General features: G+C 39.7%; 1 protein-coding gene, 1 long non-coding RNA gene and 1 pseudogene across 4 annotated transcripts; 2 read left to right on the top strand and 1 right to left on the bottom strand.

Annotated features, from left to right (window-relative positions):
* Positions 1–4,172: 4,172 nt before the first annotated feature.
* Positions 4,173–92,944, bottom strand: LOC139012341 (uncharacterized). The gene is made up of 3 exons (XR_011471851.1): positions 92,825–92,944; positions 74,012–74,114; positions 4,173–4,320 (listed from the first exon to the last, which is right to left on the bottom strand). It is a non-coding gene; the product is annotated as an uncharacterized lncRNA (long non-coding RNA).
* LOC139012784 (transcription initiation factor TFIID subunit 6 pseudogene) lies at positions 80,952–82,940 on the top strand (annotated as a pseudogene).
* Positions 91,337–115,562, top strand: CNR1 (cannabinoid receptor 1). Of its 3 annotated transcripts, none has more exons than XM_070418110.1 (2): positions 91,337–91,381; positions 109,876–115,562. In XM_070418110.1, exon 2 carries the CDS (start codon positions 109,939–109,941, stop codon positions 111,352–111,354), a length of 1,416 nt encoding a protein of 471 aa, XP_070274211.1. In that variant the 5' UTR covers positions 91,337–91,381; positions 109,876–109,938; the 3' UTR covers positions 111,355–115,562. The 3 variants fall into 3 exon arrangements, with proteins under 3 accessions (XP_070274211.1, XP_070274210.1, XP_070274208.1); XM_070418109.1 differs by lacking the exon at positions 91,337–91,381 and adding an exon at positions 91,935–91,997; XM_070418107.1 differs by lacking the exon at positions 91,337–91,381 and adding an exon at positions 92,219–92,761.
* Positions 115,563–144,179: the final 28,617 nt, after the last annotated feature.

Here is a 144,179-nt window from a genome sequence, read left to right on the forward strand (position 1 = left end):
TATTTCAACTTTTATTTATGTATTTAATTATAAATTACATAACAGTAAAAAAAGATTTGGTGGGCCATCTAGGTATTTCATTTGGAGCCAAGCTGGGATTGCAAAGTGTCTATTCTAGATCAAAACACATTCTGAAAGAGGAAGTACATTTCCTTTTTCACAGTGAACCTGTAAAAGGCCTTGATGAAATTCTTCATATAATTCTCAGTTTCTTACTTGGAGATTTGAAAAGGTGTTTTATGCATTTTGGTCATTACTTCACTGAAATCGGGTCCAAATCATGACTCTTTCCATTTCATTCCTTAAAATTTATCAAAGAAAGAAATGTCTTAGAGTCCATTGATAATCTACCCCCAAGATGTTTGTCTTCCTTACCAGGGGGCACCCCTTCCAGGGGAAGAAAACGCTGCCAAACCAGTGCCAGCCACTGCCAGCATTTTAGACTATGATGTGTGTGTCAGGATCGTGACATCTTCAACAAGTAGAACACTAGCAGGTTGGGATCGCTCTTTTTTAGAATTAAAGAAGTAGCTCTTCAGCCTCCATATTCACCATGAGCCATTTGGAATTTTTTCGACTGCAGTCTGCCAGAACGTTCTACTTTTTATTTCTCCTCCTCCTTGGATAGAGACTGTGGGCCCCAGGTGCCAAACTGTGGAACATAATTGTCTACTGATGGTGACATCTGGTTTGTTGGCAAGCTTCTTCCTGAGTTTTTTTCTTTTTTTTTTTTCCCAGTGAATAAATGATAGCTTAGAGCTGGGTAATAATGGAGCTTTGTCTAATATGTTTGGGCCAGGTTTATTTCAAATTCATTAGCTTATTCTAAGAGTAAACTATGAGCCGAGGTTAACCTTGGCTGCAAGTCACTCTTCAGAAAATCTTGTAGTCATAATTAGCCTGGAATAAAATCTACAACTGAATTTTTTTCTTTTGTACAACAGATTTTTTAATAAAACATTTTTCTACCTCCAGGGATGCAAAAGTAAAGGTTTTTGATCCATTTACAAGGGGAAAAGAAATCAACTTTTATAATTATTAAATGCTAACCCAAAGTAGGAAGAGGATTGTTTGTGAAATTTTTCCCAGAGATAAAATTTACAAAAGACTTCTGGATTTGCATAATATAGATACAGTTCAGCCAGTCTTTCTGCTCATTAACACACTGCATTCACTATAACGACTACGTCCTTTAATATTTTAAGATAGTTTATGTCTACTCACCATTATCCATATCTTGGACTAAAATCTATTGGGAACTGAAGAAAAATTATGAGTGCTTACCAAAGACTAAATAGTAAACTAAGTTATTATTTAAAAGCAAAATTTAAATAATTTTTAAAAGAAGAGAAAATTAAAAGTACTAACTTCTTAAATTATAGAAATTTGACCCCAATCTTATTGGTCCTATAATATACAGTCCATGCATATTTTTAAAGGAGGAAAACTATGCACAAAGTTAAATACAAATAGATAGTTAAGTTTCCATACACTCAAATAGTAAGTCTACTAGTTTATTCTTATGGTAAAGAATGGATCAGCCGAACCGGTTTGGCTCAGTGGATAGAGCGTTGGCCTGGGGACTGAAGGGTCCCAGGTTCGATTCTGGTCAAGGGCATGTGCCTTGGTTGCAGGCACATCCCCAGTAGGGGGCGTGCAGGAGGCAGCTGATCGATCTCTCTCATCGATGTTTCTAACTCTCTATTCCTCTCCCTTCTTCTCTATAAAAAAGTCAATAAAATATTTAAAAAAAAAAGAATGGATCAAAATTACACAAAAATCTAGATGATACTACCATGTGGTCTTATTGTTCTACAAGTAAATTTTTTTCTACAAATAATTATTGAGATAAAAGTCAGGTGATTCAGAAAATGATGAATGTCACAAAGCTTACCACTGATGCATTTGTGAGGTTGTATTTGCCTAAATTTTATTCCTAGTGAATATTTATCATGCTAGTTCTTCAAAGTCTAAAAGGAAAATACAATGAATAGGAAAGCAACTCTTGGGCATGGTTATCTCCCCTGTTTCTAGGGCCCTTGCCTGTGCTGCTTCTCCCACTTCTTCTCAGAGTGATCCTTCTCTGGCCCTCCTTCCTTTTTTTAAAAAAAGATATTTTACTGATTTTTAGAGAGAGAGGAAGGGAGAGGGAGAGACAGGAACATTGATTGGTTGCCTCCTGCATGCCCCCTACTGGGGATGCAGCCTGCAACCTGGGCATGTGTCCTGACCTGGAATCAAACCAGCTTTTGGTGCACGGGATGATGCCCAACCAACTGAGCAACACCAGCCAGGGCCTTTCTGGAACATTTTTAAGAATAGCATTATTATTCATAAAATAAACATAAGGTTATGACCAAAACAAAATCATGCTAATAAGACTTAGTATACTTACTGATCCATTTACTTGAGTTTGTCTTGTTTCAATTGCTTTACATATTGGGATTCATATCTGTGGGTGACCTCTGAGTACATCACTAGAGGCAGAGACTTCTATTTTCTTTGCCTACTGGGAACCAGAGAAGGATGTTGATATTGCTCAAAAGGAAGTAAGTGCCTTTAAGATTCTGTTTTAAAAAACACACACAAAAAAACAAAAGACACAAACAAAAAACATCTACACTTTCAGTTTAAGTGCTTTTTGAATAGTTCATTATTGAAAATATACTTCTGCCTTCAGAAAATGCCCAAGCTCTGCATCAAAGGCAAGCTGCTGATTGCTAAGGGAAGGATGTGGTGTAAGAGTGAGCCAAGTGTTGATTATAAGGAAAGGCGAAGGCTTCCAGCTAGTTAATGAAGCAACCTGCTAACAGTTTTCTGGTTGAAAAAAGTGATCAAGGCCTTTCCTTTGAACAAACAGCATCATTTGATGTTTCTTGTTATTTTATCATCAAGAAGTCTGTGCAATGCAGTGGGATGTTGTAGAAAGAGCCTGGGTGGGATTTGCCATTAAACTGAATTTTAGTTCTACTCACTTAATGCTTATATAACCTTGAGCAAGTCAAACTTGCTGAGTCTCAGTGTCCTCACTCTCAAAACAACAGTCACCCAGTTCACACCGTTAATGTGAAATTTTCAGGTATGTCAAAGGGCACCATGAACTAAAAATACCTTAAATTATCTATGCAAGTATTAACTGAAAGGAAGGTCCTGAGAATGAGAAGTTAGCATTTTTAGTTAACTTTACAGCTAAAAACAAGTTTGACAGACATAATGTGTAAGGAATAGTAAATCCTATCTAATAAAAGAGTAATATGCAAATTGACCATCAGTCCAACATACAAGATGGTTAAAGATGGCCGTCCCCATGTGGACACAAGATGGCCACCACAAGATGGCTGGTAGGGGACGGCAGTTGTGGGCAATCAGGCCAGCAGGTGAGGGCAGTTGGGAGGGTCCAGGCCTGCAGGGGAGGACAGTTATGGGCAATCAGGCCTGCAGGGGAGCAGTTAGGAGTCGATCAGGCTGGCAGGGGAGAGGTTAGGGGCAATCAGGCAGGCAGGCAAGCGGTTGGGAGCCAGTAGCCACCGGGATCAGGCCTAAATGGGCAGTCGGACATTCCTCGAGGGGTCCCAGATTGGAGAGGTGCAGGCTGGGCTTAGGGACACACACACACACACACACACACACACACACACACACCTCTGTGCACAAATTTCGTGCACTGGGCCTCTAGTAAGTTCATAATTATATTGAAGTGTTTATTTATTTTCACCCTGAGTAGGGATTATTTTTTAAAGTAAATTCCAATTTACTCATGTGCTATGCTCTAAAATTCACTTGGAAATCAGCTTTTGGAATGCGTGGCATATTTTTCCCTTAGAATCCATTCTGTAGATGGTGGTTGATTCTCCAGCACCCTCTGTAAGGCCTACTTTTCCCAAAAGTAACTGAAAGACTTTGTAGATTGGTTCGGGTCCCGCTCCACTTTCTAGGTCTCTGTGTAGCACAAAGAGAAGCTGCTGATGCTTGGGAATCATTTGTGCTTTTGCTGCTATTCCCTGGAACATGGGAAGAAGGACTTGTGGGGCCTCAGATCGTGGCTGTGTGCTCTCCATGTTCCCAGGGCATGAGCAGAGGGAAAAGGTGCTGCTTGTAATAGCCTTGCTTCTGTCTGCCCTGCACCCAGCACACATTGCACTAAGATCCTTACCTCCTCTCTATTCAACTGGCTTGGGTTGTAGTGAGTCCTTGAAAACAAATTCTCAAAAAGGGTAAGCCTTGTGGTAAAATCCCATCCACTCCTATGGCTCCAACGGGGAGATATGGCCATTAGGGAATGTCTCTGTTATGGCTCCAAGAAACTGCAGGTCCTGTGGGCTAGGGGCCAGAAAAAGCAGAGGCTTGAGATGTTTGTTCCCTCTTTAAAAATTCAGGGGTAGGAAACCCTTTCCCCTGGCACAGATCACATAGACACATGAGTTCGTGTGTTCAGTGGGAATTTGTTAGAGGTCTCCATGTACTATTCCTGCACTGCAAATTCTTATGTTATTTTAATAGAGAGAATAGTTTCACTTTTTGAAAGAACAATCAAGAGAAAGGCACATATGTTAATGTCAGTTAATTCTGTCTTATAATAAGATACCATTTGGATGGCTATAATGTATTAAACGAGGAGAGAAATTTCCTAAAAGATACAGTTCCATGATGGGACAAACACGCTTGTCTTTGAAAACCTATAAATGTCTCCTGGTAGAGAATTGCAGATAGAAAATATCCTAAAGGAATTAATAAATCAACTCCATTCATCTCTGTTCATTCTACATTAAAGTTGACACTTAAACTTTTTGTGAGGGAAGGAGGGATGTGAATACTTGTTGAGTGCTTGTGCTACCCTTTTGAATGTCACTGAATAGCTTTCATAAAAATGGACAAAGGTAGTGTAAAAGAATCCATGTAGATAACACATTTTTTAATGCTTTAAATTAGCACATTACTTTTCATAGAATTCAAATATAATTTATTGTATTTATCACAATAGCTCTATGAAAGAGCCTATATTATCTTCAGCTGGCAGGTCAGTTATAGAAAGGTTAAGTTACTCATAAAGATTTACTAATAGAGTTAAGCCAAGTCTTCAGTCCTTTAATACTTGACTTCACACCATTAAAAGGCAGATTTCAGAAATGGCCATCTGTAGGCTGAGTCCTGGAGGAGGAATTAATGTGTGGTGTTTGGGGTTGGTGGGGCACAGGCTGATACTGGGAAGATATTAATCTTTGGAAAAAATTACGTTAACAGAAACAAATGTTAACTATATCTTGGACCTGAAAACAATACACATAAGAAAGGAAAACAGCCAGAAATGTTTTTTAAGCCCAGGGAGAGAATAGAGGGCTCTCAGAACTTTTTGTGTAGAAGTACCTTAAAAAGGAAATTCTGTCAAGGTACTAGTAAGGTGGGAAAAGAAAAAAAATACACAAATTCAGTCTCAAGGGGAAAAGGAGGCCCAGGCATTAAAAGCAATATAAGCACTTGACAATTTGGATTCGCTTTTCAGGAACATTATCAGAAATAATAATATTGACTTGATCTAGCTGATTTTGTGGTGTATTTGTTTTTATAGACTAAAAAACTTAAGATGGCTTCATGATTAGGACTAGGGTATGTGCCCCACCCATTATGAAATCATGGAAGACAACCCAGTAATAGTGCCCCGGGAAGCAGAAGCAATTTACATTTCAGCTAGAGTGTAAATTCAGCTCACCAACGGCAGGCTTAGTTAAAAACACAATTTTTGATTAATTATTATTTGAATGTCTCAACCATATTTCTCAGAAACCTATTACATTATTAAATTTTAATATGCATTTTATAACATTTATCACAATTTATAACTTAACATTGATTTGTATGATTATTTTATTAGTACCTGTTCTCCCACACTGGAACTAAGCTCCAAGAGAATAAGGAATGATTTTGCATGCTTACTATCATATCTCCAGACCTAGCACAGAATAGGCACTCAATATGCATTGAATTAAAATAGCAAATACACAAATGGATGGATAATCTTAAGTAAAAAAATTAAGATATAGGTATCAAACTTTGACAAAAATAGTGTATTATTGTTGCATTAGACACATTATTTGGGTAACTGGAGGTAAACCAAGGAAAGTGGAAATTGAAATAGCATTGAGATAGAAGCAATAAACCAATAACCATGCCTCTTGAATGAGTTGACTGCCAATCCAATTTTATTATTACAGAAACAATGGATTATTTGAGAACTGTATTTCATCAATGAACCTTGCTAAAAATCCAAAGATTTTTCATTGTGCTGGTTAGTGAAACACAGGCTCTTTCAATTTATCCTTCTACCCTCTTATCCTTCCATTTACCCATCGATCCATCCATCCACTTTAGAACCCATCCTCAGTTCACTCGTCCTTCTATCCATTTCTTCATCCAGCCATTTATCTTTATATCCATCCATCCATCTATCCATCAATCCACCCACAAAATAACCTCTTTATTCTTTCTCCCCAGAAAAAGTTAATTGCTTATTAATAATGAGAAGGTATGAATAAATAGCACTGGAAATCAAGGATGCATTTAGGTGCGTGTAATTCAGGCATGTAAGGGGATATATAATTACATCATTTATTATTGTCCTGGTAACCATCTAGTTAGTTTTTCATATTGCAGTTCAGAACTAAAGATAATCATCTATAATTATCAAACTTAATTTAATAACATTTTCTGTTTACCATCTGCACTACTTAAATACATTATAGAAACTGCCATTTCAGTTTCTGAAAGTAAGTGAAATCCACTTTATCTGTCCTGGTGAAATACTTTTATTGTTAATTTTGGGAATGTCCCACTCACTTCTACAACATTTGAGAAGCATATTTGTTTTAATTGTTCAGGCTTTGTAGACAGAAATAATTTCTTCTTTTTGAATAGTGCTTTACAGTTTACAACACTCTTTTTTTTTTTACATCCATCATCTTTGATTCTCAATTAAAAGCCAAAGTCAATATTTTGCATATGTTTTGCTGCAGTTCTCATTTCATCTCAGGTAAGCCAGCAGACCCCTCTCCCTCCCGGGACATGCCCCGGTGCTGTTTTCATTAACTTTCCCCTGGTGTTTGTTTGGATATTCAGATGATGATGAAGTGGATGTTGTTCTCATTATTCCTGCCTCAGGATGTGGTGGACCACCATCTGCAGATGCCGTGTAAGTGATCATCTTGGCACTGACCCATATGCCACCTTTGTAGTCATGAGTATTCTATCCGAGAGATGCCATCTGGTTTTCACGGAAGCCTGTGGAAAGTGGGGGTCTATGTTTTACCACTGAGATGCGTGTTCAAAGAAAAAAATTGAACATTTTTCACTCCCATGAGGGACAGAGCATCAGCTGTTGTGTTCTTTGTAACAATTTTTCTCAAAGCTTATACCTTTGTTGTTAGTGGTGGGGTTTTGTTTTTGCTTTTATTTATTTTTATTTTTTTATCAGAAGGAAATGTTAAGAAGCCTTCCACACTCTGTGGAATGGGGCTGGGATGTGGTTGGGTAGGAGAAGCAAGGGGTGAAAGCAAACTGCTCCTACAGAACCTAAAGATCTTATACGATTTAGCTCAATACACTGATGACAAATTTTTAGTTTTTTTAGATGCAGACAAAACTTTGAGGTTATTATCTTTAAGTTTCACTCAGAAATAATTTCAAATTACAGAGTTACAATAATTGTACAAAGAACTCCCATATATCCTTCACCCAGATTCAGTAATGGCTTACATTTTGGCACATTCGCTTTAAATATATATATTTATCCTGAACAATTTCAGAGTTAATTTTAAAAATTATGTACCATTTGCTCCTAAATAGTTCAGTGTATATTTTCTAATTGCAAAACATTGATTCACATAACCACCATGCGGTTTTCAAGTTCAGAAGATTTAGCATGGATATAAAACTATTATCTAATAGGCAGTTCATAATTTTAAGATTTAAAACCAATGCTAAAGTTACAACATTACCCACTGTGTTTCTGCCTTCTGTCAGATTAGTAGAAAGTTTTATAGCCCCTCTTGTCATATGACCACTTCTTTGTGGAAACTTGACAACTTTTGAACGCCCAGTACACTTAGGCCAACTTGTAGCACAGAATAAGTACAGAACTAATAGAAGAACACGGTACATTTTACCTCTCACTGAGCTTATAGAAAGAAGTTCTTCCTTTGTCCTACAAAGTGTTTCTCAGATTTGAACGCATGTCAATTTCTTACTTCTTTTCTTCCCTTTTGGCCCACTTATCTAGTGCAAGGTTGCCCCTACAGCAAGGTTGCCCCTACATGAAAACATTTTTATTTTTTCTGCTTACTCTCTGGTTTCTCTTCCCAGCCCTTATTCAAGTAAGGCAGCCTCGTCATTAAAATTGTTTCTTCTGATTTAGAAGTTCACCTGCTTTTTCAACGATCAAACCTTTTCCTATATGATAAGATTTTAGGTGAGTAACATGTACTCTTTAGATTCCTTAGGGCAATATCACTGATTTTCCAGAAGTCTTCAAAAGGAAATGCATAGGAATAAGCATTATTTATATAGGTATATTTTTCATAATCAGTAACTATTCATCTCTTTTATTAGCAGGTTTATCAATCACAAAGAGGAAACCAGGCATCTGAAAATAGTGGCAATCAAGGATCCTGCAGAAATCCTGCTACTGGGAATACACACATCCTTACCTAGATCCTATTTCCTTATGCATTTTCTTGGTTCACTGCATTTAGCTTTGTAATTTGTGTTCTGTTTCTACCATTAATTTTATTCGCTTGCTTATTAATTTATCCAGATAAAGATCTTGAAACTACAAAACAAAGATGACTCATTCCCAATATTATTTCTGATGTTTACTTTGCACTAAGAATAGCTAGTTTTATATTTCAAAAGGGATATTTTCCTATAAAATACCTTTCTTTAAAAAAATGGTGAGACATTGAGATAAAAGACCCCAAATGGCAGAGTAATTAGTTGGTCAACTGCTTTTTATCACATAAATTACTTTTCTGTCAAGTGACAACAAATGTAATTTGAACTGAGATTAATTACATAATAATTATGTTTAACATAATTGGTTAAATAGAGGAATTTCTTATGAAATGGTAGATTCTTAAATTTGTACAAATAAGACCAGATGGTGAACAGCTAGTTTTAATTAAATTAGGTTTGATAATTATAGATGATTAATTTCAGATTTGACTGAAATTAGAAAGATTATATTAAGAAAGTTATTTTTAGCTTTTTTTAAATAGGATGATGATAACATATTGTAATGATTACAAACCCTGCTACCTGGAGTTAAATTAATAATCCCTTAATTTCACTTTGATAAATAAGACTTTGGAAAGGTTACTAAGAAAAATGATAGGATCTTCTTCCTCGAAGGTCTTAGAGATTCAATCAGACATCATGTGTATAAAGGTTAGGTGTTTTTCTTCACAGAGATGGAGGCAGGGGAAGGACAGGGGTTGGATAAAATAAATGATTTCCTAAAGGATATTTCTAATTCCTGGATGTGGTAACTAAGCCAGTACTGCAGAATAATGCATATAAATGTATCAGACCACAAAAATGGCTTCTGAAAAGGATGTCACAATTCCACAAATGCACATACTGTAGGGAAATGGTTTTTCTTCACATTTCGTTTCATTCAGAAGGCATTTTCACATGGCTTATTGTATGAACTCTGGCACAAAGAATCTGTGAATTGCTTGTAACCGCAGGAGCCACATGTCACTCATCTGTGAAAAAGTCTGAATCTAAAAGTGCAAAAAAAAGATAAGCCCAACTCACCCAGAAGCCTGCCCCACATTAGGTAAGATTCATTTTCATTCTACATGGATGGCGTTAGATTATGCTTGTTTGTTCGTTCATTCATTTATTCATTCATCAAGTATTTATCGAATGCAAAGCTCTGTGTCAGTGATATGGTTTTATGAGGCGCTGGTTTTCAAAAGAAAAGACTGTTACTGCAAAAGCTGGCTTTCTACGTTTCAGTTGTGTCTCTATTCTCCCAGCAATATGTCTTTCGCTGCTTTTAATATTTCCTTTAATGGGAAAGCAAAGCCCGGCTATAGCTCCAAATCAACCACATGCTGAAGTGTCCTGAATCTGCAAAAGGCCCAAGCAGGGGAACAATTGCTTAGGCAAGGTCTCCAAATGAAAGCCCACACAGAGCTGCATGCATACGGCCAGGGGTGTGAGGAGACAGTGTGAGGCCACCTGGCTTGGAGAGCAGCTTCCCAGAGATCCCACCTTGGAGGATGAAGGATTAGACTCTGGTTGACTGACATGTGCAGGTCTAATCTTCAGGGAAGCAGCAAGTCACTTTAACAATGATACCGGTAGTTTTAACTGACCTGAGACTGGATGCCGGAAGCCAGCTAGGAGAGTCTTGTTGTTTGGGGACAGATCTACTAAATCTGCCAGATTATAGACCAGAAGAATGCTTTCATGAGCATAGACTTAGGATAAGAGAGCTGGGTTTCTATATTTAATTACATATTTGTTACCAAGTCATACATAACTATTGTAGAGAAGGTACAAGATAACAAGAGGCAGAAAGAAGAAAAAATTACTTTCAACCCCACCATTCAGTAATGACCACTCTGACCATTTTGGGATACTTCCTTCTAGATGCTTTTCTGTGGTTATATTTTATTTTTTAAAATATTTTTTATTGATTTTTAGAGAGAGAGGAAGGGGAGAGAGAGAGAGATGAGAGAGAAACATCAATCAGTTGCTTTGCTACAGGGGATGGAACCTGCCACATGGGCATGTGTCCTGACCGGGAATCAAACTGGCAACCTTTCAATGCTTAGGACGATGCTCAACAACTGAGCCATATTGGCCAGGGCTCTATTATTATTTTAGAAGGAAAATGGTCTTTGTGTATACACTATTTTGTAACTCTTTTTTTCCCCATCGAATAGCATACAGTGAGCATTTTTCTGTCACTATATTGACTTAAAAATAATCACCGCGATGGAAGCAGGGTGTCATAATATGACCTTCTTTTAGTCAACCCTTATTTTTAGACATTGCAGACTCCATTTTAATTTTTTTACTTGGTGAGCTCCCCTGGGCCCCTGATGCTGAGTTTCTGTCCAGAAAACAGGGTTATCCACCTGGAACTGGAGCACCCTCCAGGCAGCAAACCTAAACTCTAGTTCTTCTCTCTTGCATTTATTCCTTTCTCCGCACCTTCAATCACCAAGTAAGTAGAGTTTATTTTTATCAAGTACATTTTGGGTTAGTTACCTCATAGTGACATAAAAAATGGCAACCCCTTATTTAATCAGCAAGTATAACACTTAATTTGTAAATTATATTAAAAATTACATAAACTAATACATTATTACGCAAAAGAAGACTCAGGTCAGTGGTTCCAAACCTTGGCTGCTCGTTAGAAGCATCTGGGGGACTTTGAAAAATCTGAACACACAGGCCTCAGCTCAGTTCAATTAAACCAGAATCTCTGGGTGAGGTCCTCAGCACCAGTTGGCATTATCAAGCTGGCTAGGTAATTACCATGTGCAACCGAATCTGGGAACCAATGATTCTATATCAAGTCACTCTCTGTTTTTTAATATAAATTTCCTTTGATTTCTCTGAATCTTTGAATTAAGCAATGACAGAGATGGGGTGGTCCAACTGACCTGAAGTGGGGAATTAGCAGAGGGAAAGGGAAATCCAACAGGTTTCTGTCTCCTTCCTTCCCCTGAAGCCCCTGAGGCAGTAGTTGCGGCTCTGAGTTTCATGGAATAATACCTGCCTTGCAAAATGTACAAGCCGTGCTCTTGATAATTACAACAGCAAGACCAACGATTGCTTGTATAGTCATTGAGTCACTGAATGTCCACAACAGTTCAACAGGGTGGGTGCTGGGATGATCCCAGGTATAGAAGTACAGGAGAAGCGTACACACATGGAGCCTAACACCTGTTTTCTGTACAAACTCAGCCCTTTAAAGATGTGTAACCTCCAGATGGCACTTAACTTCTCTGTGCTTCATTTTCTGTGCCTGTGAAATAAAAATAGTACCCGCCTCTATATTGGGAAGAATATAGAGGTGGGTCCTTGAAGAGCTTTTAGAAAAGCACCTGGCATTCATCAAAATACTCAATAGAACAGTGATTCTCAACCAGAGATGAGAGAGAAACATCAATCAGTTGCTTTGCTACAGGGGATGGAACCTGCCACATGGGCATGTGTCCTGACCGGGAATCAAACTGGCAACCTTTCAATGCTTAGGACGATGCTCAACAACTGAGCCATATTGGCCAGGGCTCTATTATTATTTTAGAAGGAAAATGGTCTTTGTGTATACACTATTTTGTTCAGGGTAACAACCAGGGGTGATGTTGACACCCTGAACCCTCCACTACCTGGCAAGGGAACATTTGTTAATGTCTGGAGATATTTTGGTTGTCACAGTGGATAACAGAGGGGATGCTCCTGGCATCTAGCAAGTAGAGGTCATGGATGCTGCTATACAACCTATAATGCATGGGACAGCCCCCCACAACAAAGTATTATGTGGCCCCAATATCAATAGTGCTGAGGTTGAGAACCCCTGCAGTGGATGTTGGTTATTTAGCCATTTAGGGATGGGAAAAGTAAGCCTTAGAGAGTTGAGCAATTTATCTAAGGCTGTACTGGTGGTAAATGGTGGAGCTTGGACTTGAACCCAAGTCAGAAAGGCAGAGATATTTTCATTCTGCTATGAGAATGGGGTTTATAGAAGTGGCACATAGCTTGATTTCCAAAATGTGGACACTTCTTCACCTCATCTCTATATTTAAGATGAACTTAGGGCCTGTGGCATTTGGTCTACTGATGACTGTGTGTGAGAGAGGCGTTATGTTGGGAATGTGGGCATTCTTCACCAACTCTGCCTACCATCACCTCTCCCCCTTTTACCTTCATCACGGAGAGAAGGAAAAAGGAAACTAAAAAAGGAGTCATGTAAAGAGTGTTACAAATTCCATTCTATGCTGTACGGGTTTGCTAGGAATATAGGGATGGACGTGTGCCTTCAAAAATTGTAGGGCATCTACCCAGCCTCACTTTCCCTGGAATCGGTCCCTGTACACTTACTGATGCAGGCAAACTGTCCTCATGGGTAATTTCACAATCGTACATATTTCAATCCCTAGGCTATTTTATTCATTCTCTAGAAACTGTGATTAGATAAGAACTATAATGAACAGGCTGATACATTATAGTGGGCCTCCACAGTTCAGACGATTTAAAAGCCAGCGAAATTAATAAAACGTACATCAAAGTGCGCTTTTTCAATCTGTTAGAGGAGTGGGACATTTTATAACACCTCGCGTAGAGACTGTAATAAGACAGCAGTAAGTGACAGACTTTCTTTGCAGGTTTATGATCACCTCTGGGTGCCCATTATGGAACTTAATGAATCCCTCTTAAGACATCATTTTCACCAGAGGTTTCTTGGAGCAGCTCCCAGACTGGGACACAGGCAGAGCTGCCCTTGCCCTCGCTCCAGAACCACATCCCTTTTGTATGGCACTCACTCTTCAAGAGCTCTTTCTCCATTATGCACCTCTTGGTACAAATCTAATTCTTCACCTGCCTTTTTGCATCTTGAAAGCTGTTTTCTCCCCGTGCCCATTTTTCAGCCCTATCAGCTATGTAAATCAGCACATCTTCTCGGATTGATTTTCTTTGTGAGCCAGGAGCCATTTGCGCTGTTCCTGCCTGGGAGTGTAATTTGAGCTGTTTCATTGTTGAGTTTTTCAGCAGCTATTTTAATTTCCATACAGTAGGTCCTCTTTCTTTCACTTGTCCCAGACTCAATCTATTTCTATAGAGAATTGATTCTGTATTGGAGAATGGTTTCACTTACAATATATTCCAGAATTTCCAAAAGCCAGACTTCGTAAGATTGAATGCATGTACAACATAATGGTTTTTCAACACTCCTGGAAGACACATAATGCTCAAACGCAGGAATAAAATTACCTGCCTGATAGTGGAAAATGAAGAGCACAATGATCATTGCCTTTTTATCATGAAAACATTAAAAAGTAAAATATAACAATGCCATTGCATTGCAAATGGTCTACATTTCATAAATATAAAAAGACAAATCATATGTAAACTAAATGGGGGTATTTCATGGCATACTGTGCTTTCAGCATATTGAAAATTAGGAATCAGTTATAAAGTATTAAATTAACATTTTACAGAATGCAAAATAAATTTATTCAAATCTTCAGAGCACTTCAAACTTCCCACCTTCCAGGTCAAAACTAAAATTCAAATATATTCGTTTATTAGAGCAATGTAAGTATCGTATATTTTTGTGAAGTGGAGAAAACATTATTACAAGGATATGTTTCTAGGCATGAGTCTATTTAATTGATAATAATTAGAAAATAATTGTCTTACAGGTTTTTATACTTACCTTAGTATGTAATAAATATTAATTTCATATTTAACAAACCAATGTGAAATTTGAACATTTTATGTTAAACCAGTTTACTTCGTGTTTGAATATAGAAAGATTTAAAATGTCATCTGTTGAAAAATAAACTTGACCAAGTACTAAAACTCATTTAAAAAATTTAATAGACTTACCTAAGTAATTGAAAGTAATTTGACCTTTAAAATACCTCACAAATAAAATAAATTATTTAAACCAGAAATTTAAATTAAGTTAAAAATAATTGTTAGTTGTGAACAAATGTGTTAAACTTTTACATATAATTGTGAGCGTTAGTTTTAAACTGAGAAACTCTAGCCTTTAAAAAATTATTATATAATTGTATGCATTAATCACCCAATGCACAAAACTAAAAATTACCTCCCTTATTTAAAATGTAGAAAGAACAATTTAAAATAAAATTTTACAAATTTTTAGTCTTAAATTATAATCAAAATTATAATAAAACATTAGTTATAAGGCAAACTATAGATAAAGAAGATATATTTTAACTAATAATGTAAATCAAATTTTTAATGTGGTGTTCATGCTTACTTGTTTAGATCAAGAGACTATGTGTAAAACAAACAAAATTATTAAATTCAACCAACTGAAATTTTATTTAAATTCAGGACTCTAAGTAAGAACTAATAAAATATTTATTACATTTTAAAATTAATTGATTTCCTGCAGAACTATTCTATACCTCCCCACCTGTCTTCCTAATCTCTTGATCAAGTCATTCTTGATATGTGAGTTTTCAAAATCAATGAGACTTAATTATCAATTTCTAAAAACATCAACACCTTTGCTTTTATTTAATGAAACAATTTTTTTACTATAATATAAAGAAAAGTGCAGAAAATATGTAATGAGCATTAACCTAGTCACACATCTAGATTTAAACATCTTAACATTTTTCCATATTTCCTCCAGAGTCTATTAAAAAAATAAAATATTACAGACACTGGCAAAGTCAATTTTGTACCTACCTCTATCCCATTATTCTCCCACTCTCTGTTCTCAGAAGTAGTTAATATTCTGAAATTCATGAGCACATATTACCATTCACGTTTTTATGCTGATCCACTTATTTGGCAACTAAATTTTACACTGTATCTACATTTCTACAATCACCCTTTTATTTTTTGTTGTGCTGTCTATTTTACTTTTTAAATGTGAGCAATTTGAAATATTAATACTCTAAAGTACATATATATTTACATTTGAATAATATCCATATGTATGTTTGAATAAAAATAAACACCCTGTCTCACCACTCAATTTATGAGATCTTGTGTGCCCCTCCCAGAACTCATTGCTCCCTCCCTACCTTGCTGTCCCCAGAGTTAGTCACTATCCAAAATTGTGCTTCTTGACCTAATTTTTTTTTGCACACATCATTAATCAGTTATTATTTGGGTTTTCTTGTTTTTGAATTTGTAGAAATGAATGTATATATTTCTTTATGACTTTTTTATTCAGTGATACATTTTTGAAACTCATTCACATAGCTATAGTTCATTCATTTTCATTGTTGTATGTAGAGCTTCTACTGTATAAACTATAATTTCATGATTTACTTATCTATTTTAATATCACTAGACATTTGAATTGTTTCCATTTTTCTACTATAATCAATGCTTTAAAAGACAGTTTTGTACACGTGGACACAAATTTTTCCAGGGTTTGTACATAGGAATGGAAATGCTGTGTATATTCAAATGTTCTTCAGTGGTCGGCAAACTCATTAGTCAACAGAGCCAAATATCAACAGTACAACGATTGAAATTTATTTTGAGAGCCAAATTTTTTAAACTTAAACTATATAGGTAGGCACATTGTTATTAACTTAATTAGGGTACTCCTAAGGCTTAGGAAGAGCCACACTCAAGGGGCCAAAGAGCCGCATGTGGCTCGTGAACCACATGTGGCTCGTGAGCCACAGTTTGCCGACCACGGTCTAAATGCCAAGTTATTTTTTAAACTGATTGTATTGGTTTACATTTCTATCAACACAAAAGAGAGTTGTTACTCCACATTTATGCCAGCACGGCAAGTGTCCCTAACTCTCTTTATTTGCCCATTAGCCCTCTTGCTCCCAATAGTCTGAAGGACACCTCTCACTGCCTTCATCGCCACTTCTAATTCATGTTGCTACTGCCTTTAATTCTCATTTCCAATGATTTGTTGACATTTTCTCCCCCTGCCTGCTTCTTTCCTATCTACCTCTTATTTCTGGGCTTACATCAAAAGTTTGACTTTTTAGAGTCACTGGCCACTGGCCAGAACACAGGCTCTTTAACTATACAGTGTTTTCATAATATTTAAGCCTTTGGTTATTGAACTTGTCATTTATCTCTGGTGTTCAGGAGCTCTTCACCTTACATTCCCTCCTCTGCTCCTGACTGCTTTTGGAAGGTTGGTCTCCAGAAAATGGTGGTTTTATTATAATCAAGTCCAAGAGTTGAAGGAAAGACTTAACACATAATCCTTCCCCCATACTATGCTAAATGACTGGTAGGATCCAAATGGGCCTGAAGATTTAAGCACATGTTTCCCTGTGGATCCCCTGGGGAGTCACTGACTGAGGGATGGATGACAAGCCCAACAGGATGCCAAGGTCAAGTGAACAGAGTCAGGAGGTATAGCACAGGAAGTGGGGTGCTGAGACTTATGCATGGCAAGTAAAATTACATCCCTCACAGGTAGATAGTGACATCATAGCTTCTTCCTAACATGGTCATTATCTCCCATCCTGGCCAATTCACCATCTAGAAAGGCAGGAGCTAACTGGACTGTGACAGATAATTGGAATAGCTCTCAGCAAAACCAGAAGGAGGCAGCTAGTCCTGGAGAGATCCTGCTGAAAGCCACAGGAAAGAGTCATTTCCAGGAGGTAGGACATGGTGCTTACAGTCAAACAGGAGTTTGACTACAGACTAAAGAAGTCTGTTGACTTCAAGGGACAAAACAACAGGTGTCCAGGACTGTATTTCAGGGCAGGTGACTCCTCCTAGAAAGTATGTGTGAAACAAGGAAAAGTTCACACAGCTAGCTGCTATGTCTGCTAACCAACTCCTCCACCAATAAAAACCCTCATGCCTGCTCTTTCTGGAAGGTCACATGTTGCTAAATATTTTATGAAATCATACGCTGCACACATGAGATTCACAGATGTGCAGTGTTGTTTTTATAAGAGGAAAAGAACATATTTATAAAGACAGTTCCCTTAGGGCGCTCTACTTATATACCCTGCCTCCACTACTGCAGAAAGCCATCATTGGAAGGATTAGTTTCAATTGACCAGGAAATCATTAAGTTGGCCAAATTATTTGTAGTCTTACCACCTAAGCTTCACGACTTTCCCAGAACACACATAACCTCATTGACATGATACAACTATTCATTTTCTCATGTATTCATTCAACAATCATCTCATGGACAGCTGTTCCAAGCTGAACTCTATGCTAGGATCTGGAAAGAAATATAAGCCTCAGCGATGGAAAATGGAGGCAAAAACTCCTTCCTGCACTGGTTAGTTAGAGGGTATATTGGTTTTTGAAGCAATGAAGACAATGCTATGTGACAGGGATTTCCTCAGAGCCACAGGAAGACTCATAAAATATAAAAAAATTATTTTCTCTGTTGGCTACTATATATAAAAGATTCTCAGGTCAACTGTATAAAACTCGAGGCTCCACAAAAACTGCATCACTAAGTCACAAATTCATTTTTGAAAATGCTAAGGTAAGCGGATAAACCAGTGAATTATACTGCCATGCATAGCATCACAAAGCAATCAATTCCTTTTCTAAAACTTTGAAAGACTTTCAAAGCATAACCACCAGCTCTGCACATAAAATTGCACTGCACCTTTAGGACATTTGTTCAGATAAAGACCTGACAAACATGTGAACTAATGTGTAGCAATGAAATGCTCTCCCTTTCCCACTACATTATTTGCTTCTTCTCCCAGGGCCCAATTTTTCTGGCTTGAGCCTTTAATGTTGCTTAAGAAAAAATACTCTCTCATTTGTAGGACAAAATGTACTACTTACTGAATGGTCTTGCTTTTTCGTGACAAACTACTTGTCTATTTGAACATGTTTAGTTTTGGATGTACGCCATTCAATATTCAGCTTGGAGTTAATAAGTGTTGGGGCACAGTGTCCATGACTGAACATTTACATAATGGATATTATGTCCTTTTGGCTCAGCAATCATCTAATAAATTAATATTAAGCAATAATTTCCAGGCTGCTCAGAACACGAAAATGTCCATCCTTCATATGCTGGGCTTAATATTCTTCTAGCATCTTTCTACCCTTGAGACCCAGTAATACGCCTCACGGGACAATAAAACAACATCAAGAATTGACATGGTACATCGAAGAGACAAATGTTCACTGAGTAATTGTGCACTTCATGTATACTGGCAGAATCCGAATATTGCCTCCTTATTGTGGCTTTTTCCAAACTATCAAAACACTATAAAAAAAATTAACACTCTTAATGTTATTATGTCTTGTACTATTATTGGTTCCATCAGAAGTTGTATTTTTTGTGGGACTAATAGTAACAACTATTTTTAATAGCTAACAGCTTATTCCACATTTGTAAAATAAACTTATAAGCTGTTTTTAGAAAATATTGTCACAGGTGAAGAAAGTGCCTGCTCCAACAGCCACTGTTTGTAAGTCCTCTTGAGAATGAAGGCCACTGAACCAGTAATAAATGCAAAAGGATGTTCATGTTTTGTTTTAACGTATAGAGGTTGTGTATAGGAGTTAGAGCCAGAATTCTTCCAGTATACTTTTCCCACTCAGTTGTCATCTTCTATCTAGCATCACTAAATACCTAGGGGGCCCAGGATGTCTTGAGGAAGAAGAAAAGAAAGGGTCAAAGAGATGGGAGTTGTAGAAGGTTTTGCTGTTAATAAATCTTCCCTGACAATTTTGCCAGGACACACTTTATATCTTAATATTCCTTAAGATAAATTTTTGTTGTTACTATTAAAATAGTTGAAGTCATTGTCCATATAAATTGAATATTGGAAGGCTAAATGGGTAATTTTACAATGAAAAGACCTAGGGTCACCATCTTAACCATCTTAGCATCACTAATGGTCAGATACCAGATGGTGTCTCCCTCTTGGAGTGAGGCAACGTGAAGGTCACTGCCCCTCCAGGAAGCATTCTTGATCTGACTTTCGGTTTACAAGAAATACATGGGATAGAATAACAAGTTAAATGACTGTGAGGAAACAGTCAGGTACATCCAGAAGTTTGGATATCCTACAGGACAGATGGCCTTGTTTATTCAACAAGTCATTGTCATTTTAAAAGGGTGGTGGGATATGGACTCAGATTAAGAAATTTCAGAAACATCATAACAAAATGGAATGTGTGGTCTTTGAGTAAATCCTGGCTTAAATAAACCCACTGTCAAAGATATTTTTTGGATAATTAAGGGAGATTTGAATAGAAATTAGGTATTAGATCTTATAAGGGAATTATTACAGATTTTGTTAGATGTCATAATAGTATTGTGGTTCTATAAAAAATATTCTTACTTTTTAGAAATGTATACTGAAATGTTTATATTGAAATACCTTTACATTTGTAATTTGCTTTAATATTTTAGCAAAAAAGTTTAAGCTTTGTGGCAGAATGTTAACTATTATAAAATACAGGTGATTTTCTCTAATTTTCTGTATGGATATACATATTGATAATAAAAGCTTAAAAATTCAAGTAATAGTTGGGGATCTTGTGTATGATTTTTACCAATTCTTTTTTTGCAAATGGTCTAGGTCTCATATTTTTCCTCTGAATTGAAATGGCCTCATAATTACTAACCATTATTATTATTGTTATTATAAAAGTAATACATGAACACAATCAAGTCTTGGTGAGGATGGGAGCAAGTGGAACTCTCATACACAGCTGACAGTAGTATAATTTGGTACAACCATTTGGAAAACTGTTAGTATATATTTAAGCTACTATATGACACTGTTTACACAAAATTCAAAAAGAAGCAAAAACAATGGTAGTGCTAGAGGTCAAGGTAGTTGTTATCCTTGGAACAAAGGAATTAGTAACTGAAGGAGGTATAAGCTTCTGGGATACTGCTAATGACCTATATTTCGATCTGAATATGGGTTACACTTGTGGATTTGCTTTGCAAAATTCATTGAGTTGTATATTTCTGATTTGTGTACTTCTCTGTATATGTATTATCCGTCAATAAAAAGTTGATACCACAAAAAAGTGATACATGTTTATTCTAACAAATCCAAAAAAAAGTATAGTGTTTACCTTTGTGAAATTGATCATATGTCAAGAAATAGTGGCCTCTTATGGTTTAATTTTAGAGTTCATTTGCTAATTGCTTTCTTATTATAAGTGAAAAACCTTGATTTGTCCAAAACAAGCTTCCCATCTCACAGGTCAATGCACATAAGACTTCTGTTCAAAAAGCTGTTGTCTTATCCTCAGTTTTGCTTTCCATGATTTCAATTACCCATGGTCAACTGTGGTCCCAAAATATTAAATGGAAAATTCCAGGAGCAAACAAGGCATCAGTTTTAAATTGTACACCATTCCGAGTAGTGTGATGAACTCTTTGTCCTGCCCAGGACATGAATCATCCTTTTGCTCAGCACATCTACACTGTATATGCTGTCCTCCTGTTAGTCAATTAGTATCCACCTTGGTTATCAGATAGTAAAGTGCTTGTGTTCAAATAACTCTTATTTTACTTAAAATTGGCCCTGACAATAATGATACTGGCAATTCGAATAAGCCATAGAGAAGCTGTAAAATGTATCCTATATAATCAAAGGCTCATATGCAAATAGTCCAAATGGTGGAGCAACTGGAAAAACCGAACAACTGAACAACCAGTTGCTATGACATGCGCTGACCACCAGGGGACGTGGGCGAAACATGGCAGGCACTGGCTGTGGCGGGATGGTGGAACAGGTGAGCGGGGGCGCCAGGCCAAGGCAGGGTGCCAGTTGCTGTCATCAGGGTGAGCCTCTGGTAGTTACTGAAAATTCTTTGCTCCCACCTGCTTCTGGTGCCAGCCCCGTTCACACTCATTGCTGGTGCCAGAGCCACTGCTCACACCCACTGCCAGAGCCAGCCCTGCTTGCATCCACTGCCAGTGCTCAGCACCGGTCCCAATAACTCCATACCATCAGTGGATGTGAGCGGTGGCTGCTGGCCCTGATCGCCCCTGAGGGCTTCTCCACCTCCCCCTGCTCCTGAGGCGCAATTGGGGCAGCAGCTGCCATTCGCACTCACTGACAGTGCTGGCCCAGCTCACACCCACTGCTGGCGCCAGCCCCAATTGCTCCTCGCCATCAGCAGGTGCGAGCAGGGATGGTGCTGTCAGCACATGGGAGCTGCAGCAGTGAGAGCGGGGCTGCCAACAGACAGGGGACCGGGGAGGCGGTGGGAGGGGCCAGGCAGTGTGCGCGGAGGATGGGCTGAGACCTGCCCCTGGTCCTACTGCAGCCTCGTGGCCCACAGTTCCTTTTAAGGTGCATGAATTCATGCACTGGGCCCCTAGTATATGTATAGGAAAAACATAGCATATGTAGGGTTTGGCATTATTTGAGATTTCCGCATCCAATGGAGTTCTTGGAACATATCCCCATGGATAAAGAGGGACTGCTTTACCATTATCTGAACACACTGATCATATTTTGAGACAATAAGAGCTACTCTATGTTATGTTTCCAATGTAATAGATTAAAAAGAATTGAAACTTCAACACTGAATGTTTAGTTTGTGTGAATTTAGGTTAGAGATCTAATGCAACCAAACTTCAAAGAGGTATTTTAGTTTTTTGACAAAATGTCATGCCCAAGTGAAAATAAGCTACAAATTTTGACATTTTCTCAATTATTACTTTATGTACTATTTTGTATATTGGGGCCTTATATTTGGTGTGATTTAAATGTCAATCATAACAGCTGTTTTCTGCTACTAATATAAAATTATCTTTACATACTTGAAGCCCTTTCATTCAAATAAACTGATGCTTCACCATGATACCATTCTGGCTTCTCTATGGTCTGTTGCAGAAGTTACCAGATCACAACATAATGGTAGGGGAAGGAGAGACACAATGGAGGCATTTATTAGCATTTTAATCAGTGTAATAAAAAAGCAATTATTAAGATCTTACTATATAAAGTACACCACGAAGGAGCTGGATATTATCCCTTTCCAGCAGGAATAGTAGATTCTGAAACCTCTCTGTCAGCCAGTGAGATGATGCTGAGATCATTTATATTTATAGGATTTACTTGGAGCATGGGATTTCCTTGGCATATGATTTCTACATCCAAATATTTTAACTTTAATATTTTGATAATTCTTTTAAGGCAAGCATGGTCAGTAAGTGGAAAAGTGTACTTATGAAAACATAACATAATGTCCTATAGAATGTGTAAATTTTGCTATTTGGCTTAAATATCTATACAAAAACAAACAAATAAACCAAAACCTTGAGAAGATGTTTTGTTTAGAATGTTTAATTCAAATGCTATTCTTATGCACTTTTTGCTGCTTCCTAATTGAGCATATAAAGGCAATAAATGTTCTGGGTGATTAATTATATGAAAATGGTTAAATAGTTGTTGTAATAGCCATATGATACTTAAAATGCAGAGGGACAGAAGACAGCGTACAATATTTAACTATAGAATCTTTTGAAAGAACCTAGATGGAAAGCAGCTGTCCATGGTGCTAAAAACCCAGGAACTGACAATGTGGAGCTAAATGGGCAATAAGTTCAAGATCAGAGATCAAAATTCCACCTGTTCTCAATGTGTACAATCCCAGAGAGATAAGAATTAGTAATAGACTAACCCTTAAGATTCTCATGCTGCTTCCCCTTGAACCTTTAACACACACTAGCTTCAATCTTTCAAAACCAAGACATAGAGAATCAGTAGAATTGGGAGAGTGTGTGTGTGTGTGTGTGTGGGGGGGGGGGGGGGGGGGGGGAGGGCGAAGATGTGCTTAAAAATGCCAAAAACCAACTGAAGAGTTATATTTCTGCATTTTAGTAGTCAATTATTTTACAATAAGTAGCTATGGTTGGATATGGAAGAGTTTGAGTTTTATTTTACCACTCAATCCTATATAATAAAAGCCTAATATGCAAATTGACCGAATAGTGGAATGAATGTTGGAACAACCAGTCACTATGATGTGCACTGACCACCAGGGGGCAGATGCTCAATACAGGAGCTGCCCCCATCCCGCAGGCCCCAGGCCAGTCAAGGTGGGTGTTAGCTGGGGCCCCCCAATTGCCCGCTGGTTGCCCTGCAGAGGGAGGCAACCTACAGTGGCAGTGGGGGCTGGGGCCAGCCAACGAGTGGGCAGCAGCAGGGGGCGGGGCTGGTGAGCGGGCGGCACCAGGCTGGCCAAGGCAGGTGCCAGCAGGGACCCCCCTGATTGCCCCGCCGGTTTCCCCACAGATTGGCCCTGATTGCCGGCCAGGCCTAGGGACCCTACCTTTGCACGAATTTCGTGCATCAGGCCTTTAGTAACTGTATAAACTTGGGAAATTTACCTGTCTCTCTGAATGTGTTTTTATTTTAACCTGTGAAATAGGGTAATAATAAGTATCTCTCATGGTTTACTTTTATTTTCTCTCTCTACTTATTTAAATTAAAGCTCTCTGAGGGTAAGAATTTTATTGATTTTGTTCATAGACCTATCCAAGCTCTTAGATTAGTTTCTCTGACCATAGTAGGTGTTCAGTCAATATTTGCTGAATACATGAATCATGGAGAATAACTTTCTTTAGTTTGGAAATAAAAATGTCCTTGGATACTTCTAGATTCTAGAGACTCCATATGGTAAAAAGGCAGTTAGATTTGAAAAATAAAACTGGAAAGGAGAATTTAAGATAAAGTAAAATTGGGTGAAACTAGCTGGTATATAAGGTGCCACTTGAGAAACTATATTCTAGGAGGTACAAATCTCCATCCCAACTCACTAATTTTGAGAAGGGGCACATCTTAAAAAATGTAGTTCTTAGACTTACATTCTGCATTACAACAGGCACTTTGAATAATTTGGAATATTGCTGTGACTTTCTCCATGACTTTGTTATGGAGTCATGCTTAGGCACCTGAGGATTTGTGTTTCAGAAAAAGAAATGTTATTCTGGCTTTGAAGGCCCTCCTTTAACTTTCTATCCAAACACCTTATCTTCTGATATTTCTCAGTGTGGCCCTACCCTCTATTTTTTACACTGTCCAGGACAACTCTGGCTTATTCTTGCCACTATACTCTACTCATAATATTTTTCTCTACCAAAGAAAGAGTAGTCTTTTTCTTTGCATCTTATCAAATGCTACACATTTTAAAAGTACAATCAAATATCAGCAATTGTTATGACAATACTTCTGACTACCCCTTATTCCATTAATCACTCCTATGAGTAAATCTTTATATTAATAGTACTGTACTCTTCATTTTGTCATTAAACATAAACTGTTCATGTTGTTTACTTTCCTGTGCATAAGTATGCTATTACCATTTGAAGATAAAGATTGATCTTATATTTCTATTATATGACTCAAAACACCAAGTACACATTTTCTTTAGTATATAGTGGGTACAAAATAAATACAGACTTAAAATAAATTGACTGCTTGAATTCCTCTTCATGTACACTTACCTGAATAAACTATGAAAAATTGTCTTCCTCTTCACAGGGGTTATTTTATGTTCTTCTAGTTAGTTGGGGGTTCATTGTAATTTAATATTTTATTAATAGCATATTTGACAAAGTGACAAAGTGAGTTTTCCTGAAGTATATAGATGATGCTAAGATGGAATCATTCCTAGCAATAACCTGAAGGGAGATGAGAATTTCAAAGGGTCTAACTTGGAGGTAGTTATTGAAAGTGAGCTTAGTAAATCAAATAGTTGTTAGTACAATATAGTATATTTCATAAAAATAAATTCTAAAGAAGATTACTTTGAAACACATTGAAAGAACTGAAATGCCTGCCTCTGATACTCACATGAATTTTAAATCCAAACCTGCCAGTCTTCCCACTCTCACCACCATTTATCTATCCTGTTCCTAAATCCAGAACTTCCTCTCCACCAAAGGCACCCTTTTCTACTTTCATTCACTTCCTCCATGTTAACTCTTATCTCTCCATCTTTGCTCAACACCTTCCTCACATGACTGTGATTTCTCCTCCTTTTCTTCTCCAGAAAACTCCCTCTTCACTAATTGTATTAATGAGTTCAAGTCACACAAAGCATTATTATTATTTTATTATTATTTAGTGTAAGTACCTTATACCAACAAAATAATCCTAATTCCTCCCTCTCATCCCTTGTACCATTGCTGTCATTTATTTCATATATATATACTACTAGAGGCCCGGTGAATGAAATTCATGCAAGGAGGGGTGGATTCCCTCAGCCCAGCCTGCACCCACTCCAATAAGGGACCTGCTGCCACGGTCTAAGATGCAGGTGAATGAGAGTCCTGGCTGTCAGGCCGCTGAGAGCTGTCTGACCAATGGGTGATTCTGGATGACTCTGTGGAGGTGGGACTTCCTCCTCCCTGCTGTCAGAGTCTCTGTGATGCAAACGTTCTATGCCCAGCCTGGCCAGAGGCCCTCCTCCATGGCCGGGTGCAGAACACTTGCGTGTCTCGTCGCTGGGGCAATGACGCATGCCAGCGTTCTGCGCTTAACTGCAGAAAGCCCCCCACCCCTGCTGCTTTGTGCCCACTGGTCAGAGACCCTCTGCAGCTGGGGTGGAACACTTGCCTCGTCACCATGGCGACTAAGCAAGCATTCCACCAGGCTACTCATGCTGCCTGCTCTCAGTGGCCGCCCCCCCCAGGATTGGGGGACTCCGGCGGGGCTGAGACAACTGGGCGCTGCCATCTTGTGGCTATGGGCACCACCATTTTTGTGATGGAGTGATGGACAATTTGCATATTGCCCTTTTATTAGATAGGATATATATATATATATATATACACACACACACACACACACACACACACACACACAGAAAAGCACATACATAAGTATACATAATTAGATACATTTTGGATATCATTATTTTGAACAAACTGTTATGTGAAATCAATTAAGAATAAAAAATAAAAATTTATTTTAACTTTGTGGACAAAAAGGGGCCACATGCTAACCTGACTAACTCAGGGAAGGCCTGCATGGCAGCCTTGCAAACTCATAGACCTAAAGTAACCACAAAGGATGATCTGAAATTAAAAACTTTTAATTAAAAAGCAGTTTATAGTAGGTAGCCAGGTCCTAGGCCAGTGTCTTCCCTGCCTGACAAAGATCAATTTTCAATCTTTACTGAGCCTGTTGTCTTTTTGCATCAAAGACAGTGGTTCTCAACCTTCTGGCCCTTTAAATACAGTTCCTCATGTTGTGACCCAACCATAAAATTATTTTCATTGCTACTTCATAACTTTAATGTTGCTACTGTTATGAATCATAATGTAAATATCTGATATGCAGGATGGTCTTAGGCGACCCCTGTGAAAGGGTCGTTCGACCACCAAAGGGGTCGCGACCCACAGGCTGAGAACCGCTGATCTAAGATAACATACATGTGGAATGTCAGGGTAACTGGTAACTTCCCTTTTTCTGGACCCCTCAGGGCACAACCAGTTCACCTGGGCACCAGGGTGGAGATCACAAATTCCCTCATTGTTATTGTGTTAATTACTGACTGTTAGCTATCCTGTACCCATCTATGTAAAAGAAGTATGTGTCTATCATTTTACTTTTTATCCAATCCCAGAGGTTTCCCACTTTGCTTTCTCCTACCTCCCTAATCTATCACCAATGGATTTCATGTAACCCACTTATGTCTCCACCTTTGATGGCAATTTATAAAAATAGGCGAAAAATCACCATTCTCCAGAGCATTATCTTAATTCATTGAGTTTCTGCTTCCCGGCAATTGTTGACAGTTTGGCTCAAATAAATTTCTCACAAAATTTCTTTACAGGTTTGAATGTTTCTTATTTTAACACCTTCACTTGTTTCTTCTTTGATGCTCTTCATCTTTTTATGTAGATCTAGTTTCTGACATATATTATTTTCCTTCACTCTCAAAAATTTTGTTTGACATTTCTTATAAGGCAGGTCTACTCGCCAAATTCCCTTAATTTTTGTTTGCCTAAGAAAATATTTTTCCTTCACTTTTTAAGGATAATTTCACAGGGTGTAGAATTCTAGGTTGGTGGGGTTATTTCCTCTGAATACTTTAAATATTTCACTCCCCTCACGTCTTGCTTACATGGTTTCTGAGAAGTCAGACATAATTCTTGTCTTTATTCCTTTATATTGGTAAGGTGTTTTCCCCTCTTGCTTCTTTAAGGATTCTTTTTTATTTTTATTTATTTATTTTTTATAACTTGAAAATGATATGCGTAGATGTAATTTGGGGGTTATCATTATCACTATTATTATTACTATTTTGGCATTTATCTTACTTGGTGATCTCTGAGCTTCCTGGATTGGTGGTTTGATATCTGACATTAATATGGGGAAATTCTCAGTCATTGTTATTTCAAATATTTCTTCTATTCCTTTCTCCCTTTCTTCTCTGTCTGGTATTCCCATTCCATCCATGTTACACGTTTTGCAGCCGTCTCACAGTCCTTGGATATTTTATTCTGATTTTGTTTTTCAGTCTTTGTTTTCTTTGCTTTTTAGTTTTGGAGCTTTCTTTGAAGATATACTCAAGCTCAGAGATTCTTTCCTCAGCCATGTCCTATCTACTAGTAAGTCCATCAAAGGCATTTGTAATTTCTCTTACAGTGTTTTCATTTTTAGCATCTCTTTTGATTCTTTCCATTTTCAACTCTCTGCTTACATTGCCTATCTGTTCTTACATGCTTTCTACTTTACCCACTAGGACCCTTAGCATATCACTCATAGTTGTTTTAAATTCCAAGTCTGATAATTCCAGCATTCCTGCCATGACTGGTTCTGATGCTTGCTTTGTCTCTTCAAATTGTGATTTTTATCTTTTGGTATGCTCTGCAATTTTCCTCTTTTAGCTGGACATCGTGTACTGGGTTAAATAACACACACACAAACTGCTGGTAATATATCTTTAGTAATGTGGTGGTGAGGTATGAAGAGAGGGTAAAGCATTCTTTTTTAAAAATTGTTTTTATTGATTTCAGAAAGGAAGTGAAAGGGAGAGAGAGAAACATCAGTGATGAGAGAGAATCATTGATTGGCTGCCTCCTGCATACCACCCAATGGGGATAGAGCCCACAACCTGGGCATGTGCCCTGGACTGGAATTGAACACGGGACCCTTGAGTCCACAGGCTGATGCCCCATCCTCTGAGCCAAACCAGCCAGGGCAGGTAAAGCATTCTTCAGTCCTGTGATTAGGTCTCAGTCATTTAGTGAGCCTGGCCTCTGGACTGTGAACTTCACAAGTGATTCTCACTGTATTTTCCTAATAGTTTGGGAGAGATTAGCTAGAGTGGGTTGGAGTTGGATATTTCCCTTCCCCAGAACAGTTAGGTTCTGATCATGTCCCAGCAAATTAAGCTCTCAATTACTAGTTTTCCATGAGAGCAGGCCTTGTTATCAAGAACTGAGTGCTCTGACGTATTCCCTGCAGGAAGCACCAAGGGGTTTTTCTTTAATATTTACGGTGGGATCTGGTTGAGCTCCTAGAGGCAAATCTCACAATATTGTGCCCCCCCTCCCCTAAGAATTAGGTCTCCCTGGAGTTGTTAACTCTCAGACTTGCCCACACTGAGCTTCTAGCACTCATCCATTACAGTTCAGGTTTTTCTACCTGCACTGGTTTCTGGGGTGGTTTCACTGTGAGTCTCTGCTCTGGTAAGTTGTTATTTCCTGTAGTTACCTTTTTGTTCCTTGAATCTTTGGATCAGCAGTTTGCCCTGTATCCTAATCTCTCTCATGAATCCTAAAAGAGCTGTTGACATGTTAGTCTGTTTAGCTCTTTAACTTTTTGTTAGGATAGAATGGTGACTGTGAAGTTTCTTTCATGTGCAACCAGAAGCCAGAAGTCAGTACTTCTTCTTCCAAAAGCTTATAGAATATTTTGCCCCATTTTATTTAGCACCTGATTATGCCCAGACTTATACTAATCTCTGTTTTCTCTGCATAAGTCTTGTCTTAATAGGTAGATGATAAATTGATTGCATGGAGGGACTTTCTAACATGTGTATGAAGTACATGCCCAATAAAGAGTCCACATGGTAAATAAGTGTTCCTCTGCCCAAGATCACCACACGTAGTCAGCAGACAAGGTCCCTAGTCATATTGTAAAGAGCTAATTTTTTCCTGAGAAAAATTTACCTATTGATCTCTACGTGAGGTGCCATTTCCTTAGGTCAATTTATTCAATCCGAACAACTTCATAAGGTGAGTACTGTTCTCAAACTCCATCTTACAGTTTGTTTTATATTTTTTCATGTGATGGTCAGTCAGGTGCAGCCATAGAGGGGACACAGAGGAAAACAAACTATATTACACTCACAGGTCCTAGAAAGACAAAGTCACTGCACATGAGGAAGGATCCATATGAAGAGACCACCCAGGGAGCAGGCTCAGCCAAGCAGGTGGGAAGCTGAGAGAGAGAACCTGTGTGGGGTACATGAGCAAAAGGGATGAGGGGATCTCATTGGTGCATTTGAATGTCATAGATTACAGTCAGAGGATGTCAAGAAGGGGAACTTGTGGCAGGGTCTAGCCTATCACACGGGTGCACCTGGTCAACTGGATGGAAGCTTATAATCTGTATGTGGGAATGTCAAGTCAGCAGGAACATACGAAGTCGTAAAACTTATAATACACAGATGGAGAAAGTGAAGTTAGGAAATTTGATCAGGGCCAAAGAGCTAATAGGTGATGACACCACACTTTGAACCCAGGCAGACTGAATTCAAAGTCCTTAACTGTTAGGCTAACTCCCAAGAGATGATACTAGAGGAATAGCAGAAAACAAACTTCCTGTGATTGCTATGTTTTCCAGATAGACTACGAGGCTCCATCTTATCCACTGCTCAGGCAACAGGCTCATTACACTAAAATGTATGTGAATGAATCACCAATAGAAATGTTGAGTGACCAGAGACATGAAGATTAATGGCATTTCCTTATTAGAAGAAAAAAGATTTCTGTTTGGCAAAATGTTCCAGAGCTAAATTCACCATTCCAGTGAAGAAAAGGATAGGAGAAGATGAAGCCAAAGAAAAGAGGGGCGGGGAGGAGAAAATGCAGGAAATTAAAAGGCAAGAGAGTAGAATTTGGAGAAAATATGATGGAGTATAAAGGCAGTGACCAATAACAATGACAATGAGCAACTGAGATGAATGTGACGAAGAGAAAGGAAAAGAAATGGCAGCCAAAACAGTGCAGTTCTTGAGGACCCCAACTGTGCTGTGCTTTCTTGAGGTATCATGGGATAGTGATTGCTCTGTTGGATAGCATAAGTCTAGGGCTTTCAGTTGACAAAGGGATTCTAGGGACTTCTTTAAAAAGCACATTCCAAAACACCCTCACTTTCTCTAGAGATGCTGATGGCACAGAAAAATATAGAAATATCCAAAATTCAGAGTCTGAGTAATCAACAAAAGGCTACATTATATTTTATTTTCTAAGTGCTACGGGCTGAATTGTGTCCTTTGGAAATCACATGTTGAAACCCTAATCCCGGAACCTCAAAGTGTGACTGTATTTGAAGATGGGCCTTTAAACAGGTGATTAAGTTAAGACTGTTGGGTTTGGCCTTAATACAAGCTGACTGGTTTCCTGACAAAAAGAGGAAATTAGAATGCACAGAGAGCCACTAGGGGTATGTGGCCTAGAGATAAGGCCATGTAAGACCTCAGTGAGAAGGTGTCCATCAGAGGCCTCAAAAGAAACCAAACCTGCTAATACCTTGATCTTGGACTTCTAGCCTCTGAAACTGCAAAAATAAATTCATGTAATTTAAACCACCCAGTCTGTGGTATTTTGTTATGGCAGCTTTAGCAAACTAATATACTAAAAGCAGTTAAATACAAATGCAATACATTTTTCAAAATTCAATGTGATTCAGGCCAAAAGTTTCAACCTTTGTCGAACTCTTATTTACTTATCCTTCGTTAATTTATAAAACTTTATTTCTTGACCAATTCCCTCAAAACTGAGAATTCACAATTAAAACCAATGTGAAGTTTTAGAATCTTGTAGTGGAACATTCAAAAGAGGGAACTAATTATAAACTACAATTACCTGCTACTAAGAAGTATTTGATAGGCTATTCAATTTAAATTCTAAAAGCCATATTAATGACAGTTAAATTGTAGTTCCCTACGTAAGATGACAGGCTTTAAAATGTGACTCCTCCATGCAAGATTGAAGGGAATTTCTGGTTGCTGAGTGCTGGCTTGGTGCTGTGAAGGTCAGCATTAAGTAAGGAATTTGCATTAGTGTCAGAGTGGAACAAGAGCTGCATAAATTACTTGTTGCAATGGCCAGCTCTTAGATCCCTGCTGGCAGATATGGTGAGCATTGAGCGTAGGGAGGAGAGGGAGTCTCTCTATTTTTTCTTGTCAATAAAATATGTTTTGCCCCATACTTTTTTCCTGCTATGAATGTTGTCTTCATATATTTTTTTGTTCTTTTGTAGTATGCTCCAATTCATTGCATGATTGCTAGGCATGGCCTGACCTGTAATAGTACCTTTGAGTCTTGCAGATATCAAGTCATTATAATAAGACTGACTATTTTGCTGAAATGTGAGGATGCCTCCTAGGCAAGCCTGAAGCTATACATTTTAACAGAAAAATTTTCTATAAATTTGAATAAATGCTACAGAGTTGGCAGCAACTGGTAAATAGACAAATTTTACCTAGTACACTAAAAAGGTATAAACTTATTTACAGAGACTCAGAGACCTTAACAGAAAACTGTTTTCCCCTTATTGATAAACATCTCCAATTGTGGGGATTTTTTTTTTCTCAAGAAAAACCTCATTTGGAATCAGTGTTAAAACTGGCTCTTCTCCAGGATGAAATCATGAAGTTGGCAAAATCAGTTTTTCCTGCTCCCGCACTCTCTGTGTTATTGTTCACAGTGTGGTATCAGTTCGTTTGGGCAGCACCCGGTGCTTCTGACCTTTGGTTATCCTCTCTTGCCTTTAGATTTATCTAGAAACTATCCTATTCCCTCTATGCTGTATGAATTTCTAGTTAATATACAATTCTTGCTAATATATTAATGGGTTATGATGGACTTTCAACCTTTCTAGGCATCATCATTGTTTTCACACTCTTTTGGTAATGATGTTGATGGTTAAATAGGAGAGATGAATGGCGATAATCTAACCCTATGATGGATGGGGGGAGGGTGCTATTCCATCCCAGATGGAGGTTCTGTTCCTCTGAAATTTTATTTCTTATAAAGCTATCTACTCTTTCTACCTTTGTGAAGGCTTTGCTTTACTCAGTGGGTACTTTATTCATGGAACTGGTAATTGGACATGAAGGATCCTACTGTTAGGGAGAAAAAGTAGCTATCCCCACACTGAAATATCCCCTTTTCAGGTACCATTTTGTAAGTCAGGTACCTGGTCTGTCCATCAGGACCAGAACTATCTGAACCAGAGAGACCCAACCCTAATTTTCAGAATGGGGATCAAAACTCTTGTTGGGCCATTCAAAGCATCTGTATCTATCAGGATAGGCTAAGTCATGTTTCTATAATAAGCAGCCCTCAAATCTTAGTGACCTGTTATTATAATGCTTATTTATTTCTTCTGCATATATCCATCACGGATGGGCTAGGAGTTACATTCTAAATCCCCCCTCTGAGGATCTAGGTTGAGAGTAGCCCTTGCATTAAAGGTTGTCAAGCATCATGCCAGAGGAAAAGAGCTCTGGACGGCCTCACAGCAGCAATTTCATGCTTAGCCCAGAAGTGACATACGTTTCTTCTGCTCACAACTCACTGGCTGTAACTAATCACAGGGCTTGCCTAGCCACAGGGCCTTGGAAATGCCATTCCCATTTTCTTGTGTTAGAAAGAGAAAAACTGGACATATTTGGCCAACATCATGAATGACAACCACCGTACCTGAAAGGACTCTTTTACTTGGGAAATCTGTGAGAACAAAGCACTAGCTGAAATTAACTAGATGTGTATCATGAAAGAACTGTATTCATGGTACTAATACTTGTTAGTCATCAACAAATGCATAGCAAATTATAAATAACTCTAACCAATAGTGGCCAGAGTAGCATCTCTCTTCTAGGTCTAATTTAGATCATCTTATTTTGTTGTTCTGCATTGGTATTGGGCTACTCCAAGTCAAACTGTTAGCTTTCATCAGACAGTTTTTACTTCCAAATGGAAAACTTTAATGTTTAGTGCAAGAAATTTTCTGTCTTAACTATACAAACTTTATTAAGTGAATTTTTTATCACGCTAGTTACTTTCCTTTTAATTTTACACAATAAAAATCTGTGAGTCATAGGAAATGTTGGGGGTTCTGCAATATGAATATGTTCTGTAGTGTGTCCCCCATCTGTGAATATTTTCTGCAGAAGTTATAAATAGATATGATTGAGCCATATGAAATTACCATTTTTGTAGGTCAAGCAGTTGAATATTGTCAACTACATATGTTTTGACCTAATAAATACATTCATGTTTTTAGATAAGAAAAATATTTTCAAGGATGAATATTGCTTTTAGAGTCCCTCCCATTTAGTTATAATCCTTGGTAGGAGTTAATAGCGTGGATTTTGAATTCGAATAGTCCTGTCCTTCCACCAAGATTTTCCTTTTCTTAGTCACACAGCCTTATGTTGACTCTCTGGCCTTCAGGTTCCTTGTGATCATAGAAATAATACCAACCTCATGGGTTTGTTGTGTGAATAATTGTGTATGTAACACACCTACCACTGTCCTTGGCATCTATCACATTCTCCCATATGGTAGTTTTGTACATTATTCCTTCTCACTTGCAAATACTGCTGACTGCTACAGCTACATTAAAAACCAGCTGCCTATAACCAGATTATGCCTAGCTAGAGTTTTCCTGATCAACTGTCCCTTGTCCTCTGTGTATGTATTGCAGGGGCACTTGCTCCTATGGGAATGATCTGCTTCATTCAAGGAGAGTTCAGGCATAAACATGCCTTCCTGCACCCTGTCACAGCCTTCATACCATGGCAAATGCCTCTGAGTTCACCCCAGAGGAGGTAAGAACCTGGAAGAGGGAATGGGGAAGAATGTAAGAGCTCTTGCATTTGCATAGTAGCCTTGATGCTAACCCAGCAGAGAGGGTTAAGGCGAGGAGAGGTGCAGGACCCCATCAGCACCAAGGGTAGCCTAATTTCCATGCTCATACATGTATGCTCTTCCTCTCGATCCCTCTTTGAAGGCACTGAGTCAGGAATGAACTAGAAGAATTTCTCAACTCCTCTATTTCCCTTCCCTGAGCAACAACTTACATAGAACAAGTGAGTTAAGCAGATGAGAGGGCCACTGTGGATTACCAACCACAAAGAGTATTTAGTATCTGGATATCCCTACTCTGTCCGCCTTCCCATCACCAAATACAGTGTTCTTACAAATAAAGTCTAATCCTGTATAGAATGGCATTTACCAGACTGAGAAAAAAACACTAAGAGAATTTTAAATTAATATTAATAGTAAGAAACGTTAGGACAATTCAATTTACTCTTTTCTAATAGTTAACTTGAGACAACACACGGAGTTGTTGGAACATCCATTCTAATTTTGTCTATCCTAATCATGTTTGCTCAAAATAAAATCTCATAGCCACATGATGTGAGATAAATAGGATGTATTCTCAATTCCTTTTTAAGACATTGCATTTCACATAGTTAGAAATTTATGGCACACAAAGGGAACATTGTTTTTAAATTCCCAAATTTATCAAGAATATTTACAAATTTTTATATAAATTTATCTTTCATTTACTTAATTCCTTCCCTAAAGAAGTAATAAGTGCTATGTGAATAAGGTCTCAGTTTTTAAAATACCCTTTTGAGATAGAAAAAGGTTTGACCTATAATTTTATGCAGTGTCTAAATCATCTTAGAAATAGAAACAGAATTACTTGAAAGTCAATAATCTTATATAGCCTCTATCATAAATATTTATCAGAATTTTTCAACACTTCATAAACATTGAGTGTCGTGGAAAATGAGCATTCGATTTTTTGAATCATGTTGGATATAAGCATATTAATAGAAATTAATCAATGCTCTAGAAATCTATGATAAAACTTGCCTTATGCACAATAACCAGCTGTCTCCCTACACACTGGGAGTCACCAAGGTAACTTTCTACTACCTGGGCTGGCTTCTTAGCTCTACACTACCAGCCAGGCCGGGTGGCGAGGGCGGAGGGGGGGGGTGGGGGGGGCCTTCCAGGGTTCTATAAGCCCATTTGTAATCAACACTCCATTGTGTTGCAGTGGAGCCTGTCCTTCCACAAGGAACAGGCCAGACTGGATACAAATAATTAAATGCTAACCCTGGAAGCAGTCTTGGGCTAGAAACCCTTCCAGCACAATGAGCTTCATCAGAAGAGAGAGGCCATGGCAAGCTATATCCTGTTTCAAGATTCCTCCTTGGAAGCATACTGACAGAGTCAGGTGAGGCACGTAATTTTCTCTCCTGCTTCTTCAATAAGGGGCATTGTTTCTCTGCCAGTCTCCCTATGGAAGCACAATCAATATTAATTGAATGAATGAATGAACTGACATGAAGTATGTGGTGGGTGATCCTAAAAGACTTGCCCTGCAGTGGTCATATGGCCTTATTGGCACACAAATAATAGAATTTCTGGAGGTTATTACTTTTCCTAGCTGGTGGCCAAGACAATGGACTTGCAATTGACAGTGCTCATCTATGTGAGAAAATGACAGTATGTTTTCTGCCAATGTCTATTCTGTTTTGGTATTGAATAGAGCTACAGAATTAGCTCATTTAATAGCATTTTGGGTAGAAAAGGTAAGAGAATGGCAGGTACATTCTGCTATTTAGCTATAAACTTTCAAACACTATTACAGAATCTGGGTTATTATACAGTGATTTTTTTAAATGACTAGATTGTCTCTTCCCAAAGCATTCAACTTAATTTTCAAAAGCATCAACAATGCTTATTTTCTGATTCATTGTGTCATATATTATTTCTTAAAATACTTAATTAAAATAATAAATATGATTAGCAGAAGTAAATTTGGGAAATACACACAACTAACTCTTGGTCAAGAGCAACAACAACAACAAAAAACTCAGTGAATGAGAGGAAAAGTGTACAAGCATGCTAGAGAGTAGCTAAAAGCATTCTAGAATGCGTAAAGCCTCAATTAGCGTTTCACAGAGGGAATAAGAGGGTTTGTAAGTTTAGCCCGTCAGTTAAATAGTGGTGAAATACAACAGCTTCCTCTGTACTGCTGTCCCAGTGCCCACAGGACTCTCATCCCTCTTGTGTCTACTTTTATTCCTTTTTGACCTTTTGTCACTTTGTATCTTTCTGCCTCCTTATCTACAGAGCCTGGCATATAATAGTTGTTCAATAAATGTCAACTAATGGATGTTAAAGGCTAACCAGTCACGGGCTGTCAATTATGATTCTTGGATATTTGATGTTTTCTATTTTCTTCCTCACTTTTGCCATACTTGGAGCTCTTTGGATCATTAAGTGCAGCAGTATATTAGTAGGTATTTAATAAAAGTATATCTATGACATAATGAGTTCATGGCTTTGATGTTTCTAAATCTCGGTGACACACAGTTTTAAGAATTGGTGCCATTAGCAGTTTTCTCCCTGTTAAATAAACCAGTTCCTCTAGCTGTTCTTCCTAGCCTTAACTGCCTGTCCTTTCATCATGCCTCTAAAGGTAAACTAAGATTAAGTTCTGAAGCCCAGAAAAAATACAACATCTGAAAGAATTCCTGACTAGTTCTGAGAATAATTAACATGACCTCTTTATGCTTATTGACAAGACTGCTCACATATTTCAGGAATTATTACATTTGTTTGATTTTATCCTTGTTGCTTCAACTACTATGGTGCACAAATCTAAGTATGGTGCATTAAAATTCAACTTTATGATTTAAAAGCATTACATGAAGTTAATTTTAGCCTGCCTAAGGATGGAAACTTGGTCAGGAATCCTGGCTTTTGTACTCACTCTTAAGTACAGTGGGGCCTTGACTTACTAGTGTCCCGACTAACGAGTTTTTCGAGATACGAGCCGTCTCTCGGCCCATTTTTTGCTTTGATTTGCGACCTAAAATTCGGGTTATGAGCCAGCTTCATATACCCCATAGCTAGTTGGCACAGCGAACGTCACAGTGAACGCCACAACATCAGTCCAGCATCACATGTCTCACTCGCTCACTTCTTGATTTGACATACGAGTAATTTGAGTTACGAGCTCCGTCACAGAATGAATTAAACTCGTAAGTCAAGGCCCCACTGTATCAGACAGCCCTATAGACACTTGAAGCAATCTTATTTCGCTAATCAAATATCCAGTCTAAGATATTATTCAAATCACTAAACTTTATATAGCATTAAAGTTAAAATCCTTCTCCTTTCTTTAGCTTGAAGTTTCTGTCCAGGCTGGAAGTATGCAGTAGGGAAGTGGGGCAGACAGAGTTTTCTTTATTTTTCCACATTGGGCTTCTCTGTCCCTTACCCCCACTTATTATCCAGTTTTTGGACATTCTATAGGGAGACGTGCAGAAGGCAGGAAGAGGATGAGTCATTGGAAAACATAAAAGGTCTTATCCACATTGGTACTATTGTAAGCTGGCTTCATGCTCTCTGGGCATGGCTAGTGAGAATAGCCAACTCTTTCTCCTAAGAGATGTTTTAATGGTCTCTTCAGAGGTTCCCTGGTCAACTCCTCTGATGGCACTCTGGGATGTGGGTGGATGCACCTCATTTCCAGGCTGTCACTTGCAACTCCTCTTATATCTCCTAAGAATTCTGAATTCACCTCCAACTTCTCGATACTAGAAATCCTCCACCCTTTTGTGTGGTCCTTTAGGACAGGATGTAACATGACCCCTCAGTAATTTGTCTCCCATGGGACCCATTTCTAGTACAGAGGGAACCCTCACATATTTGTTGGCTTGGAAACTTTGGAAGTTCAGGCCTACCCCCAATACAGCCGCCTCTAGCCCTCTTGACACAAGGATAGTTTCACTTCCTCAGGCATCAATCTTTGTGTCTCCCAACTCCAATATACTTCAAAGTTCTCCACATCATCCCATAAAAACCTCTCCCATGAAGCTTGAGGTGATTGAGCTAAAACCCATCTGCCTCTATTCACAGAGTGGCCACAGCTCTCTCAAATAAATGTCAACACCAAATTTTCTTCTTTTAAACATTTTTCTCCATTTACATCTACAAGTCCTAGAAGTAGTTCTCCATCATCTCCTTGGTAAATTCTCAGATGAGAGTCTGTCTCACACTCTTTCTGGCTTTCTTTGGGCACTTCAGTCAAAGCTGAGACAGGATGAGTCTTTCTCTAACCCCCCTATACCATGCTCCTGGTTTAGATTAAAGTTGATTACCACCCATAAAAAAATGAAGAAACTGAGGCCAAACAAAATGTATGAGAAATAAATGATAAGTCAAAGAATCCATGAAACTGGCAAAAAGGAAGTATTAGTTGTCACAAATGGAAACTGTAGCTCTAAAGAAAGCGACTCGAATGGTTAGAAGTGAATCTTGGTCAGAGATTCTTGTGCCCTGAAGTGGGATTGCCTTTGTGTAGTTACACTCTCCTTGGCTTGATTCCTCACCCAGAACCTTGAGAATATCTATTCATTAGGAAACCAACAGGCTGACACATCAATTCTCTCCTTCCCCTCAGGAATTATAGACACAAACTCACATATGAGTATGTTAGCACAAAGCAACAAAAAAGCATTATTATGAGGAAGTAAAAGCAATGCAAATCAAGTATTAGACCACAGAAAGATAATAGCAGTCTCAAATCCTATAATACTCAAAACAGAATTCCTCAAGTATTCTTTTCAATTTCTAGATAAAGGACCTTTTCCTACTGGGACCTGCTGTCACCTCTGCTGTGCCCAGTTGGCATGAGCTGCTGCCAGGTGCTTGGCTATTTGTCTCCTATTAGCAGAATTGCTTTCACATGGTGTACCCCTACCCCCACAAATGTGCTCTGCCCCCCACAATGGTGCTCTGGCCTGGCCTACTCACCTCCTCCTTCCGGACCTGCATCTCATGCTGAATTAATTCTTGGCCTGCTCCTCTGTATCCAGTGACCTTTATTGTGCACCTGTTCGGGGGAAGGCACTTAACTGAACAGGACTGTTCTGGTTGCAAATGATAGAAAGTCATTCGAACGAGCTAGGCAAAAGGGTAAATGTATTGGCCCAGAATCCAGGATGGGTAGGGGTATAACTAGTGCCACAGGAGCCAGGGACCTATTCCACCAGGACTCCATCCTTTTCCCCTTCTTCCTAGCTCTCTGGCTTCATTCTCTCTATCTGCCAACTTTTCTCTTCCATGTACTAAGGAGATGGTCATGATCAAGATCATATCCTCACAGATTTCCAGAGAGAAAGGGCCCTCATCTCTCTCAATTTTAGGGGTAAAGAGAAAGTTTTAGAGAAGGATTTTGGCCGACAATGTATGAGCTCCTGGGCCAGTTACTGAGATCAGCTGGGCAGGACCAGGGCAGCAGCTCCTGCTGTGGGAAAGGGAGAAGACGTGAAATGCTTCCAGGAAGATGGAGGTGAGCTGGGGGTTTTCAACAACAGGTGTCCACCAAAGGCGCGATGCCAAGTAAGACCTTCATGGGAGGGAATCATAGCATTCACCTGACTCAGGTAGTAACTGCAAGATACTTCTTTTAACAAACGTCCACTTTTACACGGAGCTGCCAAGAGAAAGAATTCTCTCCTTGAGGCTATTGGCCACCTGAATGGGCACGGGATGCCCAATAGGGGAAAGTCTATCATTCAGAACTCCTTCTAAAAGGAAACTTAAAGAGCTATAGTGCAAGTTAAAGCATTTCTGGGATCTCAATATTCTGCTAATGTTCAGTTTTATTAGATTTATCAAATTAAAGTTTCTGCTAACCTTTGAAGAGTTCTTGAAAACGACATAGAGAAGAACAAATTGTTGACAGTAATTGGAAACATAGATCTTTAGGAGCCACACTAAAGGTTCTGTGTTGGCTCTCAGAATGTCTTTGTGGAGCATTCAGGTCTTGCTTTGGCCCTGGCCTCTGGCCTCCCCCTCCTCTGGCATCAGGACAAGTGGGGCCTTCCCTAAGGGCGACAGTCTGGTTAATCAGAGAACTCCAGGCATCTGATTACTCCTCCGTTTGTACCTTCATGGACTTGTGGCACATTGTGAAATTAAAGCAAATTAAAAATTCTAATTTTGTCTAATTTCATGTTTAAAATTAAAAAATTAAGACTAATTCCCTCTAGAAATAATTTTCATTTTTATTATCAATTTTAAATTACACAACGCATCCAGTTGCTTCCTCCTGGAACTATTTTCTTTTTCCTGGGGTATATCCCCAAGTAATTCTTATAAGAAGATCTCTGAGTAATAAGCTTTCTAAGGTCTTGTATGTCTGAAATGTTTTCTGCACTCATATTTGAGTGACAGTTTCATTCTGTATAAAATTAGAGACTCAGAGCTATTTACTCTCAGCTTTTTGAAGATGATCTTCTGATACTCTGTTATAGCCAATGCTGCTGCTGCTGAATATGGTGTCAATATGATTCTGATATTTTGTTGTTGTTGTTCATCCTCCGCTGAGAATATTTTTTCATTGATTTTTAGAGAGAGTGGAAGGGAGGGGAAGAGAGAGAGAGAAACATTGATGTGAGAGAGACACATTGGTTGGTTGCCTCCTGTATGGGCCTGACCAGGGCTGGGGATCAAGCCTGCAATCCAGGTACGTGCCCCTGACCAGAATAGAACCCGGGACCCTTCAGTCCTCCGGCAGATGTGCTATCCACTGAGCAAAACTGGCCAGGGCAATGTGATTCTAATTTTTTGGTAGGCATTCTAATATTTTTCCACCTCTCCTATATTTTAGAATTTTCCAATTAGTTTTGACATAACTGTGAAGTGTCTAGGATTAGTTTTTGTCACCATTGTTGCCATTGCTGTGTTTGTTCCTTGACAGGCCCTTTCAATTTTAGAATTTAAGTACTTTTTTAGGTCTAGGTTTTTTGTGGGGGTTTTTTTTGGCTTTTTTGTCACCAAGTATTGTTTCTTCTGCATTCTCCATATTCTCTCAGTTTGGACCCCTAATGTATTTATATTGATTTCCAGCCCTGTTTTTCATGTTTATTTGTTTTCTTAACTTTTATTTTGTGCCGTTTTTGTACTTTTTCCATTTGTGCTACATTCAGGGATAATTTTTTGGTGCAGTCTCTCACATTACTAATGTGCTCTTTAATTGTGTTTATTCTGCTAGTCAGCCTATTTTTGAGTTTCTCTGATTTTAAAAGGTTTATTTATTTCATTTCCACAATCTCTAATTGGTTCTTTCTCATAATCACTCATCCTAGTTTTTGAATGTGGTATTTTTCCGTATCTCCCAAATGATATAAAATAAGCTATGTTACAGTCCTACAGTACTTCCACTAGTATGAATTATTTCATTTGTGTAATTTCTAGTTTTTTGGAGAAGATAAAAGTGACCCTTTTATGACGTTGGTGTTCCTTACACTTTGAGAATATTTTCCTCTTTCTAATGAGTTTGTTTTGGTAGCTGAACTCCCCTATTAGATTTTTCAGTTAACTCTCTTTGTCCAACCTGGTGGGGAAGAGGCAGCTGTTGCTCAGGTCTGCTTTGTTATCAGGGATGGAGGAAGGAGCCAGGGCACGAGGTGAGGTAGGGTACGCCTGATGCCTCCGGAGCATTGAGGACACCTGGGGAAACTGCCCTGTCACTCTATCCTAAGCTCCTACTGCAGCTGCGTAGAGATGGATATGCCTGGTGTGTGTGTGTGTGTGTGTGTGTGTGTGTGTGTGTGTGTGTGGTCATTCTGTCTGATGCCAGTGTAGTACCCTTGCTAATTGCCTCTGATCTCTGTTCCCTAGCTCTAACCCCTCTAGCAATGGTGTTCTTTTGGTGCTACTCCTGTACATGTTCTGACAAGTGTTTTTCCAATTCATGTTAAACCACGTGCCTTCCATTTTTCAAGATTTCATTAGTTTTTTTTGTCAAGCAAAAATGTCCTTCATTTCCTTCAATTTTTATGATGCCAAATAGATTTTAATAATTTGTATGGATTTTATATGGGAGCAGTGTTTAATAGTTCTACATTCTACTATTTTGAAACCAGAATTCCTCTTTTTTTTTTAAGCAAGCATTTAGTGAGCCAAGTATGTGTCAGACAGAGCTAGGCATGGGAGTTAGAGTAGTGCCCCCTAAATGCTCTTTACCTCTTCTTATAGAGCTGCGTTTTTTCCCCTGCCACTTTAATGCTAATTCAAATTGGAACGCAAAAAAATAAAAACTATTAACCTTAGCTTATACTCAATAATTAGCTTGAAAGGTCCGATCAATTATATCAAGCTAAGTAAGGTATCAAGAAAATAGAGACAAGTTTTGAAATACAGGCAAGAAAATATTCTCTGGTCCTGTAGTGTTTCAGAATCCTCTGTAGATAGGGAGGCCATATGTCCCAATTTGCCTGGGAATGTCCCGGTTTATGCCACATGTCCTGGTGTAATTATTAACAGCATCCCTTTACTCTCACAAGTGTACTGGTTTGAACTATAAATGATATGATCACCTTATTAAGACATTATTTGAAGAAAATCAATGAATGACTCTCTTGATGGTAATATATGGAGTAGTTGGGGGTGTAGAGAGCAAGAGCAGCAAGTAATCATTCATTCATTCATTCATTCATTCATTATCTAAGGTTTACTGAGGCTCTACCATGCCTCAGGCACTGTGCTAAGTGCTAGATATACAGTGAACAGCACAGACAGACTCAGGGACTTTTTCTTGAAAAATGATTAGCAAGCTAACAAATCTATTTCTCAGATACAAAGTAAAGATGAATTATGTGATCACTCAAAAAATTTTTTAGTGCAAGAGCCTGCTAAAACATTGTAAACTCTCTGCCTACTCAATCATACACTGACAGATAAATATTAAGTTAGCATATCAAAAGCACATTATTGTTTAAAAGAAAAGATAAAACACTTGTCTACCCAACAAGAACATAACAAGGGGCTATATAGTTCATAATGGATATGAAGCCCCCGGATGGCCAGTTTGGATATTAAGCAGACAAAACACACCACTGAAAAAATTATCTAGATTGATGATTAGCATGGCTTTGAATTGAAAGGATCATTTCATCACCTTCTTCTTCACTTAGACACCAAGATAATACATACAGCAGATCGATCACTCACAATTTTCTGCTCATTGTGTTCAAACCCTCTTGATCAAATTCCCCACTCAGCAACATTGCTACAAAAGCAAACGCAATAGCAAGTAGCAACCTGCCACCACTATTTTTTTTTTAATTTTTTAAATGCAATTCCTGTGAATAGTTTTAATATCAAGCATTCCTTTTGTTATTTCATTTAGACAAAAATTTGCAAGGAATTTTCTTTTCATTTCATAGAGATCAGTATTCCTTGATAGACTCTCATTGTAAACCCCAGGGGAACTTTGAAAATGTCAGGAGCTTCTTAAATGGTATGAAACCCACTTACAGCTTATTTCTTACAAGCTTTGATGTGGAAAGAGCAGAATGGATATTTTTTAAAATCCAGTGGCAATAGGAATGCATCATTTATGATATTATCCATAGTCAATTAACCCCTGGTAAGACAATACTGCTAAAGTGTCCACAGGCTGGGGTTCCATTCCTCATGGGTGCTTTTTTCCCCTCTATGAATTACAGCCCTCATCTTGGTCCCAAATTTTGTGAGTACAAGTGAGTGTGCAAGAGTCAATGCAAATCTATCTACTAAAAAATGAATGGTGGCCAAAAGGACTGTCAAAATAAATGTTGATGTCTTGATAATATCTACATGTAGATATTAAGTTACACACTTATGCTCTTCTGTTTGCACACATAATTATTAAATCCTAAGCCAGTGGTTCTCAACCTTCCTAATGCCGCGACCCTTTAATACAGTTCCTCATGTTGTGGTGACCCCCAACTATAAAATTATTTTCGTTGCTACTTCATAACTGTAATTTTGCTACTGTTATGAATCATAATGTAAATATCTGATATGCAGGATGTATTTAGGCGACCCCTGTGAAAGGGTCGTTCGACCCCCAAAGGGATCGCAACCCACAGGTTGAGAATCGCTGTCCTAAGCTTATTCCTCTCTGCCTTTTAACTAGCTCCTGTTCCCTTATCATCTTTCTTAGTTAATGGCATTGGGTCCTATCTAAGTCACCAAAGTAAAAAACTAGTCAATATCAATTCTTCCTTCACCCTCCATATCAATTCCTTTAGATCTTTCAATTTCAACTTCTACAGGTCTCAAACTCTATCTACCTTCTCCTGTTACCCTGCCATGGCCTTACCTAGCACCTTCAGGCCACCATGACGGTTTTCCTTTAGATTTCCAAGCTTTACTTTATATCTCTTTTGCTAGTCTGATCATGCTTCTTCTTTGCTTAGAAATCTTCAGTGGTACCCCTGGCATAGAAAGCAATGATCTAGACCCAAACTCCCTTCCCAGCTTCATGACTATCTTTCTCTGGACATGCCCCACACCCAAAGCACCCTGAAGTACTTATGTCTCAGACACTACAATTCCATGAAGGTATCCATGGCTTTGTTCACTTCCTCATAAATCCAGAAAATCCTTCTGCCACTTCTCTACCTCGTAAACTTCTATGCTCAGTCAACCTTCTTCTCTGAAGCCATCACTGTGAAAGTTATTCACTTGCTTTTCTGCATCTATAACTCTCTATAATCGATTCCATTATAACATGTATTACCTACTACCATGATTATTTGTCTCTTCCAGAAGATGGTGGGAATCATTTTTTTTTTATTATGCAATTTCCTTGGTGTGTTTGGCAAATGGCATACTCCTTAATATTTACCAAGTAAGTTACTAAACATTTCTTTGCTAAGTAATACAATTCATGAGAGTTAAAAACACGTTTGTTTATGTTATTTCAAGGGGATATCTTTTTTGTTTGTTTCTACCACACTGGAATATATGTACATGTATACAGATGATTTTGAAAGTTTCCCCACCGCCTCATGGCATTGAGTAGAAGAGCAAGCAGGATACTCTGACAATACCTTCAGGCAGGTCAGGTTCTTTTGAAGAACAAGGGTGAGAAGAGCATTAGAGTTAGGGCAGAGCAGAGTCTGCACCAGGGCCTACCCAAGTCAATGTCAGGATATCCCAGGAGGTGACAGTGTTATTCCCAGTGATCTGCACATGTTGGACTCATCTACACAGAAAAACTTGAGCAAAGCCACTTCATTAATGTCTGAAAATGATGCCTCTGGAAAGAGCTGCTCCTTACTGAAGGAGTTGTCAGGGAATCCAAAATTTCCTGGAGGGGACTGTGGGTCTCCAAAGTGGATTTCATGGCCTACAAGTGGAGGTTATTCCAACTACTCCATCCTACCCACACCCTTGGTCAGAGGCACCAGCAACCTTGTTAGCCTGAGTCCATCCAACAGACCAAACTGGCTGGAGTCTGGTCTCATAGACCTTTAAGAGTTCTTTGTCACAGACTTGAATTTCACCATCACTGGCTAATGACATTCTAGATAATAACAACAACAAAAATTGGAAGCACTGCTTCCTCTATATTTGACTTTGAATACTTTCAAAGTTAGAGAGATATTTGCCAAACAAACTACTTCTTGGCAAGTAGTGTAGTATCTACACTAATAAAAGAGAAACATGGTAATTGGCGTACGACCGCTACCCTTCCCATTGGCTAATCAGCGTATCCTTATGCAAATTAACTGTCAGCCAAGATGGCGGCCAGCAGCCAGGCAGCTGGAAGCGAACATGAGGCTTGCTTGCTCCGGTGACTGCAGATTCCAACGTTCCCCACCTCACTTGCCTCTGAGCTGGCAGTTTGAAACTTTGTAATAAATATAGCCGGCTGGGATCTCAGAGCTGAAGTTATACATTGTTTCGATTATAGAACGGTAAACAAACCAGCAGCTGAAGCCTCAGAGCTAGAGCCAGAGCTAAAGCTGGCCCAGAATAAAAAAAAAAAAAGAAAAGAAAAAAAGGAGCGGTTGGGAGCTTCAGTCAAGAACCACCAGCCCGAAAGCAGCCCTTAGCCCCTCACCCAGACTGGCCAGGCACCCCAGTGGGGACCCCCACCCTGAAGGGTGTGTGACCAGCTGCAAACAGCCCTCATCCCCTCATCCAGGCTGGCCAGGCACCCCAGTGGGGACCCCCACCCTGATCCAGGACACCCTTCAGGGCAAACCAGCCAGCCCCCAGGCCTCTATCCTATATAGTAAAGGGATAATATGCCTCCCAACACTGGGATCAGCGGAGCCGAGAGGCCTCCTGGCACTGGATCAGCGTGACAGGGTGCAGCGCCCAAACCCCCTGATCGCCCTGCTCTGTGTGTGACAGGGGGCGGCGTCCCAACCCCCTGATCGGCCCTGCTCTGTGTGTGACAGGGTGCGGTGCCCCAACCCCCTGATCGGCCCTATTCTGTGTGTGACAGGGGGTGGAGTCCCAACCCACTCACCCCCCCACGGGCCCTGCTCTGTGTGTGATGGGGTAGAGCCATAACCTCTCCATTGGCCCTGCCCTGAGTGTGACAGTGGCGGCACCCCAACCCCCTGATCGGCCCTGCTCTGTGCATGACAGGGGGCAGCACCCAACCCCCTGATGGGCCCTGCTCTGTGCGTGACGGGGGAGGGTGGGGCGGGCAGTGCCCCAACCCCCTGATTGGCTCTGTTCTGTGAGTGACAGGGGGCAGTGCCCCAACCCCCTGATGGGCCCTGCTCTGTGCATGACAGGGGGTGGCACCGAAACCTCCCCATCGACCCTGCCTTGAGTGTGACAGGGGGCGGTGCCCCAACCCCCCAATCGGCTCTACCCTGAGTGTGACTGAGGGTGGCATCCCAACCTCCCGATCCGCCCTGCTCTGTGCATGACAGGGGGCAGCGCCCCAACTCCCCAATCAGCCCTGCTCTGAGCCCGACCAGGGGCTGCACCTAGGGATTGGGCCTGCCCTCTGCCACCCGGGAGCAGGCCTAAGCCAGCAGGTCGTTATCTCCTGAGGGGTCCCAGACTGCGAGAGGGCACAGGCCGGGCTGAGGGACCCCCTCCCCCCCACCCAGTGCACAAATTTTTGTGCACCGGGCCTCTAGTAGTGATATAATTCTCAAAGTTTAATGAGCCTAGATCACTTTCTTCAAGTGCAAGTTCAAGCATAAGCCCAAAATATAGAATAAACAAAGCAAGCACTGCTTCAGTTAAAGTGGGAATGGGGTCTGAAAAGTCTTACTTGCTCAGCCTCCCTCTAGGTGGGTTTGAGGATCCCTAAGGAGTCCTCAGAGAGCACTGAGCAGGCGTGTGATTGGATCCCTTTCTATCTCTGCCATTGACCAGCTATGTTATCTGGGACCTCACCCATTCCAGCTCTCACTCAACCACTCTTGTCATCAGCACTCTTTTGCGCACTCATCTGTCGTATCCTCACCAAAGTCACACATGTGCTCAAGCACCTCTCACTTCCTAACATCTCATCTTTGACTGCAGGTAACCACTCCATTTCTCTGCTCCCTTTCACAGAAAACTCTACATATTGCATTGATTTTTTTCACATCCTATTGTTTCTGAAATATATTTGACTGCATCTACTCCCTGTATCTTCACAGCCACCGCTGGTCCAAGTCAACATTGTCTCTTGCCCAGACAACTGCCGGTGACCTCCTATCTAGTCTTCCTATTTCTACTCTTGCCTGCTGAATATCCACTCTCTATAGCAGTGATGGCGAACCTATGACACGCGCGTCAGAGGTGACACGCGAACTCATTTTTTGGGGTGGTTTTTCTTTGTTAAATGGCATTTAACTATATAAAATAAATATCAAAAATATAAGTCTTTGTTTTACTATGGTTGCAAATACCAAAAAATTTCTATATGTGACACGGCACCAGAGTTAAGTTAGGGTTTTTCAAAATGCTGACACGCCGAGCTCAAAAGGTTCGCCATCACTGCTCTATAGAGTAGCTAGACAACTATTTTAAAAGCATAAGTTAGGTCATGACACCTGGCAATTAAAATATTTCAATGCCATCTCAATGCCTTTAGAATAAAATCTAAACTCCTTCCTGTGGTGTATAACACTCTGCCAAACCTGCCTTCTTCCTACTTTGCCAAAGTCAACTCAGACCACTCTCCACTCAGCGTTCAGGGCCTCTGCTCCCGCTGTTGCCTGAATCTGGAACATTCTGGTTTCCATCTGTAACCACCTGATGCCTCTTCAATATTTTTAAAAATCTCACTTGCATGTTATTTCCTCAGAGAGGTTGTCATTGACCCTATGATACAAATTTTGTCCTCATTTTTTTTCTCATTCACCCTGTTTATTACCACAACCTACAATTCTCTTGTTACTGTATTTGTGTATGTCTGTCCCACTTGGATTTAAGCTGCTCAAGGGTTGGAACATGTCTTTTTTGTTCACCCACATGGTCCAGTGCATGGTGCAGATCTTGACACAGGACCTCATACATAGGTTATACTAGTATATATATTTTTAAATGATATATATTTTAGATATAAACATAATCCCAAGGATATGTCTATTGAGTTTTTTAGAGATAGGGGAAGAGCGGAAGAGAGAGAGAAACATCTATGTGTGAGAGAAACATTGATCAATTGCTTCCCATATGTGCCCGACCGGGGCTTGAACCTGAAACCTAGGTATGTGCCCTGAGCAGGAATCAAACCTGCAACCTTTTGTGTATAGGACAATGCTCCAACCAACTGAACCACCCAGCTGGGCAATATTTTTTTTATTATTGCCAAAACAAAGTTCATGGACTGACAAAAATGGTCTAAAATTAGATTATGGTAATGGATGCACAACTCTGTGAATATATTAAAAACCATTGAGATTTGCACTTAAAATATGAATCATGGGGTATGTGAATTATAACTCACTAAAGGAATGAGAGGGGACTGCTGAGGGCTCATGCAGCTCTATCCTTCAGGATTACAACACACCTCAGTGTTGTCCCAGAAAGATGCATTTACCCACCAACTCCCAGCTGTTATTACTTGAGGGCTGCTTCTGAGAGCATTTGCTCCCTAGCACTTTGGCCAGCCCTGCGTGGGCCGAGCACACTCCTATGACTGAGAGTTGCAGGTGCTTAAAGGAATAAGACCTCATGGATCTGTGGTCAGACACAAATGGGGTCTTCTGTGCTCCAGGTGTAATTCCCAGGCACACTGTGGCCCAGGGCAGCATTCAGGAGCAGCTGTCTACCTCCCATGGTATTTAGTGCCAGCAGGGGGTGGGCAGACCTGTGCAAGTTTTCCTGGACTCTGAACCTTCTTATTATTCTTCATAAACACCTCCTGAAAACCAAGGCAAATTAGGATCCTGTGGACCTCATTATCACAGAAGATATTATTAGTAGCCAAGTCGAACTCTGGATTCCATGGCGGAAGTTGCTGCTCTGTGCAGAATGTGTGTGGAGGACTCTGGTTTAATTCATTGTGAGACACATCCTGCTGTCTTCTCTGCCTTCATGTTTGTTATAACCCAAGTGCAAGTCTAAATTTCCTTACCCTATGAAGCCCACACTTCCTCACAACTTTTACTTGGCCCTACATATGTGTGATCAAGCTGGAGGTTTCTTGGAGACATTGTAAAACTGTAATAACTCTTAAATAAGATGAGAAAAGATAAGTAACTTACTGTAGCACATAAATGTGTACATAACTTTTAGAGACTCTTTTCACACTTTCCACTTCAAAATTTAGAGTTGAAGCTATGTTAGACACTGCAGTTAAAATGGCCCAGTGATATATTATTGCCTTGAAGTTTCCTCTCATAAAACCAATGCTGCAAATATTACCTTCCTGTACACTCAGAATTTCACTTTAGCTCTGTTTCATTTTGATATTTTAAAGTTATTTTAAAGATTACATGCCCTTGCCCTTTGCTGTGTTAAGTGTGTTGGAATGACTTTTGATCAAATGTAATAAAATCCTATCCTATTGAAGCTTACTTATCTTGCCCATCTTATCCATCTCATACTCCCTGCCTGCTCTACAGAAGTTGCCGCTGTGGGGATCTGATAGCTCTATCCTTATTTGCTTGGGTGGTGCACTGGAGTTTGAACAGAAACCCACGTCTGGAACTGAAGGATGCCACTGATGTCACATTAGCCCACAGCTCAGGGTGGAGTGAGCTGGCCTCATCTTCCTCAGCAATGAGAGTGATCTCACAACTGGTCCTCAGCCCAGGAAGATAGAATGCCTTCCAATTTTTAGTTTTACCTGGTATCTGCCAGTTCTTTAGCCCCGTGCATCTCATCAATGCCAGGGTAAAGGATGGGAAACTCTGTCATGTCAAAGCCATGTGAAGCCATCACATTAGCATGTTCCATTCTCCCTGCTGGGCCTTTGTTCATGCCTAGCTCTGCCTGGAATGCTCTCCTTGGCCTGTCTCATTTTAAATTTTCTCCACTCATTTAACAAGCAGTGACTGGTACTTATTATAAGCCAGGCACAATGCTAGGCCCTGAAGACACATGGTATGTGAAATGGACATATGACCTCATGGAGCTTAAGTCTAGTTAGTGAGAGGAGGGAGACAATGAAAATACAAGACATAAACAAGTAAATAAACATATAATTACAAATTTAGGAAATTACCATTAAATATGTTTAAGATGTCATTGGGAAGATATATCTGTGGACTAGCTCTATCTATATTGCATCTAGAATTACTGTACTAGTAAATGTGAGCTTCAGGTTTTGCAATCTGGGTACAAGGCATCACATGAATTGTATTTAATGGTAATGTCTGTCTTTGTCTCTTCTTAGTATGATGGAGTTATCTCTTCTATTGTAGTTTTTGAATAGTACCAACAATTTCATGTATTAATTATAATAACTTTATTAGAAAGAATTATTTTTTACAGTTTGCATTTTTATTTAAGCAATAAAATAAAAATTCCAGGTTGTTATTTGAAAGTTATTATAAACAACAATTAGATTATGAATCCAGTTTTCCATTATTTAGTTTTTAAAAGTATTTTTATTGTTTTGAGTTAGAAATCTATGTAATTGTTTCTTCATTAATTCAATTATATCATTTAAATTCATGATAATATGCTCAGCCCAGTATAACAACTGCAAACTGTGAGGTTCATCTCTGTTTTGAGGACAATAGAATATATATTTTGAGAAGCTTGGGATAGAGAATTGCTGTAAGCTCAATGTTGGTAAGTTAGTCCCTTATCTGATTATTTCAGAATATATTTTTATCCTGGAACATTAAATGGAAGACCATTTAATGTGTCTCCTTTAGTTTCTTAAGAAATATAATTTTTCCTAAAATTAAAAAAAAAATCCCTCCTAAATCTTTTCAACAAATGGTACTGGAAAAAATGGACATCTATCTGTGAAAAGAATGGCTCTAGCTCAGATATCACACCCTTCACAAAAATTAACTCAAATTAGATCATAGACCTAAATGTAAAATGTAAAACTATAAAAACTCCTGGAAGATAACATAGAAGAAAATCTAGATGACTTTGTGTACAGAGATAACTTTCTAGATACAACACCAAAGGCACAATTCATGGATGCAACAATTTATAAGCTGGGCTTTATTAAAATAAAAAAAACATACAAAAAACTGTTCTAAATGTCAAACGAATGAGAAGACAAGCCACAGGTTGGGAAAAAATATTTGCAACAGACACATCTGATAAAGGGCTGTTATCCAAAATATACAATGAATACTTACAACTCAACAATAAGAAAACTAACAACCTAATTAAAAAGTTGGCCAAAAATTGAACAAACACCTCACCAAAGAAGATACACAGATGGTAAATAAGAGTATGAAAAGATACTTAACATCTTATGTCATTAAGAAATAAAAATTTAAACAACAATGAGATACCACTACGCACCTATCAGAATGGCCAAAATCCAAAACACTGACACCACCAAATGCTGACAGGGGTGTGCTAGTAGAAGAACAGGAATTCTCATTCGTTGCTGATGGGAATGGAAAATGGGACAGCCATTTTGGAAGACAGTTTGGTGGCTTCCTACAAAGGTAAACATCCCCTTACCGTATAATCCAGCAACTCCTTGATATTTATTCAAATCAGTTGAAAACCTACGCCCTGCACAAAAACCTGCACATGTAACTGTTTATAACTGTTTTACTCAAAATTGCCAAAACTTGGCGGCAGCCAAGATGTCCTTTTGGATGAATGGAAAAACTGTGATATATCCAGACAATAGAACATTATTCAGCACTAGGAAGAAATGAGCTAAAAACCCATGAAAAGACATGGAGGAACTTATATACATACTAGAAGCCCAGCGTGCGAAATCACATGGCCCCGCCCACCCATGTGCGCCTTGCCACACTCCCAGTCCCACCCACCCGCGCCGGTCTTTGGTCCTTATGGCATTAGGACCACAGGCCTTTTATAATATAGATTACTAAGTGAAATAAGCCAATCTGAAAAGGCTACATACCATGATTCCAACTGTATGACAGCATTCCAGAAAAGGCAAGACAGTAAAAGAATCAGTTGTTGCTAGGGATCCCGGGAAGGAGGGCTGAATAGGCAGAGCACAGAGGATTTTTTAGGACAGTGAAACTATTCTGTATGATACTATAATGGTAGATACAAATCATTAGACATCCGTCAAAACTCATAGAATGGCCCTGGCAGGTGGTTCATTTGGTTAGCCGTGGTTGGCAAACCGTGGCTCCTGAGCCACATGCGGCTCTTTGGCCCCTTGAATGTGGCTCTTCCACAAAATACCACGTGCGGGTGCGCACGTACAGTGCGATTGAAACTTCGTAGCCCATGCGCAGAAGTTGGTATTTTGTGGAAGAGCCGGTATTTTGTGGAAGAGCCACACTCAAGGAGCCAAAGAGCTACGTGTGGCTCGAGAGCCGCGGTTTGCCGAGCCGCAGTTTGCCGACCACTGGAGAGCATCATGGTGTGCACTGAAGGATCAATTCCCAGTTGGGGCACACATACCCAGATTGCGGGTTCAAGCCTCAGTTGGTGGCACATATGGGAGGCAACCGGTCGATGTTTCTTTCTCTCTCCCTTCCTTTCTCTCTAGAGCATATCCTCAGGTGAGGATTAAAAATAATTAATTAATTAGAAAACAAACAAACCATATAATGTACAATACCACCAATGAGCCTCAATGTAAACTATGGACTTTGGGTGATAATGATGTACTGGTAGGTTCATTAATTGTAATAAATGTGCCACTGTGGTGCAGGATGATGACAGTGGGGAGGGGTTGTGTACATGTGGGGGCAGGAACTATACGGGAATTCTCTGTACCTTCTGCTCAATTTTGTTGTGAACCTAAAACCACTACAAAAAATAAACTAAGTCTATTGAAAACAAAGAAACCCTAGTCTTCAGGATAAAGATTATTCTGCTAGCCTGGTATTCCTGATTCTCTCTGATTCCCTTCATCTATTGCTCTTACTTTATCTTCTACCACATCCACCATTCATCCACCCACCATCTATAAAATATTTATTTTGATTCTTTACATGACAGATACTGCTAGGTGCTAAGGCAAAATGGTGAAAAAGACAGACACTATTATAATATTTATAATCGTAAGTTCTAATCATTGATTTTTTTTATTTTAAGAAATGTTTGAGAACAGAGATTTTATCTTGTTTACCTAATATGATAGGTACTCAGAGAAAGTTTGTGGTTAGATATACAGTATGAATAAATAAATACATAAACAAAGCTTTCTTTTATGACATTTTGAAATTTTGAGCTCAGTTTGAATATTTACATTTCCTTCCGAAAATTTTCTTCTGAAGACTTTTAAGTAAATGGGCATTTTAGTGTACCTGCATTATTAAATTATTAGACATACTCTTCAGCACCTCCTGAGAAAGAACCAAGAGTAAGAGTATGCTTTATGTTGCAACAGCACAGCTTGCTAATGCAGGGAATTTACATTTCTTTGGAAAAATGTAAAAGTGCATACCTTCTCTAACTGTTCAGGGTGACAATGATTGACAGAAGTCTTGGCAGAGGAAAAAGAGTTCAAAAAAAAAAAAAAAAGACCTTGGATTTCAGTTTACTAATTAAAAGTAAGATTTCTGAGTCATCTCTGTTTGAGATCTTCTTACTTGGTCATTTTTTTCATGCTTCATATACATAGGAAGAAAAGATATTAAAACAATTTTAAAAAATAATCACTAAAATACGGTTCAGTTGAAGGGCATATTCAAAACCTTACAAGTAAACTTTATGAAGAGTAGAACTGCCCATAACATAAAATTATTTTAAAATCTATCTTGAAGACAAAAAATATATGCAATTATATTTTATAAAAATTATATATATATATTTATATTTATAAAATATAGAGAGAAAGTGCATACACCACAAAATGATTTTGGAAGAGTGTATGCCACTGAAAATAAATATATATAATTCATCTTCAAAAATTTGGAAACCTATTTTGAATAACAGTATTCCTAGAGAGGGGGAAAAAGCTTCCTTTCTACATTATACACTGCATCCTTAGCCTAAGCAATTTTGTTTCTAGAATAATGGGCTGATTAATTTCCAACCTTATCAAATTTCCTGGTTATATCAGATTTGTTTCAAGTAAAATACTTTTTAGACATCCTTGTTCATTTATATTCTGTTACATCATGGTTCATAGTTTTTCAGCATTTTCATCTGTACAAGCATTTTCATCCATTTGCAAATAGATGAGAACAGAGAAAAGCAGAAATAGCTTTACCCCAGAGTCAATTTCCCATACATTCTAATTCAGGAGTGTGGAGGAGAGACAAATTATGAAGTCTCTATTTTTGTCACAGTCTCTTGCTCTCCACCATTACCTTCTCATCTCTGAAAGCTTTTCATCCTATCATTAAAAGGACTGCCAGCAATGTGCGGCTGTATTTTCACATTTAACTTATAATTATTGAGAACACGTACCAATTTCCCCTCCAGCTATATGATGAATAAATCCTTAACTGATCTAATAGGTGCCCAGTCACAAAGTTCAGTACCCACCATTTCCATTTCTGTGTGGCCTCTGATGCTACCTGCCTCCTGAGAAACCAGCTTAGAACTGCAATGGATCTAAATTTGCACAAAGAGTAGTTGTCAGGTGCCTGGACTGCCAGCCGCTTAGCAAACCCAACCTGACATGGACAGCAAATACCACACTGAGAGTGACATCCTGTTCATGCGTGGTACCGAGGTTTTGTCACTCCCCACTAAATAGGATGTGGATAGAGGGAGAAAGGTCTAAGTACATATATCAAAAGGGAAAAGGAATCTCACAAGTAAAGACTTAAAAAATACGGGCAGTATTCTTTGGCAGGAAAAATCTGGCTTTTGCTGGCACCACACCTGGACTAGGGAACTGAGGGTAGAGGGGACAAGGAAGGGTGCAGGGACAGATTAAAGGTCTAATCTTTGACCTCTGGATTGACATTTCTTTCCAGAAGACATGTCTTTCTTACATCCTACCCATTAGTTTAACACACATTTATCTCAGATGCACAGTTAAAGTTTACTACAGTGTGAAGGAATCCTATATAATAAAAGTCTAGGTGGTGTCACGTCCTCGGGCAACAACCTCACGCAACGTCGTCACAAGATGGCCACCACAAGATAGCCGCCACAATATGGCGACACGCACCGTGGAGGCGGGCCCCAGTGGCTGCTCCACATGGTGAGGCCTGGGAGTCCCACGGCTCTGCGTAGTGTGGAGGAGGCCGGTCCTGGTGTCTCTGCTGACTTGCATGGAGGAGGCAGTCCCTGGTGGAGGAGGTGGGTCACAGCAGGGGATGGCAGCTGGAGGCAATCAGGCCAGCAGGGGAGGGCAGTTGGGAGTGACCAGGAGGAGCAATTAGGCGTTAATCAGGCCAGCAGGGGAGTGATTAGGGGGCAATCAGGCTGGCAGGCAGAAGCAGTTAGGGGCAATCAGGCAGGCAGGCAGGCAAGGGGTTAGGAGCCAGCGGTCCTGGATTGTGAGTGGGATCCCCCGAGGTATCCCAGATTGGAGAGGGTGCAGGTCGGGCTGAGGGACACCCCACCCCCCTCCACAAGAATTTCATGCACCAGGCCTCTAGTTTAGGATTAAACATAATTGAGGGGGATATAATAAATACAATCTTGGGTTAATCACAAATATAACTCTTAGCACAAATCTAAAACAATTAATGCTTTCAGGTGGTCACTGTTGACATGTTACATTCAGATGACAAGAACGCCCTAAATGTAAATATAAAGTGTCATTTCTAGATAAGTGGCATTTCTTTTCATTTTTGGGGGAGGAAGGGGGATGAGGACTGAGGGAGGACAGGAGTCATTGATCCCTTTGAGAATTTGATGCCTGCTAAGAATCTGATCTCCCAGGAAAAAAATGCAGAGACATACATTATTACACACAATTTTAGAGGACCATGGAACCTCTATTTTGTTTCATTCCATTTTTATTTCACAGCCCAACAACAATTTATTGTTTTGGGGCTCCTTTCTGCTTCTGGAAGAATAAAGTCCTTCCTAAGGGAATAAAGTCCTTCCTGAATTGAGCCTAGCCCTAGATTGATCCAGTTCAGCTTAAAAAAAAAAAAAATCAGTCTTTTCAGTCCCTCCCTCACCCACCAGCCAGTGGTCATGGGCCTCTCTAATCTGACTTTCTGAACTATGTCCCCTGCTCTGGCATCCTAACTTGACATCTCCAAATCCTGGAGTGGGGGTGGTGCTGCCAGGCTGTCCATACCAGCTCAACTCTGCAGGAAGCATCTTGGCACTAGAGATTCAGTTCACCACCCTCCACCCCTCACCTTTACAATTGCTCCTGTCAGGGAGCCCCAAGAATGACAGGATAATGCCAATTCCACAGTCTTTTCTCACAAATTTTAAAGCACTCAAGACCACTCCATTTACATTTTAATACAATACTCATTAGTCCCTTGATAGAGAGTTCAGCTCTTCAATCCACAGCACTGTTTTTTCCTTTTCTTTTCACCAGTAGGGAATATTTAATCACAAGCCTAGATAAAGAAGATAAAGTGTGTCTTAATGGCTCTCTTCATGCATATATTTTATTAGAGATTACTCTATTTCCAGGGCTACCAAAAAAACACACTATTTTCATAACTTAAAAATAAGCCAAATCAGCATATTTCTTATCTGACCTCTTTCTATTTTCCCACAAAGATGCAGTATATGAGAGTTAAAATTCTGTATATTAAAAATTAAATCCCTCGTGTGTTTTTCTTATTTTATTGAGAAATAATATAAAATTATACTGTATAAACCTGCCTTTATACATGACATGTAGAGTATTTAATTGTAAATTTAATTATAGAAGTCTTATTTTTCCAGGCATGAAGTAATTTTGAACAGTTCTAATTAATTGCTGATCTGAATTTCAGGCTATCTGTAGTTTATTACCTAGTAAATTTTTTTATTATTATTTGCTTCCTTTATGCTTTTTAAAATTTGTATATCTCTTAAACAATGTCAGAAATAATGTCTACTAAAATGCACACCAATACAAGATATATTTTTTTTATGTAGGATTATTTAAAGAACTCCCAATGTCTTCTTCATTTGAATAAACAGTAAGAAAAGCAAATATTTTTGACAAGACATTCTCTGAGTAACTTTACTTATTCTAATTTCTAGAAAACTTAATAGTGTTAGCTACTCTATTTCTCTTAGCAGTGAAAATACTACTAGATGAAAAAGATGGAGACAATAGAAGTAATGTTTCCAACTTGTTGACATGTCTTTCAATATATTATTCTCATTGACAAAGGTGATATTGATATGAAATTCACTAGTGATACTTTATTTGGAGCCCTTCCAAGGACAAGATGGTCTGGGGGCCAAGCACAGCACACTAAGTCAAACCTCTGGCTGGCACAGAGAAGATGGGGTGCCTCCCAGCACCTACACGTGCTTTGAGCACAACTGTCATCCAAAGCTGCTCTAGATTATTTATAATAGCCCAAACATGAAAACAACCTAAGTGTCCATCGATGGATGAATGGATAAAGCTGTGGACACACACACAAATGCATACACAAATATTATTCAACCATAAACAATGAGGAAATCCTAACATTTGCAACAACATTCATGGAACTTGAAGGCATTATGCTGAGTGAAGTACGTCAGACAAAGAACGCCAAATACTGCATGATCTCATTTATAGGTGAAATCTAATTTTTAAAAAATCCTAGAAAAAGAGATCAGATTTGTGGTTACCAGAGGAGAAGGGTCGGGGAAGGGAATTAGAGGAAGGTGATCAAAACATACAACCTTCCAGTTATACGATAAACAGGGATGTAATGTACAACATGACTATAGCTCACACTGCTGTATGAATTATAGGAAAGTTATTAAGAGAGTAGGTCCTAAGAGTTCTCATCACAAGGATAAAGTATTTTTTCTTTTCACTGTATCTGTATGAAATGTTGAATGTTAACTAAACCTATTATGGTAATCATTTCACAACATATGTAAATGAAACCATCATGTTGCATACCTTAAACTTATAGAGTAATGTATACCAATTATTTCTTGATATAATTGGGAATAAAAGCTGCTCTAATTCTCCATTTATCTGCTTCCCTCTGTGACTACTCAAACACATGTAATTGAATGTAGTTTATGTGTTTTTCTGTCACCAGTGCCAGCTCCCTAATGGGTGATCAGTAAATGCTTCTTAAATGTAGATATGACATCAGTTCCTAATATGGTCTGAATGCTTGTATTCCCCCCCTCCTCAAAATTCATATGTTAAAACCTAATGCCCAACCCTAGCTGGTTTGGTTCAGTAGATAGAGCATTGGCCTGTGGATTGAAGGATCCCGAGTTCGATTCCGGTCAAGGACACATGCCAGGTTGTGAGCTCAATCCCCAGTAGGGGGTGTACAGGAGGCAGCTGATCATTGATTCTCTCTCATCATTAATGTTTCTATCTCTCTCACTCTCTCCATTCCTCTCTGAAATCAATGAAAACATATTTAAAACAAAACAAAACCAAAAAAACTAATGCCCAGTGTGACGATATTAGGTGGTGGGGCCTTTGGTAGGTGATTAAGTCATGAGGGTGGAGCCTTCATGATTGGAAATAGTGTCTTTGTAAAAAGAGACCCCAGAAAGCTAGCTTACCCCTCTGCAGGAAGTGGGCTCACACCAAATGCTGAATCTGACAGCCCCTTGATCTTGTACTTCACAGACACCAGAACTATGAGAAATAAGTGTTTTTGTTGTTTATAAGCCACCCAGTCTTTGGTATTTTGATCTAGTAGCCCACATGGACTAAGAAAGTTCTCCCTGAAAATTTTCTTAGGACTTTCAACTAGGCTATTTTAATTAACTCATTTGAGTGTCAACCTGATTATGCCAAGCTGATCCCTTTGCCTAGATTTCTTCTGAGCTGCTTTGCCTTATTAACAACTACTCATCTTTCAGTCTCAACTAAGATCAGGAGTCCCTTCCTGATCATCCTGGAGTAGGTTCCCCTCCAAGATTTTCCTACAGTTCCCTGTGCTTCTGCTTCCATAGCCAAGTGAAAAGACCAACCACCACCAAACCTATATTGAGATTACTTAAAAGTGAAAACATCTGAGCTACAGCAAGTCCCGAAAGAATGCTTATCTGAACTTTCCTTATCAGACTAGAACAGATCTTTATGAGAGCCAGGAGCCACAGTCTCCCCCTCCAGGGAGGTCTCCAGTCCTGGAGGCACTGATCTTAGGCACCAGGACATTCCAAAAAATTTTTTGTAAACAAGCCTCAGCAGAACCTTACATTTTTGAAGCCCTTAAGTTAGCTCCCCACCGCCCCCCCTACTCCAGCCTTTATTAAGCTAGTATATAAATCTTTACCCCTAGCTGTTCTGGAAACTACTATTTATATAGGGTACTACTATTTATATAGGGTACTCCTGCATCCATAATAACATCTCTTGTTAAACCTTCTGTTGTCACTTAATTTGCAGGTCCCTGACCAGTATGACCTAAGTTGGTAGAAAAGTTTTTCCTCCTTACACATGGCACTACTTATTACAGACTGAGTTTTCACATGACTACAAGCTCACTGAAAGCAGAGATTGAGTCTCTCTAGTACTCATTGAATCCCCCAGGAGGTTTCTTAAGCCCGTGCCTATGCTCGACTATTTTTTCACTTCATTCACACATGAACAACAAAGTAATTGGATACAGAATCCATATCCATGTACTATAGGGTCCCCCTCCCCTCCCCAAGCTAATGGGATATTTCTTAATTGGTCTACTTTTTCTTTTATCCTTGCTGGATATAACAATTATTCTCCTTATCCACATCTTATCCTATCCCATCCCATCCTCTAAATCTATTCCATGTTTCTCTACCTTTCTCTGACCAGCTGTTTTTTGCCTCTGTTGGCATGCTTGCTGGCTGTCTCTGGGTTCCTTCAGCCAATGGGAGGCACCAGCAGGAGAGCAGAGGGCAGGAGGGCAGAGAGAGGTCAAAGTTACCACTTACCCATTCCCTACTCCTGCTCAGTGCTAATAGTAGCTACATCTCTTTGCAATTTTAGAACCCACACAAAGTCCCTCCTCCAGAATTCCAGCTCATTAAACTGTTAAACTCAATCTTCTCCCCTCATTCCTTCAGTTCAAATGGTATGGACAGCTTCTCACTGTTGCTAATCTCTGGGTGCCTCACCTTCCTCATTTGCACCTACAGTCCTCTCTGTAAGTACTAGTAATGCCTTTATATAAAGTCTCTTCACTGAACCATAAGAAGTGGTTCCTGTTTCCTGAAGGGATCATAACTGAGACAGTAGATAACTTGAAGGGGGGTTGTTGGTTTTACTTTGGGTGTGTCGGGGGGGGGGGGGGCATGTTGAAAATGCATAGGATTTTTACACCACTCTTAATAACTGAACTGTTTTCGTTATGGCATTTGCCGAAGAGTACTATCCATACTTTTGATGTTTAGATGTTTAGACTGAGTTTTTTTGAATCAACCAATTTTCTTCCATTAACCCTCTGATCTTTGTTTCTCATTCACATATTCAGTTCTCTCCTTTGGTAATTCTACCTTTATATCCTTTGGTCTATTCCTTGGTTGGCTCTCCATAATCTTTTCCCATATTTTTAAATTATTTCCTTCATCACTTCAATATTTTATCCATTTCTCTGTGCTCTGGAAGAGTTTTAAAAATTCTTTTCTACTTCACTAATTGATTTTTTTGTGTGCAGTATTTCCCTTCTATTGTCTGCTTCAGTCTCTTTTAAGTCTACAGTCATGTTCTTCAAATTCAAACCATCTTTCATTGCTTAAGATTTTCAAAATTGTTTATTAAAATTGTATAAATTTAATCTTCTTGAATCTTAATGAGAAGACAAACTAGGTATTTTTAAAATCAGTTTACTGAAATAGGCAATTCTCTGAATTGGCTTACCCCTCCCCCCACTACTTTCCTTTTGTTTATTTGTAAGCAATATGATATTTCTCTGTTTACCCATCATTCAGAGGGTACTATATGCTTCCCAGTTTTTGCTTACAATTAGGTAAAACTTGAGTTAGGTTTTATCAGAGATTGGCGTGATTTTCTGTCCAAATCCTTCTTTCAGAGGGCAACAGGGTCGAGGGAGAGAGAGAGAGAGAGGCTTCAGAAGATATCAACCCAATTTAGTAGGGAAAAAGAACCCAATTTAGTAGGGAAAAAGTCAGAAATGACCTGGAGCCTCAGTTGCTGTCTGAAACCAAGTTTTCTTCCCCTTTGCATTCCTATCACAATACCTAGTAAAAAAAAGATTTGATGGATATATAAATGAATTAAGGATTTCAAAGTTCAAGAGTTTTTAAAGTTCTTACTGAAATAAATTTCCATATTAAAAAATTAAACTTTTAAATATCATTATCTTAACACACTGTCAATTCAACAAAACTGTGGGTTTAAAGAAAAGATTAATGTTTTTTAAGCCCTGAAGTGTCATTTTTATTAAAATGCTATTGTTTACTAAGTCCTAAGCAATATCCTTTCTTTCTGTACTTGGAGAGAACAAATATGTAGATGAATTATTTGATTTGCAAATAGATCATGGGAAGCATGGTGGTGTCAAGAAAGGAGGAAACTGATTTACAAGACGATATCAAAGTTCCATCTCCATCATTCTAGCCATATGACTTGGGTATGTCACTTAAGCAAAGTCTCAATTTTCTTACCTGAAAAATAAATACAGTACATTACGTTATAATAATAACACCAACTAAGATTTGCATAGCACTTCATGGTTAAAATGTACTTTTTGTTCCCTCTTTTGAAGTAAATAACGCATATTTTTCAGAAGGTAAAGAAAACAAAAGACTTTAAAATGGGAGAAAAATAAACCCAAATGATCTCTGGCTGTGCTGAAGATGGAACAAAAGTAAGTGAATTTAAATAAAAAGTGGAAGTTAAGAAAGTACTCAAGCCCTAGACTCTCAGAATGATTGAACAGCAGCACAGTCTACCTGAGAAGATCCCGGAGGTTCTCCTAAATGAGCATAAAAAAGAGAATACACATGGAGTTTTCTATGATGAAAATGCCTGAGGAACTGCCTTCTATTCTTCTAAGCCAACGCCAAATCTCATTCCTGTGAGGACTTTTCCTAATTTCCTCCCATTATTCCAACTCTCAGACCAGGAACAATTAGTTATCTTCTACTCCTGTGTTTCCATAGCATTCTGTATCCAACAAAAGGACTTCTAGTACCTGTAACTTTCTGCATCCCTTTCTACCTTCCCTACCACACTCTAAATAAAATCTCTGAGGCCAGGGACCTAATCTTACTTATTATTTACCTACCTCAGTTCTTAAAATGATAGTTATTTCAAGATCGTCACTGAGTAAAAGGTTTAGGGAATATATAATTTTCAGTGAACATCCCCCCAAGGAATGGATGAATAAATGAAGAAATCCAGGAAGAGTGCCTGTTTTTCTATTTCTTTTAGGATCAATCAATACTCTTATGTAGACCTTTTTGATTAATAAGTGATATTCTGTGGGAAATGTTACCTACCACAGGGATCCAGAGCTAGCCTTTCAACCATGTGCCTTTGAGAAAGGACAGCAGGCTGGAAACATTGTCTTCACCCATCTATTGATACTTGCCCTCTCCTTCCATACATAAAATTGCAAAAAGTACTAGTTATAGCACATAGACTGAAGGAAAATTGCCTGACACACTGCAGGGCACACCAATCATAAACTCAGGTGACAAAGCTGATGGACCAAACCCCAAAAACACTGTAAGACCATCTTATCAATGTCAAAAGCAGAAGTGACACTCAGTTTTCACATTGCTTTAGAAGAGAAACAAAAGTAAGAGATTCGATTTGCAATAGAAAGACTGACTGAGAAAAAAAAAATCAAGAATGAAATGTCATAAGAGATTTCATGATTCATCTAATATGCTTACTTAGAAAAACATGCATAATTTTGTAAAATATTCCTGTGTAAGAGTGATCCAGTACAATACTGGTTCTCCATGACCATTAGAGTAGATAAGTAGATGTGAGTTAAACAAGTTTGTACAATAAGGTTTCTGATCTTTGAAATTTAGGCATAATTATAACATCTGTCACATTCTATATAATAAAAGCTTAATATGCAAATCGACCAAATGGCAGAATGACCAGTGGAATGACCGGTCGCTATGATGCACACTGACCACCAGGAGGCAGATGCTCAACACAGGAGTGCACCCAGTTCTTGGCTGGCCTAGATGGGGGTTTGGTCCATCTAGGCCAGCCAAGATGGGTGCCAGTGGGGGCCCCCCGATCGCCCTGCCGGTCACCCCACAGATTGGCCCTGATCACCAACCAGGCCTAGGGACCCTACCCGTGCACAAATTTTGTGCACCAGGCCTCTAGTCTTTCTATAATCTCAAAAAAAGAAAGTGATTCTTTATAGAATGCATTAATTTATTAATTCAATATGTGTTCTTAAGTACCAGTTAAGCACTGTTCTCAGTGCTGGAATTAAAATGATGAGCAAAACATACAGAACCTTCCACTCATGGAACTTAAATTCTGGAGGATGAAGCTGAAATTTTAATGATGATTGCATATTTCTTTTTTTAAAAATTTCAGAATGTTGTGGAATTGTTATAGATAGTCATCATTTTGGACAAAGGATTTTCACATTATGCAAAATGAAAGTCAGTAAACAGTAATAGATCATCTTAGGAGAATAAGAAAGAGACTAAAAATATTTAAAAGTGCAACTGAATAGTATTTTAATTATGTAATTCAACACAATAGTTAAGTTCATTCTGAAAATACGGGAGTCTGGGCAATGGTTAGCATATTGTATAGTAAATCATATCTCTTGTCCTTGCTCTCTCTTCCCATGCCTGAAACTACAAATCACCAGTTACCTATCATAGGTTGAATGAAAATACACACACATATACATATATATAAGGATATTAACCTTAAGATCTGAAGACTAAGCCTTAGGCATCCTGCTAAGAATGAGAAGGCAGTGAGAATAAAAGTGAAAAGGCAGGACCCAAAATTTTTATATGAAGCCAGGACCTCAGGAGAGGATTAAAGTAGATATAAATCAGTAGCATTACCTGGCTTCCAGTAAAAGCAAAAAGAAAAGTAAATGTTCTGTGAAGGAAAGCACCTCAAGATTTCCTTAGATTCAGTGCTACAGAATATAAGCTCTCAATTAAAAATCACCAAACCACCCTAGCCGGTTTGGCTCAGTGGATAGAGCTTCTGCCTGCGGACTGAAGGGTCTCGGGTTTGATTCCAGTCAAGGGCACATGTCCGGGTTGTGGGATGGATCCCCAGTAAGGAGCAGGTGTGCAGGAGGCAGCCAATCAATGATTCTCTCTCATCATTGATGTTTGCATCTCTCCCTTCCTCTCTGAAATCAATAAAAATATATTTTAAAAATAAATAAATTAAAATAACCAAACCATGGGAAACAAAGTACAATAAGAGAAAGTGAGCAAGACCAACATATAAAAGATGATCAACCATCAAAGACTTAGATAACGGATGCAAATGAATTATGATTAATAATTATTTTACAGCAATTTAAGTAATGAAAGTAAACTTTAGGACCCAAGAGATTGTCCTAAAAAACCAGGTACACTTGAAGAATTAAATACAATGTATATAAATACAGATGATAACTACAAACACAGTGTGAATGAGCCAAACATTCAATTAGACACAGCTAAAGAGAAAATGAGTTAATGTAAGTATAGATCTGTGCAGATTACCCAGAATGCAACACTGAAAAACAGGGGCTGGAAAATTCAAAGGGAAAGTTAAGATATCTGGAAGATAGAATAAGGTCTAACTTGTGTCAGAGAGGGAGAGAACAGAGGTCATAGCAGACAAGCAATATCTGAAGTGATAATGTTGGAGAAACTTCCAGATTTGATGAAAGACATGAACCCACAAAAATAGAAAACATGATTTAACAGAAGAAATCCTATATAATAAAGAGCTAATATGCTAATTAGGCCAAACAGCAGAGTGACAGTCTGGACATCCTTCTAGACGACCTTCTGGACGAAGCCAGGGCTGTGAGGGCCAGCCGAGGCTGCGAAGGTTGAGCCCTCTTGCACGAATTTTGTGCATCGGGCCTCTAGTAAATTAATTAATTAATCTATACCTAGAAGCATTGCAGTGAAAATATTATGATGGTTAATTTTACGTGTCAACTTGACTGGGTGAGGGGATGCCCAGATACCTCATAAAACTTTATGTTTGAGTATGTTTGAGAAGATATTTCCTAAAGAGATTATCATTTGAGTTCTTAAACTGACTAAGGCATGGCCTTCCCCAAAGTGGTTGGGCATCCTTCAATCTGTTGAGGATCTGAATAGATCAAAATGGTGGAGGAAGGGCAAATCCTTTCCTCTGAGCTGAGCCATCTATCTTCTTCTGCCTCAGACATTGATGTTCTTGGTCCTTGGGCCTTCAAATATGGACCAGGATTTATATCATCACTACTCCCAACCCTCTGGTTCTCAGGCTTTAGGACTCCAGATTACAGTCAGAAGTTGGGCCTCCATAATAATTATATGAACAATATATATATCCTATTGGTACTGTTACTCTGGAGAACACTGACTTATAGAAATAGCAAGGAAAAATAGGAAGTTTTAAAAATAGAGAGAAGAGATAAATCAGATAAATCATTTATAAAAGAATGACAACTGGACAAAGCACTTTCTTAACAGCAATAATAAAAGCCAGTAATAGTGAGTTGTGTATTCAACTAAATTATCTTCCAAGAAAGCTATCTTTTAAAAAACAAAAGTGAAATTAGTATATTTCCAGACAAACAAAAACTGAGAAAGTTATCACTAGCATACTTTCAGTAAAGTAATGTTTAAACTTCAAAACTATGCCTAACACTCATTATAGCATTCACTATATACCAGATTCCTTATCTTTATTAGCTAATTGATCCTTAAAATAATCCTAGGTACTATCACTATCCACATTGTATAGAGAGGTTAAGGGCCATGGTCACACAGCTAGTAAATAACACCTCCAGGATTTGAACTTGGGCTAAGTACAGTCCAAATGAAGGTGTATTTTAGGACTATAGAAAATATTACCAGAAAGGTCTGAGATGTAAGAATAAATAATAGATAAAGAAATCAGGAAATACATTGGTAAATATAAATTGATATTGTCTGTATAAAATCATAATACTAGTAATTATGCTCTCTAATCTGTGGGGGTTAAAATCACATAACAATTGACTTAAAATTGCATATAAATTCAGTGGAATTAGAGTTAAAGTGTTTCTAAGGTCTATGTATTTGTCAAGATGATAGTAAGACATTAATTAACTTTGAACTTTGTTAATTTAAGAATAGATGTTAAAGTGATGTGAGTAATTTCTGGGAAAAAAAAGCTGCTGCTTATGATTGAATTTTGGTTCTGCACACAAGTAACATCAAGTTGGCAATTGAGAGCTGATATCTGATGCTGTGTCAATCAGGAGAAAGGTGAGCCTTTTCATTCACAAAGGTCTCCTTACTCACCAATTAATGGAGTATCACACACAATAAAAAACAAAACAAAACAAAAACCCTTTTCTAATCTGCCTGTTCGCAAGGAGTGCATTATGCTGAATGGCTCAAGGCATTCTGTAGGCATCCCTTCCACTAGAAGAAGAGACAGAAAATAAATACCTTTTGGAAAAAGGTAGGGAAAATAAAATAAAAACATAATAAAAATAAAAGGAGAGGGATCATGGGAAGAAACAAACAGAGACCACAAAGATGTTAGAAACAAGTATAAGCATAACAATTATGACTGGATGAAAGAAGGTGAAGGGATTAGCTAAAGAACATACATGCATAACCCATAGACACAGACAAGACAACAGTGTGGTGATGGCCATAGGGAAGGAGGGTGAGGCCTACTAGGTGGAGGTGAGCAAAGAGTAGGAAAATGGGGACATCTGTAATAGGGTCAACCATTAAAAATAAAGAAAAATAATAATAAGATCCAAGTGTATCCTGTCTAAAAGAGGCTCACTTTAGATATAAGGACACACATAGATTGAAAGTAGAGGGATGGAAAAAGATATTCCATGCAAATGATAATCAAAATAGAAATTGTATGTGTAGATACAAAAATAAAGTTATGATTGCTAATAAAGGAAAATCTCTAAGACCTATTATTAAATTTTAAAAAGCATGGTGACGAGTCACATAAATAATATGATCAAAATTGTGTAAGAAGTAAGATTATGCATCTATACATATATATAAAATGTCTTTAAAGATAGACATGGTTTTTTCTAGAGAATGGTACTGGGTATAAGACAAGGAGAAAGACTCTTGATTTTTTTATCTTATACTCCAGAAATTTTTCTATGTCCAGTATTTCTTTCATAATTAAAAAATCCAAAAATGATTTTATCCAGTAAATAAAAATTACATTTACATCAATAAATGAAGAAGAAAGAGGAATAGGAGGAAGAAGAAAAAAATAGGAGAAAAAGAACAAACAAAAGCATAACAGGTTATTATATTCATAGCATAAGCATGTTGTACAATAATAATTTGGTTGACCTGTTAAAAAATTTGTGCTGAAAAATAAGTGCACCAAAGGAAATGTCAATGATTCAGCACATTGATGCTTTTTGTGGAATTTCTAAAAATTCCTGGCCTCTGAATATCTCTCAAATCAAACCTCTTGCAGGAATGATCAAGGAAAAAAGAAATAAGACATAGATAAACAACACTAGGAAATATTGAGCAGATTTATTATACAAATATACTAGATATTAAAAAGATAAAAAGCATAAAGAAACTTTATGCCAATACAGTTAGAAAAGTATATGATATTAAATTCTTGTAAGTACATAACTTAACCAACTAAATCAAGAAGAAATGGAAAGCCAGAAATACCTGTATCCATGAAAGAAATTGAATCAGCAGTTTAAAATCTTTCCTACATCAAGCCCAGATGGTTTTACAGACAATTTAAGGAACTTAAAAAAAAAACACACCAAAAAACTAGTTTATTTCAATCTTATATAGTCATTCAGAGGAGAGAAGAGGAAATTCTCCTCTACTCACCCTCTAAAGGTAGTAAATCTTGATTACTAGAGCAAGACAAAGACAGCGAAGGAAAGAAAATTATAGGACAATGTTACTTATAAACATAGTTGGAAAAATTCTAAAAAAAAAAAAAATTAGCAAATAAGACTGGCAGTGTGTGAGTAAATATATGATGACCAAGCTGAGTAAAAAATGCAAGGGTAGTTTAACACTAGAAAATATTTGAATGGACTTCAAATTATATGGGTAAAAATAAAAATCATATAACCCTCTCAATTAATAGAGAAGTGGCATTTGATAAAATTTAACACAATAAAGGGTATCTACCAAAAATACAGTAAATATTATTATTAATGGTGAAAAGTTAGAAACATTCCCCATAAAATCAGGGACATTTTCAACATTCCATTCAACACTGAATTAGAAATCCTAGACAGTATGGCAATCAGAAAAAAGAAATAAAAGCAGAATGATGGAAATGAAAAAATAAAAACAAATCAACCCTTACTTGCTGATGATATGATTATCTACATAGAAAATCTAAAATAAGTTCAAGACAAATTGCTAGACTAAATAAGGTTTAGCAAAGTGACTGAATATGCAATCAATACATAAAATTAATTGCATTTCTATAAGTACACAGAAAAAAGTACTTTTTTAAAAAAGAGACATTTATGATAGTAATAAAATACATATAATACCCATGAAGAAATCTATCAAAAGTGTACAAGGCCTTTATGAAATACTGAAATATATTAAATAAGACTTGAATAGAACTGTACACATGTTAAAGAGGAAGACTCGGTGTAATAAAGATGTTAATTCTCCCTAAACTATGGATTGCATGTAATTCCTTCAAGGGTATAAAGAGAAAATTGATTAGCTGATTCTACAATTTATATTAAAAAAAACTAGTCTACACATTCCTGTAGAAAAAAGACAAAATTAGAATTTCTGTTTATTGGAAGACTGTAAAAAAAGTAAAAAGCCAAGCCACAAAATGAGAGAAGATACTTGCAACACATGTAACCGATAACACATTATTATCCAGAATCAATTTCTCTCTCTCTCTCTCTCTCTCTCTCTCTCTCTCTCTCATTATCTCTCATCTATAAGTCAATAAGAAAAAACTTTATTCTATATATCCAATAGAAATAAGCAAAAGATATAGACAGGAATTTCACAGAAGTGGGAACAGAAATGTGAACAAACATACAAAAGATGTTCAACCTCAAAGGTAATAAAGAAAAAGTGAAAATGAGATACAACTTTATACCTATTAAATTAGAAAAAATAGAGTCAGAGAAGACCAAGTATTGATGGTGACAGGAAACAAGCAGAACTATTCTATACTGAAGATAAGAGAGTAAAGCATACAAGCATTTTAGGAAAATAACTTGGCATTACAAACATGAATAGAATATGCCCATACACCTACAATCCCACATTTCCACTTTTAGATATATTTATCCTTGAGAAACTTGTCTCTTATCTGGACACCTGAATAAGAACGTTTATAGCAACAAGCATCCTTCAAAAGAACAGTTGAATTAACTATGGCATATTCACACAAAGATATACCATTCAGAAATAAAAATAAAATGTAGCTATTAAATAAACAAGCTAGATAAATCTTATCTACCTAATACTGAGTGAAATAAGCAATCAACAGTACAATGTAAGTTTTATAAAATTGAAAACAGTATTTTTGATGATAAATATGTGATAAAATTTATTTTAAAAGGAAAAAAGCAAGGCACGATAATGCCAATTTCAGAATATCCGTCACTCTGATGGGGAGACAGCATATGGGACAGGAGAGGAGTACAAATACCATGCATTTTTTTTAAATGGCAATTTACTGACTCTTAAGTTGGGTAGTTATGCTCATAGGTATTTATTTATTAATCTTTCATAACTTACTTATATAACATATATTCTTTTTCTGTTGCCAAAAAGTGGGGAAGCTGCCTGAGGCCTGAACAAGAACTGATTCTCTGACTATGGTCCAAGAGAAAGGTGCCCTGAGCATTGGACAGGGCTACTCGACTCCATCAGTAATTTCTTGTAATGAAAGATGGGTGTGTTAGCCTTCCTTAGCTTCATGACAGCTTCTGGTAAGGTCACCAACCTTCTTTCCTCTAATGCCTACTAACTACCATGTGATAGTAGTTTAACTTCCTGTGCACTGAGAGACTGTGCACTGAGAGACTGTGCTGGTCAGAAGAAGCACAAGTGCAGTTTTCACCATTGTCATTTCAGCTGATACACATCAGTCTCTTGTGAATTTGTTACCACAAGACAACATCTCTTAGAGGATCTAGGTCAATTAAGGACCAATGACAAGATAGTGTTTCTCATCACACAGAGCTAAGGGTAAAACTCTGGCCCATGGAATCTTCATCAAGGTGCTGCCATCCTCACTATCCAGTCTCCTTATACATCATGGTTTTTTTAACGTCCTTAGATGGAATCCTGAAATTTCCATACAATGTGAACTTGTTCATGACCAAACACAAATGTTTTTTCTTATGTGAGATGAAAGAAAAATATTTTCTTATGGTCCTATATAAGATATGAAATACGTTATATTTGGGGGAATAGATGGGTATAGCTATAATAATAAAAGTGTAATATGCTAATTAGACTGGATGTCCTTCCGGACGTCCTTTCAAATGACCTTCTGGATGAAGCTGGGGCTGCGGGGGAAGTCCGGGTCCCGGGTACCTGCTGGCGACCAGAGAGAAGCCCGGGTCCTGGGTGCTGAAGGGAAGCCCAGGTCCTGGGTGCCAAAGGGAAGCTGGTGCCAGCAGCAGGGGAAGGAAGGCCTACGCCAGCGGTTCTCAACCTGTGGGTCATGACCCCTTTGGGGGTCGAATGATCCTTTCACAGGGGTCACCTAAGGCCATCGAAAAACACATATATAATTACATATTGTTTTTGTGATTAATCACTATGCTTTAATTATGTTCAATTTGTAACAATGAAATTGGGGGTCACCACAACATGAGGAACTGTATTAAAGGGTCATGGCATTAGGAAGGTTGAGAACCACTGGCCTAGGCCTACTCTTGCACAATTTCATGCATCGGGCCTCTAGTGTGTGTGTGTGTGTGTGTGTGTGTGTATTTTTTTTTAATCCTCACCCAATGATATATTTCTATTGATTTTTAGAGAGTGGAAGGAAGAGGGAGAGACACGTCAATTGGTTGTCTCCTGCATGCCCCCTACCAGGGCCAGGAGCCTGCAACCGAGGTAAGTGCCCTTGACCAGAATTGAACCTGGGACCCTTCAGTCCGCAGGCTGATGCTCTATCCACTGAGCCAAACTGGGCATGGATACATATTTTAATTCATTTACTTTTATTGAGCACCTAACTAGCAAGCTCTTATTCTAGTCTTTGAGGTTACAAGGTTCCTACTCTTCATAAGATGGCTTATGTTCTAATAGAGTGTAACAAATAAAAAGGAATGTTCTCTGCACAAAAAATGTGCTCTTAGAGTAATTAGAAGAAAAATGGTTTAATATTTTTAGAAGTAGTATGATAAGATTGAGATAGACTTTAAACAGCCATAAAGGAAAAAGTAACATAGCATAATAGATTACTAGCATTACCACATATAATTATTTAAATGTTCGGGTGTATTTTTAGGTGATCTAGCCTCTTTAAAGTGAAATCAGATTGTATGATATTGTAAAATACACACATATAATTATGCATATAGGTAGAGTAACCAGTTTAGACAAATATACACCAACTATTAATGCTATTAATGATCATTTCTGGGTAATGGAATTACCAATTACTTTTAAGCTTATTATCCATACTTTTCTATACTCTCTAAATTTGTACAATAAGCATTTAATACTTTTATAATGAGAAAACGTCCATGACAGTATTTCCAATTGAAAATAATAACACTAGCAACAACAATGTTCTCTGCTTATATACGAAGATTTTACTACTGACCTACTTCTAGTGGTGGTGAAGATTTCCACTGATTCATGCAGCCTCTTATCTATGGCTGATCAGGGGTACACATTCTCTAGGTGTTTGGTAGGCCTCAGGGCAGTGAGTGAATATCTCCATGTTCTTACTCCTCTTCACTGTGCTTCATGGTCACTAGGTTGACTAATTTGCTTCCTCCTAGGAACAGAAGAAGCTCCTCTGCTCACAAATTGCCTGCGCCTTTGGAAAGCACTGGGCAGACTTGCCCTGACTGGACTGGCTTTCTGGAGCGGCTCCATAAGACTGCAGTCACACTCTACCTGTGGGTTCTTGGGCATGGACCATGAAGAAAGGGTCCCAGAGCCTGAGCAAGCCGAGAGAAGCTTGAAAACCAGAAGCCACACAAGTCAGCACTTCCCATCTGAACAGGAGAACATGAATGTTTCACCCCATCAGACAAAAGGCCTCTTTTTGTAACGTATTTTGTAGTACAGTAGTCTCTCCTTTTCTTCGGGGGATACATTCCAAGATGCCCAGAGGATGCCCGAAATTGCGGATAGTACCGAACCTATATAGATTATGTTTTTTCCCATACACACATACCTATGATAAAGTTTAATTTATAAATTAAGCAAGTAAGAGGTTTACAATAACTGATAATAAAACAGAACAATTATAACAATATAGAGGCATACCTGGGAGATATTGCACTGCAATAAAGCAAGTATCACAATGAAGTGAGCTGTAATCTTTTTCCTGCTGGAGGGTCTTGCCTTCCATTTGTCAAACACATAACACCTGTGAAGCACAGTAAAACAAAGTGCAATAAAATGAGGTGAGCCTGTTCTATGATAAAAGTGAATGTGGTCTCTCTCTCATACAGAATATATTTTTATATGGTACTTACCATTCTTCTGATGAGGTGAGATGATGCCGGTGTGATGAGATGAAGGGAGTTGAAGGAGGTAGGCATTGTGACCTAGCGTTAGGCTACTATAAGGATCACTCGAACACAAGCACTGGGATACTGCGACTGATAATCAAGGTGGCTACTCAGTGACTGATGGGTCAGTGTGGGAGTATGTGCAATGTGGAGACCCGGGATGATTCACATCCTAGGCGGGGCGGGCCTCTCGAGACCTCATCATCCTGCTCAGATTAAAACAAATGAACTATTTCTGGAATTTTCCATTTATTATTTTCAAACTGAAGTGGGAACTGTAGGTAACCGAAACCATAGAAAACAATACCAGGACAAGGGGTGACTGACTACTGTAGAATCTTAATAAAGTGAAATAAAATATATAGATAAGTTACTACACACATGCTTTTAAAAAAATTAGCATCTTGTCCTAAGTAAAATATAAAAAGAACCAAAGAAAGTAATTTACATAATATCCATATATATCATTATGTATAAGCTTGGGCATAGTGATGGCATAATCAAATTACACACAGAACCACTGTGAATACACTAGTTATAAATAGAGACCAATAAAGACATGTAGCTTTAGGACTTAAATTGCCACAGTGATGCAATTTTTCAAAGTATTTAACTCTCAATTTACATGGTGGTTGTATTCCTGGAAAATTCAATGCATATTAAAAACATGACAAAGAAAAACAACAAAAAACTTTGGTTGGATTTACACGTGAAATGTAGTTAGGCTTTAGGCTCAGAGTAATTAAGGCTCTTCACTAGCATGAATGCCCACCAAAACATTTGTAAATGGTATGGGACACAGGTCAATTTTTAATTGTGTGAGATTGCCCATTGCATTGCAGCTTGTCTAATGTCCCTGTCCCTTAGTCCTCCCTCCCAATCATTATGATAACAGAATACCCCTTCTCCTACACAGTTCCAAAGCCCCTGGGCAGCACTGGCCTACTACCTTTAAGCTAGCCCCGTGCTATCTTAGAGATGGCACCAGATTGGGCCTTCACTTTGCTCCAGGCTGGTGTTTATATGGGTTGATTGTGTCCATTTAAAGGGCTCAACATGCAATTGGCGTTGTCTTTCAACATTTTAAATACACAAAACTTGTATTCCGAAATTTCATTTCTAGGAATTTCTCCTTTAATTCACTCAAGTAATTATATATGCAAACAATGTATTAAAGGATAATATCACACTTAACAGCAAATACTTCTGGGTAAAGAGTTGGAAGGTGAGGGTATGAGATGGGGTTTGACTTTTTACTTTCTAACACATAGCTTTTCACTATAATGAGCAAGTTTAACTCTTATTAAAATACTAGAGGCCCCGTGCATGAAATTCAGGCACCGGTAGGGTCCCTAGGCCTTTCTTCCCCCAGCTGCCAGCAGGGGCCTTCCTTACTTCATTCCGCGCTGCTCCCGGGTGGTCAGCACACATTATAGCAAGCGGTCAAACTCCCAGTCTGTAGAATTCCCAAGGGGACAATTTGCATATTAGCTTTTTATTATACAGGATTAGTTTTTAAATTCTAGTTTTACTCAAGAATAATTATAAATACTGAGAATGCAATGATCACCTTCAGTATTGCACCCACGGTTTGCTTCACTGACCTAATCAATTGAGCACATTAGCACCAACAAAATGTTGCCTTGACATTGTATTATCTTTGAATCATTTTTTAATCAAATAAAATTAAATATCCACAATTTTTCTTAGTGTGCTTTAACTTTCAGGGTTATTCCTAGATCTGTTTGCTTCTCTGAGGTCTTTCAGAGCAGAAGTGAATTAGTCAGGGGCTGCCTAGCAAAAGACCAGGAATTATCCAAAGTCAGACCCTTGGAGCACTGTTAGTATTTCATACAGATCACAAATTTCACATGCCATCTCAAGTTTCTAAATTTTAGTAAAGAGATTTTTATAAATATAAGTATTTCCTACTTTCCCCGTTTCATTTTTCCTTCAGTGAATTTTTTCTTTTTTATATCTGCCCCCAATCTACCCACTCACCCACCCAACGGGCTCCTTATTAACAAAAATGTCCATTGAAGGGAGAAAGAACTAGGGAAGGGGAAAGAAAGCCTTCCTCTAGGACAGTGATTTTCAACTATTTTCATCTCATAGCACACATAAATTAATTATTAAAATCCCACGGCACACTAAAAAAAATTTTTTTTTTCTGACCTGACCAAAAAAGTAGGTATAATTTTGATTCTTTCACACCAGGTGGCTATTATTTTTTTTTTATAATTATTTTTTTTTAAATATATTTTATTGATTTTTTACAGAGAGGAAGGGAGAGAGATAGAGAGTTAGAAACATCGATGAGAGAGAAACATCGACCAGCTGCCTCCTGCACATCTCCTACTGGGGATGTGCCTGCAACCCAGGTACATGCCCTTGACCGGAATCGAACCTGGGACCTTTCAGTCCGCAGGCCGACGCTCTATCCACTGAGCCAAACCGGTTTCGGCCCAGGTGGCTATTATTGTGTAGGCTGTTGGATGTTTTTATTTGAAAGTCTAAGGAAAATAGGCCAGTGCCCCTGACTAAATAGGTATTACATTGTTGGGGTCCAACCCCAGCAGGTCCAGGGGTTCCCAAAAGTGTGGACGGAGTCAGCGAAGAAGAAATGACATGGAGGCAGCGTTCAGTTGATCAGCATGGTTGGGTTCTCTCGCCTGGTTCTATCCAGGATCTCCAGCCAGGTTCTTTCTTTTATTGTCTTGTTACATCTGTATTTATACCAGTTGATTTTAATCCTGTCAATTTCTATTCCAAAGGTTTCTTCTCCAGGGAGGGCCCAGCTCACACCATTGGGTGAGAGACAGATCCATGGCACCAGCCACTACAAGGCCTCAACCTCAGCGTGAACAGAAAGCCCAGGCAACAGCTGTGGGCAAATGGACTGTGAGAAAAGGGTCCCTCTTGGCACAAGGGCAAGAGGGGCCAATACAGGACAAAGGAGGAACGGCCTGTCAGCATGTAGTCCCGGGACAGGACTTTCTCATCCCAGGATGTCAGGCTCTTGGCACAAGACAACTCCACGTATGGGGCATATACCAGACACCCCCAGTCATGGCAGAAAAGGGAGGTGCCCTTCCTGGAACAGTAGGGTAGGGAGATTCTAGAAAAGGCTGTGTCCAGGAGAGAAGGAGAAAGGCCAAAGAACCAGCAAACAAGTAGTCAGATTAAAAAAAAAAAAGAAGAAAAGAAAAAGGAAAGGAGATGTGGGGCAAAGCTGGGACATATGGACAGACAAAAAGGAGGCACATGTGATCCTCCCAATGGACAGGTTGTTCCAGCTCAGGGCTGCACATCTGCTGCAGACTGGCACTGGTCAGGTGTGCTAGGGTGAGGTGGAGACGGAGAGCAGTGAGACATAAGGTCGGACTAGACGGTCTGGAATCCACACAGGTGAGTCTGCGTCCTGTGGAAATATACAAGCATATCCTCTCCCCCAGGTTAAAAGTACATCAGGTTCCTTCCAGGCTCCTGTAAGCAAGTCTCTCCATTTGACGAGGGCTTTAGGTTTATTTAGATCAGGGTTCCAATGTCTGTACATCGGGGAATTTCCCTCAGAATCTACATTTAGTATATTAATTACAAATAGAGTATGTTGTAGAACATGATGAGGAGAGGAATATTTAAACTCACTTTCTTGTAATTTTTTGTAACAGCAGTAAATCAAACACCGCTGGGGCTATATAATAGAACTCCCATTTGAGACACGATGTCTCTTCCCCATAATGTAAAGGGGATAGTCGTAATTACATAGGGACAGAATGTTCCTGAATGTTGATCTTTATCAGCCCAAATTAAAATCTGAGAACTCTTTTTTACATTAGATGCCTTGCCTAGTCCTACTAGGGAAGTGGAGGTGGTGTGCGTGGGCCATGAAGAGGGCCAATCCTTCCCTGCTATGCAGGAAACATCTGCTCCTGTATCCAATAGACCTTCAATTGGTTTTCCCTGAATTTGTAACATTTTTGTAGTTCTAGCAGCATGGATTTCTTGTATCCAAAATGCTGCATCACTAGATCCAAAGCCTCCGGCCACTCTGGCTTCCTGGGTAACAGCTGTCCCTATTTTATGTATTGGTAACAGGAGTAATTGGGCAATTCTCTGGTTGAGCTGAATCTGTATAGTTGTGGTGGGTGGGGAAAGTAAAATCTGTATTTCTCCTGTGTAGTCTGCATCAACAACTCCTGGGATGACTAAGATTCCCTGTAACAAGGTGGAGCTCTGCCCTAATATTAATCCCACAGTTCCCTCAGGCAGCAGCCCAGACACTCCTGTAGGAATGGCTGCTACTGGCGAGTCTGGGGTTAGTATTGCCTGGGTGGTTGAATGGAGGTCCAATCCTGCACTGCCTGGGGTTGCCCTGAAGAAGTCACTGACTGATTGAAATTTGCAGAGGGGTTGAGGGTTGATGCCCCTATTATTGCAGGGGCCTGCGGCTGGCCCCTTCTCAAGTTTCCCAATTGAGGTGATGGGATATAACCTCCTTGGGAGCTATTTGTAGAATTTAAAGGCCGACCATTTTTATGGTATTTTGATCTACATTCCTTTGCCCAATGGAATCCTTTCTGACATCGGGGACAAATGGTTTTTGGAGGGTTAATATTATTCTCCGATGTATTTCCAGGCTGTCTAGGAGCTTGCCATCTGGCCTGAGTATTATTATTTTTATTTGGGCATTCTCTGCTAAAGTGCCCAGATAAGCCACAAGAGTAGCAGTTCATATTTCTTTTATTACCTGTATTATTGCTGGCTTGTCCTATGTCCTATACATATTGAGGGTATGTCTCCCCTTTGAGAGCTGCAGCTATAGCTACACCCTGTATAAATGCTGGACTTAGATCAGCACACTGTTTTATAAAATCATTTATAGTCCCCGTTCTGCGAATCGGCCTTAATAAAGCCTGACAGGTATTATTAGCATTTTCAAAAGCCAGTTGTTTGATTAGGATATCGGCTGCCTCTTCGTTATTGATTACTCTCTTGACTGCCTGTATGAGGCGAGAAAGGAAATCCTTATACGGTTCCTCGACCTTCTGTTTAACCTCTGTAAGGGTGGTTGTTTTTCCTACTGTATAAGGTAGGGATTTCCAGGCATTTACTGCACAACTGGTTACTTTAATAAGTGCCTCTTTGGGCATATACATTTGCTCCTGAGCCGTGTTAAAATCACCTTCTCCTAATATCATGTCTAGGGTTATTCCTCCTCTGGAATTTTTGCTAGTGGCTACAGCTCTCTTAGCAAGATCATCATATTCAGTTTTCCATAATAAGTAATCGCCTCCTGAGAGACAGGCTTTACAAACCTGTGACCAATCATAAGGAGTCATCCATTTACTGGCTAGGGTTTCTACCAAGGTTTGTGTGTAAGGAGCTAGAGGTCCATATTCAGAGCAGGCCAATTTTAATTCTTTAAGTATTTTGTAAGGTATAGACTCCCAGGTGGGGTTTTCGTCCTCACCAAACTCATTCTCATATGCAACTGGGAAGCAGAGTGAGAATTCAAGATCTCCATTAGCTTCAGCTTCTCTTATCGCCCTTTGAAATTTAGACATGGAGTTCACAGGAGCCGCAGGACCTGGTTTAGGCTTCCTTTCTAATTTAGGGAGCCTGTTTTGAATGGGAGGGCCTCTCTCTTCTCTACTGACTGGAAAGGACCAATGGTCATGTTTATGATATTTATTCTCCTTCTGATCAGTAGGCATAGCTAAATTGCTCTTAGATTGAGCTGGAGCTGAGGGACTATTTAAAGTTTGAGAAAGTTCAACTGTTTCTGCCTCTGGTGCCAAGGTGTCACGAATTAAATTCCAGACGAAAAGGGTATCTGCCGGGACCTTCTCAGATCCGTGGTATCTGTAATAATTCTTTAATTGCTCTCCTACTTTAGTCCAAGTTTCTAAATTAACAGTTCCTTCCTCAGGAAGCCATGGACATACTTCTTGTATAAAACTTTCTGTCTGACTGGGAGTAACCTTAACTCCTCTGCTAGCAAGCATATGTGTTAAAAGATCAAAACAGAGTCTTTTTTCTTTAGACTCAGTATGACCCATCTTGTCAATCTATGTTCTGTACTATCCACCCTCTTACCCTACTTATCCTCTATAGGGGGTCTGCAGCACCCTACGGTCCTATCATTCCCAAGTGCAGGGGGGCTTATCTAAGGGTCCCTGTTTGGGCACCATTCATGGTGCTATGTGTTTTAACCAAGGTCACCTCTCTGAGAAAGGTTGTTTCCCCAGGTAGGGATTTTTCCCTGAAGTTAGGGAGGGAATAAAACCCCTTAACTAAGTGCCAGGCGGGTAGTTAATCACTTTAACTACAAACAATCACACTTAAGCTACATAATCTTTACTCCCTGGAATAGAGATAAGAAACACCCTAACCTTTGGAATAGAAATTGATAGGATTAAAATCAACTGGTATAAATACAGATGTAACAAGACAACAAAACACAGAACCTGGCTGGAGATCCTGGCTAGAACCTGGCTAGAGAACCTGACTAGGCTGCTGATCAACTGAACGCTGTCTTCGTGTCATTCTTTCTTCGCTGACTCCGTCCACACCTTTGGGAACCCCTGGACCTGCTGGAGTTGGACCTCAACACTCCTGAGGCTATTGAAGTTCTCCAGGATCTCCCATCTCTCCACCCTGGGCCATCATCCTTCTGGGGAGGGAGGAAGAGCTCCAGAATGGCTGAGGAGAAGAAGCTGAAGCTCAGCAATACTGTGCTGCCTTCAGAATCAATGAAGGTGGTGGCTGAATCAATGGGCATCGCCCAGATTCAGGAAGAAACCTGTCAGCTGCTGACAGATGAAGTCAGTTACCGCATCAAGGAGATTGCACAGGATGCCTTAAAATTCATGCACATGGGGAAGCGGCAGAAGCTCACCACCAGTGACATTGACTATGCGCTGAAGGTAAAGAAAGTGGAGCCCCTGTATGGCTTCCATGCTCAAGAGTTCATTCCTTTCTGGTCCGCCTCTGGTGGGGGCCGGGAACTCTACTTCTATGAGGAGAAGGAGGCTGACCTGAGTGACATCATCAATACCCCTCTGCCTCAGGTGCCCCTGGATGTCTGCCTCAAAGCTCATTGGTTGAGCATTGAAAGCTGCCAGCCAGCTATCCCAGAGAATCCACCTCCAGCTCCCAAAGAGCAGCAGAAGGCTGAGGCCACAGAGCCCCTGAAGTCAGCAAAGCCAGGCCAGGAGGAAGATGGACCCTTGAAAAGCAAAGGTCAAAGGGCTTCTCCAGCTGATGGCAAAGGGAGAGAGAAGAAGGCACCACCCCTCCTGGAGGGGGGCCCTTTTCGATTAAAGCCCCGAAGTATCCATGAGTTGTCTGTGGAGCAGCAACTGTACTACAAGGAGATCACTGAAGCCTGTGTGGGGTCATGTGAAGCCAAGAGAGCGGAAGCCCTTCAGAGCATTGCAACAGACCCAGGGCTCTATCAGATGCTGCCACGATTCAGCACCTTCATCTCTGAGGGGGTCCGTGTGAACACGGTGCAGAACAACCTGGCCCTGCTCATCTATTTGATGCGCATGGTGAAGGCACTGATGGACAACCCTACGCTGTATCTAGAAAAATACGTGCATGAATTGATTCCAGCTGTGATGACTTGCATTGTGAGCAGACAGTTGTGTCTGAAGCCAGATGTGGACAATCACTGGGCACTCCGAGACTTTGCTGCCAGCCTGGTGGCCCAGATCTGCAAGCATTTCAGCACAACCACTAACAACATCCAGTCCCAGATCACCAAGACCTTCACCAAGAGCTGGGTGGATGAGAAGACTCCATGGACTACACGTTACGGCTCCATTGCAGGCCTGGCCGAGCTGGAACATGATGTGATTGAAACTCTGATTCTGCCACGGCTACAGCAGGAGGGGGAGCAGATCCGAAGTGTCCTGGATGGCCCTGTGCTAAGCAACATTGACTGAATTGGACCTGACCACGTGCAGAGCCTCCTCCTGAAGCACTGTGCCCCTGTTCTGGCAAAGCTGCGCCCACCACCTGACAATCAGGATGCCTATTGGGCAGAATTTGGGTTCCTTGGACCCCTCCTCTACTCCCATGTGGTCAAGGCCCGGGCTCAAGCTGCTCTGCAGACTCAACAGGTCAACAGGACCACTCTGACCATCACTCAGACCCGACCCATGCTGACCATTTCTCAGGCCCCTCAACCTGGCCCTTAGACCCCTGGCTTGCTGAAAGTCCCTGGCTCCATTGCACTGCCCATCCAGACACTGGTGTCTACACAAGCTGCTGTTCCGCCTCAGCCTTCCCCTCCTCCAACCAAGTTTATTGTAATGTCATCGTCCTCTAGTGCCTCATCCACCCAACAGGTCCTGTCCCTCAGCACCTCAGCCCCTGGCTCAGGCTCCACTACCACCTCTCCTGTCATTATCACAGTCCCCAGTGTGCAGCCCATTGTCAAGTTGGTCTCCACTGCCACAGCTGCACCCCCCAGCACTGCCCCCTCTGGCCCCGGCAGTGTCCAGAAGTACATAGTGGTCTCTTTTCCCCCAACAGGGGACAGCAAAGGAGGCCCCACCTCCCACCCTTCCCCAGTCCCTCCCCAATCCTCAGCCCCTTCCCCACTTGGGGTCAGTGCCCTCTGTGGGGGAAAACAGGAAGCTGGAGATAGCCCTCCTCCAGCTTGGGACTAAATTTAATAAAATTTAATTAAAAGGAGAAATTTAAAATTTTGAAATATCTTCCACTACTATTTATAGGATAATCTAATGATTTGCTGTTAAAATACCAAATCTGAAAATAAGTACAGTCACCTGTGTAACCAGGTGACTGTACTTAATGTTTAATGACTTTGACTGGAAATGTTTAATGACTTTGACTTGAAATACATGACCTTGCGGCACTATCAGTCAACATCCAGGAAGTAACCCTGTAGGTTACTTGGTGTAAAAGAAAAAGATTTTTTTTTTAAATTGAAGTTCTCCAAGTGTAACCCAGCAGGAAGAGGACGTGCCAGACAACAAATAGCCCAGAGACCACCTGGGGCATGGTAAAGTGAAGTATGGTAACAATTATCTCAGGTAAAAACTATAGTTTTATACTGGTCTTAGAAGGCACATTTTCCTTTACCTGGGAAGGACAGCACAGTTATCCCAAGGTCAGAGGGTTCCAGTTAACGTGTCCCTGTTGACTCAGTGTTCCGGAGACCCAAAACTGTAATTTAGATAACATGCTGTTTCTGCTTCTGTAAACTGCTTTTTTTGCAGACCAGGTTCCTCATTCCAAACCTTGAGACAACCAGTTTAAAATTGAATTGCCATGGCCTAGAGCAAAGAATATCCTTACATGATATTATTCTACAATGTCATTAATAATTTTTGATATTTTACAACAGCATATTGTACATTTATCCCAAACAGACTTACAAACTAATTCTTTGAATGTTTGGCAGCAATTTAATAAGGACATGAAAGTATTTAATCCCTTCCATTGTGTGGAAGGCCCCCTAGGAAGGCACTTAAGCATTCTATATTGGCCTCTCTTGCCCTTTTTGCCAAAAGGGTCCCTCTTCTCACAATCCAATTGCCTACAGCTGTTGCCTGAGTTCTCTGTTCATGCTGAGGTCATGGTGGCTGGTACCATGGATCTGTCTCTCGCCCAATGGTGTAAGCTGGGCCCTCCCTGGAGAAGAAACCTGGGTTTCCCAAGATATGTGATCAATGCCGGGGCCCCGCCAGCAGGCGAGGGGATCCCAAGGCAGTTGCTGGGCGTGGAGGCCACAGGGGCATAGGCTACCAAGGAGACAGAACTGAACCTCACATCACCCTGCTTGGCCCTAGAGGATGGCTGGTTAGCCAGAGACGGGTAAGATTCCTCAGCGAAGGAACAACCTAAGACAGGCACAGTCACAGAGGGGCCATCAGGAGAGAACTTGGGGGTCAACAGAGGTGGGGCACAGATCCTCACCCCCAAACTATGCTGAGGCTTGAACACTCGCCCCTTCTGAGGGAGGTCTCCTGCCCCCATGGCTGCTTCCCGCTTGCCAGTCCCAGCTCGGATCGGGACTCAAACAACAGAGACTTGGCTGACAGCAGCTACCCTATATCTAAATCCAGCCTAACACCAGGAATGCTCAGGGCCTTCTCAAGGATGCAAAATAATCCTTTGCATTAATATTTACAGTGTAAACTAAGATTGTTGTTAGAGTATTAAATTTGACAGTAAAATAGTAGTCACGTTTTCAGATTAATTAAAATTGGCTCAAGAAGTATTAACCAAAATTTTCATTTCATGGTAAAATTGTTTAACATGCAATGAACCTAAAGCAGTCATATTTTTGTGCAAAAAATTAAAATTTAAAGTTATCTAGACTGCATTATAAACATTTTCCAAAAGTCTCCTAATAATTAAATCAAAAAGGGGGAATAGTGGAAAAATACCATGTAAGGAAAAATATCTTGTAACTAAATTACATCTAGAAAAAAATTTTTTCATTTGTAATGCTAACAGCAAGACACCCATGAAAAACATACGTGGTGTCAAAATAAGCCAAAAGAAAATCATTTGGGCAAATATAAAAAGGACCCCAATAAAATATCCTTTATTAACCTTTGGTCGAGAATACATTTGTATATTTTCAGAAAACAACTCCAAGACCATGTGAATTCCTGCAACAGAGAGGAATTATCAGGAATGCTCCAGCCATGAGGACAAGAGGAAAAACAATCCAGAGATGGAAGACGCTGATGACACTTTGCCATGCTAGCAGTCAAGCAGCTGTGCGTCGCTGCAGGTTGCCCAGAATCAAACCAGAGAGGGTCGGACCTGCATTGCCACCATTTGTCCACCATCCAGAACTGAAATATCATTGCTGACATGTACACATAAGGAACTGTCGGACATTGAAACTTGGACTCAGAACTGTTGGACATTGAATTTGGGACTTAAACATTTTTTGTTCTTATATGTTTATTTCTGATCTACAAATACAAGATTTTTTAAGGAAAAAAGAAGGGGGAGATGTTGGAAACCCCTCATTGTTTTCACTAGCAGAGAAACATAGACAGAGAACCCGGAAGGCTGGTGACCTTTGAAGCCCTAACAAAGATCAGAGCTGTGCACCACCTCTGTTAATCCAGATAATGGTAGCTGAAGCAACCTCCCCACCTTTACTTATGTAAATCCTTATTGATAAAATAGTCTGTGTGTCACTGGAACCTCCCTTCCTAAGGGCTATGCGTGTATCTCATACCAATAAAAGCTTGGTGAGGCCTGAGCACCAGTGGAAGTCCTCCCCCTAGAGGTGGACTCCCGCCTGGCCCCCATTTCCCAAATTAATTCTTTTCTAGTCTCTCTTCATTTTGTGTGCGGCCTTCTCCAGAACCCGAACCCTGAATAGGTACCGTGAATAACGTGGGACGTGAAAGGGGCTACCACATTACATGTTTTGAAAATTCTTGTGGCACACCAGTTGAAAACAGCTGCCCTAGAAAGTGACAGAGTACCGATGTATTGGCCTTGAGATTAGGATTCTCCTCATAATAGATCATGATAGAAAACTTTAGAATTGAAGTTTTTTTAAAAAATGACATTTACTGATGGTTTGTTTTCCCCATATATTGCCCCCTCATATATTCTTTAGTAAATTTGATGCTATAAATTTGTCAGATGATTTCTTTTTCTAGACTGTTGTACTGAGTTGATACATGAGATCATATCTGGCAAATTATTAACAGGGTGTATATTAACTTCTTACATGGGGTTTCTTCCCTTACAAGTGTTTTTCTAATACCTGAGAATCACACACTACACAGAGAGGAAGTTACCCTTATTTTACTCAACACCTATTATAGGGTGAATATGCCTTACCCAAGCTTAACATTCAGCAACCAGTTTAGAGGAGAATGGTATTTTTAAAGAAATAATAAATCACACATCTTCCTGATTTTCAAGTATAGGGAAACTATGTTTCCTTGAGTTGAAAGAGTAACCCCCACTGGGCAACAATTTGTAGCATAGTAGCAATAACCACAGGTGGGTCAGACAATTCATCAGCTTAAAGAGACTTCTCATTCCTCCAACTGAAATTCCTTTCAATATACATAGTCATCCATTACATACATCTCGGATCTTTACTTAAGAGTCTCCAATTTGGTTATCAGTACGTTACATCCTTCTCTGGGCCTCAGGTACAAAATCAATGCCTCCAAAGCTCTCAGATTCTTAATTTGCTTATTGTTTTTCCTTGGAATGAGCAGAAAGATTAAAATATCCTATGTAATTTGATACAACTGAGAAATCAGTGGACCATTACATCAGCTCAATGATAAGTGGTAATAAAATCTCCCATTGAAATTTTCTTGAAGCTTTTTTCAATGTGCTTCTACCTTTATTACCTTATTAGACATTTCCAAAGACTGTGTAAAAGAAGTCAGACAGATTAGTGTTGTTCCCATCTCACAGAATGGAAAAGTGAGGTCTGGAAATGTTCAGTGATCACCTAGCTCATCAGTGCCATGGCTGGGGGTTATATCCATATCCCCAGATGTTTTGCTTCCAAATCTCACCTCACCCATCCTATCTAAATCAATAGTTCTTTGAAGAAAAATTAGAAAACAATATGCTTTCAATTCTTCAATGCTGTCGAAAGAATAAAGTCTGAACTATACCTGGTTTCTTTAACATGTTTTGGATAAAACAGACAAAACAACAACCCCACATTGGCTTTTGCCAGTTTCATTGTTTTTTTTAACTGGCAGCTGCATTTCAAGGAAAAGCTAGTGAACTGCAGGGAGTAGATATTGGGAACTTCTCAAGGTATCAGGACATCCAGGCCACCGTGAAAGCAGATAATCGACGGCATCTGTTTGGAATGGGACCGACAGCAAAGAAGTCACAGCTGAGCCCCAAGAAACCCTCAAAATGTGAGCACTTTATTTATGAATCAGCTGCCCACCCTCTGGTTTGAGAATTAAAAAGCCTCGAGCCATACTGTGGTCCTTTCGAGACATGTAATACAAATGCAGTCACAGTATAGCAGTAGTGGTGTGAGAAATAAACACAGCAATCATTTACCGAGAGACCAAGTTCTAGACACCAGGCTGGGAGTTTTGTGTTGATTATTTTACTTCGTCCTCATAACCCACGATAGGCGGTTATTTCTTTTCTAAGTTCCTACCTGCAGTAGAAAAAACGATAAAGTACACTAGTAAGAGAGCCAACTGACTATTTACGAAATACTCTGTTAGTGCTGTTTTCTGATGATATGCCTTATTTTCACATCATAATACCAACGCTGCTTGCCCAACTTTCTTTAAAAATGAAATATTTAGACATATAATTTTGCAGCCTCTTTAAACTATAGGCTTTTGATGACCATTTTGCAGGAGTCCAATCAAGAGGGAACAAAAGCTTTATTAACCTGTTTTCTCACTCTCCTTCTTTGCACTGTGTATTTGTTTATTATCTGCGAGAACATGCTCCTCATATGGTTTGAAATGAAAGGATGATCCATCTCCTCATTACCAATCCTCTGCTTGGTGATGAGAAACAAAACAAAACATAGGAACAAAGGAAAAATGCCTTCCTGTCATTTCTCAGCCTTCCTTGCTGCTGCTCAGCTGGGACGTTAAAGAGTGGGGTTTAATGAAAGAAGGTGAGAAGGTGAAAAAAGCGTCCTAATGAGCATGTGTTTAGTTATGGAAAGATCACTGAGAAGCGGCTGTGATTTTCTTTGTGCCTAACATAACACAGGGTCCCCTTAGGTCAAAGAAGCCCATCGTCCTTCCTCCCTCACCCATTCTGTCCCTACCCTAGCAACTAGCTTCTCCACCTAGAACAAATCTGGGGAAGTTTAATTTCTGACGGTGGAGGGAAAAACAATGTCATTTCCCGTCACTAGCTTATAGCTCTTGAGACATATGCAGAAGGTTCTTTAGGCTGCTTGCATCACTGGTAGAGCATCTCATGAGCAAGCATTTCTGACCTAATGCTCAGGATGACAGAGCCCCAGCCTGGTTGGTAGGCTTGCTGACACTTACCCTTTAGGCCGGGAATGAAGAAGCAAATTCCCGTCTAACAATACAGAGGCACTGGAAAACAAAATGCTTTAATGCTTCAATGGAGAGTTGATAATAGCTGTCAGCATGCTAAAGCAATGCTCTGAATTAGAATGAAATCGTGCAGTTATAGTATCATTCTGAAAATGTCTTTAATCAGTGAGCATCCCAGCCCTGTGGTGTGAGCCTCACACCTAAAATACCAAAAACAGACAAACAGACCATGAGAGCCAAACTCAGAAAGAACTCCCCAAACTCTAAGAGTAATGTTTTGGTTCACCAGCTATAACAAGTAGAAAAAGGAAGCTTAAAGTACAGCTCCTTTGGGATCAGCAGCTCTCTCAGAGAGGCAGGACCTGCTTCCCCCACGTCTACGTCCAGTGTAACTGTTAACGCAAAGGCGGGAAACAGAGATCTTGCTTTGAAGTTGAAATATGCAGCCTTCGTTGTGCTCTTCACTGTACATTTCACTGAGTGAATAACATAAATTACACAGAACGGCAGCAAACTGGCTCATCATAGACAGACCTGCTCTAATTCTAAAAGGATAAAGAACCAAAAACAAACAAACAAACAAACAAAAACCAGACAGCCCTCACATGTAGCAGTGCAGGAACTAAAGTCCAGTAAGGGGCTGCCACACTCTTTCCTCAGAAGGTCATGAGTTCAAATTCAACCTAGGTTTGTGGTCTAAGGACCATGTAATGCCTTGTGTTAAATGTACATGTGCCTTCAGCATAATGTTCCCAATAGGGATGTTGACAGCTTGCATTTGTCATTCTTGCTGGCTCTCTTAGGGAGTCCAGTGGCAAGCCAACCACATGTGGAGACTAAATCACTCCCTGCCATATGAAGGGGATCCTTACAAAATGTAAACTCTGGGGCACTAAAGGACAGCCCGCTTTCACGCCGTCTATTCTCTGCCCCTCTTCCACCTCTGATAAAATAGTGTAGCAGCTCTTTGACTGGGAGTCTAACACGCTGATGAACCCAGGACAGACTTTAAATTTTAAAGACCTACAAGCATGTCCACAAGAAGAGCATTTTCCACACAACATCATAACTCTCTCTGTTTGCACAAAGCATTCACTTGGGGTAATAAAATACCAGGTCACAAGCCAAATTTTGACTCCATTACTGAGCATTATCCTTGAGCTCTAAATGGAAAGGCAGAACAATTCATGAGCTGTCGGGCTCCAGCCTTACCCCAACCCCGAGCAACAACAGAATAACAGGCTAAACAATGATAGCGGCTATAGTTACTACTTGATTAGATTCTGAATGACTGGCTCTGTCCACGGGTCACTTCGGCCAGTCGCTCAACAAATAGATTTCAAACGATTTGGATCCTAGGCTTCTGCTTGTAATTTCATAGGATTCAGTGAAGAAATCCACCACCCATCAAAAGAGATTTGGGGTGACTTAGAGGCACTTAAGGTAATCAGATTGCACCTCTTCATGAAAAAGTACAAGTTGGTGCGGCTGAGTTGAGACGGGAGATTTCCACGGATTCCTTCCGAGGTTGTAAATGGTTCCCACCTCTAGATTTGATGTTGACCACCAAGGGGTAAGTTGATGAGTCGGAGAATGCACTATAAGGGGCACCCCCAGAATGTGTCAGTGCTGTGCCTCTAAAGGGCGCTAAACACCTTGGCCACCCCAAGAGCACAGGTCACCAGGCTACAGGGGAGAGTGGCAGCCCCCATGGGAAACCCTGTTGCCTGAAAGCCTTCCTTCCCGGAGCCCAGCTTCCCAGCATTACCTGTTGCCTGAAAGACGTCCCCATCACAGCCAGAAGAGCTGCCTAGATCCTATCTTTCAGTTACCAGCAACCATCTGAAACTGCCCTGCTAGGGAGTCACAAGACTTTGAAGTTATTTCTTGTCAAGTCACCAGATTGGAAAATACTGGAAAGTCACGAGGAGGGCAAAACTTTGTGAATATTTCTCCTGCCAAGGCTGAGGTGAAGGTAAAATCTAACAACCATGACCCCTAAAAGGAAAAAAGGCAACAGATGCTGAAGCCTCTCCCCCCCCCCACCCCCCTCCACACACACCTACCCCCTTATAAATCTCCAGAGTGGAGGTGGGCTGAATCTGCCCCAGGCTGAGGCTCCAGGTTTGATGGCCAGTGCTCATCCCGCCTCTACCCTCCTATCAAACATTCCTCCATCTATTAATGGGTCCATCAGATCTCAGTTTACAGCCTACTCCATCTGCCTACCTAGTAGAAATTGATCATCTCAGTTGTGACCATTTTCCTGATGAGGAAAATAGGAACTAGTTTTTTCTAGCCTAAAGCAGTCTAGGGGGAGAGGGGGGGCGTGTCAAAGGCACTCTGCAGGAAGCCTTTCTAGACTTGGTCAGATGTTCCGAAAGCACTTACAACCTTCCCACCTCACTCCATACCCACCCGCCTCGGGCTTCCTCCCCACCGATTTCCTCCCTTCCTTAAGAGGTTTGCTTTTTTGGATTCTCAGCACGTAGTTCAAAGATGGGGATCAGATCTGTTACAAGAGCTGTTGGTCTCTGCGCTTGGGCCAGAGGAGGGTGGAGGTGGGAACGAGATGGATGTGTCCGATGAGGACTGGGGCAGAATGTGCTAGATCCCTGGCGAGGTGTCATAAAATGAACAAAATGAACGCCGAGGCGGCCACGGAGCGGAGATTTGGGAACCGAACCAAGTGCCTGCCGCAGGGCTCTTGGGGCCAGAGTGACGTGGCTCCATCAGGTGGAAAGCCTGCAGCTCTCCCCCGACCCCACTCGTGAGAGAGAAAGATGTCTAAACAGTCAGGACCATCGCCGCCACAACCATGCCCAGGCCGAGGGGGAGGGAGGGAGGAGCCTTCTCTGCTGAAACGGCGGCCGGGGCTTGTTTGTGGGTTCGCGATTCACCGTGATAAATGGAAAGACCAATTAAGGTCTGATCCGAGCACACGGGAGGCAGACGGTGGCTGATAGTGGAACCAATTAACGAGCATGTCCCCTAGTCCCTGCCGCGGCCGCACCGTGGATGCCCTGGCGCCTGCGGCGGCTCCCTCCGGGCTCTGGAAAGGGCTGTCCTCCTCCCGAGAGAAGGTGCGAGGAGCGGGGCCCCGAGGTGGCTGGGGAGGGCCGTGCCCTGCGGGGAGGCTCGGAGCCAGCCGCCTACGGAGCCCAACTGTTTGCCACCCGGGCCGGGCGGATGGGGCGCGCCCGAGTCACCCGGCGGGCGGGGACGGCGGCGGTAGGGCGCCCGGGCTCAGCCTGGCGGTGCCCCGAGGGCGGAGGACAGGTGGCTCAGCGGCCGCCGCCAGGTAGCGAGCGGCTCGGGGGCTGCGCGGCCCGGTCCCCAGGTTTCGCTTGCACGGGGCCGGGCTGGCGCTGCCCGCGGCGGGGGCGACCTGGCGCAGTTGGTCGGGGGCTCCAAGCAGCCCCCCCCCCCGGGTCGGGGGCGCCCTCGGCCTCTCCCCTCTCGCTCCCCTTTCCCTTCCGGCTCATCCGGCCGCCCCAGACGTGACCCCCCGCGCAAGGTGTTGGTGCTGCGCACAGCCGGGGCTGGGTGATGGATGGCCCCAAGGTCGGGGGCGGCGCGGGCACCAGCCTCTCCCCAGCTCCGCAGGGATGTGAGGGTATCTGGGAGCAGAGCCAGGTCATGGCAGTGGGGGCCCCTGGGACCGCGGCGGCGGAGGAGGAAGAGGAGGAAGAGAAGCAGGTGACTCTGGTCGGAGGGGCTCGTCCTCTCTGGCCCCGGGGCGGGCTCCCAAGCCAGTCCCCCGCGGCAGCAAAGTTTGGAGCCACTGGCGCTGCGCCGCGCCGGTCCCTCCCCGCGCAGTTCCCTCGGCGGGGTCCGTGCCGCCGTCGCTGCCGGGGCAGGACAAAGGCTCATTAACACGTGATGGGACCGCGCCTCATAAATGGGACTGGATCGCGAGGGAGCCAGAGACAGCGCGCGAGCGGAGGGAGAGGCAGGGACCGCGCGAGCTGGGGGAGGCGCCGCGCACCCGGACCGGCGGAGACGGGCGGCCCCACGCCGCGCCAGGCTGGGCGAGCGGGAGGACCCGCGCAGCGCCCGGGGAAGGGGCGAGGCTCGCGGGCGGAGGGGGCTCCAGTCCCGATCCTTGTCACTTGCGGGCGCTGCAGGCTGGGGACACCAGCGCGCGGGTAGCGCGGACCGACTGACTTACTGACCGACGGACTGAGGCACGTCCCGCTCCACCCCACCCCTTGGCATCCCAGCGCCGGCGCCGCCTCCCTCCCGCTACTCCCGCGGCCACCCCATCCTTCTGCACTTCTTTTCCGCCTCCGCCTCCTCTAGGCTCCCGCGGCGCCAGTGCCGCCCCCTGGCCCGGGCGGGGCGCCTCCGCTCCCTGCAGAGCCCTCCGTAGGGGGACGTTCCGTTCTAGCGGAGAAGCAGTCCCAGCGCTGGGCGAGACGTGCCCAGGGAGCTGCCCATCCGAGGACCAGGGGATGCGAAGGGTAAGACCTGGCAGACTTGCATTTGGAAATACTTTTCCCTCTTCCCTCCCCCCGGGGACTGACCTGTGTGGTCCCCAAGGTCCATCCTAGAGTTCTTATTCCGCGTGAGCGAATCGTGCGTTCGTGTTTACTTCGCCGTGTAGCCCCCGCCTGTTACCTGCGGTCCGTGCTACTTCTGGAGGTTTCTACCGTTTACGAGTTCCTGAATGTGTGTGCACCTGGCTCTCTGTGTGCACTGATGTCTGTTTGTGGAAAATGTGTAATTGTGCATGTTTGAAAAACAGGCGCTTGAGTTGGTGCTTAATGGCTATAAGCCATATCAGCAACTAAGTCTTCCCAGAGAAATACATCCATCTCAGCATCAAACCCAGAAACCGTCTAAAGTAAATTATTAGATGTCATGTAAAGAAATGTATGTCAAATAATGAACTTTTTATACAGGAAAATATGTAGCTGCAGGAGCCACTCTTCTTTGAGGGAAAATAAATGGGCACGTAACTAATATCTAAATTTGAATGTTGATGGAACCATTTAACTCAGAAGTGGCCATTAGCTGAAAAAAGTTGATGTGCTTTTAAAAGACATTTCTTGCTAAGGCTTAGAACCATAAAAGGATCACCTCCTGAAGCAAATGTGTTTGCTGTGATAGATGTGAGAAACTGTCATTTGGTCATTTGAAAGTTTAGAAGCAACATGCATGTATCTAATTTTAGTTTTAAATTGAACAGATGAGAAAAAAATTAGTCACCTATTAATCATTTTGTCTCTCATCTCTTTTTTCTAAAAAAAAATAAGTGTTATTGCCTTTGTTGTTGTTTTCTTGATACATTAAGCATACTTTAGCATTTAAAACAATAAAAGATTAGAATAGATATACTGGCTTAAAGGTGTTGAAAGATATTTCCGTGGGTCCCATAACTTCTCATTTTTATTACCAAGATAATATATTTTGAACAATGGGGGAAATGTAATTTCTTAGCAGAAATGGAGTGGACATTGAACATCAGTGGGATGCCCACCGCCATCAATCTATTCTGCAGAATATTGAGAAGCTCGGAGCAACCAACCTTTAAGGTTCCCATAGGACTTTATCTGATTTAAAGTGTTGCTTTTCTAATCCCACCCTGCTGACAGTTTACCAGGAAGATAGACTGATTGATTTCTTTTGGTCCCCCTCCCCCACTCTCCTAACTCAGTTATAGCAATTTTATCAAAATAAAAAGCCACATATAGTTTCTTAAGTGAGACAAATTATTTTCTGATTATATCCATACATGAACAGTATCCAGGCATCTCCAGAATTTCAAACGTTGTATAGTGCAGGCAGTTATTTGTAGGCACAACAGCAGTTATCATAGTTGGGCAGGAGGCTTGAGGATGGACATGGTTTTAAAAAACTAATCCATTTTAGGTTATCAAAAGAACTTACTGTAAAAAGACTCTTTTTATTTCAAAGATGTCCTCACTCCAGGCAAGGAGCAGTCTTGGCGAAGGTATGTATCAAGTGTCTGATAGGGAGAAGTCTCATTGTGTTCCTAAGTCTCCGTAGGGGTACAATGATGCTGGGGTTGGGGGGGGGGCGGAGTGCTCAGTTCAGTTCTGACCTTTCAAAGATGAAATGACTATGCTTGCATACTCCTTATTAGGAAGGCAAATTAGATCTCATGCCCCCCACCCCCCTTGTAACAGACAGCAGCAGTAGATGTGCATACAAAAAGAATGTTATGCCTAGTCCCTTCAATAAACCATAGGCGATAGTATGTACATTGGTGTGTGAAGTTTTCCATTCTGGTGAAAATGCGATCTCACATTGGAGTAGTGCTGGGCTTTGTTTGTTATCCGCTGTTTTCTGTCTTTTTCTGTTACCCTTTTCCCAGTGGACTGCGAGCCTCCCGTCTCGCCTGTGAGATTGTTCTTCTCTAATAAGCCTAGCTGCTGGATCAATGTGTTCTTTTTGGCATTTCAAAATGTTAAAATAGTGAAATTGTTAAGTGTTACCAAGATGAAACTACTGGGAATAAAATTCTCCGGAAGAACCACTATATTTGTGGCATGTTTCAGTCTATTCCAAAAGAAAACCCCTTGGATCGGTTTACCTGTTTTCTGAAGAAAGAAGCAGCCCCATTGATTAGTGTTGATAAGTGTTTAGTATGCAGTGTCAGCTTATTAATTACTAAGGCAAAGCCTGGAAAACTCTTTCAAAACAATGGTGTAACATTCTCCTCTTCTCTGCGTTGACTCCAAATTAACATGAACCACTAGGAAATTTAGACAGGCTCCTTGGTTGTCTGGCATATGAGTGCTTGGATTTAGAATTGAAATACTTGGATGTATAAGAATTAACTATTATGAAATGAAACAGCAGTTACAGTTCACCATGCTTACCAAATGTTTCTTTCCAGAAAACAGTTGGCCTAATAAGGAAGGGGATTATTTCTCATAATTAGCTCTCCAGGAATGCTGCAAAAAAAAAAAAAAAAAGTAATATATTGAATTTGGAAATCCCTAACAACACATGATGAAGAAAATGAGATTCGGTTATAGCATCATGAATTTGGTCAGTAAGATGGAGCCTAGTCTTCGGGTTGCTGCCTGTTGTTCCAGGGGGTAATTATGTTATCTCAATTGTGTGATGAGCACAGAGAACTTTCATCCCTGTATAAAAGGACGGTGTCTTCACCAGTGTAAGTCCGGCTCTTCTGTTTTTGTAGTCACCATTTTCTAATGGAACCAACCAAGTAGAATAAAACCAGCATTGGGTTTAAGTAATTTATAATTCTGTTTTTGACTCTGAAACAACCTGGACCCAGTAGTGTTTGAAAAACTGCTGGGACCAGGCTTATGTAGTGTATGTACATCTACATTGTGAGGGACAGCAAGCTCTGCTAATTTTTCTTTTCTTGACTGAAGATTGGTGGTGAAGTTAAAGAAATCAAAACCAATGGATGCACTTAACTTCATATTTCCCTCCTGAATCTCCAACTCTTTCCTAATCCTGTTCTTTAATAATGTTAAATTTCTATTATAACTGCCTGAATGCTGTTTTTGAGGGGAGGGGGGGATTCAACACTTTGCCACTGAACTGCTACTAAATGTTTTGATAGCCATTAATTAGATCAGATTAACTTTATAACAATTACAGATCAACTCAGATTTCTCTCAGATATTATTCTAGACTAAAAGAAACGATAAATCTCATCCAGAATATGTACACTGCATAATTTTAGATGACTGGATATATCAACACACTTTTTTGCATAGGTATGAACAAACTTTTTCATAGATGTATATCTAGACCAAAAGAAAGTTAGACACTTTTCTTTTTATATTTGAACATATAATTAAGGTTTTAAATAAATATTATAGATTTGGGGAAGTGTCCAAATTTAGGGCAGCTGTGCAGATGGGCATTGAAGACTCAAGGCAAAAGGAACTATCCACCTTGATTCAAAACAAGGCTGTTCTTATTTTCCACCATAGTGGAATAGTGTTTCAGTCCCATGTATTCTAAGAATCTTGCAAAGATGCCAGGATGGGCATAACCACATTTTACCAATTTTTTATTTTGGGGAAGAAAGTTGAAGGAAAGCTGGAAGAAAATATACAGTTATTACTACATCACAAAATGCACATTAACATGATAATATGACAAATTATAATGCTATCACAAGTAAGTTACAGCTATAGGAAATTTGTGAGATCTGAGAAAGGAAGGATTATGTTCAGTGGTTTTCCAATGTCTATCTCTTGGTACTATCCAAATGGTTTGATGTTAGATGAACTTCTCTCTCAATCAGGCCTTCATGGGTAATAGGTAAGCTAGGACATATCAGGAATAATAGGTCAAAACTATTATATAAAGTAATCACTGTGAACTTCTAGTTCATAACATAAAATATTTGCCAAAAGTTTTCCTACATCATATTTCTTCAATGAACAGGGTATCTATCTCATTAAAAAAAATGAAATATTACATTTCATTATAATAGTTTTTATAGGACAATTGCAATTACAAACATTTTGATCTAGATCTAGTTTTCATTGAGATTTTCCATATAGATTATTGATGTGTAATGTTGGGATGTCCTCCAATTTAAAAGTTTCATTTGGACAGGTTAATTGCATAACTTAGTGACCATGGACTTCTTGAGGTTCATAGTTGTGTTTGTATAGGCTTTTAACGGAAGGATTTTATTCACCAAACCTGAGCAAATGGGCCTGGCAGAGTCATAGTAGTTGTTCCAGAATGCTATGAATTCTGTTTTAGCCCCAGCTGGTAACACTCTCACACCTGCACTTTAGGAAAGCTTTCAAAGTTGTTCTTTGTTTGTTTTGTGTTCTTTTGTTTTTGAATATGTGAGTTGAGATGAGTCAGGTAGGAATCAATGTTTTTTAGCTAACTCTTTTTAACCCACTGTGCTATTGCATTATATTCTGTATTTTTTAGTAAGATTAGTAAAGTCGATTTTGTATTTTTTGAATGCAACAAGGAATGTAAGTTCCCCTTTTGCCTAACACAGATGGCAAATCATTTTTCCCTAAGAGTACAATCTTTTATTATCTAATGTCTTATTTTTCTACTATAATTTACATTCATAATTGTTTAGCATTTGGATTCGTTGAATAGAAATTTGATCTCTTTGGCTTGATTCCTTACCACCATTATCAATTCTGAATAGCATTTTAAATTGTTTCTTAATTTCAGGCGATAAAGTGCAGTATAGTTACCTGAATTTGATGGTGTAATAGCTATTTTTTATTCCTACTAGCAAATTTCATGCTATTGCTTTTTAAAGAAAAGCAGAGGCATTTTTCAAAGATGTGCCAGGCAATCTGTTGTGATAGTTGAATATACTGGCAAGTGCTTTCACAAACTGTGTATGTCAGTAGTATATTTAAATATAATTAAAATAACATATAATCAGGAAACAATGTTTGTCAAAGTTTAAGTTTAAATGGGAGGGTTCCCCTCTTTCCTTCATCATTTCTTCATTTGTTCTTTTAGACAATATATTTAGAGAAGAAAATTGGAATCAATATGATTTCTATGAATTAAGTTACAAGGAGTTTCACATTTAAATTGGTGATAAATTCCATTATGTTTTTTAAAAAACAAAATTCTACTTTCACATGTGGACATTTGTACTAGGAAACTTATAACATTGATTTCTGTTGGTCAGGAGGCTAAAAATATGTTTTTAGTACAGCAAGTGAACCACCATTATAGATAGTATACCTTTGTCACTCTTGCTTGCTTTTAACTCAGCTATATTTAAAAATAAATCAATTTTATGTATTCTTTACAAAAGAGACTTAATTTAATGCCACTATGATCTGTGTATTTTGGTTTATTCCGGTGTGGGTTGTTAAATGGATAAGATTTTCAACTCATTTTAGTGCATTGCTACCAGAATTTTTAAGTGTTTTCTCCAGTTTTGATGTAAGTTGTGGTGAGCAAGCAATATGCATGTAGAGAAAGAGCAAAACTAAACAACACATAACCAAAGTAAGCAAGAAATCATCCAAAGAATTCTGTATCTTTTGCATGTGTGAGAATTTGACTTTGGAAAATGTACAGCTGCTTTTGGAAATTATATCTAAATTCTTACAAATAAAAAAAAGGAAATCTTTGAATGATTTCAGTCCTCAGCTATGGAAACTAACTTTGAGTAATCAATGGTCCATTTTTTATTGATGAAATAATCAGAGAGAGAACAGTCTGCCCAAAGTCATATATTTTAGTGCTTTGGGATACATTTCCATATATTTATAACTGGTAGATATTTTTGTAAGATACTTGCCATCTATAAGCAGTGTAAATTGCATAATTACCAGGATAATTCTGTAAGGTAATTTGCATTACTTGAGCCTCCTGCAAAATTTCCATTTCAGTTTGTCGTTTTCTGGGTTCATCTCCTGTGATACATTATTTTATGGTTCTGGGAAAAGAAGAACAGAAACAGAGATATTTCCATCTTTAAAAAAAACCCAGCTGGAATGCTAACTACTTTTGCTTTTTCCCTGTTCTTTTATGCGCAGGAACCATGGGTTCCCTCCCAATGGTGTTCAGCAGTGTTATAAAACTTTACATAGTCTTTGCCAATAGAATTAGGAGAAAATGGTGTTGAGTTCTTAATTTATGTCTGCATACTGGGTATTTAAATATTATATCTTGAAGCCACTTTTCTTTGCTGGACAATATATGTAACAGTAAGTTTCCTGAAACAGCATAGAGAAGCCCTGAATTGCAGGCTGAGAGGTTCCCCACTTGTGCTTATGTTCACGATAGACTACATTATTCTATTCCAGTCAAATAGAAAGCCTTGGTCTTAAAGATCAGTGAGTTTACTGTGGCCTTGTAGTATAGTTTGATATCAGGTAGCCTGATTTCTCCAACTTGATTCTTCTTTTTCAAGATGGCTGTGGCTATTTGGGGTCTTTTGTGGTTCCTAAAACAGCATGGTACTGGCATTAAAACAGACATATTCAATCTAGAACAGAATAGAGAACCCAGAAATAAACCCACATCTTTATGGTCAATTAATATTTGGCGAAGGAGGCAAGAACATACAATGAGGTAAAGGCAGTCTATTCTATAAATATTGTTGGGAAAACTGGACAGATACGTGCAAAAAAAAAATGAAAGTAGACCACCACCTTACACCATACATAAGAATAAACTCAAAATGGATTAAAGACTTAAATGTTAGACTTGAAACCATAGAAATCCTAAAAGAAAACATAGGCAGTAAAATCTCATACATTTTTTGTAGCAATATTTTTTTCTGATATATTTCCTTGGGCAAGGGACACAAATGGGACTAGAACAAACTACAAACATTTGCACAGCAAATGAAACCATCAGCAAAATGAAAAGACAGCCTACTGAATGGAAGAACATATTCGCCAATAATAAATCTGATAAGGGGTTAATTTCTGAAATTAATAAAAAACTTATAAAAACTCAGCACCAAAAAACCCCCACACAATTCAATTAAAAATGGGCAAAGGACCTGAATACACTTCTCCAAAGAGGACATATAGAGAATCAGTAAACTTGAAAAAAATGCTCAACATCACTCATCATCAGAGAAATGCACATTAAAACCACCATGAGATACCACCTCATATCTGTCAGAATGGCTTGCATCAGTAAATCAACGAACAAGTGTTGGTGAGAATGTGGAGAAAGAGGAACCCTTGTGCAGTGTTGGTGGAATGCAGATTGGTACAGCCACTGTAGAAAATAGTATGGAGCTTCCTTAAAATTTTTAAAAATAGAACTGCTTTATGACCCTGCAATCCCACTTCTGGAAATACTATATCCTAACAATCCCAAAACAAACAGAAAGAATATATGCACACCTGTGTTTCATTGCAGTGTTATTTACAATAGCCAAGATTTAGAAATAGCCTAAGTGCCGATCAGTAGATGAGTGGATAAATAAACTGTGGTACATTTACTCAATGGAATACTACTCAGCTATAAAAAAAAAAAAAAAAGGCAGGAAATCTTACCTTTCACAACAGTCTGGATGGATCTGGAGAGTATTATGCTAAATGAATTAAGTCAGTCAGAGAAAGACAACTACCATATGATTTCACTTATCTATGGAATCTAATAAACAAAATAAAACTAACAAACAAAATAGAAGCAGACTCATAGATACTGAGAACAGACTGACAGTTGTCAGAGGGAAGCGGGGCTGGGGACTGGGTGAAAAAGGTGAAGGGATTAAGCAAAAAAGAACACAATAAATAAACTCAGACACACAGACAACAGCATGGTGATTACTAGAGGGAAAGGGGTTGGAGGAAATAGTAGAGGGTAAGAGGGGATAAATGGTGATGGGTGGAGGCTTAACTTTGGGAGGTGACCACACAATACAAGGTACAGGATGATGTACTATAGAACTGTACACCTGAAACCTACATAATTTTATTTACCAATGTCACCCCAATAAATTCAATTAAAAAATCTGTGAAAGTCTACTTTATCATGAAAGAAGGCTCCCTTAGCAATCCATTTCAGTGATCTAAAACCACTCATAGATTAGTCTTTCTTGCTATCTAACCTTCATTCTTCTTTCCCCCTCCCCCTTCAGTCTTTTTCATAGCCATAATCTTTAACAATGGCTCTTAAACTATAGAGTGTGTTAGAATCTCCTGGAGGCCTTTCTAAAACACAGATGCATCCCAGCCCTGTAGTTTCTGTTTCTGTAGGTCTGAGGTATAACCTGGGAATTTGCATTTCTCTTAAGTCCCTAAGTGATGCTCAAGTTTCTGGAGACAGATGACCCTTTGAGAGTCACTGACTATAAAATAACTCCCTATGCACTAACAACCACTGTGGGACTTCTCAGATTGTTTTTGTACACTGGAATTTCCCAGCCTGCTCTCGCCTGTCTTGTTTCCTAATTCTTTATCTTCATGTTATTTTTTCTGAATCCTTTCAGTTACTCAGCCCCATACAAAATTGCATAATCGAATCATGCAAACCTAGGAAGGATTTGACCTTGAATAAGTACAATAGAACTAACTCATGGTTTCAGTAGCATAAAAATTCTGCACTTGCATCCAGTTAGAATACTTCCTTCTTAATCATAACTATATTTGCAAAGCATATTTTGCATCTTTACTGAAGCCTATTTCTTCAAGTTCTATTTTACATAATTATTTGCATCTTGAAAGCATATTTCTCTGTTTATATCTTTCTTTGTTAGCACACACTGAAAACTTTTTATTTAACATTTCAACTTAAGAAGGTGATACATAAATACCTACTTTTAAAAATCATGTCTGAATGGAACTCTGAATTTACACAACAATAAAAACTTATTTAAAATTATTCCAGTGAGAAAAGATAGGAAGGAAATGGAATTGTTTAGAAAGCTACTATATCCTCAATTTGTATGAGTATTTGAACAAATATTCACTTCTCTTGTGAAAGATTCCAATTTAGACCCTGTAATAATAGAAGATAATTTTCCATTCTTTTTCATCACAGAGTTATAACCTTTGTTGGTGATTTCATATTTGAAAATTGGAAAGCTAAATGTTTCATAAAGTAGAAATGAGTTGAGTTTGTTATTAGAATTGATTTTGGGCTTGTGAGACATTCCCTTCTTTTAACCATATCTCGGCATAAACATACCATTTATTTTCAGTAGAACTACTTTCCTTTACTCATTCTTAATTACTTTCTTGAGGCAGAATTCCAAATATTCACAATTAATTTTTATTAATGTATTAAGTTTTCTCAATGTCCTTTTGCCTCACAAAAGCAATTTGAAATTTAGTTTTTCTAGACAGTAGTAATAACACATTTTAACCCTCAATAACATATTTTCTTATTTATGTTTTAATTAATTTAATTGTAAAATGCATAAAATGATGTAGCAGGAGGAGAAATCGCTCAACCAAAGCAAGAAGTATGTCCTGAACAGAATAACAAATTTATTGCTGAGGGCTTATAAAAGCCACTCCATCTAGTGGTTGAATTTTCACATAACTTCTCTTGACAAGTCTTTAAAGAACACTTGCACATGGAGAAACCCATTTGGGAAAGAGCAATGTATAACAGCAAGCTTTTGAGGAAAGGAAAAATTTCATTATAATAATAATTCCATGTATTGTTTTTAAAGGTCAACAGTGTATAAGTAGGATTTGTTTAGAGTTGTGCATGTCACAAATATTTCTTTATATATCATTGTTATGTGGCCAAACATTGTAGCTCATAATATATACCTGGGCTAAACAAGAGTAAGAACAAAAAGTAATTATCAGATCCTTCAGCATAACCTCCACTTACTGCCAATATAACTATTTGATACTGAGTTAAAAGATCCTGGGATAAATCATTGTTCATGCCTTTTATGTAACTTTTATATTTGGGCATTTTCTTTCTAGATGGAAATTTGAGACCAAGACTTAGGTTTAATTCTCTAATGATCAACTGACTTTATGCCAAGGAAAAGTATCCACAGTTAAAAGCCATTCTACCAAGATATATCTGCCATGTTGCCAGTGCACACCAATATTCATTTAGTGAACATGTATTGAGTACTTACCTTGTGCCAGGCAGAGGACATATAAGGCCATATAATACAGGGCTCTACCATCAAGGGTTGTCATCTGAAGGGTTTAGAAACAAGAAAGAATGCTATAGGATGACTCAGCAGTGCCCATCATCTCTCTTTGGGAAAAACCCTCAAAGCATCTATTGGAAGGGGATTTATACAACCCAATACTCTTTGAAGATGAAGTATCATATGCCTATTACATGTATTCATATCCAACTCTACTCTGTCATTGTGGAAGGACCGATGGGTGGACTTTATTTGATGGGATGAGGTAGGATGGACAATCATTTCCATTGCTTCCTTGACCCATATTCATTACACAGGTATGATACCCGGATATACAATGTATACAATACTAGGCACAGAGAACACACACAATAAATATGTGTTCAATGAAGCATCTTAGGGCCTTTAACTTTATATCCATCAACCACATTGCTGTGGTAACAGTTCTCTGCCCTTTGGGCACCAAGAGTTGTCACAGACACTTTCTTGTTGGAGCCCTACTATAGTTTACAGAATTTCTTCTGCCTGATTCTAGCCAAGATCTTAGGAACTAGCCATGGAGAGCTGCCTTCACTCTGGGTCCAAGGAAATTATACTGCTCAAGGTGGGAACTTAAGCAATTTCCAATGAGTTTTAATGTCTCTATAAAAATAATGAATGTTTAAAGCTTGTTTACTAACAACAGTCATGGCTCATTCAGACCGAAAGAAGGTGCCCTCTTCATTCCTCACTTGGTGTTGTGAAAACTGTCATTACCATCCACAGTCCTTATAATTGATTAATGAAGAAAACATAAACCTACCTAATTAAAAAATAATAGTGGCAATAACAAGTTAGATTTTATTTACTTGCCAACAGTCACTGCAGATAAGATGCTAATCCAGGGTTGGTATTTATAGCTTACTAGAGGTCTGATGCATGAAATTCATGCAAGAGTAGGCCTTCCTTCCCGCTGCTGCTGGCACCGGCTTCCCTCTGGCATCTGGGACCCTGGCTTCCCTCAAAGCCATGGCTTCATCCAGAAGGTTGTGTGGAAGGATGTCTGGAAGGACATCTGGTCTAATTAGCATATTATGCTTTTATTATTATAAATGGTTAATTGGCATACTTTGTTCCTAAAGACCACAGAGCAAGGATGATTTGCAAGTGCCATAGGCATCCTTTTTGCAGTCGGCAGATCATGCCTCCAGATTTTAGTTGTTCACTATGTAAAATTATCATGTACTATTTATCACTTCCTTTTCCCCAAATCAACTCTTCCTGCTTCCTAAGAAATGGAAAGAAGAGTGTCTTATTAAATGATTCTTGGGTCTCAAAGTTAAGAGCAGACACATTGAATTTTGCAGAGCTGACTGAAGTTTTAGCTCTGCTCCTCTAGTTGGAGACCTTGGACAAAGCATTTCACCTCTTAGTTTTCTCATATGTTCAATGGGGATTGTAATAGCACCTCTTTTATGTTAATATAAAAAGCAAAAGTAATATTTATGTCCAGCACAATGCCTGGCATGTAAACATTCAAATGTTTCTCATTGAAATATTTGGGAATTCGAATTTTCTCTGCTGTGCATTTAAAGCACTCAATTTTTTTGAGATGGGAACATGGAGAATCAAGACTTTGTTTTTAGTTGGATTTAATATGTATGCTCATGGATTCAAAGAGAAAATAGCCCTTATTGAAGAATGAATGAGGAAACTTGAAAAGTATGCTGCACCATTTGGACAACATGCAGCACATTCAAAATTATTGCTGTCCTTGGTAATGGATGGTAAAGATTATCTAATGGGTTCTATACATATTACAGATCAGAATAATAAATTGCTTCTGACTTTTAATGACCAGACCTCATATGCAAGTTAAAGATAATCCTATGGAGTGTTTTACATGTGAACCAGGCTTCTACGGAATTGAAAACTTTTTATGTTCTATTTCAAGGAAAGGCTGCTCCAATTATGCTTAATTATTTTCTTTATAGTTTATGTAGAAAAGGTTTCTCTCTGGAGGGGAAAAAGCAAAGGCACATATCAGTGGGAAACATCAAAATAGCAGAGCAAAATTAAATGGTAAATGGAATTAGTTATAAAAGTCAGCAAATTATTCTGTTTATAACAATTATTTGCCTGTGTGATAGGCTCTTCTTGTGGCATCATCACCTACTAGTGAGTGCTTATCTGGTGTGGTTTAGTTTCTTGAGCCATAAAACTCTTTTTTTTAGCAAGCCTTTAAATGTTAAATAATAAGCATACTTCAGATCAAATTTGAAAATAAATATAGCCTTATAAGATCTTACTGTCTGTTTAGCTTATATAATTGATATATATTTATGAAAAGGCTAACACTCATTTTATTAGCAAGAATAGACCAGAGAAAATAGTGCTAATTAATAACTTCTATGTTAAAAAAAAAGAAAAAGAAAGAAAAGCTAAAGCTCTGAGAACCAACTGAGCATTACAAGCATAATGGAATTTTCTTTTATATATGGGAGAAGGAGCTGACATTAATACAAAGAAGAGGGATTGTGTATTTTTGCCTAAATTATCAGGATAATTAAGTCAGTCCTTTATTTCTCATTGCTATAGAAGATGATGCAATAACTTACCAAACTACTTTAATAATTCCAATTCTAATGGTTAGAACAGACTTACTTGCCCACTCAGCTGTAGCAGAAATACTCATTGAGTTATGATGTTGGCCTGTGAGAGTATCCATGTATATTGAGGACTTGGCTTAGACATAATGCAATTATGAGTCAACTAAAAAATTTCCCTATTAACTTTAAAGAAATACATTAGCAAGTTATTTTTCTTGATCAAATTAGTAGAAACCAGACTTGTTCCCAGAAGTGAATGGAAAATAAACAAATATATCCACTGGCACCATTGTTCTCTTGAACCCTTCACAAGACTTCTCTGAGGCTAGCCAAGCAGAACAACACAGAACCAGCAAAAGGTAGGGAAAAAACAGGATTAAGCCAGGGCCTGGCACTTCTGCATTTGATATCCTGGGCTCCAGTCAATTTAGATACTATGAGCTTGGCATTGTCTCCTTAAAGCATTTATAAACTTAGAAATTTGGAGAAAGAGCCTCATGAGCTGGTACAGTCTGTAACTATATTGGGAGCACCAACCCTTCTGATGTTTCCAGTGGCTTTTCTGCCTTCCTGGACAGGACAACCTGCGGGAAGCAAATACTGCCTAGTGTCTGTCCCCCCAGAGATGCTGTACAGGCCAGAACTGCAGGGATTTTGACTCTGGATACAACAGTGATAATATCTAAAATGTTGAAATGTCTCTCTGAAACATATAAGGTCTCCAGCTGGGTAGTGAAGAATAAAATAACCTGCTATTAAGTTATACTAATATGGAAAAAATGCTATTTGTAGTCTTGTTTTGAGGACTTTCTTGATGCTCACCCTAATCAGAACACGGATGTCTTCTATCCTTAATGGTTATACAAACAAAGATATACAAAGATATAGACTTTGGTAGATTAAAAAAAAAAAAACTCATGCTGCTGCCATACCCATAAAATTTCTTGGATGATACCATAGCTTGATAGTTGATGTATAAATTTGGGGGGGAGGATTAATGGAGAGGCAGGTGTGCATATAGAGAGATGGATTAAAATAACTGGTGGTGGTATACTAAAAAATTGAAGTTAATCGCCAAAACCAGTTTGGCTCAGTGGATAGAGCGTCGGGCCTGCGGACTGAAAGGTCCCAGGTTCGATTCCAGTCAAGGGCATGTACCTGGGTTGCGGGCACATCCCCAGTAGGAGATGTGCAGGAGGCGGCTGGTCGATGTTTCTCTCTCATCGATGTTTCTGACTCTCTGTCTCTCTCCCTTCCTCTCTGTAAAAAATCAATAAAATATTTAAAAAAAAACAAAAAACTAACCCTTAAAAAAAAAAAAAATTGAAGTTAAGCCGTAATTGGTTTGGCTCAGTGGACAGAGCACCGGCCTGCGGACTGAAAGTTCCCAGGTTCGATTCCCGTCAAGGGCGTGTACCTTGGTTGCGGGCACATCCCCAGTAAGGGGTGTGCAGGAGGCAGCTGATCGATGTTTCTCTTTCATCAATGTTTCTAACTCTATCCCTCTCCCTTCCACTCTATAAAAAAAAATCAATAAAATATATTTTTTAAAAATTGAAGTTAAAAAATAATAGATGCATTGCATTAAAATATTCTTATTGTTATTACAAATGCATGATTTATAGCTTGAATTATTAGAACATGTTGGTTTATTTAAGTAGAATTCAAGGAAAATCCCCGATATATTTTTTAGTCATTTTTTTACTATAACTGCAATAAAAACAACTGCTTTTTTAATAGGTACATCTACTATGCATCTTGCTAGAAATTTCCAATTATGATTTTCCCAGTAGCAAACAAAAACAAAATTAATGGCAGCCACATCCCCCAAAGCATAAACTATATTACTAATGAACTCTCAAAGAAAACTCGCAGTGCAAAAAAATGAGCAGGTGAAAATTACTGTAATAATCCAAATGTAGAAATAAAAGCAAGAATTACTGAAATGCAGAGAACAGTTTTCCTGCCACGATCCCATTAACTTAAAATAGCCTGGGCACTGTGGTATTTGGACATTACCGAGATCCTTGAACTGCACAAAATTCATGTGTATTTTTTAACTGTATTCTTTAATTGAAGTTGGACTATATTGGATAGAAATTACTTTGTATCTAACTCATATTTTATCTAGATAATTTGTTTTGATGAAAGTGCTTGGTTGCATTAAAAAGGGAAATTGTGGTGACAAATATGGTGATTTTAATCTAGAGTAAATCATAGGCACACGGGTTTTGCAGCATGGAAATAAGATCTGTGATCCTTTTTCTTCACTTTATAGTTCTTCCAATTACTGATTGTAGTCCTTGAGGCCATGCCAGTAGGCAGATCCCACAAGATGCTAAGATAGAAAATAGTGATTTAGTAGGAAGTAGTGTTAATTACAGTGGACTGACAAAATGCCTCAATTTTGTGTTGGTAAGAAGCTGGGAGGCTTGAATATAAGATGCAAAACGGCTTTCTCTTAGTTACCGTTAATCCTTAAAACTACCAAAACCAGCAACTCTGGTGTCTGAGAGACATGGGTTCAGCTACAAACTTTTCATATTCTGGACAGCTTATCATCCAATTGGCCTCCATTTCCTTGTCTGTGAAATGGGACTTATAAATAAGTACCTGATAGAGTTGTAATGACAATTTAACGATAGAATAAATGAAGAATCTCTCAAACTCCTGGGATATACAAATAGACATATTCCTCTTCCTTTACCCATGTGTATATTTTCTATTTTCTTTGTGCCTTAAGTGCTGAGACAGAAATAAAAATTGAATAAACAGCCTATGGTTCAATTAGGGCAATTAGATCATAGGGCAATTAGATATTATCTCGATATATAATTAATAAATAAGGCTGAGAGCCATAGTGCTAAGTAATGATAATAATTAATATTGAAGAGTTAAATTTTGTGCCAGGCACTATGTTAAGTGTTCTTCAAAATATTTAAGTTTCAACACAATTCTGTGATTTAGGCTTCCACCTCCTCCTCCTTCCTATTTTACAGATGAAATACCGAAGTTTTGGAAGACTAACACGGGTCTGACACTAACACTTGGTCTGTGTAACTCCTAACTCAGTGTTCTCTCCATTAGTAGTGCTTTGACTGGTTGGAATCAGTAAATAAATATTGGTTTTTGTGATTATTTTGATTATTATAGATATCACTCTCTACTTCTAATTTTTTTATAAGCTAATGAGCCTAATAGCCACATTTTAAACAAGCATTTATAAATAGTAAAATCAATTCTCTGGCTGTTTATTTTAAAACAAAACCCAATTGCTTAGCTTAGAATTGAAGAGCCCTTACAATTTGGCCTGTTCCCTCAGTCATCCTTATTTCTAGGGCCATCCACACAAGAAGCCTTGAATGATGAGACCTGACTCTTGTCTTCAGTGTGCTTGTGGCATCACACCACTCATGGGGGACACAGCCAGGAAGCACTGTCCATTATCACTCCTCTCTGGCAATACATATCTTGGTCTTGCCCTGACTGGGTGACTCAGTTGGTTGGAGTGTTGCCCCATTCACCAAAAGGTTTCGGGTTCAATTCCTGGTCAGGACACATATCTAGGTTTCAGATTTGATACCCAGTCAGGTGTGTAGGACAGGCAGGTGATCGATCTCTCTCTCTTTTTTTTCTCTCTCTCTTTTTCTCTCTCTCCCTCTCTCCCTCCTTTCCTCTGTTTCTAAAATCAATAAAAATATATTCTTGAGTGAGGATTTAAAAAAAATCTTGCTCTTCTTATGAGCCCCAGTGAATATTAGCCCTGTGTGACATATTCCTTGGTTGGTGTAGACATTTTAGAAGTTTTTCTCAGCCATGGCTCAGTCCAAGTGTCACCACTGGGTGAAGAGACTTGCCTGCTAGAGCCAGGACTGGGACCCAGGTTTTCCTGCATGACCACATTCTTCCTTTTGGTCCAGCAGTTTCTTCCTCCCCGTTTACATTCAACACACAGACCACACAGCTCAGTCTCTGATTCCACACTGTCTTGTTCTTTGGGTGTCTTGCACATCCAGTCTTACCTGTGTGACAAGATGGTTAAAGTCTTCAGGAACATCAGATACTGCTTGTGTGTGTGTGTGCGTGGCTATAGAAGCCAGGTGGTAAACACTTCCTGACCCGACTGTGAAATGCACACCATATACAAGCACATGTTCTTCACTTGACCCTCACTCAGACCCTGGCGCTCCATAGAGGACTCACACAGTGGCATATCCAGAGAACTCAACTAATGAAAGAAACATGTTTCTGGCGCATGCCACGTCAGCAACTCCTGGGTGGCTTTTCTTTAACTAAGTGACTGACTCATTTGGCTGACGAATCTGGCAAGGATTTTACCTGTATTCAGAGACAGGAATGAAATAACATGATGGGACTCATTGACGTTTGTTTGAATTCTGGTTTTCTCACCATCCGGCTTATCTGTTTTCCCTGTTAGGATTCCCTGCTGCCAGCCTCTTTCTCAGTCCTTTGGAGTTTGGCCTACTAGAAGACAGAGGGTATGAAGTCGATCCTAGATGGCCTTGCAGACACCACCTTCCGCACCATCACCACGGACCTCCTCTACGTGGGCTCGAATGACATTCAGTACGAAGATATCAAAAGCGACATGGCGTCCAAACTAGGGTACTTCCCACAGAAATTCCCTTTAACTTCCTTCAGGGGCAGTCCCTTCCAAGAAAAGATGACTGCGGGAGATAGCCCTCAGTTGGTCCCAGCGGACCAGGTGAACATTACCGAATTTTACAACAAGTCTCTTTCGTCCTACAAGGAGAATGAGAACATTCAGTGCGGGGAGAACTTCATGGACATGGAGTGCTTCATGATCCTGAACCCCAGCCAGCAGCTGGCCATCGCCGTGCTGTCCCTCACGCTGGGCACCTTCACAGTTCTGGAGAACCTGCTGGTGCTGTGCGTCATCCTGCACTCCCGCAGCCTCCGCTGCAGGCCTTCCTATCACTTCATCGGCAGCCTGGCGGTGGCAGACCTTCTGGGGAGCGTCATCTTCGTCTACAGCTTCGTCGATTTCCACGTGTTCCACCGCAAAGATAGCCCCAACGTCTTTCTGTTCAAACTGGGCGGCGTCACAGCCTCCTTCACGGCCTCAGTTGGCAGCCTGTTCCTCACAGCCATCGACAGATATATATCTATTCACAGGCCCCTGGCCTATAAGAGAATCGTCACCAGGCCCAAGGCTGTGGTGGCATTCTGCCTGATGTGGACCATAGCAATTGTGATTGCCGTGCTGCCTCTCCTGGGCTGGAACTGCAAGAAGCTGCAGTCGGTTTGCTCAGACATTTTCCCACTCATCGATGAAACCTACCTGATGTTCTGGATCGGGGTCACCAGTGTGCTGCTGCTGTTTATCGTGTACGCGTACATGTACATTCTCTGGAAGGCTCACAGCCACGCGGTCCGCATGATTCAGCGCGGCACCCAGAAGAGCATCATCATCCACACGTCGGAGGACGGCAAGGTGCAGGTGACTCGGCCGGACCAAACCCGCATGGACATCAGGCTGGCGAAGACCCTGGTCCTGATCCTTGTGGTTCTGATCATCTGCTGGGGCCCTCTGCTTGCAATCATGGTGTATGATCTCTTTGGGAAGATGAACAAGCTCGTTAAGACGGTGTTCGCCTTCTGCAGTATGCTCTGCCTGCTGAACTCCACCGTGAACCCCATCATCTACGCTCTGAGGAGCAAGGACCTGAGACACGCGTTCCGGAGTATGTTCCCCTCGTGTGAAGGCACCGCGCAGCCCCTTGATAACAGCATGGGTGACTCGGACTGCCTGCACAAACACGCAAACAACACAGCCAGTGCTCACAGGGCCACGGAGAGCTGCATCAAGAGCACTGTCAAGATCGCCAAGGTGACCATGTCTGTGTCTACAGACACGTCTGCCGAGGCTGTGTGAGCCTGATGCCTCATGGGCAACGCAGGAAAAGAAATTATTTTTTTTTTAAGCTAAAAATCTAGAAGAGTCTGTCGTCTCATCAGTTATATTTTTTAAGTTTATCACGCTCACTGAAAAAGTGATTGTTACCATGATCAGTTGTCTGTTCGCTGATGTTTTGATAGTGTAGATTCTCAGACTCAGTTCTCCAGGGATTTACAGTGAAGAAAGCCTGTTGCTTAAGTGACTGGAAGGTCCTTCAAAGTGTCAGTGAAACAGGAGGGAAGCCTTTTGCTACACAATTTGCAGTCTAAGTACCACTGGAACAACACCATGAAATGAGTAATACCTTTGTAGCCACCACTTTCATTATAATGTGAAATGTATTTGTCCATCAGTATCAGAGCTGTCCATTTTTACAGCTGTTATAGTACTAAAGTAGAGCTATTTTGTAAAATGTATTGTGTCCTGTGAAATGTGTACCGGTGTTTACTATGTGTTGTTTATATTTGTCTAGTTCAGCAAAACTGAAAAGTAGAATTTTATGAAAACAGTGGGATATAAGCAGTGGGTATACGCCAACAAGACCACTTTTTTTAAAGAGTATTGCCCATGATATAACTTTAGAAACCTTAATATTTTTCAAATATCTCTTTAAATTTGACATTGGAAATAATGATAACGGTGGTTGTTGTTGTTTTCTGCTAATACAACAAGAAGAATTGGAAGACTCTCCAAAGTATTGAGCAGAATTTAGTGACACTTAAAAATTTATTAGCTCTGCATTTTCATACAAGGACATTTATGATCTTCTGGACTAAAGCTATTCTCTTGGGTGATGGATTACAATTATAACAGGGGGGAAAGGTATATCGACTTCTTTGGCTGACGTCTCTGACTTTCTTTAGTCTTTAGCTATTACTGGACCTCTTAAGACAGCATGTGTCAATCTTAATGTATATTGTTATCACTGTGCAATTGCTGTTTACTTGAAGAGTATTGTATTCTTGTATTCCAGGTTTAAGTAGATTTTATGCCTGGGTGGCCAAACAGCAGTCTTCATTTTTTTTCTTAATTGAAAAGAAGTATTGTCTGGATCAGTAAAATTGTACTGTGTGTGAGTGTGAATATAAATGTGTGTACGTGTGTGTTTCTATCCTGCAACTGTTACCGTAATGTCATAAAGTGAGAAAACTGTGACCAAGTGTAAACTGTACCACTTGCTGTACTCTTGTACATGAATTCAGTTTCTAAAATCGAGTTCATTGAGATAATCTTGTTGATAAAAATACTGACCATGAGCATTCAGAACCCTCCCCCCACACCACCCCTACCACTGCCTTTAAGAGGCTGGGTCAGATATTACTAAATTGACCTTCAGGTATTTCATAAGACCAGTGTTTAGCAAGGAATAATCAGTAATGGACATTTAAGTGAAGGTCTGTATTTACAGTGTTAATAGCAGGAAATGAGAGTGTTTTAGCTTCTGAGCACCTAATACCAATCAAGTCCATGGAGATGTAAGTCATTATAAGGGAAGTGGTTCTAAAAATCCTACAGTGGTAACATTTTTTTGATTGTGCTTGTAGGTAATGTGATCCCGACTTAAGTAACATACACGACTTGCTGGAAGTGAGACGGCCAGGTCCAGCCGGTGTGGCTAAGGGGCCTATCAGACAGTGAGTGGGTGGGTGAGACCGAAAAGGGCAGTGAGGAGCTGACACACGCGTGATAGAGGCCTGGATGACATATGGCTGCTCTGTGCTTCACCCAGACGCCCTTGGGGACAACCCAGCACCCAGCTGGTTTGGGTTAAGGAATAGACCTGTTCTCTGGTCCTGGTAACCAAGACCTACTACAGCATAAGGATGAGCATGGCTTCCTTTCCTCCCACACCCTGGTCTGCTACTCCTTAATGGTGCTCAGAGTCAGGCCCTTTCCCAGCAAGCTTAAGAAATGGATACTGCTTAAGAAACCACTTGACTGGCAAACTCTACTTATAATCTCCTTATGCAGACAAAGCACGGCTCCTGCAGGATCCAGAGGCCTGCACAGCATGAAGTGAAATGGAGAGCTAGTGTTTTTGGTGACTTTTTAGATATTTAGATACCTGTGCAGCCTGGCCTAAGGCTGAACGTGGCCCGTGGACCAAGCTGGGATACTTTAATCATCTGTGTACATAGCTCAAATCCACCCACTGGTTCCCTTGCTTTACCTCTCTGTGATATGCAGATGAGGGCTCAGGTTGCTAGAGCATTAATAAGATCTCTTTAGAAGAAGGAGAAAAGATTCTTTATGAAAAAACTCACCAGGGTCTAGTTTTCATTTAAGAAATGCCACTCTTTTGTCCCGCATTAGCCTGAATATTAATCTACATGTCTCAGAGCTCACCAGACAATACAAACTTTCATCTCACAGCTATGAAGACATGGTGAAAGTGAAATTCTACTTATTGGTAAAAAAAACAACACAACAAATCTCCAGGATTCATTTTTGAAACTGTATTTGTATGTATGCAATGTAGATTTTATAGTGTGTTGTGCTTTCAAAATCTAAATCATATATAATCAATGAAGGGACCATGGGGCTGACAGCACTAAACTTGGTGCTTATTGATATTCTAAGAAATATCTGTGAAATATCATCATGTATGTGTTATACCTCCTTCATTTTAAAACAAATTAGTTTGATTCCCTTTGACACTTTTAATATCATTTCTTAACCAGGTTACTCAGATATTCTTTCATGAATATACTCATTAGAGTTACCATTTATTAGTATAATGCATTAATTAGTTCCTTAATTAGACCTATTAATTTAAACATAATTTAGATTTCAATAAGTGTTTAAAGGTCCAACTTCAGAGTTATCTACTTTCCTCTGAGAATAATACATTTGTCCTGACCATGCATTCCGTCACATATGTCGTCAGAAAGGGCCAAACGTCCAACCTGCTCACTTTCTTCAGAGTAATGATGAATCTTTCAGTCCTACACTGGGAATGTCTTTTCTTTGCATGAGGCTCTTAGAGATGTGGGCAGACTTGTTAATGTAGTGGCTAGTACATAATAGGGGTATACATACATGTGTTCTGAACCAGCTCAGACTCGTCACAGTAAGCAGCTTTGTGGCTAGCAAAAGAGAAAGAGCAGTTGTTTAGACAAGGAGGGCTGTTCCCAAGAACCTCTAATTTTTCATTATCTGTGAAATATATGTAAAAGAAACACAGATCTGGGAAAAGCTGCCGACATATGCCTACACTTGAGATGATTCCCAAGCCTCCCCATCCATCACTTTGAGTCAAGTCTATCTGGCATTAGGTGTCAAGGCATTTTAGCCGCCTACACTCACCCTACCACCAGATGAGAATTAGAGCCTGGATGAGTAGCATTCTAGTTAGTGCCCTAATGATTAATTTCTGCCATTCCATGTCTGTAAAAGTGACCACCAATATCATGCGCAAAATTAGATTTCTCACAATCTAGCTGTATATTTGTATGATATTTTAAAATCTCCTAAATGCTGGGCAATGGCTATTAACAAATGTCTTGCACTGGCCTTCTGATGAAATGTTAACAATGCCTATTGTAATATAGACAAAACATTTTATCTACTGATTTGGGCTGAATGTATGTAAATAGGTTAAAAAAAAAAGTCAGATGTTGAAGCAGTGGCCTACGAATCAGTAATTTTCAGATAGAAGAGTTTCTTTCCTTTGCTGTAGCCTCCTAAAAGCTGTCTTCACTTAAATTTAGTGCACTAGGCCTGCTGGGGATTGGAGTCCCCAGGAAAGGAAACCTTTTCTTGTAATAATATAAATGAAGATACTAGATCATCTGGGTTCTTCCAACGTTTCAAGTGGAAAACAATTCTTTATTGTCTGTAAATCTAACATTATTACTTTTCCTCTTAGAAAAATATTGTATTGTTAGGTGTTTGTTGAGCTGGTAACATCCTTGCAACTGCTGCAGTTTCGTTGTTAGTAATCTGTATAATATTTTGTACACAAGTACTGGTAAGATTGTTATTCACTGTAGCTTCAGTCATTAAATTACTATAGCAAAGTAGTACTTCTGTAATATTTATAATGTATTAAGCCCACACTCTATTTTATTTCAATGATATAATTACATTGTCATTTATAAAATTGTTACTTACAAAGGAAAACATCCCATCATGTCAATTGTCCAAAGTTACCTGGAATTAAATAAAAATTCTAGATTATCATGAAGAACATAAAATATCTTTGAATTCTGCCTTATTTCACAGTCTGGTGTTAAAACATTCAAGATTTAACTTCTAAAGGGTTGTTAAACAACTGATTACCAATTCCCAAAAAGCACAACTTTATTTGAGAAATGGAGACAGATTGGATTAATATATTCACTTTTAACATGGGAAAAACATGCAAAAGCCATCATTCATAAAAAGGAAGAAAGCCTGCATGCCTTTTTAAAGCATTATTTCATCAAAGAGTTGAATGATAGTGCAGCAAATTAAACAAATGTACTGTTCACAATGTGTAAAGTAAATTGAAATTTAGCAGATTTATTAAAACATGTCTAAAGAATTTTATAAAATCATATATTCTGAACCATGTAAAAGAGATTACTTTTCAATGTAGCTTGTAGATAACTAAAAATTGAAAACAATTTTTATTTGAATAGTAAGAGAAAATAGTTTAAACACTTTATAACGAAGTAAAAAAGCTTTACAATTAAGTTTATATATGATTACTATCTAAAGTATGTTTGTAGTCAATTTTGAAAGAAGGCTTTAAATTTTCAAATAAGGAATTGGTGAATATTAAAAATCGATTATTTTTATTTTTAATGGCTATAATCAAAATTTATAATTTTCCCTATTTTAAGGTAAATACTATGGTAACTACATGAACTGAAATGTATCTAATGAAAAGCAGATGATGTGTTCTTAGTTCTTAAATTTTATACTGAGACTAGATGGGAATAAGATTCTTATTTCATATCTTCACATAGCATCTTGAAAATTAAAAACTAATCCCCAGTCAATACTGTGTGATCCACCTATAATGAAATACATATATATTTAGATTAATGTAGAAACAGAAAACCAATTAGAGTATGCTAGAAGCTCCACAGTCTCCCCATAGATAGTTCCAACTGGAAAAATTCCACCCATACCTGTAGGCCAGCGGTTCTCAACCTGTGGGTGGCGACCCTTTGGGGGTCGAATGACTCTTTCACAGGGGTCGCCTAAGACCATCGGAAAACACATATATAATTACATATTGTTTTTGTGATTAATCACTATGCTTTAATTATGTTCAATTTGTAACAATGAAATTGGGGGTCACCACAAATGAGGAACTGTATTAAAGGGTCGCGGCATTAGGAAGGTTGAGAACCACTGCTCAGGCTATCCTATGATCAGAGTTTCTTTTGGCTTGGAGGTGATAACGATAGCATGAAGTTTTGGGCTCCACACTGGAATGTAGAAAGCCAACAATACACACCAGCATTGTTCCTAGCTTTCCTGTCCCTGGGATGCTGGTTAGGAAAATTTGGAATGAACATATCTGATTAGCTTAGGGGTAATGAAATGTGGAATGGGCATGTCTCTAAACATCTCAGAAGTACCAGTCATTGAGCTACTACTGTCTTAACCACTTCAGAAGTTTCTAGGTAAGGTTAAATAATGAATATATAGGATTTTGGATACACAGTTCCCTGTGACCTAGCCAAAGGAAAAGAAAATGGTAGGAAGGAATAAGAAATGAGATGAAAATACAATTACAGTCTTGCATAAAGAGAAAAATGAGATTCTGGGACTCCAGTACTAATTAAATACATTGTTTATTGCTTTGAACATGAGTGCTAAAATATTAGTAGAGCAAATTAATAATTTTTCTCTTAATACTAAGAAATAGGTGACTAATGCAGCACTTCAGTTAATGGTAATAATAATTATAATTGAATTCCTAACATCTTTGGATAAGTGTGATCCATTTGAAAATGTTCCAAAGTTCTTTATCCAGTACACAATCTTTTTTACTAATATCAGAATCATGATGAATGTCAAAGATACCCAGTTTTGCTAACAGAGGCAGCTATTGTGCTGGAAAGAACACTGGAGAAGAAATTATTAGGTTCAGAATATAGCTCTGGATCAGTCACTTTCTGGTTGTTTGGCCTTGGACAAGCTACAACCTCTGGTTTGGTTTTCTCATCAGTAAAAATGCCAACTCTGAAAATATCAGTAGCATTAGGTGATATAAAGTGTTTGGAAGATCTCTGAAAACTGTGAAGGACCATACCAATGTAAATTAGAATAAATTCGTGTTCAAATAATTCATTTTATTCTAGTTATGCAGTTAATGTCTATACCAACCCTTTAGCTAACTAGAGGCCTGGTGCATGAAATTCATGCAGGGGTCGGGGGTCCCCTCAGCCCAGCCTGCACCCTCTCCAATCCGGGATCCCTTGGGGGAGGTCTGACTGACAGCCTAAACCAGCAATCGGACATCTCTCTCACAATCCTGGACCGCTGGCTCCTAATTGCTCACCTGCCTGCCTGCCTGCCTGGTCGCCCCCTACTGCCCACCCCTGCCGGCCTGATCACCCCTCACTGCCTCTGCGTGCCAGCCTGATCACCCCTTACTGTCCCCCCTGCCAGCCTGGTTGCCCCCCAACTGCTCTCTCTACTGGCTTGGTCACCCCCAACTATCCCCCCCTGTTGGCCTTGTCACTCCTCACGGCCCTCCCACTGGCCTGGTCACCCCACTCAGCCTGTTGTTCAGTTGTTTGGTTGTCCCTCACTAATCCCCCTGCCGGCCTGGTCACCCCACGCAGCCTGCTTGTTCAATCATTTGGTCATCCCTCACTAACCTCCCTGCCAGCCTGGTTGTAGGCAGCCATCTTGTGAGGGCATGAGGGTTAATTTGCTATTGCCTCTTTATTATATAGGATAATCAGGAACAAAGAAGATACATTTTGTTGTGCCTACTGAGTGGCAGGCATTGACTGTAACAGCACTCAACCCTCTGACATATATATATAAATGACCAGAAGGACATCCGATCTAATTAGCATATTATGCTTTTATTATTATAGACTAGAGGGGGGGTCCCTCAGCCCGGCCTGCATTCTCTCACAATCTGGGACTTCTGGCTCCTAACCGCTCACCTGCCTGCCTGCCTGATTGCCCCTAACCACTCTGCCTGCCTGCCTGATCATCCCCAACCACTCATCTGCCTGCCTGATCTCCCCTAACTATTAGCCTGCCTACCTGATTGCCCCTAACCACCTCTGCCTTAGCCCCAGTCACCGTGGCTTCATCTGGAAGGATGTCGGAAGGTTGTTCAGTTGTCCGGTCTAATTAGCATATTATGCTTTTATTATTATAGATACTTCATATGATAGGTGAGAGAAAAGCTAAGTGAGGTAAAGACTACATAGCTAAGGTCAGAATTTAGGCCTTCTTGATTCCAAAGCCCCTATTGTTTTTTTTATTGCCACAGTGCCTCTAGTTATCCATTCATTATTCACTTAAAGTCAGATATCCCATAGGTATATACTGAAAACTTCCCATGTGCTAGAAAATGCCATGATGAAGAACTTGACTTACCAGAATGCCTAGTAAAAATAATGCCCAAATTTCTAGTGTTTTGCAATACGTTTCCACATGTGTAGGCCCAAGAGGTCAAGTATCTTGTGAAGCTCACGTGGAAAGTTAGTAGTAAGCTGAGTCTCCAGAGCTCAAGTGCGAGTCCTTGGGCTCTGAACCCTGGATCTTTCTATCATGCCACATGGCAAGGGAACGTAGGGTGTGATGAGGTACACAGTTATCACCAGATATTTGCATTTTCCTTCCTTCATTCTCCAGAGGGCAGCAATTCAAAAACTTTATCAAATCCATTCTGGATGTCAAAATAAATTAAATTTGTGTTCTTTATTACTTGCCTAGTATGACTCATCACTCACTTGGGTAGCTGAAACAGTGGCTGAGGAGAAGTTTGATTTATTTTATCCCCAGAGCTGGATGCTACAAATATATTCCTGGTCCCACCTACAATAGCTGTTTTTCCAGCTCTTCGGCCACTTTCTATAGCAAAGTTTTCATTTTAACTCGTTTAATTAAAAAAGAAACTTGCTTTTTATTTTTAACTTGCGTGTAGAACAAGGCTTCTAGGAAATAATACTCTACTAGTCAATGAGATATAACTTGTTAAAATTGTAAAATACAATTTAGCAAGTATTTACTTAGAACCTTTCTTGTACTTGGCACTGATAATAATGGTTAACATTTATCTCTTTTATTATGAGATTCATCATCTTACTTAAACCTCTCAGCCATCCTCTGAAGTATTATTGTTGCCACCTGACAGTCAGTAACCTGCCCAAGGTCACACAACTAGTAAGTGGTGAGTTTGGATTTGCTCTTAGTTAGTACAGTACTGAGTTGATAGCCACAAGCCAATTTCCATTTAGCAAATTGTACTGTGCATCTATTCCGTTCAATTCAAGTGACACTTATGAGCATCCACTATAAGTCATCAACTGACTTAAGATCTAATGAAAGAAGGTGAATACTTAAGCTGATAATCTCAATGCAAGGCAATCAATGCTAAAATAGACGAGGCTATGGGAAACCAGGAAGGACACAAGTAGCTGACTTAGGAAGAAGATGGGATACTGAGCTGAATAGTGAGGACCAAGTAAGAACCAGCCAGGAAAAGAGAAAAAGGGGAAAATGAGGATAAACAATGTTACAGGGAGAGATACCGATGGAGTGGGGATACAGGTGAGAGATTGAAGAGAGCATGATGTGTCCAGAGAATGACACAAAGTCTCCTGTGGCTGAGATGTGGTACCTATAGGAGAGTAATGGGGATGAAGGCAAGAACCCAGATCATCAAGGGCTATAGACCCTAAGGAAATTAGTTGTTCTTGGTGCACCTTACTGTGATTTGCAAAAGCTTGAGCAGATTCATAATATTAGCCAAAAAGGTCAAAGTTTAGATAGCCTTTTCTTTAGTTCTACTAATTCAAAGAGGTTTTTACGAAGCATCGTATACATATGTAAAAATACCACTTCCTGCTTGGCCCAGTGGAACACCCAGGGGTGGGGGTGGGGCTCCATGTTCTGTTTTCTCATTAGCTGGCCACGTATTTTCCCTCCTGATGACATTACTGTCACTGCTAGAAAGAGCATTATTCACTAGGAACTGAGGGACTTCAATTAGCTCCCCAAACGGTGCAGTCATCAGTCACAAGTGTTCCTGGTCATTATTCACCGGGACTGGTCAAACCCTCTGATCTCGGGATGACAGGGACAGTATTGAACGCCAGTCCTTGGGGCTTCAACCCTCTGCCCTCCTGCCCCCTTTGTAAACAAGATTATTGCTGCTGCTACTACTGCCTGGTTTGCCTGAAGAGATACAGAAATTCTTTAGGGAACAGAGAGATAAGGACTAAGGAAGAGATTCCTTAAAAACTCTCCAAAGAAACCCAACCCTACACCTGACTCAAGTGTAATTATTTCATTCATATTGAATAGCAAAGGCTGCTTTTCAATTAGGAGTTTGAGTTTTTTAAGCGAAAGAAGAAACTGAAAGCATCTTTGAATTGTGCTGTGGGTAGGGAAGTAAAACTTCAAACGACATTCTGGCATTAATCCTTTTCCAAATTAATTGCATATTTCACAGTTTTTGTAAAGATTTCACTATACATATATCCACAAAATCTACACAAAGACATTTTCTGTCTTTTTAAAGGAGGGAGAGCTTTACCATACATTTTTCTTAGAGATTTTATCACTTGCATATATAAACCAAACAACAATTTTTCTGCTTTGTGCCTCATTCAAATCTCTAATTATTCTAAAAAAAGGGACAGAAACCCTTTAGCTATTCAATGCAGCCTCTGATTGCTTGTCTTGTTAAATCCCAATCTTTCTAACCTGAGTGGCTATAAGCAATTTGTCTTAGTTGGTCATCCAAAGCAAACATTTTCAAGTATTAATCTCTTCCCACTGATTGAGGAATTAGCGAAGGAAAGCCTCAGAAAATGCCCTGCATTTCCTGACAGAGGGAAAATCCCGACTTTTTCAGCATTATTCACCAAAATTAGATAAATCCAAATAGCCCTTTGAATTATCCAGAATAGGTCGCACTTATTGCAAATGCCACTCTCTCCTGGGGATGGCCTCCATGGAGAGATGAGTGTGATGGTGCCCATGGCTGTTACAAGTATGATCATCAGAGATCTTGGCACAAGTTGCCGTATCTAGAGATTCTTCCTAAAAGGTGGGGCACACCGCTTCCCCTAGCATCCCAGTCCCAAGCCTGCTTGCTTGAGCTCCCGGCTCTCATAGCCATTATGATGTTCCAGTGGAAGGAGAACAGCAGTGTTGATATATGAGAGAGGACTGTTGGACAGTGTTTTCTTCTGCAACAATTCCGATGGTCCCAAAGCCCGGGAGCTCTTTGTTCTAATCACATTATGTCTAAGTCAAGGGAAGTAGGAAGAGAAATATTGATTCTTAGAAACTTATTATGAAGGTAAATTCTTTAACAAGACGACCTCACAGGAGATGCCTGCAGTAGAACAGAAAGATTCTTGAGGCTTCGTGTGCGTAGTAACAGACCACCTTGGTGCCGGGAGCCGGTCCATCCTTGCTGTTTCAAGGGACCTGGCGTATATAGCTTAATATGTTTGCTCCCTTTAGCGCCATGTGTTTTAACCAAGGTCACCTCTCCGAGAAAGGTTGTTTCCCCAGGTGGGGATCTTTCCCTGAGGTTAAGGAGGGGATACAACCCCTTAATTAAGTGCCAGGCGGGTAGTTAAGCTACATAATCTTTACTCCCTGGAATGGAGATAAGAAACGCCCTAACCTTTGTAATAGAAATTGACAGGATTAAAATCGGCTGGTATAAATACAGATGTAACAAGACAATAAACATCAGAACCTCATCAGTTCCTAACCAGAACTCTGACCAGAACTTTGGCTGGAAATCCTGGCTATAGGTCCTGACTAGGCTGCTGATCAACTGAAGGCTGTCTTTGTGTCATTCCTTCTTCGCCGACTCCGTCCACACCTTTGGGGACCCCTGGACCCGCTAGGATTGGACCCCAGCACCTTGGCAGTTTAAAGCTAGAAGCAAACATCATGGTTGAAATGCCGTGCCAGCCAATGAAACCAGCGTACATGGCTTTCCTTTTTAGGTGGCACGTACCTAGCTCCCTTAAAGTTGGACAATAACTGAAAGCTCTTCCAGGCCTGCTTCTGAAAATAATCAGTCATGTAACCAAAATATGACATCTCATCTTAGATGCAAAGATGAGAATGAAAACCAAATCCAGTCACCCAATCCAGGGAACCAAAACCAGGGGACTTGGCAATGAGGCGTAATGCTGTATCTCTCGTTGCTATCACCTCTGACAGTCAATAGTACAAATCAGTCTGAAAGCAAGCTCTCTCCTTTGTGTCCAGGGGTAGGTTATTCGAAGTACACCTAATGGATGTCAGGCAGTGGACCCATAGAAACTGAAACTGTAGGCAAAATCAGCATTATTCTGCTTTAAACACTTAAAATTTCCTTGGCTTATTTTTCATGGCACTATGTGTTTGTGCTGGAACCCTGAAGCCATCTGCACAAATGACAGCAAAGACAGAGCAATCATCTGAAAAAATGAGAGCTAAAAACACTAGCTTTTATTTATGGATAGAAAAGCAAATATGAGGTATAAACAACAGAAAAGGGTATGAAATGTATAAGTGAAAATGAATTTGTTCCAATTTGGGGGTCTCGATGAAAATTCTGTAGGCAGGGGGATAAAGTATTAGCAAAGATACTCCATTTAGAAACTTAAAATAAAAACAAACAGGTCTTTCTTACCCAAATATTCATAAACACAATAAGCGTTAGATTTAGCATCACCTAAAGCAGAAGCTTTTAGACCTGACTGTATGTGCTGGTCCATTTGCTTTTCTCCTATATCCCGAGAATGAATTTCGAAATGTGTAGGAATCTAATCAGGTGTGGCTCATAAAACACCTTATGTCCAATTTACGATAAGCACTACTCAGCTTTGAAAGTGGAAACAGCCAGTCAGCTTCTAATATTCCCATGAGAGAGCGAATTCGTTCGTCTACCAGGTAGTCAATGAAAAGCGACTTGGCAGATTTAGCTCTTACAGGTGTTGCAAGACAACTTGATATATTCAAATCAAACTCATAAAAAAGACAAATGAGGAGGGAATTATTTCCTCTCAAAAATACTTTGCACCTGCAAAAGAGCTTATAGCAGGGTGTGCCTTGAGTTTTCTGCTCCACTGATGGATTTAAAGGGTAACTAAGCGTTCATAAGTCCAATTTATAAAAATTTTCAGAAATTGCTCTATTGTTCAAAGTGAGATGTTCCTATAGCTTAAAGCTTTTCTACCCATCCTGCCCTTTGATCCCTATACAAGCATTTCGTGCATACTTTTGTATTCTGTAACCCGGGATTGTTTACCAGGGATAGATATGATGAACTAACATGTTCAGTTCTTCAGGGCACCGGACCCCTCTGCAAATTTGAAATTGCATTAGAGATAGAAGCAAACCTCAGCTGTTCACAGGAATAGTGAATGGAATAGAGTATTGAAATCCATAAATAATCCCCAGATGTCCAAATCCTTTACAGCCAAATATGAAACATTCTGTAAAGATTTCCATTGATGCTAACAAGTGGAGGAGGAGGCTGATTAACGTCTGATGCCTTCTCTCACTGACCTCTCTCTGCTGACAGAAACAACAGGCAGGCAAATGGTGAGGGAGCAGGCAGTACAGGCCTGGGAGCAGAGACACGCGCAGCAGACTGCATAATTAGCTCCTAAATAACAAGGAGAAGACCATAAACAAGACAGAAGCAAGCCAGAGGGACTTTACTTCCATTTAGCAATGATTTCACCATGCCCGCAGCGTGCCGAGAGGACTACACCTGGGCCTGCCTGGTCCCCTGGATTGTCTCCAAGGCTCCCCATGACAGCCATCACATCAGGCTGTGTCTCAGAGGCTCCATAAAGCTGCAGAGACTCCCTGAAGCTGCTGCACTGCAATGGAAAGGATACCAGGCCCTGTTCAAGGCTGGACTGGTAGCTGAGTTTGACCTTGACTGTACTTCTTCCCTGCCCCATATATGAGGCCCCAACAATCCTTCTCTGGGCTGCTTAGCAGGGCCAATGGGCTAGAGTTGTAATTAAATGGGATCACTTCTGGGGCCACACCTTAAGCCTGTAAAGTGTTATATTAATATAAGGTTTATTCGGGAGGCTTTAGAAAATGAAATAGCCATTCAAGTAATGTCAGTTGGACTGTCTCTTCCAACAAACTTCCAAGAGGAACCCCTCCCTTTATTCTGTCCCACCTTCCCTACCTTCCTCCAAGAGCAACGACAGCCTGAAGGGGAGTATGGTGTTTGCAGCCAACATTGAAAAGATATGTGGCCGATTTCTGCTATATGGCTGAATTGCTGGGAGAATTCCTTTTAAAATATGATTCTGTCTTCTATGATGAAATTCAGTGCCACCTAGCTCCTCCCAGAGCCTCCTGGGTGACTCTGTAACAGTCAATCTCTGTGCACAGAATTCATATATAGAGTCAAACTCTTCAATAGATAATTCTTTTTTCCAAAGGTCATATATATGCAAAAAACTGAAGGCACTGAAAGTAAAAAAAAATAAAAAGTGGGTTTAGAAGTATGCTTGAAACTTCTCCATGTAACTGATTACCACTATTTCAGTCCTGATTTGAGATCTAATTTTGGGCATCAATTTTGGGAATATAGATTGAAAACTTAACTTGAACATTTGACTTTCGAAAGTAGGATTGTACTGTGATTCCCAGCTCTCAAATATTGCATTATGTTTTGGTATGATTGCTTATTGCTACATTGTCCTTGAATTATTAGCCAGGATAAAACACTGCACACATATAAAATTATTTTACTCTGTTCCTTCCTTAATGAGCTGAATCAATTAGAATTTGATTCTTTGTTGATTAATATGTTATTCACTCAACAAACACTTGTGCAAATTTATGGCCTGTTCTGGAAAGACAACTCAAAAGCCTTTGGAGGGCATATGGCTCTGTGATGATTCATAGTATATGTGATCCTCCGCAGTCAAGGATCACACTCAGCAGACTGCATAATTGGCTCCCAAATAACAAAGATATTCCTTGGTTTTGAATATCCACTATATTCTTACCAACATTCACTTCTCCCTCCAAAAATGACTATTTTTACCAAGTCCCATGAGATATGAAGTCACTTATAAAGGTGTTAGGATAGAGAAGTATAGGTGACATGAGACTTCCTGCTAAGAAACAATATTGATAGTGTGCATTTTACATCTCATGGGACTAGTTTGCAAGGCAGGGGAAGAGAAGCTGCGATTTCTCCAATTAGAAATGAATTCAAATTAATGACATATTGAAGTTATCAGTCATTTATACCTTAATACAAAAGTCTTAAAATAATAGCTTCAATTATAAGTATTTTTTAATAAGTACTTACTATGTGGTGGGCATTATAAATGTTTCCTAGACAGTTGATCTCATAATAAGAGTATCCAACTGCAATACGCAGGAGAGTTCTTCCCCGACTTTTAAAAATGTCACAGCACACATAGAACATAATATCACACTAGAATAAACGTTTGCAGCATGGCTGGAAACCACTGTCCTTAGAACCCACCAGCCACCCTAAGGACTAAAGGAAGAAATCAGCCCTAACTGGTTTGGCTCAGTGGATAGAGCGTTGGTCTGCAGACTGAAGGGTCCCAAGTTTGATTCTGGTCAAGGGCATGTACCTTGGTTGTAGGCACATCCCCAGTGGGGGGTATGTAGGAGGCAGCTGATCAATGTTTCTCTCTCACGGATGTTTCTAACTCTCATCCCTCTTCCTTCCTCTCTGTAAAATATCAATAAAGTATATTTTTTTAAAAAAAGGAAATAAAAATAATTCAACACACACTTTTTCTCGCACATTCACTGGGAATGGCTGACTTGAGAAGCTGAGATTTAATTTGGCAATTGTATAAGACAGGGAATTTTGGAGCATGACGTATTTAGAGGAAGTTGGAAGACTGAACAACCAGGGGGTAACAAGAAGTCTTAGATTCTTTTAATCTGCCTGAATATGAAATGAGAGGATTTTTCTTCATTGATTGTTAGGGTGTTACTAGTCAAATTTGAAAAAGCCACTTGGTTCTGGTACTTAGGGAGCAGAGCCTATAATTTATGAAACTATATAAAGCCTATGTTTAAATACAACATGTCTACTATGTAGTTCGGACCTATTGTCAGTGTCCCCTTCAAATCAACCATGGACTCTTCTGGCAGTTCTCCTGGGCATGTCTTGATCTCATTTGAGAGGAGGCCAGTAGTCTGCTTTCATCAGTTCACCTTCCAGAGTTTCATCAAAGAATAAGTGCTTGTTCTGCCCTGGAAATTTCAGTTTCTAAATAAACACTGTAGTAAATCATTGTTTCTGAATAAAAATGGTTGAAAATGATTTTGATGGGCTGCAATGTGAGACGCTCTGCATTCTTTTAAAGTTAGTAATGATTTTGTTCATATATATGACATTTTCTTCTACTTGAAAAGTGTTTTCTAATAATTTATTAGTTTCACTCCGTTGAATGCATTTGCCCTTTGATCTCCATGGTTCTTATTATAGGTAGATTCTTCTATTTCCCAGTAGTAATTGTTGTTATGTTAAAATCTTTCATTTCTGTTTTAATTGACTTAATTCTTTGACCCAAGAAGCCAGAAGTCATTTACAAACAAATTACTTTTTAGAAACCCATCAGGCAATAGCCATTACCTACCATTTACAGATGTAGATACTCCATTTACAAATGTAAATACTAGAGTCACCTGAGAGTGCTTCCTCTTTCAGGTCATGTTCAAATACTGCGGCGTAGTAGATGTGGGAATTAAAGTATCTAGTCACTGTAATATCTTTCTTAAATGATAAAGAGATAGTGAGGTGGGGAAAGTAAGGGAAGAGAAACAGCCCAATGGAATTCTTCCAAATTAAACCAATGCATTGAAAATGCCCTCAGTCTCACTGATTACATATTTGAACCTGCAGAATAACTGAGTTTAAAGGCAAAATTTAGAATACAGAGGCTCCTCCACTTTTGGCAGGTTACACTGCAAAAGGCTGGCACATCCTTTTTTTCCACACATTCAGAAACTGGACACTTAGCTGATTGAGAGTAGAGGTTCTGTAAGTGCTCATCAATAGCAAAATGGATGAAGAAGTTGTGGTACATATATACAACGTAATATTACTCAGCCATGAAAAAAGAATGAAATCTTGCCATTTACAACAACATGGAGGGACCTAGAGGGTATTATGCTGAATGAAATAAGTCACAGAAAAACAAATACCATATGATTTCACTTGTATGTGGAATCTAAAATACAAAATAAATGAACAAATAAAACAGAAACAAACACAGAGATACAGAGAGCATACATGGTTGCCCAATGGGAAGGAGTCAGGGGATGGGTAAGAAAGGAGAAGGGATTAAGATGTACAAATTGCCAGTTATAAAAACAAGGTTGTAAAAGTACAGCATAGGGAATATAGTTAATAATATTGTGATAACTATGTATGGTGTCAGATAGGACTAGACTTATCAAGGTGATCACTTCATAACTTACTTAAATGTCTAATCACTATGCTGTCCACTGAAACTGATATAATATTGTATGCCAACTGTAATTGAAAAATCTTTTAGTTAACTTTGAAAAAGAGTAGAGGTTCTGGAGTCAGAGTGCCTGGGTTCAAACCCCACTTACCATTTTGTGACCTGGGCAAGTTACTTAGCCTCTTTTTACCTCCAGTTTTCTTCATTTGTACCATTTTGAGAGTTCATAAAAAAAACTGTGCATAAAGGGCAGTGGGTCAACTATTTAAAATTTAAAAATGGATCATTCTCATCTTTCATTATTATCTTCAACATCTATTCCCAAAATAACTGAAAAATCTGTTGGAATAGTTGCCTTCTACATTGATGACTGCCACCTGTGCCATGGGGTGTTTCTTGGCTTTGTGACAACCAACCCCGACCCTATTGCCCCCAACACAGTCTAACCCTGAGCAAGTAGCAAAGAAGACCCTTGGACCTATGGAATCTTCCATGGCTCATGGCAAAAAGTAACCAGGAGCACTTTTATTATGGTTTGATTCTAAAACAAACTGCAGGCATGCTATTGAACTTACATTAGAATATTAAGGATTCCATATTGGTTCCAATATTCTGGCCACACACACACAAAAGGGTTTCCCTCTGCCAATTACTTTCTTGTTCTTTATCTACAGAAAAGCTCAATATCTCCAATTGAGAATTTACTCTAGGACCACATTCAAATGCTGCCAAACAGCTAGCCCTAGCCCTACTTCTTGGCTTTAAAATAGCCAGGGGCCCAATGCACCCACCACTTCTGCCTATGCATCAAAAGGCTTACAGTCCCCAGGGAAGAATACTAAAAGAGGCCTTCTTATATTTGATAACAACTATTTCTTCCACTATAGAGATGTAGAAGTGTGAAAATATCACTACACCCTTATCGATGCAATGGATCTTCTCCAGCTATCCCTCAGCCCAATGCTGAGTCATCAAATGTTACTTTTAGTAACCCTAACATTAAAGGAGAGAAATGTATTCTTGGCATCCAAATATATTTCTCCTTGTCCTTTGTAAATAGTGATTATATCTAGTTAAAAGCAGCACTATTCATGCTATTATACAGGCACAATATGGTTACCTAATAGCCATAGATAACTAGATATCTATAGGAAAACTTTCTCCAAGTGTTATCTACTTTACAAATGAACTTTAGGGAGTGAAAATTATCTTTAGACTAGATGCAACCTCAAAGATTCTGTCTTTATTGCTTAAAATTCCAGTGAGGTCAGATCATGACTTTCCTTTGAGGTGGGCAGTCCTAGATGTAGACCAAGATACATCACCTGTCTGTTTCTCAACAAGCCGTGGCATAGAACTGTCCATGTGGTTTTACCACACACCTTTTACTTATACTGGCTTTCCCTCTTTATGGGTCTGGAAAACACTCAACCATCTTTCAATACTCAACTCAGGCATCTTCAGCTCTGCAAAGCTTTTTCTGACTGCCCTCCACCCAACTCCAGCAAATGAACTTAATCTTTCCCTCTATTATACTTTAATTGTATTCTATTCATCTACACCATTTTATGCTTTCATTGCACTATTGTGGTCTGCCCTAGAATATGAGCTCTGTAAAGTCAGTGACTACATTTGACCTGGTTTGGGCATCTTCAGAACTTAATATAGATCTTCATAGCAGGCATTAATAAATATTACATAAAATTCTCTCATTCTCATATTTCCCATTATTGTATAAAATAAAAACATCTATTTCTGATATATGACCTCTCATCATACATATACCTTTTTTAGCATTTAAAAATGTTTATCTCTATTGTTTTCATTTCCAGAAGTTCTATTTAATTCTTTCAAAACCTATGTGGTCTCAAATTTATTATGTTCAAGACTTGGGTAGCTAGTTTTCATTTGTTTTTATGTCTTGACTCTCCTTCATGGTGATTCATTTTCTCATGTAGTTCTTAATTTTTTAATTTGTGAACTCATCTTTTGCAAAGCCTATTTTCCCCTGGAGATCCTGATTGCTCTAAATATGGAGAAAAAATAAAAGACTTCAAGTCCTTTCAGATGTGTTTTCACTAGGGATTTGAAGTCATTCAATAGCCCCAAATCAGCTTCTAATGCTAATTTCATGGTTTAAGTTTTCCATACCACCCTGGCAGGATAAATTCAGACTCAACACCTACATTTGGCACAGCCCAGATGTGGCTTTAAATTTCTCTTAAGCAACTCTTCCTTCTTCCCCCAAGGCCTTGGACAAATAGTGAGCATTATTTCTGTTTCTCTGAGCTGGTAGAAAAAGTTTTTGTAATTCTCTTTAGACAAATAGCGCAGCTTTTCAAGACTCCAGGCTTTGTGCACAGAGTTCTTTTTCAGCTCTCCAACCTCATATAGATCCAAGGCCACATCTCTGGTTCTCAACCTCCGATTCTAGGTACATTTTTATCTGAAACTCACTTGGGAAAGTGATATTAGCTCCTACTTACTGCTCTAGTTTTAGTTTCCCTCTTAATCCTGTTACTTAGGCTTTCCTTTTCATTATTTGAGTTAAGCTATGTACTGAATAATTGGTGGAGAAATATTTTTTCCGGCACTTGAATTTGCATCCTTGTCCTCTTAGTCTTCCATGTTGTTGAAAGTTCCACTTCATATTTTCAGAATATCTTCACAGACTTTCTCAAGTGATCCACCTAATAACTCTCAAGAAAGATTAGCCAGGTGGTAGGTCCTCTTATATTAGGTAACTCTGGAGATTAAAATAGTTTAAGAAACTTACCTCAATGTTCATGGATTAAGTTACCTTACCAGTTTGAAAAACTCAGGTTTTCTCGTTTTAGCCGAACACTGTGTAAACTGAGGCTCATGGATTCAATCGATACCTAGGGAAGGCAAAGGTGGGCTTTTGGCAGGCAGTCCTGAAAGATACCACCAACTTGCTCTTTTGTGGGCTCTAGACCTAATTTATCCCCTTGGATCTTACCTTGCTCCCCTTTTGTGAATTTCTACCACTCTCAAATACACTAAACAATCTTTTCACCCAGCTATCTTGTAAACTGTCCTCTCAAACCTCATGAATTTACCCAAATCTATCTTGGTCCATAGGCATCACTCTCCCATGCCTAATCATAGTGAAGATGTTCATCTCCACCCTAAAACTTTCTGTTTTAACTGCATCCTTTTGTACTCACACATCATTCACTCACCCAGTGAATGGAGGGAATTAGCAATACAGGTCAAATTTAAACTGCAAGAGAATAAAGACTTGGGGGCCTACTGAAGAATTATATGCTCATCATAGAAATTGTGTACCTTTTCTGTCTTTGTTGACCCATATTATTATACTCTAGACTTTTCATGGGGTGAAAACTATCTTCGAATGAAATGTGTTCTGAGATGTCTGGGTTCCATGTAAAAATAACAAGCCCATACATGGAAGACATGTCATGTTATTCACTTGCAATTGGCCCCTTTCAACACACCCAGTCCAGGGTCATCAGTACCCAAAGAAAGCCAGATGGAGGAACAGAATCCTGAATCAGAGAATTCGCTTGGCTCACCTACCTTCCTCTACTTCAAATCTTTTCTCTCATTGAATCTTCTTGGATCCTGAAATATTTGACTTTGTACCTTGGCTTTTTTTTTTTTTTAGACTTGTTTGGATTTAGTGAGTTGCCTCCAACTGTTTTCCTTGGTCCTGATTACAATCCCCTTGGAAATGTTCTGAAAATTTGTTGTGACCTTGAAAACCTCAGTAGAAAATAAACAACACTCTGTTAACTGAAACTCAAAGGGCCCCATTCCCATCTTCTGCACAAGGAGGGAGATCAAAGCCTTTTAATTTTTAAGCACCAATGAAATACTGATAGGATAGTACAAATGTAGACATAAATCCTACACCAAACATTTTATTACACATTCTGAATAAACTAAGAGCAAATGGCATATCGTCACACTAGATTGAGGGAAATTCTGTGCCTACCCCCCAAAAAACAACTCCTAAAGCCAATCAAAAGTCTTACTAGCTTCAAATTTCATTACAAGCAGAGAAAAAAAAAAGAAAATATTTACAAATGGAAATCAGAACAGGCATTCCTGAGTATTAGCTTCAAAACATCTTGTTAATTTGTTCACCTTTGTAGTCTCCTTACCTTTGGTCATTGTATGCAAGGGAAATCTATGTAGAAGCCGTTGTTTTCTGGGATTTTTGTGATGTTTGTGCCAAAATTGAATGCTTAAGGTTATCTTCTTGCTGAAGATGACACTTGTCACAGCATGATTGCCAGCAACCCAGGAGAGTTAATGCAAATAGTTTCATAGTATCATATCTGAGGTTACATTAGTGTCACAGTGCATTGGGTTAAATATTTCTAGCATGTTATATCTCTGTTGTCCATTCCTGCTCACAGGCAGCTGTAAAACATAAAAACGAGAGCCACCCAGCTGTGATCTGAAGAAATGTTAGGATAGGAAACTATTCTTTTAACCCATTATTATTATCATTATCATCACTATTATTATTTTACCATTAAAAAGCATTAAAATGCTTAGATTAAGCAATTGGCAATTCAATTGTTGACAATGCAGTGTTCAGGGGAAAATATGATGCAGATGATCCTGCTATCAAAATCTCACAAATGTTCTTATGTATCACCTTCAAATAGAAGGGGTTAAGGAAACCAGTTTGGAACACAGAGATTCTCCTTCTCCTTCTTGGTTTCATAGAAGGCATAGAGCTCTTGCCTTCTATGATGTGACTTCTTTAGGGACTCTCTGACCCTGGTCAGTAAGTGCAGTCTGAGAACCTGATACTTGTGTGGAGAGAGAAGGTCACAGAACATGACAATCTGGAAGCTCGCAGGACGTGACAACATCATCCAGCAGGAGTCCACTTAAGTGCATCTACTGGGGGCAGTGAAGGATGTTGTTGATGAATGTTAACACGGCTGTTCCTGAAATCAAATGCTTTCTTTGGAATATAATGTTGCTTTATTCTGGGACTCTGCAGGGTTTCTGTGGCATTGGGCTTTGTTTGAAAATTCAAAGAATTCTCCAATGGCAAGCCTGGCTGTTCTAAAAAAAAATAATCAATTAAAAACCTAAGTGCATTAGACACTATGAAAGCAAGTCACAAATGTCCCTGGTTTGCATCTGCAAAAAAGAAGAGAGATTGAATGTTATTTTAGTATCAAGGACAATTGTCACCTAATGGGGTAAATTATTTCCACAAAGAAACTATAAGCAATGGAAAATGCCAAGGCCTATCATTGTGTTAGCAGGTTAAACTAAATAATACGTTCTAAATACTTAATTGTATAATTGGTTTTATTTTATTGCTTTTTAGGGGGCTGCAGAGATGTGGGGAGAAAGGTACCTAACTTTCTACAGGTGCTGTAGTCCTATCAGTTATGTTAGTATTTTCACCACTTGTCCCACTGATTTCCCAGAGAGGTTTTCCCCAAGTGTAATATGTTTTGTTTTTATTTATGCATTGGATATATCATCCTCATCTAGCTGTCTTATTCACCACTGCATCAGCTTTATCAATATCTGGAAATAACATTACCCACACAGCACAGCCATATTTCTGTAGTCTGCTCTGGATGTGAATTGTCAGAAATATTTTTTTCTGGCAAATCTCCTTAGGAAACAAGCATGGAATATACCACTTTTGCCTGGAAGGTGAAAGAAAGGGCAGGCGGCATCGAGCTGTACATTTGTATCAAGCCTTGTTCCTTCTGTAAGAATTGAGGATGCTATGGAACCATAGAAAAACTACAGCCCTCACCTAAAGCAGGAAATGTGGCTCTGAAGACAAGAAAAAAAAACTACAACAAAAACAGGGCTTCTTCACCCAGTTTGCAGAGTCCAGCTCTGTTTTCTCACAAGATATAGAAGAAAGGCAACAAGAATAATAATAGTTGACATTCATTGAGTGCTTAGCACCAGGCATGCTAAGTGCTTTAAGTATATTAATGCATCTGATCCTCACAACAACCTGTCTACAGATGATGCAACTGAGGCTTAGAGACATTTTGACATGTGCCCAAGGCTACAGAGCTGGCAACAGCAAAACGGGAATTTGAGGCCAAGCAGTATGTACCATGCTCGTTACTCTTCAAATCTTGAATCTGCATTGAATGTCATCGTCATGCAGAACCCACAAGTACTAAAAAGAAGGATCTAGTATTTTGAAAACACACAGCAAGTCATGGATATAGTGATCAATAGGAGTGCCTAAAAAAAGATAAAGACCCTGATCCTAAGAGCAGCTAATAGAATAAGTTGGGTGGAATAGAATACTAAGAGCAGCTAATGGAATAAGTTGGATGGAATAGAATATTGTCATAATTGTTGTTGCTGTAGTTTTTATGTGTGTACATGTGTATATATGTGTGTGTGTCTGCGTGCTTAAAACAGAAATAAATGGTCCAGTTCTTTTCAGGTTTATCTTCCAGTGGAGTCTCAGCTTTTACTTGACAGTAGGACCTTAAGTAACAGATGATAGTTGACATTTCAATCAGTTTTACACTCATGGGGAGACTTTCCCTGTCTCCTTTCACATAACATTGCATACTTGTTTGCATATATCTTCATACATGATCAACATGTACCTCTTCTTTAGATCCAGTTATTTTTTTTATTCCTGTGGATTCTTTTGGCATCCTTTAATCCCTTTCCTTCAAAGTGTTTTGTTTCTTTTTTCCCCTCTAGACAGCATTTTAGCCACTCTCTGGAAAGCCTTTTCCAGGCTGTACTGAATATTTGAACTCAGACTTCAGATCCAGGAGTTCTTTGATACCAGGATCAGTCCCTCTACCACTGGATCACCGAGTTGTGCCAGCACCCCCAATCACCTGGCCAGGATGGATGGCCTGAAGATGGAGAGGATAAGACAAAGTTTAGATTAAGAGTCCTAGGAGGAGAAAAACTGAGATCTAAGACTGGAGAAAAGAATGCATTGGAGTAAAAGTCACCAAATGATCAGTGGTGGCAAACTGCGGCTCTCGAGCCACATGAGGCTCTTTGGCGCCTTGAGTGTGGCTCTTCCTAAGCCTTAGGAGTACCCTAATTAAGTTAATAACAATGTACCTACCTATATAGTTTAAGTTTAAAAAATTTGGCTCTCAAAAGAAATTTCAATCGTTGTACTGTTGATATTTGGCTCTGTTGACTAATGAGTTTGCCGACCACTGATTAGTCTATGAGACTCAGAAGAGATTCTCTCAGTGGAGGTAAAGGGATGGTGGAAAGTTCCTGCTGGTGAAAGAAGCCTATTGCATCCTCTTCTGTGACAATAATCCACACTAAGGGGCCAGTCTGACCCCTTTGACTTTTATTGGGGTCCCAGGACCTCTGAATAGAAAAAAGAAGCAGATGCTGCTGAGGAAGCAGGACTAACTGCCTAATTGTGGTGCCTGGTACAAAATGAAAATACAATTCCCCTTGCTAAAAATTTATTAACAATTTTTAAGGTCATGACAACAAAGCTTTAAACCAAGAATGGGGCCCTTCTAAGCACAAGACCCTGTACCTCTTCACAGGTTACGTGCCCATGAAGATAGCGCTTCCAGGAAGTTGCTATGAAAGGAGAGGTCTCTCTGCAGGAGAGCTGTTTATTTCACAATTAATCATTGGGCTTTGCCCATGGGCTCACTAAAGGAGAAGACGTGTAATGATGGTAGAAAAGCTGTTGGAGAACTGGAGGAAAAATATAAATTTTATAAGCAATTGTCAGACAAAAAAAAATCTGTGATAAAGTCATATGAGCAGTTAATAATCTCCCCAGCAGCAGATAGCGATCATCTATCTGTGTGTGTATTTGGAGATAACTCCAAATTGAAAGATATCACCCTTGAGGCCACTAAGTTAAATTCAAAAGTAGCAGAAAGAAGGAAGGAAGGAAGGAAGGAAGGAAGGAAGGAAGGAAGGAAGGAAGAAAGAAAGAAAGAAAGAAAGAAAGAAAGAAAGAAAGAAAGAAAGAAAGAAAGAAAGAAAGAGTAATTTTGAGACACTAGGAAAAGGAAGAGGGGGTTGCTGGGGAAATGAGAAAGAAAGGGTACGTATGTGTTTGTAACATGTGCACATGGTTTTTGTGGGAGAGGGAGGAAGAGAAAAAGAGAACTGTGAAACATGTAGATGTATAAACAAGTGGAAAATTACTATAGGTTAAGAAATAAAAACAAACATTCAATTGAAAATGATATTCTTAGGAAGAAAAATGCTTGATCAGTTGAGTGGTTCAGAGCCAGGAGGGTGGGCTGGAAGAACTCTGATTAATCAGTTTGGAAATACTTAGGTTAGTAACTAATGAAAAACAAATTTGCTTTTTTCTCTCCTCATTAATTTGTATTACGTGAAGGAAATTACATTGACAATAAACATTAGAGAACTGAACATTTTGCTAAAACAGAAGATACAACTGTATTATTAAATAAATACACAGCAGTCCCTCTCCAATTAGTTTCTGTTTATAAAGTGCAATGAGATTCCTGGGTGAAGGGTGCTGTAAAATTGTATATTATTATAGTTCTGATTAAGGCTAAAATGACCACAAATGGAAAAAAAAAAGGTACCCATGATCCATGTATCTTGATACAGATGATTGTTTCCTTGTTCAAAGGGTCTGAAAATCTTCTCTGGGAGAATGACAAATGTGTATGCAATTCTCACCACGAATCTATCCGGACTCTGTTCTGGGGTCAGTTAGGGCCAGAAGAGTTCAGAGAGATCTGATTAACAGCTGTTCATCACACCAGAATTTTTCTACCTCCTGCCGAGCTCCAGAATGAAACTGACAGGGATTCTGATAAATGCACCAGAAGGATAGAAATCTCGTCAGTGTCACTGGGCTGCTGGTCACTTGGGGAGGCTCAAAAGGGAAACTTCTGTTGACTCCTAGAATCTGGACTTCGAAAGACCTTGGAAAGAATCTGGCCTTGGAAAGACCCCAAGACCTCCTGGAATGCACTCCAAGAGTAAATTTCCAAAAATAAGGCAGCAAGAGGAGCAAGATGAGTGGGGTGCAGATATAGACACAGAGGCAGGTGGGAGTGGCTCTCTGAGCAAGTGGACAGAAAGGCATTTTCGTCTTTGGAGAAAAGTGTGAGTGTGTGTGTGTGTGTGTGTGTGTCTGTGCGTGTGTGCGCGATGTGAGCTGTGGCATTTTGGCAGAGACTTACCTTCCTTGGAAACTTGGTCTAAGAACAACATGAGAGGATATTTGGCCTATTCATTTCGTGAAGAAAAAAAAAATGGAAAGCAAGAAATTAAAGCATAAAGTTGAGTGTGGAGGAGGAGCCAGTCAGGATATTTGTAGAGCCAGGGGTTCAGCAGTTGTCAGCAACCAAGACAGGCAATCGATAACCAGGACTTTTTAAAGGCTGAATAATTTTATACTGATAACTTCAGGGTCACAAGGCAATATACAGTTATTGGCTCATGTAGTTGTCCCCTAACCCTTTCTCTTTGCATTTGGGTAAAACAGCTCCGTTTTGGCTGGCCCGAGCCTGTGCTATTTTTACATTAAAAAACATGGTCATGATGATCACAAATTGTTTCACTTTGGATTAACCCTTGGCATGGCTCCAAGCACAGCAGTCAGACACCAATGGGCTCTAATCCACACACAAGTGAGCAGGCTGGGCCCTCACAGGTGGACATGCCCAGGGCGCGGCACCATCTAGTGCGCTAGACTTTGGATGTCCTGTGGGCATCAAGAAACAGAAATGTATCCCTAGTGCAAGCTGATGCTCACCTTGAAACTGTGAAGGAGGAGGCTTTTACAAGTGGAGTTGGGAAGGGGAATCGGAGAGCAAAGTATAAAGGCAATTGCCTTTTCAGCAATGGAGGTGGGTATACAACTCGGTTACCCTTTTGGTCTCTCCTGCTGTGAGATTTCATAATGTTACAATCTCCTGGGGAATAGGGAGAAAAATATAAAAAATATGAGAAAAGCAAAGGAAAAAAGTCAGAAACTTAAAAATAGCTAATATTTAATTTGCACATTCTAAACACTTGAGCAAGAACTTTACATGATTTTTATTCTTGAATTCTTATCACGACTCCAGAAGAGTGGATCTTTAATAATAAAATACCCGGGAGATAGGTACTAATCTCTCCTTGTTGCAGATCAGGAAGCGGGTGCAAAAAGAAAGTCACTCACCCGAGAATGTGCAGTTAGACAAACCTGAATCTATCCAACATTGGAGTCTTCACTCCCATCACAATGCTGCACTGTCCTCCAATTTAGACTGCAAAAGGAATTGAAGAGTCACATAAGTTCAAAAGGACCAGAGAGAAAAGGATTAGGAGGTGAATGTTCTCAGACTCTGAGAGCTTTGGAAGAGATTGCAGATATGAGATGAAGTGAGATGTTATTCATCAATAAGAAAGGATCCCATAATTGTGCACAGCAAACTCGCAGGGAAACTTTTTTTCAGCTCAATATCTGTTCCCCCGGGAAATAATAGGCTTTGTTGAATGACACTTTTACTTAACCTTAGAGGGGATGTAACTGAGTAGAATTGTCTCCTCACAACTTGAGTGGTGGCCATGGATGGAAATAGGTACCATCCTTCTTTAAACACTATCCATTCTTGAGTCATCCCCATGTGAATCATATAGCTCCATCTTTAGAAAACCAAATTCAATGCATAGTTCACGTTCCTGGCAGCATGAAACATGCATGAAGGATGTTAATTACTTTTTATTCTTTGCCCTTTATGCTTTGAAATGGAGCAGAAGAGGATGTTAAGTATTTGGCCAAGTGTCTGAAAGTAGAGAGGCCTTAAACAAAGTTTTCCTACTCTGCTTTCCCTCATCATTCTTCTGATTTAGGAGTCTCTGGAGATTTTGAGAGAGGGAGAGAGAGAGGGAAGGAGAGAGAGAGGGAGGGAGGGAGGGGGAGAGAGAGAGAGAGAGAGAGAGAGAGAGAGAGAGAGAAAGAAAAATTTGAAAAATTTGAGAATGTGCTATTGGCTACTGTGGTGCTCCCCTTAGATCTCCCTTCAAGGATGATGCACATAATGCCCTGTTGACAGAAATCTGGGTTGCTGATGTCACAGTTGCATCCTTCACTGGTAACTGCCTTCAGCTAGAGCAGTGGTTCTCAACCTTCCTAATGCTGTGACCTTTTAATACAGTTCCTCATGTTGTGGTGACCCCCAACCATAAAATTATTTTCGTTGCTACTTCATAACTGTTAGGCAACCCCTGTGAAAGGGTCGTTCGACCCCCAAAGGATCTCGACCCACAAATTGAGAACCACTGAGCTAGAGGGAACTGCCTCATTCAAGGTGCACTCCTCCCAAGGGGTCGCCTATGGCTAATGACTGACAGATGTGGAGGAAGGAAGGCCTGGCCCCTTCCCTTAATTCAGGAAAACTCCAAAAAGCCTTCCCAGCTCCAGAGCTGATAGTAGGATCTACTGAGGCCTCAGCTCCAAACACATCACAGGTCACCTTATCCTTCTGCTTGGTCCTGCCTCCTCTCTTCCTGGCAGAACTCTCTCATTCAACCTTTGAATGCAACTCTACTGCAGAGTCTGTTTCTAGTGAATTCAATCTAAGACAACCATTGGATATATTTTTATAATGAATACTGCATATAAATGTTAACTATATACATACTGTATTCAAATATTTCACTACAAAACACTCATGAAATTTAAAATAAATGTGGGAAAATATATACAAGTTGAATTTTTAATTTGTTCTTCCACATCTCAATGAATTTTATTGTGCAACCTCTCCATCTAACTTTACACACACACAGAGGAGGCTGGTCTTATTCAATTAATAAGTGAACGGGTCTATCTTAAGTATCACAGGGACTGTAAACATGACCTTATAGTGTAGTTGAGAAGAAAAAAACACTTTTACAGAACTACAGAATTGCATAGGGAGGAATTGAGGCATGTGTGTAACAATGCATAAGCAATAGACACAACAAATACCCTTGGGCCATGGTCGGCAAACCGAGGCTCACAAGCCACATGTAGCTCTTTGGCCCCTTGAGTGTGGCTCTTCCACAAAATACCACGTGCGGGTGTGCACGTACAGTGAGATTGAAACTTTGTGGCCCATGCGCAGAAGTCGGTTTTCAGAAAGGAGATAGATGAAACAAGTATATAAGACGAGTGTGGATGGGAGAGTTGGAAGGGATCGACCTCAGCAAACATACCTCACTCAGATTGAGGACATTTTTAGCAAAGGCCAGCTTGAGGGGAACCCTAATTAAGTTAATAACAATGTACCTACCTATATAGTTTAAGTTTAAAAAATTTGGCTCTCAAAAGAAATTTCAATTGTTGTACTGTTGATATTTGGCTCTGTTGACTAATGAGTTTGTTGACCACTGCCCTAAGGTATCCATGGGAGCTGAGGACACTCCAGTTGGGGGATTAGAATATTTCCTGGATGAAGTCGGATGAAAGGGGATGGTAGTATTTCAAAAGGAAAAAAATAAGGATGAAGGGTAGGCATTTCAAGAAGAAAAGAAGATAGGCAAGGAAGGTGCAAGGTAGTTTTGGAAAGTAAAGATCAGAGAAACTTCAGGTATGTAGGTTTATGTGGGAGAGAAGTAGAGAGAAGGCTAGGAAGGTGGGGGAGGCAGTCTCACGTTGGTGAGGACACCTTGGATGCAAGGCTAAGAGGTGTTGACTCTGTTATGTTGGCAATGAGGAGCCAGAAAAGGGTTTAGAGGAGATGAGTGGAAGATTAGTCTGGTAGCAACATGCAAACAAAGCAGATAGACATTGTACCCAGAGTACAAAAAATTTAGCATTGAAAAGAAAATAGATTAGCAACAGAACAAGGAAGAAATAGGAGACATGAGTGAGAAGAGACAGAAAAATATTCATAGAAAAGATGTCACAAAAAATCTACATCATCTGTAGAATAAGGAAAACACCAGAGAACTGAGTTTTATGCAGTTGTGATTTACAGGACATGGTGCTATCACCAAATATAAGGACATTAGGAGGGAATAACTCAAGAGAAAATGATGTCTTTGTTCTGACATTTTGACTTTAGGGTGATCATGGGAGATTTAGGTGGAAATATTCAATAGTTTTACAGGGCTGGAGTCTAGAGAAAGGATAGACCTAGACATGTAAATATCAGAGCCATCTGCATAGCAGTTCTATTTGAGTTCTTGAAAAGGCATGAGTCTCTTGGAGAGAGATTCACACAGAGCCAGAGTTTCAGAGAATGCAAGAGGGAGACAGATGGATCTGAGGTGGGAACAGGGCGTGTTAGAAGGTAAGGAAGAAGACACTCGAAAAACAAGGGCAAGAGTAATAAAAAACAATTGTCAAAGTACTGAAACCTGCAGGAAGCACAGGAAGAATGAGTGGAAACCATCAGGAGGGTGATGAGGAGATTATGATAATCTTTAAGAGAACAATTTCAGTTGATCTGGGGGGAGGAAGAAGAGAGGTGTTGTAAGTTTTATACACTTTTCTTTTTAAGTTTGGCTATTAATATAGCATGAGAGAATGTGGTGTAAAGAGAGTAACAGGTACACAAATACTTTCAAAGTAGGGAAAACATGTACAAGGAAGAGGGAGGAGGTGTTAGAGATTGAAAGGGTGGTGGATCATTCAAGTTAGGAGGCAAATTCCGCCAAAGCATGGAGGAAAAAATTGTGCCTTGGAAACAAAGGTTTCAATTCTCTGAGTCAATAGAAAATAAAGAACAAAGGTGAAGAGGCAGGCACTGCAGATCTGGTTTGAGTTTGCCCAGTTTTTGTCGAACTTGCACAAATTTCACTCTCTTGGGGAGAGAGCTACCACTACACACACACACACATGCACACACACACACGCACGCACACACACACACACATTCACATCCATACATATACACATATATGTCCCATAGAGACCAGCCCCCACTAAAACCTAATGTAATTCTAAAAGGGGGTGCTTTGGCAGCTTGGTGTAGAAGATGAGCAATTAGATTTCTGGCTCCCTGGGTGTCCTTTATTTAAAGACATTGCTGTCAGCCTCCAACTGTTATAAATGCCACCCTCTCTCCCTCTTGTCCTTCAGCTCCACAAAGTAAAGACCTTGGCTTAGGAAATTAAGGAAGATGCTGTCCCCTGTCCAGAGAGTGCCAAGCTAATCCTGTTCTTATGTGAAGGAGAGGATCCAGTCCCTGAGATCTGAATAGGCTAAGTACCTTCTCCAAGAAACATTGTCTGTGTAGCCACATCAAGATATACCAGAATTTTCACTAGAGAGGAGTTGATTGGTATTGCATCTGTAAGGTTGTCTTTTCCTTTATGATACAAATATGGTTGGGACAGGCTCGAGTAGCCTCTGGAAGAATCTATTCTAGAGATCCAGACAAAGCAAATGGCTATATGATAGAGGATGTTCTGAGAATAGGAAGCCATATGGTGGAAAAGGCAAGGCAGGAAGGGAGCTATGGAGCAGAAGATTTAGATTTAAATCCTAGTTCTTTGACTTGGTAGTTGAGTGGCCTTACGCCAATAACTTGCCTGCTTCACACTTCAGTTTCCTCATTGGTAACAAAGGGTTAATATTGCCTAACCTCCCTAATAAGTTGTTCTGAGGGTTGGAAGGAAGAACACTTGGCACATAGGGGATGCTCAGTCACTATTGGGGAGGGGTGTTGGAGTGGGGGGACATCAAGAAAAGATGATGGAACTGCAAAGGAGAGCTTATTCAGTGGAATTCTGCTGGTTGGAACAGGAAATCCAGAGGAAAGAAAATAAATATCATGTTTTCTTCAAAAGTGAGGGTGGGCAAACAAAAATTGACATAAGAGATAATAGAAAAAAGTCAATGACATGCCCAGAGGAACAGAAAAATGTGCCCGAAGATTGTCATAGCAGCAAGTACTAAAATATGAGTGGAGGTTCTGAGAACTCTGGCTAGATTGCTTTTAAATAATTTGTAGGCTATTAAATTATTTGCAAATGGCTGAAACAACAAAAACATTTTGGTGCTTTCATTTATGCACATTTGTCAAACTCCCCACAACTTCCTGAAGGAGGACAGGATGCAGGCAGGGAGGTTCTGAGAGGAGGATTGCAGTTTTCCAGATGTGTGGCCCCAAGGCACAAAAAGACAACATAACAACACAGTGAACATGGAGAGGCAGGGGGTAGAATCACATTGATTTGAGCTAAAAAATCTATCTTGGTTATGAACCTCAATGAACTTGGGAGACAATGAGTCATCGCATCCTGTTTAATATGCACAGAAAACTGGGAACAAAATCAATTCAGCAGTGGAAACTGGCCGGTGACCTGGAAAACCATGAAGTGGGGCACGCTTCAGAAAGCAGCTGAGGTTATTCTCCAAAAGCCAGGCGCAGGCGAGGAGAGGCAATTAAAATTTTCTATGCCCTCTGGAGTGTCCTATGAACTTTTTGGCTAACTTATGCCTATCATTTGCTGAAACCACTGCTAATTATTTCATTTATAATTGACCAAAGACATCATCGCTCCAACAGTGGGCATTGCTTAAAACTCACATAGGAACACAGACACGTGCTACATTGCACACACATATACATACAACCCATGCACATCATATGTATGCTAGAAATATGCTTTGGAAAGATGGGGCAGGGATTTGGAACACACAGAGAGAACAAAGAACTTTCCTCCTTTTTCTTATACCATAGCCCTTTTCCCCCATTTAAGAGGATTTTCTATCCCTACCCTAATCTGGCTTAAGGAAATGGTTTGGTGAGGTGTGGAAGTGCTTAGAGGACATTCTTCCTTGAGTTATTTACTAGCCACAGTCCTGATGACTGACCTACTCACACCAATATAGAAATGATTCTGAAGAGAGAAAAATTCAACCAACATCTGTCACCACTGCCTCCACTCCTAAGTGACAGTGCTGATCATTTCGTGGGACGAAGATTCACCTAGACCGGATCTAACACAACCTGGATTGAGCAAACAACTCATGACTTTTACTCTTGGCAATTGTGGCAAGTGCTGAAACCTTGAAAGGAGCCATGGCCAACCACACTGGCCTCCTTGCTGGTCTTTGACTACATCAAGCACATTTGACCCAACTGTTTTCTCTCCCTCAGATATCCACTAGCGGAACCCCCTTACCTCCTTCAAGCCTTTGCTCAAATTTCACCGTCTCAGTAGACCCACCCTGACCATTTCATT

The sequence above is a fragment of the Myotis yumanensis genome, unplaced genomic scaffold (genome assembly GCF_028538775.1).
Source record: "Myotis yumanensis isolate MYYU_CA2020_CCGP unplaced genomic scaffold, mMyoYum1.0.hap1 SCAF_6, whole genome shotgun sequence".
Classification (NCBI taxonomy): Eukaryota; Metazoa; Chordata; class Mammalia; order Chiroptera; family Vespertilionidae; genus Myotis; species Myotis yumanensis.

What these genes read in the sequence shown, in the direction of transcription:
- CNR1 (XM_070418110.1), top strand. Translation starts at nt 109,939, where the DNA reads ATGAAGTCGATCCTAGATGGCCTTGCAGACACCACCTTCCGCACCATC.